General features: G+C 38.0%; 1 protein-coding gene and 1 long non-coding RNA gene across 2 annotated transcripts; both read left to right on the top strand.

Moving 5' to 3' along the window:
- Positions 1-25,216: 25,216 nt before the first annotated feature.
- Positions 25,217-112,497, top strand: SACK1B (scaffolding CK1 anchoring protein B). Its single transcript, XM_037055099.1, has 5 exons — positions 25,217-25,323; positions 43,001-43,504; positions 97,343-97,507; positions 98,508-98,632; positions 106,257-112,497. Exons 2-5 carry the CDS (start codon positions 43,061-43,063, stop codon positions 108,544-108,546), a joined length of 3,024 nt encoding a protein of 1,007 aa, XP_036910994.1. The 5' UTR covers positions 25,217-25,323; positions 43,001-43,060; the 3' UTR covers positions 108,547-112,497.
- Positions 81,662-93,658, top strand: LOC118993048 (uncharacterized). The gene is made up of 3 exons (XR_005067764.1): positions 81,662-81,672; positions 83,629-83,630; positions 93,566-93,658. It is a non-coding gene; the product is annotated as an uncharacterized LOC118993048 (long non-coding RNA).
- Positions 112,498-144,179: the final 31,682 nt, after the last annotated feature.

The raw sequence follows: 144,179 nt of genomic DNA on the forward strand, positions 1-144,179 counted from the left end.
AGTGGCATAAAATAGAGATAAAAATTCTGGGAATTAGAGCACAGCAGGCACAGCCTTGAGGGTTTGCTACCACTAGTGGGTAACTTACAGCTTTTTCTAATCTAGTTAATCCTTTCTGCCTTCTCCTCCATGTAAAATTGAGATAATAACACTTACTATAGTTTATAGACTGTGCTTTGGGAACTTGGATGAAAGATGTTATTAGATATGTAGCATATTTTACAGACTATCTAATTTATCATTACTTCACTTCTTTAGTTAAATGTCTCTATTTCATGGTGAGTGTGGAATATAAGAGATGATGAGGTTAAATGAAGTGCTGAGAGCAATATTTTAAATTAGGAACAGTGTTTAATGATTATAAAACTTACTAGTATAAATCTTAATAGAGTCAAAAATTCCCTGGCTGTTTGTTTTAGAGAGAGTTTTATGACGGCTTTGGAGAGTTTTCAAAAGAATGCCACTCTAATGTAATAAGAAAGTTTATTATAAGTCATTTTTCTTCTAAAGTTCTTATATTTGATCTTCACTGCTATTATATTTGTGCCAAATCTGTGAAAATTCTGGAGATAGAAAGAGATAGTAATTTGAGAATGGAGTTAAAATGAAAATGCTATAGGTGCCAATTTGAGAACTGTGTATAACATCTAATTAAAACTTTTCTGGTAGAAGATATATATTTTATAATTTTTTTAAAGATTTTATTTATCTTTAGAAAGGAAGGGAAGGAGAAAGGGAGAGAAATATCAATGTATGGTTGCCTCTCGTGTGTCCCCTGCTGGGAACTGGCCTGCAACCCAGGCATGTGCCCTGACTGGGTATTGAACCGCAATTCTTTGGTTCATAGGCCTGCACTCAATCCACTGAGCTATACCAGCCAGGGCCATATTTTATGAATTATTAATTAAACACTTGTTCTTCATTCTTCTCATCTTCTGAATTTTCTGAAAGTCCAAAACTCCTTTTCAAACTTTATTCTGTACACCTTTTGCAATATCTCTTTTAGGTGTTATATTCATTTTCTGTGGCTGCTCTAACAAATTACCACAGACATAGTGGTTTAAAAGAGCACAAGTTTATTGTCACGTGGTTGTGGAGCTCATGAATCAGAAATGGGTCCCAATGAACTGAAGTCAAGATGTCAACCAATCTGTCTTCCCTCTGGAGGCCCTAGGGGAGAATTTGTTTCATGATTTCCTGTAGTTCATGGTCTACTTACATTTTCAAGGGCAACAATGGCTGGCCTAGTCTTTCTAACATTGCCATCACCTCGCTCTTTCCACTTTTGTCTCCTTCTTATGCCTAAAGTAAGCTTCATGATTTTGTTTCCCCTCCTGCAATATTCCAGGGTGTCCTTCCCATTTCAGGGTCACATAACTTTAATTTGATCTACTACCTAAATGTTTTTTTTGCATTGTAAGGTAACATAATTACAGGTTCTGAGGATTAGGATGTAGATCACAAATTCTGGGCCATTATTCTGCCTACCACAGATGATAAGAAACAAAGGTTCTCGAATGGGTAGTAGGTATAGAAAAAATTTGGCATAAATGCCTTTATTAATCTCAAAAATTCAAATTTCTTTTAGTATGCATACCTCTTAATTACTTAACTTCTTTGTTAAAATTAAATCTTTTTATCTTAAAATTTATTATTATAAAGTTGAAAACATTTTTGGCTGATAATTACTTGAAAACATACAATAATTTAATCTTGTAATTGTATTTAACCAGTTCTAATATCATCCAGTATGGATCAACCAGTTCAGTGTATCAGGACACATACACTGAGTTTGTAAGTTGGCCTAATAAGAAGAATGAAAGCTTGATTGAGGAGAAACGCTGTGGGTGTTTTGACACATAAAGCACTGCCTTACGATAATGGAGAGGAGCTCTTTCCTTACAAACTCTCATTTGACAGCAATGACAAAGTCAATGCTCCTCAAGGATGTTGTTCTTTTCCCCCCAATCAATAAGTCTCTGCATTTCAATTAGAGAAAGACTTTGTTGCAAGCAACTCTGGAATCGTTTTAATTGTAAATACAATTTATATCACATTTTATCTAAACCTTTGATTGAAAGAAATACATTTCCAAAGGAATTTGCCACTTCCCCCTTTCAAAATAAGGGTTCTTTCCAAGCTTCCTTACTTTTCAAAACACCAATATTTTCCTAGTCACTTGGCATTATCACTCAACACTTCTCTTTTCTTTAGCCAGATATCAAATTCTGTTATGCTTCTTTTGAAATGATATTCTCACTTTTGCCTACTATAAACCCCAACCAATCCATACCATGATTAGTATCAGAACATATCTGAAGGATTATTCTCTATTGATTTTTTAATTTGAGAGCTAAGGGGTAAAAATCAGTTCACATTTATTGAACAATTTATCATGTCCTAGGAAGCATTCCAAATCCTTTAAATTTTAAAACTCATTTAGTTCTCACTTTCACCCTAAGAGTTAAGTATTTTTTCAACCTTGTTTCCTATATTGAGGGGAAAAACCCCCTTCAGACATGAGGAAGTTAAATAATTTGTTCCAGGTTGGACAGATATAAGTAGTGGAGTCAAGATTCAAAATCTGACAGTCTGGGCTGAGAGTTTCCAACAAGCTTATTGCCATGTTGCCTGGAGACTTTTATCAAAGGAGCAGGAACTGCATTTGTATCTGGAGTATTTGTATGACTCACCACAATGATTCTAGTGTGTGCTCACTCTGAGAGATTTCACATGGACCTGGAAAGCATTTGTGATAAAGACAAGGAACCACTGGGCGTGAGAGCCTCCATTAGCAATGGAGAAAAGAAGAGAAACAGGTCTAACCATCCTCAGGCAGAAACAGGCAGAGTCCTGTTTTTTCAGTCCCACCTTGTCATCCGTCTCTCAGCTTATCTAGACAACGCAGTGAGGTGCTCTGATAGCACCTCTTACATCATGTTATTCTCCTACCCAAGAACCTAAAGTAGCTTTGTAATGCTTACAGGAGCAAGTCCAAACTACTCCATCTGGCATTGAAGTTTCTTACCATTCAGTTCCATTGTGTCTATATAATCTCCCACTCCTTCCAAACGCATTTTCTAATCCCCAAACTTCAGAGTCATCCTTGACTCCTGTCTGCAACATCTTATAGCCAAATCTGTCAGCCAATCCCAATGACTTTAATTTCAGAACATATCCCAAAGCCAACCCTGTCTCAACACCTTCACAGCCACCACCCTAAGGTACCAATCAAGTACCAATCATTCCTTGTTTAGACTATTGACAGAGCTGTCTAACTGGTCCAGCTGCCTCTGCCCTTATCTGCCTATAAAATCTTCCAAACACGGCAATCAGAACATCCCTTTAATACAAATTACTTCTCTGCTCTCATCCCCATAGTAGCTCCCTATATCACTGGGTAAAAACATAAGGCAAGAGTGTGTAAGGCCTTACACTATCTGGCCCTAGCAATCTCTCTCTGTCCACTCTCACACTTGATCACTTTGCACTCAACATATTGGTATATAGTGTTGTTAGTAGATGTGTATTGTGGGGTAATTTATGAAAATATAGGACCACTACCTAGAATGTTAAGATAAAGTAAGGTGAAAAACTTGAGTTTTATATAAAAAGATTGGTTGAAATTTCTGGGGGTAAAACAATCATTATATTTGAAGTTTTGAAAATATAATTCTGTATTAAAAATGGGATTGAAAGTCACCTTTTAATTCTCTTATGAGTTTTGAAAAATTCATTTTACCTAGTTATAATATACCAGTAATAAAGAACCTCACCCCAGAGATATTAATAAATTAACATTTTCTGAAGGGAGAGACCTTATTAAAACAAAAATCGGACTCAGACTTACTTTATAATATGGTTATCTCGTTTGCCGTTGAGTGATAACTAGTGAAAAGTGAGCCTCAGAAGTAGCTTCTCCTTTTCTCTTCTTGAAGTAAAATCACTGTCAAAATTGATAAACGCATATTTACCTTACCATCTGTTTAAATCTACATCTCAGAAAAGTCCCTATAATGAAATTTTTGAGCATTGAAAAAGTAAATTTTATTTCAATGCTAAACAAACCAGTATAAAACTAAGGAACTAAATGTCTTTCCATAAACTTATTAAACATTGGTGTGGTCCTTGCAACTGGCCAATGGTCCCAAAGCAAAATCTACAACATAAAACTGCAAAATATTAAATGATATAATAGAAAAGATTTTTAATTGTGATAGAATATACATAATATAAATTTTAGCATTTAAACTATTTTAAATAAAATTGAGTTTATTTGTATTGTTGTGCAAAACCACCACTATCCATTTCCAAAACTTTTTTCGCATCCCAAAACAAAACTCCGTGCCCACTAAACAGTAGCTCCACTGTTTCACTGTCTGTCTTTACAAATTTGGCTGTTCTAGACTCCATAAGAAGTAGAATCATGCAATATTTGTCCTTTTGTGTCTTATTTATTTTACTTCTCACAATATTTTCAAGGTTTATCAATGTTGTACTATGTATCAGAATTTCATTCATTTTTAATGCTGAATAAGATTCTATTTTGTGTATATGCCATATTTTGTTTATACGTTCATCTGTTGGTAGACAGTTAAGTGCTTTCTACTTTTTGGGTATTGTAAATAATAATTCTTGAATATTGGCCAAATCTGCTTTCAATTCTTGTTTATATATAATTAAAAGTGATTTTCTGGATCATATGGTAATTGTTTAATTTTTTAAGGAAGTGAAATATGATTTTCTATAGCAGCTGCACCATTTTACATTTCCATCAGCATGTGTGGTGGTTCCAATTGCTCTACACCCTGTTTTTTTAAAAAAATTTATAGGCCTTCTAATTGGTGTGAGGATTTTTTTAAAATCTCAGAATAAGAAAAAAATTTCTAAACATAATATGGGGAAAAACAGAAGCCATGACATGATAAATTTGTGAATTTGATTACTTGAAAACAAAAAAATCTTTAAGTTTCTGCATGGCTGAAATCACCGTAAGAAAAAAAAAACCTAGAAAATAATTGCAACTTTTGGACAGGAGTTGATTTTCTTAATTTATAAGAAGTTCTTTCAAATAAATAAAACAATAATTACCAACCAAGTAAAAAGTAAAAAAAAAAGAGTGCGATTAAAAAGTTAACAGAAGAGAAAATGCAAATACAAGTTTCTGGTTATGAGATAGTATGAGTTTCAGGTTACCCATCTTCAAAGTGGGCGTATGATATCTAATGTAGTAAGCTAATAGATTAGACGGTAGGTTATCAATGAAAAAATTCACATGTTTTAATCAGCAGTGTAGAGTCTCTTGGAAGCAGAGCAATACTATCTACTTAGGACTGGGACAAAAAATAGTCCTTAACTGGGAACTCAGCTAAAAATATAATTTCTTCAGAACCCAACTTAGAGATAACCAACCAACTTAAAGTATTAAAATATAAACCAGATTATTGAATTAGATTGTCAAGTTAGTTTCAATTTACTTGTCACTTCTAGAACAGAAGCTGCAAAAAGAATATGTATAGAAATTTTTTCAACCAAATATCTGTCTCTGAGAAGAAATCATAGAACTTTTGATATTAGCAATACAAAATCATGGAAGGAAGAACTCTTAAAGTTTCTTTTAACACACTCATCATCAGAGATTGAAACAGCATGAAGCTCCCTAAAATATTCGCCTACCAAATGTGTCTGTAGTGAGCCTTGTAACTATTTTAGTGTAATTCTAAGGAGCCTCATTAACTCTGAGCATGATTCTTCCCTGAGCACAACTCCTTGATAAGGAAAATCTATTTAAATTTTGTAAATATCTTGTATGGGAGGTGTGTGTTGAATCATCATGTTTCACACCAGAGGATCAGAGTGATCAAACCCGTGTGTATGTAGCAGCACTTCCGGTCTCGCCTGTGAGGCTATTATAAAGTGAGTGATTGATACTCTTGTAAAGTATACAGAAAAGCAAAGTTAATGAGCTCAAAGTTATTTTTACAATAGATATTAACTTTTAAACTCCAATTAATAAACTCAACTTATTCCTTCCTTACATATTGAATGCCTTCTGTTTGCCTAATGCTATGCTTGATTTTTCTGGGTTGAATAGTAAATAAAAATAAGAAGTTGTCTGCCCTTGAAAAGACTATGTGCTAATAGGAAAAGGTCATAAGAATCATGAGGAAAACAACAAAGGCAATATAGAAATAAGTAAATGAAATAAAATAAAAAAGGTTGAAAGAAATTAGAAAATGACTAGGGATATTTCTCTTAGGTAGAGTGGTGGGGGAAGCCCTCACTGGGAGGTCACATCTAGTAAGCCATATGAGTGTTTAGGGAAGGCTATTCCACCAGAAGGAATGGCGAGCACGAAGGTGCTTCAGTGAGACGATGTGTGGAATGTATGAGAATGATGTGTATGTGGAACAGTGAGCAAAACCGAAAGTCAATGGCCAGGAAATCAGAGAGGCAGCAAGAGAGAAATTTATGTACCTTGCAGGCTATCATACAAACACTGGATGTCACTCTGAGTGGGAAGAAATGCCATTAGAAAGTTTTGTAGTGGAGAATTATATAATCAGATATATTCTTAAAGTTTTACTCTTGTTGCTGTGTAAGAAGAGACATCATGGGGCAAGGGTGTGGAGAGCAGCTGCTGGAAATAACTGTACTCTGCAGATGCCAGAGTACACTATAAGAAAGCACAGCAGAAACTGCTAGATGCACCCCGATATTTACTTTCCTCTTATTCTCTAGTAGCAGATTATTAGATCAGCACATTGATGAGAAGTTTACTTACTTCCTCACTTCTTTTATAGTTAGGCACAGCCAAGTGACAAACTCCCTGCTGTTAAATAGGGAATAGAAAGATTATGTGAGGACTCCCAGAAATACTCCTTAAAGGGCTGGAGCCACCTTTTCTTTGCCCTTATTCAGTGCTTTCTTCTCTCCTTGCTCCTAAAAATGCAGATGGGTGCTGGGCTGAAGCATACATCTTTGATTGTGAGAGCATTCAGTTTGTGTAGTGCAACAGTGAGATAGAAGAACCACTGGTCCCTGGAACCTCCTGGAAATTTCTGTCTTGTTCAGGCCTCTGCTTGTATATTTCTATTAAATATAGCAGGATCCAAGCTTAGCAAAAATAGGAACAAAAGTGACCACAAGTTAACAAATTTGAAGACTTCTATAATAGTTCAAGTAAGAAATGGACAGAGTTAAGACAATGGAATAATAATAAGTAGTAAGATTTAGGATGCATTTTAAAGGATAATCTAGCAGGATTTGTTGGTGTATTGAATGTAGATTATAATATAAATGGGGAAATCACACATGCATCCATATTTTTTGCTGAAATAAAAAGAAATGGAATTACTAGTTAGTAGTGATTTGGAAAAGATTACAAATGGGGTGGGGTTGTTTTCTTTTGTTCCATTTTTTAAGGTCAGACCTAACCAAGACTTTATTTTGGGTATGTTGGTTTTAGTGCTATTACATATCCAACTTGAAATATGGTAAAGACATCTAATAAATAATTCATCTAATAAATAATTCTGCAGTTCAAGGGAGAAGACCAGGGTGCAGACAAAATTACGAACCTATCAGAGGTCATCTAAAGGAATAAGCATAGATAAAGAAGAGGTGAATGGATGATCTGAGGTGTACCAGTGTTTATAAATCAAAAAAATGGGATGAGATAGTAAAGAAACTCAAAAGCAGCCAGTGAGGCATCTTAGAGACCTGAGGACATGGGGCATAGGCTTGTGTTTCAAGAAGAATATAGTGATCAACTGCGACAAATGCTTCACATAGACCCAACTAAACACACATCAAGAAATGACCATTGGATTTGGTGATGTAAATGATGTGCACAATTTTGTCAACAACTGCTTTCATTAGTGGTGGGGGAAAGACTCAATGGAAAGAATTCTAGAAAGAATGAGAAGATAAATGTCAGAAACTCCTGGTATAGACAACCCTCTTTGGAACATTTGTTGTGAAGAGGAGCAGAGAAAAAAGCAAGTTGTTTTTTAAATTTTTAAACTTGTTTAGATGGGAATACTATAACATGTTATAATGTCTGTACATTCACAGAAAATGTTCAATAGAGAGAGTCGGTGGAAAGGAAGAAGCAGGAGAGGGGAAGCCACTTCCTGTCCGTGAGTGGGCGGCGAGGGATGTGATCTAGGGCACCTGTGGAGGGATTGAACTTTTGCAGGACTAAGAATAGTTCATTCAAAGGCCAGAGTAATGTTTATTTTTTAGGTTTTTGTGTTTGTTTGCTCAATTGTTGGAACTTTTTTTTTCTGGTTTCTTCAGTTTTTTCAGAGGGTGCCATTATTAATAATGGCGAAGTCCAGGATATGACCATGGCAGTGGTTACCTTAGGTAGGTTGGAGAAGAGATAAACAATAACACAACACAAACAATTAAACAAACAGGAAAACACAATGACCAAGGTATATTGGAAAGGTAATCTATGTGTGTACTGCGCTCACTAAGAATTAGAACACTATACGGCTGCTGGAGTCTTCCAGAGAATTAAAGAGAGTGACTAAGAAATCATAGATGAGCATAACAAGAGGAGATAATAAATGGCCAAATTACTCATGTGCTGCACTCCTTAAATTGAATTATCTGAGCTATGGGAATGCACTGAAACCTTGAAATAATCCTATGTTTGATGCAATATTATTTATTTTATCCAATTTTATCAAGTGCTCACATTGTACTAGGCACTGAAGAAAGAAAGGTGAATTAGAATGGCACAGCCTCTGATATTAGATGCATCAGTCCAATACAGGAGACAGACAGGAAAATAAATGGAAGTGCAGAGAAAATACGTTCCAGCAATCCACAGAACAATGACAACAAGACATTAGGGCGGTAGTGAATTTTTGAAATGAAAGCCTTCTGGATCATACACAAGTCCTCCCTAGATGCAGTTCAAAAACAGATCCACGTTTCACTGATTTTCTCAAAAAATAGCTAGTGAGAACCACATAAAAGTGCACAAAGTACAGGAGAAGATGCGATGATATATTCTATTCAAACTCCATCTTCCTATTGAGTTATATTATGGGAGGTCAGGTCATAGGTGAGATTTCCCATGGTTGATTTTTTTCCTGACATTTTATTTAGGCAGCCATGTAAGTTCTGTTCAAAAGTGGAGTTTTCATGTTACATTAAATTGTCTGAGTCATGTAAGCATTTGCTTAAAATTTAAAGCCAGACCTTCAGATAAGAAAAATATTAGGGGAAAACAAAACTAGATACTGAAGACAGTGAGCACCAAGTGTTATCTCTCCAAACATATACACAAGATTATCTATGAGACCTTAACAAGTGCTCAGTATCAATAGGATATCATTTGTATATTTTTGCATTAAATAATAATACACATCAAGATGACTTATAGTGCCATGTGATGGTTGGTATTTACTTCTTTTTTTTCCATACCAAATTGTGACATTTGTTTATTTCTTCCCACAAGAAAGTTTTTCAAGTTTTTTAAAATTAATGTAAGAATATTAAAGTGAAGGAAAATAAAAGATGTATAAAATACAAAGCTGCTTCCAATTTTTTATCCAATATGTAAATGTACCACCCTATAATCTTTCAAAAGATTGCTTTTTATGACCTGGTTACTATTACTCCAACCACCTTTTATGTATATACAAATCTATACTCACATATTTAATAAATAGGTTCATACTATTTTTTAATCTGAAACTTTTACTCAAACCATGTCTTGAAAAGCTTTTAATGATAGCACATCTGGGCTTTTTTCATGGCTGTAGAGTAGTTCATTGTATACATATACCATGATCTACCAGTTTGTAAGTTACGAATGTTTACATTGTTTCCAATGTTTCTGCAAACATAAACAAGGCGGCTGTTATACATACATGTTATTTCTAATGGAAAAATTCTTAAAAGTAGTCATTTTTTCAAGGAACATGTGCAATTTTGACTTTAATAGATATTGTCAAATTCATAATCCTACACAATATATACAGTGTAGAAGAGACCTGATACTGCACCACTGGAAGTAGATGAATTACCTCGGTCTAAATGTCTCATAGCAGAGTACTGCTTATGGAAGCTATGTCATGGGAATGTCGACTGATGCTCGCTGGCACCAGTTCAATGCCAGCAGGTATCCCCATGTTGGGGTGTGGTGATGAAGGAAACTTTACTCAGTGCAAACACCTCAACTGTGACACAGCACAGCTGCTAGGCAGTTATGGGGCGAGGCAGCCTCAAGATCAGGCCCCTCTCCCGCTAGGCAGCTCTGCTCTGCTCTACTCTGTGCTGGTCTGCTCCATTCTGCTGTGATGAGACATCTTCAGTTTTAGCTCCAGCTAGGGAAATGCAGTCTCCAACCTTGTTGGAATGAGAAAATGTGCATCCAGAGCCTGTCTAGTTTTTGACCAATTGCTCTAACAGTAGACACAGTCCCAAACTTGCCATTTTTCATAGCCCCCAGCTTGCTAGCCTCTTTGGGCTCAGGCTCAGAAATCCCTTTACTTGTGATTTTCTGATTTCCTTGCTCAGTTGCATTTATTCAGTGGGAGCAAACCACACTTTCAGTCTTGTCCCTTTGCTGCCGAGGTAGCTGTGCACGGGGCCCCTGCCCAGCACACTTCAGCTCCCCTTTTAAAAAGTCTTTCTGTGTCACAGCCAGTCTGCCCTCACCATCTCTCCAGAAAGCCAGAAGTGTCTCAGGGGCACAGCTGGTTGTAGCCTGCCTCTGCTCAACCCAAGGGCAAACAGAGTCCCTCTCTATCTCTCGGGCACTTTCCCAGTTGGTGTTTGGTGCTACAGCTATGGATGTTGTGCTGCTCACTGTGTGCATCTTGCACAACCTTCCAAGTCACTTCTTGCCCAGGTCTGTGGGCTCCCCACTTGGGACTAGGGTACCCTACCCTAAGAGGGGAGGGAGCCACAAAGCTGTAATTTCTGATCAATCTCTTGACATCTATGGGTGCCATGCATGGGGTATTTCCCCTTCAACTTGTGAAATTTCCTTACTGCCCATTGGTGAAGCATCTTCTGTACCCTTTGGCTCAAACTTTATATCAGCCAAGATTCCACTGTTTTTTTTTTTTCATGTTAAAATTAAATGTTTCAAATTAAAACTGAATGATATATCACCTCACATGGTCAGAATTGCTATCATCAGCAAATCCACACATAACAAGTGGTGGTGAGAATGTGGAGAAAAGAGAACCCTTTTGCACTACGGCGGGAATGCAGACTGTGGAAAGCAGTATGGATACAGCTCAAAAAATTAAAATGGAACAGCCTTATGACCCAGAGATTTCACTCCTGGGAATTTATCTGAAGAAACCTGAAATGTAATTCAAAAGAACATAAGCACCACTATGTTCGTTGCAGTGTTGTTTACAATTCCCAAGATATGGAAGCAGCACAAGTGTCCATCAGCAGATGAGTGGAGAAAACAACTATGGGATATTTACACAATGCGATACACAATGGCCATAAAAAAAGAGGAGAATTTTACCCTTTGCAACAGCATGGATGGACTTGGAGAACATTATGCTGAGTGAAATAAACCAGTCAGAGAAAGACAAATACCATATGATTTCCCTCTTACGTGGAATCTAACAAACAATTGAACCAACAAGCAAAATAGAGACAGACTTACTGATAGAGAGCAGAATGGCAGCTCTCAGTGGGGGTGTAACAGGTGGAGGGATTAAACCAAAAGGAAAAAGGACGCGACTCGTGGGCATGGACAACAGTGTGGTGATTGTGGGAGAGAGGGGTATGTAAGGGGGATAAATGGTAATGGAAAAATACAGTAAAAATTAAAAAATAATAAAACTAAAATGAAAATTTAATGAATCATTAATTGGATTGTCTAAAGATATTTCTAGATTCAGGCTCAACTACAGTCCAGAATTCAAACAATTTTCCAATATGTGTATCTCAGTTGCCACTGCTTTCCCCTTTATATGACCTTCACATTCTGTTCTTCAGAGGGACTTTCTCACTGTGTCTGGGGGAGATGGCTCTGTAGTAGATTCACAGTGTGTGTTACCAGGTTTGCCGCCACTATCCAAATAGACAATCCAGAGCAAGACTCTTGTAGTCGATCTTGTTTTAGTCATAGGAGAAATTGTTCCATTTAAGAAAAATGTAGTTCTGTCTATGGTCAGGACTGTGTCATGTATTAATTTCTGAGGTATGACATGTATGTGGGGGATAGGGGTGTGCTTTGTGATTGACGGCCCCATTGGAACCTCATGAGTGGGAAAAGAATGGTTCCGCAAAGGCAGAAGTGCTGATAAAATATTGTCCAATCCATTCCTATATTCCAACCATGCCTGCCCATCACCCACAGTGTAACCAGTTATTAAATGTCTTCACCTAACATACTATAATAATTCCAAATGTCACCAAATATATACTCAGTTCTTCTCTATAGACAACAGATCGATTATCATCTCCAGATGACGCATCTACTGATGTGTACTCTCTCTTGATCAACTTTGGATATATGGGTTTCCATGATGTAGTTATACCCTAACACAATCTACAATGTGGGTCGGCAGGAAAAAAAAGAGAACTGCAATGAACTACTATTGGTGAAAAGGAGGAGAAGAAGAATAGCTGTTATTGCAAAATCATACTCCATAGTAAGGAACCCTCCTTGGCCATTGGAGGAAATACTCAGTCACAGATCCACCTCCTTTTGTGCTGAAGGCTAAGAGCTTTGCCAGGGCCCATTTTCCTTAAAGGCTGTATCTGCAAGTAGCACGTGGAGAGATTCCCTCTGCAGGGCTGTAAATGCCTGATCCACCCACTTTCTGTAGGTGAGGTAATAATGACCCGAGTGCCGAGTTGATGGGTGAGCACTAACCGATTTCTGTTTTCCAGGCTTGAGAGTTCTCTGACAATTAAATATCCTAAAAGCTCCACTCTCCTATTTGTTCATTTATTTCTGAAATCCCCTCAGGGTAATAAGCAACAGTAACAATCTTGGATCAAGAGCGCTGAATCTGGAACCCAATGGTGTTTCTCCCAATAATTTTCCTTAATACTTAGCTGACTTCTCAAGGCCACTGATAACAGGCTTCCACTGAGCCCTAGGCTGGTGGTGGTGAGGTTAAGTCCAGCTCTGTCCTGTCCTGCTGCATCCCAGTAGGTGGTGCTTTACATTGCCTCCCACCTAGAGAGTACTTCCGCTGCCAGTCTGGGTACAAATGTTAGGTGTTTGGAAGAGGAGTCTGTGACTGAAGCCACTCCTAGGTACCATCTTGTTTTCTCATCTCCCTGCTTTTGCTTATTCTAACTTTTTTATTGAGCAAATATTTTTTTTTTTGTTTTATAATGAACAAAGCACTGGTTTTACGGCTCTCAGCCATCTCAGATTCATGTGTTATATTTTATCAACAAATCTAAATGCTCTCTTTCTGTTTGCAGATCACTGGATTGCGGATGAAAACTTAGCCCCATTCTCGCAAGGTCTTACTGGAAGCTGCTAAAAATGACCAATATTTGCTAACATTCTCATCTTGTCACTAGGTCTCTAAAAGTTTCATCTAAGGAAGATATGAGGTATGAATTCTGGGATGTATCAAATACTTCCAATTTTCCATCCAGAGACAGAAATCATTGCTGCTCACAATGCCATCTGGACTCAGACAGTTTCCCAGGTCGGGGTATTGTTGCCTACAGTTTTCCTTGTCAGGACACCAATTTATACATGAGGACTCTGGGTTACAAGCGACAAAACCTAACTTAAATCAGATTAAGTTGAAAATGGGAACTGGGTTGATGATTTTTTCCTTGTTTGTATCCAAAACTCAATCATTTTAGGACACCCCCCTACCACACCACACACACACACACACACACACACACACACACACGCACACACTATTTATGGTTTATTTTCCCTTATAAGTTGGCTTGACTTCCTCCTTCAGCATTCCTCCATGCAGTTAGTGAAGAAGGAGGCCAATACTCTAGGCTCCCTCCTTTCGGATGAACTGCCTCTGCAGAAAGATGACTTGTAAATTCTCTAATTGCTTTTCCATTTACATAGTTTTAAACTTTACAAAATAAGCATATATATGTGTATGTATGTATAATTTAGGAATGCTACATATGTAAAGGGAAAAGTATCAGGGTAGACATAAGAACCATAAACACCAAACTGGGGCAAAAGATTACCTCTGTGAGCTCACAGGAGAATGAGCTGGGGTGGGGAGCACAGAAACTGCAGCTGTATTGGTGATTTATTTATTGCTAAATTTTCCTTGTACATTTTAGTATGGCCAAGATATTTTATCATTAAAAATGATATTATTTATGTTGAGATTTTGATTCCAGGGACAACCTCTAATAGGTCCATTTGGATAACCTGAGCAGTCCATTCCCTCCCTCTTTTTTTTTTTTTTTTTTTTTTGTAAAATGTACAAGGTGAGGTTATATGCTGAAAACCCTGCGACTGTGGGTAGAATAAGGAGACACTGTTCTCCCAACCATCAGATGCAGAAGGAACAGGGAAACTATGGTTTAAAAAAAAGAAGTGTTAGTTGGGAAAAAATCACCGAGGGACATTTTAATAGGTTAACTTTCTTTAAGTGAAAATCATTCTCTCTCCAGTTTATTTTCAATCTGTTCAGGTATGGATTCTTAGCACAATATACACTGACAACTGCAGTTATGACATTCATGCCCAGTATACCTGGTAAACAATGGTGGGGGGAAACAAGAGGGATCTTTGATGAAATAAGTCTTCGTCTTTTCCTTGCCCAGTGTCACTCAAGGCTACCCCAGGAAGGCACAAGGAAGGCTTCTCCGTGTGTTGGGGGTGTGTATACATGGTGGTGCTTGAATGTGGATCTGAGGGTGACCCAAGTGGATCACTCCCCCCACACTCTTTTTCATTATGGGTCACTGTGCCTCAGAGTTTCGTGCTGCCACGAAACCTCCCAGACTATCATCTTTAGACTTCATTTGGGGGGACTCAGTTTGTAAAAACTAGCCAACCAACCAAACAAATAAACAAAACAAAACAAAACTGCCACAAGACACTGGCTGTTTGGTCCCTCTCCAAACCTTATTGTACCATGCAAGCTCCCTGCAGGTGATTACAAGCTGTCACCAGTCCTTAAACATCCCCACTTTCTCTGCCGACTGACCTCAGCCACAGACCACGGATGGGTAACAAGGGGATGCGGAAGGAGCCTTTCTTACCATGACCACCTCCTGCTCCTTGCTCCTTGCTCCTGACAAAGCAGTGACGAAATGAGATTTACAATAAAATGTGGAGGTCATGTCGTTGGGAACAGAGGTTTGAAGATTGCTTTAAAGACATATGAGGTGACACTGAGGTGTCAGTGGTGGTCAGGTTTGATAGATACATGCCCAATATTTGGAATCAACAGTTTTTAAATCGGTGCATCTATCTCATCCACAGTACCTGGTGAATCTACCTAATGCATTTCCTATAATTGATAATTAATTTTTCATCTAGACCTCAAATATTTTAAATCATTGACCCAGTTTTTCTTCATATGCTTGAAGCTGAATGCAGAACAGAAGAACAATATCCTGGGCTAAAACTGAAAATTCCAAGGTGCACACCATGCCCTTCCATGTAGCCGATATTTGCTACCATTGCTACTAGTGTTTCCTCGTTAACATGTAATTCGTTACGAGTTAGCACTCAGCCTGAGTCTCAAGAGTCAACAGATAGCGGCTGAATCAAACACATCATTGTGGCATGGTATGCAATATCAACTTTCTCCCTGGGCCTCATCCTTTCCTGACTTGGCCTGTTTGACTTTCTCCAGGTTTTTTATTCTTAGCCCTTCACCTGACTCTAAACTAGGTCATTAATTAGAATTCTTTAGAATGCTAGCACAGGGCAGAAAACGGCGTGTATTAATAAAAGTGGGCATGGGAACTAATTTATGACGGTGGATGCACATCTCTGAGAGACCAAGGACAGAGCTGGATTTGAGCCCACGACAGAATCTGGATTTAGGACGCAGAAAGCAACCAGGACTCAGTTTCATCTTTTCTCTCTACTTCACACTGTCCCTCCACGTGCTTGCTCTCTGTGCAGACCAGTTTGCCTTACTGCCTACATGACTGCACATGGCTACTCCACAGACTCCAGGTGCATGCTAAAGCTCTCACTAAGTTCCAAGAGAAAATCTGATTCGTTTAATGTAAGAAAAATGCTTTCTCCGAGTCTGTAGGTTATGCCAGGTTAAAAACAAAACCAAACCCTTAATTTGGATGGTTATTTTGAAACAGTAGGTAATCTATTTAGATCTTGATCATTCAAAGTGGACCATCAGGATGGAATTCTGCCACTTAGAGAATAATACTGTGTTTCTCTTAGTTCATCTGAGAGCTCGTCTTGGCTTTGATGTTTGGAATAGGTGTAGAATGTCTGCAGTAATGATAACCATAGTAATATCAGACTTTTGTACAATAATTGAAGGTTTTCTAAGCTACTCAACATCTCTTTGAGGTTTGCCAGTATTACTATAATTATGCCAGATTTAAGGATATGGCTATGGAGACACAGGGATTTAAGATGCTGTGCTGAGGGGTCATGACAAATCCCGGAGGTGAATGCAAACCAGCTGACTCAACAACTAAGTTTAGGCAGTGGTATTGGATTCCTTTACATTTCTGTTCTCTCCTCTTCATTCCTCATTCCAGATACTCTCGTGTCCCAACTTCTTTTTATAATAGATGTTTTAGTTAAAAAACTGTTATTTCTATAATAACAAATAGCATTGTAATCTGTCTGGAGCAGTAGTATCATATATGGTTTTTACAGTTTTTTCTTTTAAAAACATTCTCCTTTAATTACTTTTTTCTTTCTAATAATCATATTGATGAGGATTTTATTTTGCCTATGTGTGTAAGCTGAGTTGGAACCTTAGGAAACGTCTGCCTAAACCAAGTTCACTGTGTTTAATTTAAATCCCTCTTTAATCCCCACTGGGGAAATTCAGATTAGGTTGGAATATGGAAGGCACTGAAGGCAGAAAAGGACACTGCTCAAAAGTGTCTGCGTGTGTTTCAATATGAATGATTTCACTCAATGATTAAAGCAGTGATTAAGAGATACATTTTAATATTATAAGTTTGATATTGAGAGATACAGAAGTCAGATCTTTGGAGCTCATTTATTCTTTCCAATGCTATGTGGACTCTCAGTTCTCAGAAGGAAAAGAGGGAATGTCAGCTACAGGAGTTGTTAAGAGACAAAAGAGAGACTATACAAGGATTATTCATAAGAGTTAAATGGAGGATGCTCTAAGTTATAATACTGTATGAAGTCATTCAGTTTATTCATCCCCTCTTTTATTCTTCATATACTTATTGAGTTCCTATTATGCACTAGCGATACAGAGATGGACAGAGAGAGACAAATGCTTGCTGAGAACTAGTGTGAATTCTCTTGGAACTAGAGAAGTTGGGCTTTTGCATAAATAAACCTAAAATTATAATTATGACCATTTTTAAGAAAGAAAAACCACATGCAAGTTGGTAAACCTAGAACTTACCTTGTCTGAGCAGCCAGGAAGGCTTTCTTCTGAAAGGAAGAGTAATATTTAACTCTGAGGGAGGAGTTCATAGTAGATTTTTTTTCTTAAATGCACAAATATGTTTATTGTAACATTGTGACTAGAGGAATAATATAATATGGATATAAAATTCTAATCAGTGGAAGAATATTGCATATGTGATAGAGTATATCCTCCCAAAGGGATATTATGCACGCTTTAAAAGAATTAATTAGAGTTTGCCTTTTGAAACATAGCTATACTGAATGAGAAAATGAACAAATATAAAAAAAACCCCACAGGGATAATTCTAGAGAGTGATTTCTCAAGGGAAAAAGAGGGGAATCAGAGTGAGGAAGCAGCTTTCCAGGCAAAAGGACGAGCATTTGCGAATGCTCAGAGGAAGATGAGAGACTGGCAAAACGGGAGAACTGAGGCGGCTGACATCTGGAGCTGAGCAAATGTGGACAGAGGCACTGGACGAAAAGAGGAGGAATGGCCTGTGAAGTGGAAAATTAGACAGGCCAGGCCATGCAAGAATAGGCCATACTAAGGCCTTCGTTGTTATCACTAAGAAAATGATTTATACATTTGAACTGCCGGGCTGGCCAAAAAGGTCATTTGGTTTTTTCCATATGACAGCTCTAGGAGTGCTTAGTTGTCTTTAGCTTCATTTGAAACAATTTTGTTAGATTGTATTGTGACAGCTGCCATATCAGTGTGCATTTTAAAAAATAACAAAATTTGTATTTTATGTAGCCATTTTAACATTGATGATGGGAGAAAATACACAATATTTTTAGCATATTATGTTTATTTTTTCAAGACAGGTAAAAATGCAACTGAAACGCAAAAAAAAAAAAAAAAGATTTGTGCAGTGTATGGAGAAGGTGCTGTGACTGATCGAACGTGTCAAAAGTGGTTTGCGAAGTTTCTCGCTGGACCATGCTCCACCGTCAGGTAGACCAGAGGAAGTCCATAGAGATCGAAGTGAGATATTAACTGGGAACAATCAATGCAATACCACACAGGTGATAGCTGATGTACTCAAAATATCCAAGTCAATAAATTTATTGGTGAAAATGAAAAATGTGTCTTTTATTTTACAGAGAAAACTAAACAGACTTTTGGGGCAACCCAATATTTGTTCGTTTATCACTTGGCCATTGCATATCTCTACAGAGCTGGTGCCTCAGAGTACTGAGCAGATAATAGAAACTAAGGCACTGTGCCTAGTACAAAGGAACTACTCACTAAATCCTATCTTTCTACTTCTCTATCCTGCTTCTCCCATGAAAGGTATCATCTAATTCTGTAGTTCTCAACTCTCAGATTCCCGTCCCTCTATGCTTTTGAACAAATAAGGGTAAGAAGGTTAAAGCCCCAGCCCTGGACTGGTGGCTTGGTTGGTTGGAGCATCATCCTGTCGGGATCCACCCCCTGTCAGAGCACGTACCCAGGTTGCAGGTTTGATTTCCAGCTGGGGCACATACGGAACTGATCTGTCTCTCTCTGTGTCTGTCTCTCTCTCTCCCCGCCCCCTTCCTCTAACACATCCTTAGGTGAGGATAAACAAAGGTTAATGTCCCCTTATTACAGCAAAACAAAATAAAATTTATTGATAAAATAGCAACTCACACACATTTTTAAAAAAAGTAATGTCATGCCTAATTGTAATATAAGTTAAAAACGCTATTTGTTTTAGTATGTAAAAAATATGCATAGACAACTGAACCAGAAAACATTGAGTGGTCAGACATCTAAGTTACAGATGTCCAGGGAAACTGATGAGTTTTATTGTTAACTCTGATGCACTTCTGTTTTGCTGTGAGTTACAATAAAGAATGATTCTTAGCAAATGTCTAAATTAAGCAGAATATGTTGTAATTGGATTCCTGGAAGTTGGTGTATGTTAAAGCTGCACAAAAATTTGTATTTGTGTATAAAAATAAGGGAAGTTCTAGTCTTAGGCAATTATAATGGATTTTTCACCCTCATTATATCTGGCAGGACGTGCTATCATTTGCATAAGATATGGGTAATTTTCCATTATGCAGGACACATTACAGGACATATGTCATTCCTCCAGGTCCTTGCCCGCCAAATGCCACTAGAGATTGAGAAATGCCTCAATCATTTATAGCATTTTCCAAATGTTTCCTATGGGCTGGGCTGGTATCCCTTCCACGGAGAATCACTGATCTGATTGGAAGACAAGGCACTGGGGAGGTTAAATTATACCAGCAAACTTTAATAACAGCCCAGAAAAATAATAAAAGGGGTGTTATAAGGTCAGATATTTTTGGCAGTGAAGTAGTAAAGGGATCAAGGCTTATACATTTTAAGGAGCTGACACCAGTCAAAGCTGGAAGTAGACGATGTAGGAATAGAGACGAGTCTCCAGTGATGGCTATCCTGCAGTGAGGCAGAAGGGAGCAAGGAAGCACCACAGGCTGAAGATCCACTGAGCGGAGGCGGCCAAGGGCATGAAATGCAAATAGACACCATGTGTCTGGGAGATGGCGATACAGAACTGCAGATAACCGTGGGTTTGACCTTCCAGAAAAGGCAGTTAAGTTGAAAGTTCACTGCTACCTGCTTCTCTCTGTCTTTCTCTCATTCTCTCTCTTTTTCTTTTAATTACAAAATGAAAAGTTATGTCCCAGACCTCAGTTAACTTCTGTGAAACGCAGTCCAGTTGCTGACTGATTCTGAGGACACTTAGAATGATCACTATTGATGTATTTCTACCTAATTCCTATAACATGCAATAGCAATGGACATCTGTACTTGTGTTAATAATATCGATGATAATATTTGTAATGCTGCCAGGATAAAATACTTCTGAAGATGGCCATTCATATTCATTTATAAAATGACAAATAGCTAATGATTTCTCAGACAACAGGTGAAGTATTTTAAAAGATATTTAAACTAGACACTATATGTTTCACTAAATACTGGTAACAAAAATTAATGAATATATTTAAAATGAATACTTACAATAATCAGTACTTTATATCAAATATCTTTTTATTAGCATCACTTCACATTCTGTCCAGCCATCTAATTGTATGACTATGCATTTTACCAATTAATACTGGCAATATTTTATTTATGTATTTATTATCCAAGCTGTAAGCAACCTAATATTTTCATGTATTTAATATGCAGGAGAGAAAGAGAAGAGCAAAGGCATCCATGAGTGAGCAGGGTACGATGAGTTTAGCTACTTAAAAATGAAGGACCATGATTTCTGCCCTTTTACCCTTGTCTTTCTTTCCCTCACTCCCTAAAATAGTTTATTACAATTATCTAATCTTTTACAGATACTTATAAATTAAAAAAATAATTACATTATAATTTTGAAAGGAGAGAGGAAGCACAAAGTATGTTTCCTATTCTTCTAAAGAAGTGTAGTGATAAAAACCAAAAACCCCACTATTAATATATATATATATATATATATATATATATATATATATATATATATAATTTGATTTTACTACCTTTATTTCTGCACCTTTCCCACAAATACTCATATGTCTTTTTGAACTTTCAATTGTATTTAAGTTTTCCCATCTTCACACACACAGGAACACACATATGAACACACACAGACAAGTTAAGGATTCAGATAAATGAATCGAGTATCCACTATGCTTTATTAGTCTCTCCATCCTGTGTCCCAACCAGTGCATGGCACGATATCTTTCCTACAGAATATTCTCAATAAATGTTGAATTAATGACACTGACATAATACTTTATGTAATGATTTAAATATGGTAGATATATGAAATGATTACAAAGTTCATTTCAATGATATTCATAATAGTCTTACATAGACTGTCATAAGACTATTAAACTCATGTTATGATTCACCCCATAGGTTTTGCCAACAGTAACAGGAATTTTGTTTCCTAACTTCCCCAAAGTACTTGGGGAAAATGTTAGACATGACATTGTTTCTATATCAATGGATCTATCTGCCTGGGAGCCATTGCCTTGAAGGGCTCACGATACAAATATTTCAAAGCTCTTGAAGCTCTTGAAGCTCTACAAATAATGACTGAGACCTTAAAACACAAAGAAATGGCTTCTTATCATATTTCCAAGAATTTCTGAAAGAACATATGTTTATTAAAAGCAATATAAACAATTAGGGAAAAACTGTAATGAAGAAGGTAATATCCTTTCCAAATAAACTGTAGTTGCTTCTTCTCTTCTACAATTTATGCACTTTTGTTTTTATGCATACTTTTGTGCTTATTTATATTAATCTCTGCATTATTCTATTTCATCTATATTTTGTCTTCCCAATTAAATTGTATGTACTCTGATGGTATAAAAAATACCCAAGACTGCTTTTGAATAACCTTGTGCACTTGAACTCAATATGGGAGCTAAATTGAGATCTGTTAATTCAACATGTCCACTATTTTGTTCTTGAAGTTCAGACAACCTTGTAGTATAGGAAAAAGATCCAGCAAAGATTGACTCACTATTTTACCAATAAATATTGCCTTGGGAGCCTCTTAATAATGAATACAATCTTCTCACCTAGTTACATGTTGAGTATTAATTGTGAAATTCTTATTTTCGTTCCTGTTTTCCATATACCCTATCTGTTGTAAAAAATTAGATTGAGAATTTATTAGGCTCAGATTTCATATGGAAAGGCTACGGTTTATGTCTCCCTGCCCACATCATCTGGACCTTGTTCCTTACCCGCTATTCTTTCTATCCTCTACTACCTTTCCATAGTCTTTGTCTGAGTGCCTATATGAGATCCCAAATATCTTAAAAATAACCTTTCCCGTGCCTCTGTTCCTGCCTCTTTCTACTTTCCACACATATGGCTATCGTACCTTTTCCTTCCTTCCACTGATAACTTCTAGCAGCTTAAAAGTCCAGTTATTTCTTATTTCTTTCCCTTTAACTTCCACATCCAATCTGACCCCTAATGATACTGATTTTCAATCTCATTGGCTCCCAAACCGGTCTCCTCCTTTCCATTGCCATTCCTCCCACCCTTGTCACCCTTTTTGGTGTTGCAGCTGGGACAAACAGCTCTTCCTGACTTCCCAGAATTTGAACTAAAGATCACCAACTTTAAATGGGTCATCGTATCACACCATCGAAAGATCCAAGCCTACATTCTTCACTTTGTAGTCAGGGCTTTTCACAATATGACCCCCAGTATAATTATAGTGGCTACTTATTATGGTCTTATCATATAGCAAGTACTATGATAAGGGTTTTACATAAACTATTCTAATTCATAAAATTCTCATAACAATCCTAGGTGGTAAATAATACTGACCTTATTCTGCAGGTGAGAAAAATCACTCTAAACTATTCCTAAACCTACCTTCCAACACAGCCATGCCCACGACCAAATCTGGTGATTGATTTATAAGGTCCTGGAACTTTTTTGCAGCCCAGCCTTTACTCTGCATGTTCAACAAATAGTTGCACTCCTGTCAAGTCTGCTCAGTCAGCACCCAACTCAAAGTCTAACAGTTCTGTGAAGTTCGGTCAGCACACTCCAGTGATCTGAGCAGTCAATCATTTCTTCCTCTTACCTCCTAAAGGACTTGACTCCTTTCCACCCAAAGTTTCTCACACTGGCTTGTACCTCACAGCAGCTTGTACTAATCAGCTCCCTTTTTTTGTGCACGTGTCCTCTCTCCTCACCTAGTTTGTGGGTTCCTTAAGGAGTTATGTCAATTTTATATGTTCTCCTGTCTCACTAAGGATGGAATGCCCTTTGCATAGTGTCTTTAATGAATTTTCCCTCTTCATTTACATTTTCTCCTTTCAGATTTTAATGTATTTTTAGGGAGGGGAAGGGAGGGAGAAAGAGGGAGAGAAACATCAATTTGTGGTTGCCTCTCATGCGCCCCCTACTGGGAACCTGGCCTGTAACCCAGGCATTTGCCCTAGACTGGAAAGCAAACTGGTGACCCTTTAGTTTGCAGGCAGGTCCTCAAATCCACTGAGCCATACCAGCCAGGGCCATTTTCTTCTCTTTTATTTGCCTTCAATAATTAACAGTGTAGTAGATATCCTTCTTTGTGATTTCACTTGATTTATGTATGAGTGCATATCAGTAAAATTAAACTTCCCATGAGTCCATTTTAATTCGCTGAGTATAAATATTTTGCTGGTTTTATGAGTATGTGTATATTTATGAATTCAGTTTCAAAATACATATTTTGAATATTATTCAAAATAAATATTGCTTCTTTAAGAAACAATCCAAATTATTTTTGAATGCTTAAAAAACATACCAGCAAATAAACTACCACACAGAGAAGAAGCATTGAGTGAGTGAGACAATAGCATGTCGAAAACGAATCTCAGAATTGCAAAATTATTAAAAGGTGAGACATGGAAGTTAGCAAGAGCATAAGAAAAAAAACAAGCATGTAAAACGGAACAATTCACTATATGCTGTTGAAGGAAAAAGAAAGAAAAAAGTGTAGATCACAGACGCCCAGTCTGGAATCTTAGTTTTTGTTATTGTTCTGGAAGTTGCTTTTCCTTTCTGCCTCTGGCTTTGCTGTTTCAAGAATACGCAAACTTCACTCTCCTGTCCAAGTCTCCTCACCAGTCAAGACCTATTTCAGATCCCAACAGTTTAGCATTTTCCCAAGTGTTTCATTCAGAGCACAATAGCCAGAAAAGTCATTTTTAAGGTCAATTTCATTTACTGGTAATTTACACATCATGCTGGAACCTTAAAATATGCCTATTACTACCCTTACTTTCATTCCTCCAGTAAGAGGTTGCATTTTTACTGATTCCTGCTAATGGCTACATCTGGAAGACTATGTGGTTATACAATTACTAGAAACAATTATGGCTGATTAACTGAGATAGACAAAGAAGTAAAAAATACATTTTATTAATTGCTGTTTTTATATTAAAACCAAATTATAAAGTCTCTAATTTCACAACGTTGCTCCATAGCCCCTGGTCTAGAGTGACCTGCTTATCACTCAGGTGCTCCTATTTAAAGCATTGTTTTTTTCATTCCAAGTCAGTAACCAAGGGGAGAGTCTTAAGTCTGAACCACATCTTCAATGATACTTGAAATTCTCTTTTCAAATAAAAAGGTAAAGGCGCAAGCACTTTTTCTTCCACTTTTCCACTTCCAAACCTGGAAACACTCAGGTGGTTGGGTAGGGGTCTGCACTGCTGGCTGCTGATTGGAATTATCTACCGCGGGTTCCATCAGCCTTACTCTCTCCACGGTGGTGAAACCCTGGGTCTTGCCCTGCAGCACACTCGGCCTCCGCTCGGTGCGTTCCGAAGCCATGGAAGGGCGGGAAATGGGAGCTTAGCCCTACTTCGCGAGGTCTAACCCCTGCCCAGGTGAGCGCCACCGTCTCTGCTCTCCCTGGCCGAGATGTGGGGACTTGTAATTCCTGGGTAGTTACGAGACAGGATAGCAAAGAAAAGCTTTATACTGTGTTGGTAGAGGGTTGGGTTTTTGAGTTCAGACAGGTTCCAAGGCCCTTTCTGGGCTGTACGGAGTTTGGTGTGACACTTCGGACTTGTTGAAACTGGTCCCCACGCCCGCCCTCACTCAGCTCTGCACCTATCCCCGGGGGCGCGGGCGCGGTGCGGGCTGCGACGAGCTTCGCTCCTCCGACCTGACGCTCTGCAGGTACCTCCTCTCCCCTCCCTTGCGCTCGCCGCTTCCTGGGCCGCAAACCGTCGGCGGCGGGCGCGGCTGCGCGCGGATTCGAGCGTTGCTGGCGGTGAGTGGGGCTCCCGACTCCCCTCCAGGTGCTGGCGGGCGGGACCGGGGGCGGCGCGGAAGGGACTCTGGGCAGGGGCTCTCGGCAGGGGCCGGGGGACGGTCCCCACCTGGCGCCCCACGCAGAGGGGAAGGAAAGCGCACGAGGGAGCAAAGACCATTAGAGTGCAGCGTGTTCCGTCTCCTCTACCTTGTCTAGTTTTCTTTCCTCGTCGTGGACGGGAGAGGGAGTTGGGAAGTTTGGAAAGTTAAGTCTCAGCAGGGGTGGGTTCGGTTTCCCTAGGGACGGGCGCCGCCCCCGGTAGACGCTGGATTTGTTTCCTGTTTCTAAGGGGCTGCAGGGGACCTGGGAGGAGAAGCGGCGGGGAAGGGCTGGGGAGAGCCTTGTGGGAGGAAGCGAAGGGTGGAAGTGGAGAGGCGTGTGTGTAGGGGGTGGACGGCGGGAAGTGCAGGTCGGAGCCTAGGGCTGCAGAGCTGCGTGGGGTGTTCTTTACATCTCGTGTGAGGAGCGGGACTGGAAAAGTTTTTCTTGAGAAAAAACAATTAATTTGTATCCAGGCCGGATTCCTCCTTCAGAATAGTGGAGACCCTGCTTTCCAAACTTGAGGTGGCCAAACAAAGCTTGGGTCGGTGTCCTTGATTCGCTCTCCAGGTGATTCTGATATATACTGTATCCGATTTTGAGAACCACTGTTCTAGGTGGTAGTGGCCTTAAAAGGAACATGTGGCTAGGTGCTCCTGGAAAAGTACTTGGAAACTTTAGTCTTATTCTTTGTGACACGGTGAGAGAATTATCACTGATACATGGTAGGTGAGGAGACAGGCCATGTGCGTGTGTTAGTTGAAAGCACGGATCTGGAAAGAGAAATAATGCTTTAGGGTGCCCAACCTGTTGGCGTCTCTTGGCCACACTGAAAGAAGATGAGTTGTCTTGGGCTACACATTAAATACACAAACAGTAACAAAAACTGGTGGACAAAAAGGGGGAAAGTTTTAAGTAAATTTATGATTTTGTGCAGGGCCACATTCATATAGCCATCCTGGGCTGTACGTGCCCAGCTGGTTGGACACCCCTGTGGGCAGGCAGGAGGTGATGGGAACACAGGAAAGCTATTGACTATGGGTGGAGTGGTGAGGTTATAGGGTTTCTGACTTGAAAGTGGATGTGAAAACCAACAAGGCCAGAACATTAAGAAGCCAGGCTGGTGGCAAGCAGTCTGGGCTAGGCTGTGACATTCAGTAGCTCATTTCCAGATTCCTACTTGCTAGACATTTTGCCAGGTTTCTTACCGACAGGCACCTCCCTTCTTTTCTTTCTCATCCCCAACAAATGGAAGGGCCCCAGGGAAATCCATGACTGAGGCTGAATCAGTCCTGACAAGCAATGGGATAATGATGAAAGAAACTTGTGAGGACAGAAAGCTGGTCTTTTTGTTTTTTCAAAATAAAGAATGAGAATGGTGTGAACCAGGATGAAAGAGGGCCCTTTGTGTTCCCCCCCCCCCCCAATCTTCCTATAGTTCCAAGAATGACAGAAGCCCTCACACATTCCAGTTCCAAATTCCACCCCCCTTGCTTTTGCGCTCAGGTCACACTCGGTGTACACACCTATTGTGGGTGCTGACTGCACCCTGCAGAGGCTGCCTGAGGGGCTGGGTGGATCCTGCCTTTACGGCTGGCACATTCTAGACCGCAGATGTTCGGAAGGTATTGTGGGAAGCATCACCAGTGGAACAGTTGCTGGAAGAGATTGCACAGATGCAGACAAACCACACCTCTGGTTGCTGACTCAGTGATGTCTCTTGTGATTACTCTATGGAGATTATTACTTTACCTAAAACTGAATAAACTCTTTTGAGATGGGGTAATATTATTATTGTTTGTGTCATATCCCCTCCTGATACCATAGCCCCTTACAGTTTATGGTGGAGGTTCATACACTGCGTATTTTCTTGACCAACTCTTACCGTGCAACAACTCATATCTGTTTCCCATTCACTTATATTATTCAATAATGAGTAATATTGTACTTTAAGTCTATAGGATCTTGTGGTAAAAATGTGACCTCAGTAAAGCAAGCCTCTTCCATAACATAAATCGGGTTGGTGGAGACCTTTTGAAAAGGCTCCACTTAAGTTAATTTAACAAATTATTTGTAAAATTACGAGTTGGGCTCGTTTAGCTAGTTAGGTAGGTTTGCATGTCTGTCCCTCTGTAACTTACCGACTGTCAGTGCTCCAGGGATGTTTCACAATTCCCAGAGTGTGTGAAATGTAATGCTGCTGCTAACTATGAAATTCACTTTTGTTCATTGAATTATTTCTAATTAGGCAATGGAATGGATTTTAAAACTTTGTTGGTGAATTTATCATTTGAAAATCAGAATGCACCCCCTCCTTATCAGCCCCTCATGGAAATACACCACATTTTACTGTGTGTAATGTGCATTTTTTGGCCCAAATTTATTAGGGGAAAAAAGGATGCCCTTTATACATGGGCATAGTGATTACATACCAGGGGTGTCATGGCGGATATAACAATCCTGTGTGTAATTCCCACAAATTGTGGGTGCACATTATACATGGCACAATATGGTAGTTCTAAATGCTGGTTTCGATTTTAAGGATACCATTTTATACAAACTAGTTAAATTGTGTGCCAATAACACCTAAGCTCCATCAAAAAATGATTCCATCAACATTTCTCTAAGAAATGTGCTGGTGCCTTCAGGAGGTGCCTCCTTCCCATGGAGGTGTGCCAGTGGACTTGGATGCCGTTGTGAGGTATCTAGCACAGCCTACAGGGGTGAGTAGCGTTCCCAGAAGGATAGGCATGTCCCGGCCTTGGAGACTGGGCACTGTGGGGTAGTGACATAGGAGCTGGGGACACGGTGAACTTCGGTAGAAAGGGCGCGTGTGGGACAAAGGGGGTACGTGGAGTGGAGTGGGAGCGCTTTGGTGTGAGGCTTGGGGAGGAGGGCTTACCAAGGAGTCAGGGTGCTATGCACAGGAGGTCGGGGTGGAGGATTGGGGAGGCAAAAGATATTTTCAGCAGCTGTGATGCTGTAAGGAAGATAAGCCTGGGTTGGAGAGATGATCCAAATGCAAGGATTTTTCTCCCCCTTTGGGCACATCCATGTTGGGAAAGTACTTGAGTAACATTATCATGAATGATATGAGCAGCATTTTCCTCTGGGGACATCTAATTACTACCCAGCTTGTATTTTGTTTTATTTTCACAAAGTCCTTAGGAGAGAGGCCAGATGTCCCCTAAAGGCACTTATGTGACATTTATCTTTCGAGCTATGTATCAAGTAATTTGTAGACTGTGCCCATCCCTGGGGAAGGTTAGATAGGTGGTCAGCCTCTTGAGTTTGGCAGAGGGTCAGGTGTAATCTCCATGTTGCTGTCAGTGGCCCATTTTAAAGAGTTAGTACAAAAGCTATGCAGTCATGATCTCCAAAGGTCATAACTGCATTTTCACTCTATCCGTCCATTCATTAAATGTATGTATAGACAGTTGTGCATCAAGCAATGTGTTCCACTCTTAGGATATGAGATAACAAGGTACTGTTTCTGAGCCTCAGGAAGCTCACTGTGGGGTTCTTGGGTATCATTAATAAGTACAAACAGAAATTAATGGATCAGGTTCATTTCCTTAGTATTCTCTTCATAGCCTCTGAAGATCTCATCAGACATTATATATGTTCATTAATCACTTGGAAAATTGAATATTAACAGATCTGAGTTAGTTATGATTTTGGACAAGTACTTAAATTCTATTGGCCACTCAAGTTTTTAACTGCATGGTGAAGAGTTTGGGCTACATGATAACTAGCATGTCACATTCTAATCAGAAATTCTCTGTGATCACCACTCATTGAGGGTACCATAAAATAATATTAACTAAGATCTCCACACAATATCCATGGGAAACTCATTATTTCCACTTCTATTGTCACATTTTTATTTCAAAGGGTTTTAGTTCTTTTTTTGTCATCAGGTTGCTTCTTTGATTATATAAGTATTACTCACTTTGGTAAGAAAAGACAGTTTTCAAAGCACTAAAAAGTGACATCTTCTACCTCATTGCCTGAAACTGCATATTGACATGCTGATAGCCTCACTATGCAGTTCACTGAAACATTTGTCAATTGATGGATTAAAGACTAAAGTTACCACAGGAAAGATACTTAAAGTATCAGTGTCTAATGCAGAAAAATTCAAATGTCAAAAGAAATGTCATAAGTATAATTGGACCTTTCTTTAAAAATTAATCTCAGTATGAATATGATACCAAAGAAAATTTAAATTGTAATGAAAGTCTACATTTCCTATGTTTAACATCAGGTAAAAAAGAAAACCTCATCAATTTATCTACTTTGAAAGTAATATAGAAAGCGTTTTATTGCAAAAGTGTTTATTTGTGCAATACTAGTAAGTATTTGTGCAGTACTAGACCAATGCTAGTAAGTACACTCGTGTCTAAAAGTGTGATTTCACAAAGCAGTCACACTGGAGGGCACTCAAAGCCTTGACTCAAAGCCTTGTTATTGAGATAGTGTCTCCAAGATATTTGAAATTATGTTTTTAGCTTTATTTATTTATTCATTTGAGAGAGAGAGAAACATCAGTTTGTTGTTTTGCCTGTTTACACATTTATTGGCTGATTCTTATATGTGTCCTGGCCAGAGATCAAACCTGCAGCCTTGGTGTATCAGGACAGCGCTCTAACCAACTGAACTGCCTGGCCAGAGCCAAATTCGGTATTTGTTTTTAGAGAAGATATACTCCCTTTTAGTGGATTAAATCTTACATGTAGAAGAGTTAGCATGAGAAATCTTAAAGAGCATAAAATCTTTTCAAGGGTATTGAATCCAAAACCCGATTCCCTAGAAATCTGGGACAGGAGCCCTTTAGCATCCTAAGTAGGTATGTTTATGTCACACATAGAGTGAACGACTTAATAAAATCATTAATATTTGAGTTCAGAAAACTAATTGTCTTTTATTTTAATATCAAAACATAGTGACACCATCATTTGGAGGAAAGTCACAAGTAGTTCAGTTTATTTTGTATGTATTTCATGTGAGTAATTTTCTTGACTTGTATAGGAGACGGTTGAAACTGAAGCAAAGAGAAGATAGGTTTTGGTAAGATAACAATAACACCTTCAGAAGAGTGCCAAGGTCATCCCACTTAAAATGTATTTTGTATAAATTGCCACACTTTTGGGGTGGGAGCTAAGTTGAGAGACTGAGATGACTCCTGCCTTTGAAATCAGAACTCTGAACAGCAGAGGGGCGGAGAGAGCAAGATTCACTCCCTTGCACACATGTACACACACAAGTAATTGTGGAGAACGAAAAGTTACCAGTGATAGTCATGATATGGCCATGCAATGGCCTTCCCCTTCCCACGGGCCATGAGGACAAATGAAAGTGACACAAAGGAGCTGGCAGGCACGTTTTCTGGGTCAGGTCTGGTTTAGGCAACTGTAACCAGAGTTTTGTAAACATTAGCTTTGTCTCAGTCATTATACTCTGAGTTCGAACTCAGAGCACATTTGAACCACTGTCAGAGGGATGAAGCATGATTGTGAAGAGGGACAAGGAACCCAGGTTTCCATGTAATCTGCAAAACCTAGAAGTGCATCTATACAAATCCAGCAGCTTTTTACACATTCGAAGATGTATTCACCCACAGTGCATTGATTCATTTCAGTGTGAGCTAATGCTCTATAAACAGGCCAGAGGAACCAATGGAGGAGATACTTTGAGGACAATAAAAGGTCTGAACTAGTGTGGGGTAGTTTTCCAGTCAGATTTTTGGGGGAATTTCTGGGGGAAAATAAAAAGCGGATCACTTTATTTCAACTGTGATGTAGCTGTATAAGCAGGCTTGATTAACAGTGAATCCTAGGGGAAAAGATTAATAAAGGATTGCTACACAGTGAGATTGTTTTCTATATTGTGATTATATGTGTGGCTCTTTACAAAAATTAAAAATAATCTTTTCTGGCTAGGTGTATTATTGACATTTAATATTTTCTGGCATTTTAATCAAATACATGTCTGCCCACTTTTATAATTTTCACATTATTACTGTTTTAAACCTCTACTTTTTAAGAGCCTGAGATTGTGTGTTTTTTTTTGCCATGAAATATTTTAACACCTGACTTTTGATAACACCTTTTCCTAAGGCATTTAATTTGCAAACTTCCACTTTTTCATAGATGAAGTACAGTGTTTTGTTAAATATATTCAGAAAGCCACTTTAATAGTTCATACTGGAGCAAGTATTTATTAAGTTTTCCTACATAACCTGTCCCTCTGTAAATGTGAATGTATACCAAGATTTATTTTATTGTACTTTTTAATGATAGGTATTTTACTTTTTAATTTTTAAATCTATTTTATTGATAATGCTATTACAGTTGTCTCAATTCTCCCCGTTGGCCCCCCTCCGGCCAGTACCCCCTTTCCCCCCAGCAATCCCCACTAGTTCATGTTCATGGATGGTGCAAGTAAGTTCTCTGGCTTCTCTGATCCTGTGCTGTTCTTAACCTCCCCCTGTCTATTTTGTACCTACCGTTTATGCTTCTTAATCTCTGCAGCTTTGCCCATCCTTCCCCCTCTCCCTCTCCCAGCTGCTAACCCTCCAAATGATCTCCATATCTATGCTTCTGTTTCTGTTCTGGTTGTTTGCTTAGGTTTTTTTTCCCGTCCAGATTCAGTTGTTAATAGTTGTCAATTTGTTGCCCTCTTAATGTCCATAGTTTTGATCTTCTTCTTTTTCTTGAATAAGTTCCTTTAACATTTCATGTAATGAAATGTTAGTGATGATGAACTCCTTTAGCTTTACCTTGTCTGGGAAAAACGTTGTCTGCCCTTTCGTTCTAAATGATAGCTTTGCTGGATAAAGTAGTTGAGGTTGTAGGTCCTTGCTTTTCTTTCACTTTGAGTACTTCTTGCCAGTCTCATCTTGCCTGCAAAAATTTTTTTTTTTTGAGAAATCAGCTGATAGTCTATGGGCACTCCTTTGTAGGTAACTCTCTGCTTTTCTCTTGCTGCTTTTAAGATTCTCTCTTTATCTTTAACCTTAATACATTTTAATTATGATGTGTCTTGGCGTGGTCCAGTGACAGGGTCACTGACAAATTAATATTATAATAGCATGGTGGCCTATGAGGAGCTTCCATTCTAGTGAGGGGGATACAGGCAGTGGCAAGTAAACAAATACCTTTATTATTCTACATAATGATAAGTGCTATAAGTTAAATAAAGCCAGTTGATAGAATTCTGCGTGGCAGAGAGGGCAGGTTCTTTTTAAAATGGGTCGTCTGAAAGGCCTCTGTAAGGAGGTGCCATGGGACTAAAGTTAGGAATGAAAATAAGGAGCATTTCAGGCAGATGGAACAACTAGCGCAAAGATCCCTTTACAGGGTTAAATGTAAAGTGAGAAAACCCGTCAGCTATCCAGGGAAGGGGTCCAGGAAACCACTTGAACATACGAGTCTGGAACCTAGGGGACCAGTCACGTCTGGAGATTTGTGATTCATCTGTGGATGTATGTTACTTCCTGAAGTGAGACTTGATGAGATAGCCTGGGAGGAGTATTGACAAAGGATTATTCTTAAACAAATAACCAAATAATTCTCCAGTAAAATTGGTTTATTTGGGTTCAACAGGGAATTGCAATTCAGGCCATGCAGTCTAATGGCAAACCAAGCACAATCCCCGAAGGGGTAGGATCCTCTTTCAATGGACTTGGGAAGAACTGCTGTAAAGAAAAAGTCCATGGGAGGAAACTGAACGTTAAAAGTGTGGTGACGTTTCATTGGCTGGGCTGTTTCTGGGCAAGTAGTAGTCGTAAAGTATTATCTCGTCCTGTTGGAGATGCAAGGTAGGTGCATGGCTTCCTGGGGTGTCTTATGAGACACATGCATGAGAGTTCTCTCTTCTAGCCTCTCAAATCTTTTTTTCCTCACCCGAGGACATTTCTTTTATTGCTTTTAGAGTGAGGGGAAGGGAGAGTGGAAGAGAGAGAGAGAGAGAAACACATCAATGTGAGAGAGAAACATTGATTGGTTACCTTCTTATATGCATCCATACTGGGCACAGGTCACAACTGTGGACTGTGGATCCAACCAACAACCTGGGTATGTGCCCTGACCAGGAATCAAACCTGTGTCCTTTCTTTGGAAGGATGTTTCAACCAACTGAGCCACACTGGCCAGGGCTCAAATCCATTTTTAAGTGAGATTTCTATTTATTAATCTTCACAATAGAGGTGAGTAAAGCTCCCAAGTTCAAGCCTGGACAACAGAAAAACAGGAAACTTTTAAGGCATTTGAAGGAACTTCACTCATAACGGGGAATGTAATGAAGAAACTGAGGTAACAAGGAAAATGGGGACAGACTCATAGATGGAGAGCAGATGACAGCTGAGAAGGGATTGAGCAAAAAAGAAAAAGTACTCTTGGACATGGACACCAGTGTGGTGATTGTGGAGAGGGGGAATAAGGAGCCTTAAAGGTAATGTAAAAAAAATACAATAAAGATTAAGAAAATAAAAGTCATTTCCCCTAGCCCTTTAGCATTCTCAAAAAAAAAAGATCCTGATCCTGTTGCAAGTTTTACCTGTCTTTAGAGTAGATATACATAATTCTTTAAAAAATATTTTATTTATTTATTTTTAGAGAGAGGGGAAGGGAGGGAGAAAGAGAAGGAGAGGAACATTTCTGTGAAGGAGAAACATTGATTGGTTGCCCAGCACAAGCTGGGACAGGGGCCCTAACCCTCAACGGAGGCCGCGCGTGCCCTGACCAGGATATCTAACCGGCAACCTTTTGCTCTGCAGGAGGACACCCAATCAACTGCCCTGCAGCAGTCAGGGCGATATATATATATTTCTTGAAACCAAAATTTGGGTATGGATCTGGATGATTTATTTGAAAAATTTAAGTCTTACACAGCTCTGTTTTATCAAGTTGTAAAATACTTCTAAACTTCTCAGGGCTGCTCTGGAAAATGTGGTTTACTCCAATTTCGCCTTAATGATTAGCATCTTTCCTCATAATTCGTTTAAACACCCACTTCATTTTTTCTCCTGAAATAAGTTCACATAGTAAGACAACTGAAACCCAAAAACATAAGAGAAATGAGTCATGTTTTATTGCTTTTATCACTTTTGAAAAGCACAAGACTTAGAACTTTATTAAAATTAATTTCAATGCACTGTGTTCAGAATAAGTTTAACATGATGCAACATTTCAAATACAAGGCTTTGGGAGAATCCCCAAATGACAATAACATATCTATTCTTCTGACAAAGTACTCATTTGAAATTAGTATTTTTATTTTTTGACCTAGATCTTCTGCATTTATCTGATTACTTTTATGGTACTCAGTGGGTTTGGACTTACACATGGGTAATATTTTGTATTATCAAAATTCTAACCTCCATTATTGTAAACAGAAATGTGCCTCAATCCTGGAAAGCTCTGTATGGGTTGTATCATATTCTGAAAGTTGGTACTTCAGCATTTTGGGGGCCTATCATACTTGGATCCACTCTTCTGCTGTTGCATTGTTGTTAAGGCAGTATATTATTTATTTTTTCCATTTTAGTTTTCCTTTTTATTGAACTTACTGGGGTGACATTGGTTAATACAACTGTACAAATTTCAGGTGCAAATGCTGTGATACATCATCTGTGCACTGTCTTATTGTGTGTTCACCACCCCAGGTCAAGTCTCCTTCCATCACCATTTACCCCCCCTACACCCTCTTCTACTGCCCCCTCCTCCCCTTCCCTCTGGTAATCACCTTGCTGTTGCCTGTGCCCATGAGTTTTTTCTTTTTTGCTCTGTCGCTCCGCCCTTCCCACTCTGCACCCCTAAGTCCCCTGAAAGCTGTTTATTCAACAATTATCTTAATAATTAATAATTGTGCTAAGAGTCAGCCTCTGCCATCACAGTGAGGAAGGGAGAGAAGGATGCATTTAATGCGGGAGAAGTGGGGACCTGCAGGAATTGCTGTAGGAACTGCTTGCAGTGGCTCTAGTCCTGGTCCCTACCAGTTAGAGATGGCACTGGATCAGTGAGCCACTTACTGAGGCCTCATTAAGGGCATGTAGTTATTTTTATTCTTTCCTTCATGGTCCCTTAACCATATAACTTCAGTTTATAAATATTCTGTGCTTGTTCACCTGTTTCTCTGTAAGAATTATTCCTATTAAACTATTTTATGTGCAGGGTTTTGAATGATCTGTCACAGTCAATGTGGTACATGAAGAAAAAGAAAGGGAGGTATTCTAAAGTGAAAAATAAAAACTATTAGGGTATTTCTTTTTCTAAAACTTTTTATCTAATGCAAAACTCTACATGTTTATTGGTAAGCTTTTGGTAAATATGTTTTTTAGCAAATGTAAAAGAGCCATAGAATCACCACTCAAAGACAACCACTTATTTTTAAGTGTATGTTTTTCTTTTTGTTTTTTGGATGGATTTCTTTAATCATAGGTTTGTTCTTTGTAGTTTTGGTACTCACATAGCATCACAGTGAGCATTTTTCCATGCTATTATAAGCCCCAGAGGTGGCTTTTGGCTTTCTTGAGTTTTTTGTTTGTTTGTTTTGCATTAGAAAATGGGAGGGTATAGTGTTTATTCAGCGTAAAAAAATGCAGCTGAACTGTGAAGACTGACTCAGAAGAAACTGGGAAGGGGGATGTAGGTGGTGCCTTGTCCCACCAAAGTAAGAAACACTTTCCTAACCACCTCCCTTCTTCCAAGCAAAGTTAGCAAGTTTGTGGGCATCACAAATCTTTTCAGCAGGCAAAATAAGTATCATCTTAGAAGTTTGAAGCAAGGGGTGCCCCCAAACCCAATTTATAACACAATATAGGATTCTGTCAAAAGTATGTGTTCTGCTTGAATACATACAGAAAAAAGGTATTCAGCAAGAAAGCAAGAGAAAAAGGAGCCTTATTAGTGAATGAAACTCCTTCCTATTTTGTTAACTATGTTTTAGCAGTTTTTATGGCTGATACAAAGTTGAGGGCCTTTATCACAGTTAACTCCTATTACACACATTGATCTGAACCAGGATGGGATGGAGCTCTTTGGCACAGCACACCTACTGCACCATCATTTGAGCTTTGGAATGCGAATATCGTGGTAGAATATAATTTCTAGTTTGGGTGTTGGTAAAAGAGCATTTTGCTTTAATTTCACCCGCATCTTAAGCCTGTTCCTCTGCAATTTGACTATTGAGTAATATGCTCTAAGTAAAGGGTTTATTGTTTTTTTCTGTGACTTTCTCTACAGAAAGTCGTCAGTGCTTCCAAATGATAGTGAATGGTAATGTCTTAATATCATATATATATATATATATATATATATAGTATTATATATACTATATAGTATATATATAGTATATATAGTATAGTATATATACTATATATATAGTGTATATATATATATAGGAGGTCTTTATATTCCTATATCTGAACTATAGTTTAGACTGTAGTTCACAAATATATTGAACAAGAGCCAGTACAAAGAAACCCTGGAATTATTTTGGTGGGAAGTGTTATATCATCACCTCATCCCCAATTAAAAGATATTAAGAAAATAAAGAAATGTTTAGGTATAAGGAAATGGAATTTTCATTTGATACTTACAAAATTAATTTGAGCACCAAATTATTAAACTATATTTTGGACAAATGTAATCTGTGCCGTGGGACTGTTGTTTTTTATGTTGTTATGAAGCCAGCTTAGAATTTTTTAATAGGTTTAAATGCCAAATTAGATATCAAATTGAATTTGATGGCTTGAGTATTAGAGTGAATTCTTAATTTAATAGTAGCTCTTGAGTGTTTTTTTTAAGATTTTATTTATCCTTAGAGGGGAAGGGAAGGAGAGAAGGAGAGAAATATCAATGTATGGTTGCCTCTCTGAGTCCCCTGCTGGGAACTGGCCTGCAACCCAGGCATGTGCCCTGACTGGGAATCGAACCGCCATTGCGTGGTTCGCAGGCCCGCGCTCAATCCACTGAGCTACACCAGCCAGGGCTTGAGTGTTTTAATTGTTATCTTAAATTTATGCCAATCGCATTCAAAATGAACACAATCTTGGCAGTAAAAATTTTGAAGAATAGATACATGATTCTCAACTGTTGTGGACCAGAGATTATGATTTTATGAGACAGAGAGGTTCTGAAATATTCTTTTATGAAATATTTTCTCATATTCTGTAGGTAGACATGTTAATAAACATCATAAGATCAGTTACCCCAATAAAGATTGTTTTGAGATTTTTTGTTAATATTTGAAAGACAGTAAAATGCTCTTTAATAAAATTTACTCAAGATTAATATTATGTCAGAGAACTAGTTTTATATTATCACATAAACTAGGAAAAGTACTTGAAATGATTTCTTAATGGCAAATTAATGTTTTAATAAATTCCTTTATTTTAAAAAGCTAAGGTTTAAAAATAAAGGCCATCTTTATGTGTATTTGTATTAGCTTCATTGTGCTTCTGTAACAAATTAAAACAACAAAATGAACAAAAAAAAATGAACAGCATTTATTCTCTCATAATTCTAGAGGCTAGCAGTACATCGTCCTGAACCAAGGTGTTATCAGGACCGTGTTTTCTTTGAAGACTCTAGGGAAGAATGTGTTCCATGCTTTTCTCTTAGCTCTGATGTTGTCAACAACCCTAAGAGCTCCAATCTACCTGTGTAATCACTTAGATTCAACCCTGTGTATTTGTCTGTGTCAACTCTCTCCTTATAAAGACACCAGTCATAGTGGATTGGGTCTCACTCTAATTGAATGTGTCTTTGTCTTACATGCACGGAGAAGACCCAATTTCCCAATAAGATTACAGTTACTGGGGCTGAGGGTTTGTGCTTGAACATATCTTATTGGCCGACACAGTTCAACCCATAACACTGTGCAGTAGTTGAATAGAAATAGCCTGAGATAGAAGTTGGAAAAGGGACCTCAGAGATATTAGCAACTATGATCCTTTCTAAGGATCCTTTCGAAGTCTTGTCCTTGGGACTTCTACGCGCATATTAATTAAGTACAGTGATGATAACTTCAGACTATTTGTGATTTAAGAACCTTGTAATTTCTCTTTGAAACATTCTTAGTGACTTACTTCAGAAGTCTTTTCAGTAAATCTCAATCAGAAACCATAAACAGATTGACAGTAGTTTGGGTTGTTTATTTATATTTCAGTTGCTGAAATAGTGAATGGCAATCTTTTACTGCATCTTAAAAAAACTTTTGTGATCAATTTTTTTGTATCTTTATAGCAATTTTACGTTAACAAGTTATTTAAATGTAAGATAATAATAACATTAAAAGCTAAGTACTTTAAGTGCTTTACCTCATTTATTCCTTACTATGACTCAGTAAGGTGAAGACTGCTGTATTCTTCTTCCTACACAAGACCTAACTAAGGCTTTGGACATGGGTTACCTGTCCAAGAGCTTCACGGTAATTGGGCAAACTGGCTTTGAACCTGGCAGTCTGATGCTACAAATAAGCTGTCACTCTCTCTTCTACTTGTTTTTTTCTTTTTCAAGACACATGAGATTGCTCATCAGTATGATTTTTAAATTATACTTTTCTATTTTGAGATTATTGTCAATACACAGGGAGTTGAGAGAAATAATTCAGAGGGATTCTTTGTATCCTTTTCTCAGTTTTCCCTGCTAGTAAGATATTGCAAAACTATAATATTTTATCGCAACCAATACATTGACATTAATACTGTCGAGATACACAACATTTCCATCACCACAAAAAAATCGCTCCTGTGACCCTTTTAGGGACACCCTCGCTCCTTCCACACACCTTCCCTAGAATGACTCGCTGAGGCGGCCCCTGGCCTCCACTACCCTCATCTCCACTTCTTTGTCATTTCAAAAATATCGTATAACTGGAATCATGCAGCATGTAATCTTCGGGGATTGATTTTTTTCACTCAGCATAATTCTCTGGACGGCCATTTACATTATAGCATGCATCGGTACTTTGTCCATGTTATTGGCGATTAGTATTCCATAATATGCGTGTGCGACAGTTTAATATTCACCTGTGGAAGGACATGGGTTGTTTCCAGTTGGGGCTATTATGAATAAAGCCACTATGAACATTAATAGACAGTTTTTATGCGAAGATAAGTTTTCATTTCTCTGGGATAAATCCCAAGAGTGAGATTGTGATATCATAAGTCACTTGCATATTTAGTTTTATAAATGAAACTGCCAAACTGTTTTTGAAGTATAATTTTTTATACCTTGTTTTATATCCTTTGTATTTACGTATTTAACATTTGGAAATTATACTTCCCCAACATGACACTAAACATTCAGTATCCAATGCGATTTGTAGTGGTTGTGAGGCATGGATGTGAGTCTGCTATTACATGAGGCTGTTTTTCTGCAATGAGTCACTTAACCAGTAGATGTGCCTAGCAGTTGTTCAGCGTTCGCCTCCCAGGGAGGTTTTATTTTTTTCTCTACTCATCAACCCTATCTGTGTTCATATACATTCTGGGCACGTTTAATGGTTATTAATAAAATAATGTGCTTTTATATTTATAAAGATCTACCCATAATAGTATTTTATCTGCAGTTAAGCCTTTCAAATGTTCAGTGATTGAATGCCTGATAGTTCAGTATTAAGTCTGTGTCCAAATACAGGTGTTATTTTATTGCAGTGGCTATTCACGCAAGTGCCATTACCTTGCTGTTCTACCTTAAAATTTCTTTGTAGATTGTTTCTTCCCAAAAACAGCCCTTGGGATAAATGCATATCTCTAGACAGTGGTTAGAGTGTTGCTTCTTCAGGAGAACAATATCAAGTGTATTTATTTCTTATTTTAACTTTTGTACATAATGTCTGAACTTTCATGTTCAAGGCTATTGCATTTTTTCTGTCATGTTTTTCGATATTATATGATTGTATCTGGCATTGCTGTTTGGTAAGTTCTAGTGTTTCATTTTTTTTCTCATCAATTGTTGTTTCTTTTGTGATTAACTTTTCACGTATGTCTTTGTGGGTTTATTTTGCTTTCATAGTTCTCTTGATCTCTATGATTTCTCGGGTCATTCATTGTTCAAGAAACAACTTTTTACAATAGCTAAGTATATATTTGCATAGATGAAGCTCAGAAAAGAATACAGTTTTTAAAAGTACTTTATGCATTTAACTTCCAAATAGGTAATAGGTTTATACTATCACATTTTATGGGAATTCAATGGTTAATTTTTTTAAAGATTTCATTTATTTACTTTTAGACACAGGGGAAAGGAGGGCGAGAGAGGGAGAGAAATATCAATGTGTGGTTGCTTCTTGCATGCCCCCCACTGGGGACCTGGTATGCAACCCAGGTATGTGCCCTGACTGGAAATCAAACTGGCAACCCCTGGGTTTGCAGGCCTGTGCTCAATCCACTGAGCCACACTAGCCAGGGCCAAAAGTTAATTTTTAAAAGCTAGTAAATAAGTGCTAATGAAACAAGATTTCTTTTTGAACAACCAGCAATTAACTACCATTTTTAACAGCTACAAATAGTAGATGTGATCTTCATGTGATTGCCTGATGCTGAAATTACCCTATGAAAATTACACCTTACTAAACCTTAGGGAAGGGTACCTTAATCAAATGAATTATGTTAAGTGATAAAAACTTTTTTCTTTCTTACAAATGATCATAACATATAAAAGAGAACTTTAATAACACTGAGAAGGTCATTCATTAGTAGTATGATACCATGCATATGAAGTGAGAAAGGTGAAGACTTCTCAGCCTTGGCACTCATGATAGTTTGGGCCAGATAATTTCTTAATGTGGGTGCTGTCCGGTATACTAAAGTATGTTTAGCCCTGTCCCTGGCCTCTACACACTACACATCAGTAGCATACACATGTTCTCAATCTTAGGCTCTCTGTACTTTTAGATTGTATCATAGAAAATTCTGAGCTTACACCTGGGGGCAGGATTGCCTTCAAAAAAATAGGAAAGTAGACCCTTTATTTTGCTCCTTGGCTCTGCTTAGTATATGCTGGATTTTTTTTTTTTTTTGGTCCTTTCCTGCCCAGCAGAACGTGTGTCCCTATTGTCCATTCCTTTTCAATCTCTCTGTATGATTAGTAGCTCTTACTACATTTTTAGAGCTAAGGAGTAAATAAATGGTAATAGTTCCTGAGCTACCCTTCCAAATCGGATTTGAATTTTGGTAGGCCTTAGTCTGAAAAGGCTGTTAAGTGGAACATTTTAAATTAGAGCCAGGCCACTGACAAAGATTTTTTTTTTTGGTCCTTTAGTGCTTGTAGCACATCACAGAGTTGTATTTCATTTGAATCCACACAGTGGAGATCATGATTTGAAAAGACTGGAAGTCCCTTATTTGATTGAGATAAAGTCCAATCCAATATCTTACACGGTGAGTGATTGAATGAATAACATTGTGGGGCATTGTGAAGGATGGGGCGTGAGCTTGAATAGATAGATTTCGATTCCACAGAGAGATCCCTAATTATCTTAATGTCTTAAATTTCTTCACCGGTATGCTGTCAGGCCATCAAATTTCAGTTCTTGCTTTGAACCATCTCTGGAATACACTTGTCACTTCTTCACTGGGTATTTGAATGCGGAAAGACTGTCCTAGCTGCTTGTCTGTCCTCCATTCCCCTGATAGTGCCAGGCTAATTGTTTCAAACACAAGTTTTGCTGAATCACAGAAATCTCCTGTGTCCTTCCACACCTGGCTCCATTGTGTCTATTCAGCGTTATCTCCTACTCTTACTAAAAGGAACCTGCTTTCTGGCAGCCCAAGTATTTTCACAAGGCCCGAATGTACAAGCTCATACCTGTTTTGTGCTTTTGTTTGTTTTTCATTCTTGTGTAGAATGAAAATATTCATTGTTGCTACTTGATTGTGTTCTCACTCAGCCCCCAGGTTCAGCTGAAGCCCACCTCCTGCCCGGGGATCTCTATAACGGCTATATTCCATATCGATTTCTACTTGCTTTTATCTGAAAACCTAGGTAACTGGCGGTGCTCATTTGGCCCTTGGCAATAAACAGCTTTGTTTAAAGTGGTAATAAACAGCTTTGTGTGTGTGTACTGTGCCTTTTCAGCTACTTAATACATTCCTGTAAAGCAAGTGTTTTGTGCTTTTTATATTTCATCAGTCTGTGATTATATGCATAAAATGTACTCAGTAAAGACTAATGTCAGTGGCTGGCCATATACTGATTGCATTCTAATTATATTTTTTAAATATTTTAAAACCAAAATCAAATAGGCTTATAGAGACTGATACTACACTACATATGCAGTATCAGATTAAAGTTGGGAAGGATAGACTTCTGGGTGTCAGAGGGGAAAGTGCGTTTCCTTAGGTGAGAAGCTGAAAGTGGAGGCCACGGAAATGGAAAATCAACTAATAGTCTGTGAAAAGGAAATCTATTGGTGGTGGTTTTTGAATTATGGTGCAATTAATGCTACTTTTGATATGAAATGTATGCCATACTGATCTACAGGGAGTGGAAACGAGTAAATGTAAAAGTAATGGTTGACATGGATTATAACATATTTGATTACTGAATTCTAACTGATCTTAATTTTCCTGTTTTCAAACACCCAGATACTTCTTGTTGCTGCACAGATGGACATTTGAAAGTGGTACTGGCAAACACTCGCAAGCATGGAGACCTCATCAATGCTGTCCTCACTGAATGATGAGTGTAAATCAGACAATTACATTGAGCCTCACTACAAGGAATGGTACCGGGTAGCCATTGATACACTGATTGAACATGGGTTAGAAGCATACCACGAATTTCTTGCCAAGGAGCGAGTATCAGACTTTCTAGCTGAGGAAGAAATTAATTATATTTTGAAAAGTGTCCAGAAAATTGCACAAAGTACAGAACATGGCACTGATAATTACTGCGATGATACCTCATCCTCAGGGACTTATTGGCCCATTGAGTCTGATGTGGAAGCTCCAGACCTTGACTTAGGCTGGCCGTACGTGATGCCTGGACTCTTAGGGGGCACCCATATAGACCTCCTCTTTCATCCACCAAGAGCACAGCTACTTACAATTAAGGAAACTATTCGGAAAATGATAAAAGAAGCCAGAAAGGTAATAATTTTTTCTATTTTTAAACCAAAAATTGAAACATGGATAAGCATCATAATAGTATAACGCATCTGTATATTAGCATAATCTTTATATGTATCAACCATGCCTAATATTTTTAAGAAATATACACGTGGATATATAGGAGGATTGTACTTTTCACATCTTACAGCTATTTGAGAGTTCTGAAGTTGCTGCTACTGGTGGAGATTTCATTCTCTTGATAATGTATTATACATTCACACAAGAGACCTTGTATCCCTGAAGGCTAGGGTATATGGACAGTGAATGAGGTGATTTGACATATTTATACGTTCAAAGCATTGAAATTTTCCTTAATCTCTGAAAGAAAATATGGTACTGGTAAATGTGCTGAAATTTTCTTTATTCTTACTAAGACTGAGCCTAATATTTGCCCTGGATATAGTTTATGCTATGAATAAGTCATAGATTTACTTATTTATTTCCTGGGTAATGTGAAAACAATATAAAATCAGGCATAATAATGTGAAATTCTGAAGGAAGATCCTGAGTTACTTCCCATTTGGAGGCCTCAGTATGCTTTATTAAATATTTATGTTGGGTTATAAATCTCAGAAATTTTGTTTTAGAGCTCATATTAAGCTGTAGACATTTTCTTTAATCAATTAAGTAAAAGTTACTGAGACTTATCTATGTCTTATCAGGGCCATGATAAGGCACTTTGGAGACCATAACAGAATTTCCTAGGCTGTTTGTTGAACTCAACCTAGAGTTTTAAAATGTATGAATGAAAAGTTATGATTTTTAACTATAAAAATCATAGTTAAAAATATAATATGACTATATTTTTAACTATTTCTTAATTATGGATACTATACAATCTAGAAGTTTAAATCTAAAAGGGACCTTAGGGTGCGCACATGGGTGGAGTTGCTTTCTTTCATGTCAATAAGACATGCTTGAGAAGCTTGTATTTGTGGAGTACAGAAATGCAAGGTCCTTAGAATCTATGGTGACAAGACAGATCATTAAGACAAGCTACTAAAAACCTCGCAGTGATATTAGGGAGACACAATGTTCTGAGGCTAATATCAAATGTTGGCTTTGCAAAAGTAAGGTGTTTTTTACCCCCTAAACCTCTTGAGCTCAAATAACCTGACTTTTAAGTGTTGTTAACTCCTTTAGCAGGATTATATTATAGAAAGCACTAATCTATTTCAGTTTTTAAAAATTAGCTGTAGAATCAGGCATGTCATAGGTGTCCAAAGTTTTATTGAATGAATTGAGCTGTCAGTTCAATTTCCTGACTGGAACGATGAGTATTTTTGAAACTGGACTATCCTGTGCTCTGTGAACAAATTATACAATTGTATTTTGTAAAACAACAGAACAAAAATCAATAATATATATGGGTCCTTGTAAAGGTAAAATAACAAATACCAAGTACCAACATTTGCTAATGTTTGTTTGGGGACAGGATACATTTTTGAGCCACTCTGTCATTAACTGGCAATTAAAAATACATTAGTGAAGATTAATATTATTACAGTAAACATATTAGTATGAAATTACCAGCCTGCACCACAGCTAGTTTCCTATGGGCATTGCGTTTCTGTGATGTAAAACGAAATTCAGGAGGTATCATCAGTTCTTGTACTAGCACTAATTGGAAACTGAATGTTAGTCATGGCCATTTGTTATATTTTTCTTTTTAATGTAGCAGCTATTTATTTAGAGAGACTCTAAAAGTAATACTCTCCGCCTGTTCTTTGTCTCCTGGGAACTCCCACGTGCATTGAGGAGCTGAGGAAGTTGAAGTCCATAGGGCGAAAGAGTAGTGTAATGTTATGCTTCTGGTACATAAAATCAAAGTGACATAAAATAAGAAAGAGGATTTTTTTTTACCTTTGTTCAATTTGTAGATACATACCCAAGATGAATTTAAAGAAAGAGAGCTATTCGAGCCTTGTAAATTGCATATGTTGCAACTGAATATAAATCATAACAGATAACAAGTGATTTGTTTCCCCCAAAGCATTGAAGAATGTGTTAGTTTCTCCCCAGTTGTAACAAACATTGAGGTCAAATGAGCTATGTATATGCATTGAATATATATTTCTGAAGTATATTGGAAATTTCTTCATATGTCACTGTTTACTTAAAGATTTTTGAAGGATCCAACACTCCAGAAATGAAAATCTTTTACAAGATTTTATATTATTTAGCCAATACCAGACAGAGTCCTGTGAGAACGTTTAAAGTAAGAGCAAATATTATGAAATAAAAGCTTGTCAGACAGTTTTTTAGAGATTAAGTATGATTTTCATGACTATCATTTACTCAGCAGATAAGTCAGTTTCTTATAATCCTCAAAATCAGTGAAAGCCTATTAGTTATTGGGTGAACTTTCTGTTTTTGAACTGTTTTCAGAGGACAAGATCTCTTTATTAGTAACTTTCAGTGGATTTTCATGGCATTATAAATAGAATGATCTTTTCTTTTTTTCCCCAGAAAGTGTTTGAGTAATGTATATTTTAATGGGTAGAAGAATGTTTTATGCCTCCACATTTCTCAGGGATTATTTTTGGTAATTGTTATTATGAAACTCTGTGGAAATACGAGGACAAACAAGCAAGGCAGGAAACCATCAAATAGTACTCAGAAAGCTATCTCAGAAATTTTATTTTTGCTTCTTTTTTATTTTTATTTTTTAAAGTATATTTTATTGATTATACTATTACAGTTTTCCCAATTTTCCCCCTTTACGCCCTCTCTACCCTGCACCCCCCAACCCTATAGTTTCCCCCTACTTTAGTCATGTCCATGGATTATACATATAAGTTCTTTGAGTTCTCTGTTTCCTATACCGTTTTAACCTCACCCCACTGTCTCAGAACAATTTAAATCCATTTCCACTGTTCTTTTTACAGTGGAGATACGGTACTTGTGAATATAAATGTCATATTATTCAAAATCTTAAAACGAAAAGAATCCAGAAGCAATTTTCTTAGCAGTCCAAACATCTGAAGTGTAATCATAATCACCAAGTTAGCCTTCCAGTCCCTGAAGAAAAGAAATAAGAATGGTATTATATCTTGTTTATCTTTACTGGAAATATTTTGGTTTTGAATTTCACTACTTTTTATGCATTTTGATTTGTTGACCATAAACAAATAGCTAGATATTTCTCTCTGCAAAAATAAGTTTCGGCAGGAACAAAAATGAATAGCAATGGGACATGGGGACTAATGGCAGCCCGAGCACAAGTCCGGAGAACAAAGGAGGCAAACTTTTTTTTTTATAGAGAAAAGGGGGGACTCAGAGGGGATGTTATAAAGAGAGTCCATTAGAGGATAATGAGAATTTTGAAGTGTAGTGGCTTTTCACTGGCTGAGTTGTAACAGTTTTGCATTGGCTGAATGGTGGCTGGGTAAGGAAAAGACCCTCCTTCCTGCTGCCATAGTTGTAAACAAACACCTTCCTGTTGGAGATGGGATTTGACAGCTGGAGGTGGGTAGTGGGAGCCCCCGGCAGGCCCTCCCAACTCCAGTTTAAATGAGGTTCTGTTTCCCAGTTGTCACAGTTTCTATCTTAAATAGTAGGGTCTTTACATTAGAAATTCATGGATTTATTTATTTTACAAATCCATAGATTTGTTTTTAGTGATTCATTTTATTTTGGCAGTTATCACCTAGAAATTGTTTAGAGGGTATTGTTTTTTCTTTTGCTTGTTTTTCCCCCTTTTCTCTTTCTTCTTTTCTTGTGTGTGTTTGTTTATATTGTTATCTGAAAAATTTCCTTTGGGAAAATCCAAGTGCTGGTAACATCTTACGTGGGCCCTACTAAGGGCCACATTTTTATTTAAGGGCACTTTTTCTGTCCTCTTTCTATTTTTCACTGTGTGGTTGACATAAATACATTTGGGTTAACTTTGTAAAGTCTGATCGTATCTAGCAAGACTTTCCCAGGTAATTATTGGTCTTTCAAGGGGCGTTCCCGGTGATATATGCATGTATTTCTAATTACCATGAATGCCTCTCATGAAAGTATCCTCTCTAATTACTTTTAAAAAAGTCATCTTTGATTAAAGTAATTTTTTCTAGCCACTCAGTGCTAGATATCCATAAATTATAACTTTTGATAGTTTTGAATATGTAAATGGTTAACCAGAGTACTATTTGCGTGTTTCCTAATTCTAGGCTAACTGCTTCTGTAAGATGTAAATCTTACTCTTGTGAAATATTGAGTCAAGAAGATATATAAGCAAAAGTCAAGTGAAAATGAGGGCAGAGTAATTCCTGAGGTGCTCTCTACTGCAGTTCAGGTCTTGGTTCCTCCCTGAGTCACTGTTGTTGGGTGTGTCTGTTATGGCCCAGGGAGTTATTAGTGATACAGAGGAACATTAACTACCAGCCTGCCCTGGGTCTGCGCCTGGGAAGGTGAACAGATGCTGGGGAGTTTCCTGGGTTTGACTGGTATTGTAACAATAGTACTGGACTAGAGGTCTGATCACTAGGGTTCCACACTAACTAAGTATGGATTGAACAAGTGGTTGTACCTTCCCAGGTATTTTCATTCATTTAGTGAGATAAATGAAACAAAGCCTTTTAGTGTTTTTTTTTTTAAATCTAATGTTCCTATCTAAATCTTTGATAGTGCTTATGAACTCAAGATTATTTCAGTGTTATACTCCTTGCTGAATTAGTCCATTTACAAATAATTTTTATTGTGTCATCATGTGTCACTTCCGTCTGTATTACTTTGCAACTACATCTTGCCAGCTAAATGATACTTAGGTATTCATCAGTGCCTTTTTTAGACTGAGATCATCCCTGTCTTAATGTTCCCAATTTTTGTTGCATTTCCGCCCTTCCTCCCTCCCCATACCAGCTCTCACTGTGAGTACTGTTATTATCTGAATTTGAGTCAACATTAGTTTCTGCCTGGAAATACCTGCTGCTTAGTCCGATTTAATGACATTACTGTCCTTTGATATTAATTTGAACACTTCTCTGACTATAATGCATTATTTGTTAATATAGATGTATTTGTGTGTATATGAGAGAAAGAGGACAACAGGAGAGAGAGATGGGTTTTTAAAACTGCACTCACTTGGCTGTGTACCTCCTGCTGTCTACGGGAATACTCTTGCTATACCAGACTTCTGGTTCTCCACAGGGAGATAACACATTCCATATCCTGCTCAGTTCATTCAGACACCCACTCTCCTACTACCAATAACCATGATAATATCAAATACATAATATTTAATAATTACTTAAGGGAGAGGAAAGAAGATAGCATATAGAGACTCTTTAACTTTATTAATATAGAGTTTGGGGCTTCCTTGATTGATTTGATAACAAAGCCACAGTCTCTTCCTCTTTTTTTTTTCATTGCAGAATTAAAATGATGCTCTTTTAAAAGAGGATTCATGGGATAGTGTGAAGGCTCTGAATCTTAGAGTCAGGGGCAGGTTGAATCCAACTCAAACAGCTGTTCATATTAGACATCACATTCTGTCTCTCTGAACTTTATTTTTGCCATCTGTAAGATGGGGATTCTAATATTTATTGGATACTTGTGGGAATGGAAAGAAGGAGATGACATATCTAACATGACACCTACCATGCATTAAATACTCTACATGCCGTGTTGTGATGACGGCTCCTCCTCCTGTACCTTTTGTTCTTACTACACTGCTGCAGAGCTTTATTTTGTTAAAAAAAAATACATCTGTTTGTATTTTTGTATCACTGTGACTGGGCATTTTTTTCTGTAAAAGTTCAGTATCTAACAAGATAGTATCTTACTAGGTATGCCATCTAGGTTAGCTGATTGTGAAATGACTATTTGTGAAAATACTTCAGTGCATTTCTGAAGTATCATAATGATATTATATACACTGCATTAGTTGGAGAGCAATGCGGTGTTTTCCAGTGTTATTCCTTAGAAGGTTCAAAATCAGAAAATATTGATTCAGCATAGGTATATATGAAAATAAGTCCTGGGAAGACAACTTAGATATACACAGGATCTGACAGAAGTAACGCCTGCTTGAGTGTGGTTGGTAGGGTAATAATATGGGTGTAATAATTTATAGTTTTAATTTGAACATTTCACCTAACATGCCATATGATGTGCTTGAGTGTGATGTTATGTTACAGAATTACATGCTTATGATTTTGAAATAAAATATTTTGTAATGAACAAAAGGGGCGTTATTTATGCAAGATCCTGTATTTCATTAGTATATTCCAAATGTGCTAAAACGATATTCTCTTTTATGGAAAGCAGGTAATTATGAAAGAAAAATTGTAAACCATACTTTCTTACCTAAAGTTCTGAAGATCTAAAAAACTGCAAAGCTCTGATGAAATGCTAAAGGAGGAAGGGCATATAGTGTATGGTTCTATATATTATAAAATATATTTATATATAAATAAAATATATATAACTTTCCACTTTTATCTAAATTTTTAAAAAAGATTTTATTTATTTATCTTTAGAGAGGAAGGGGAGGAGAGAGGGAGAGAAATATCAATGTATGGTTGCCTCTCATGCATCCCCTGCTGGGAACTGGCCTGCAACCCAGGCATATGCCCTGACTGGGAATTGAACCGTGATCCTTTGATTTGCAGGCCCGTGCTCAATCCACTGAGCTACACCAGCCAGGGCTTTTACCTAAAATTTTTAAAGTGCTAATTTTATTAACTTTTGCGATAAAGATATTATATAAGGGTTTTATATTTATGAAAAAGAACAACAGGATTTTGCAAAATTTTAAAGTTCATGTTTATTATAGACCTACCGTTTATTGTCAAAATTTGGTTCAAATAACTCTGAGCTTATGAAATATTACTTATTAAATATTTCTGACATAATTTAAAAAGTGGCAATATTATTTAAGGCATACAGTAATTATTGTTTAAAAAAACTAATTTCTTGATAGAGGTGCTATTTCATGCTTTGTTGATGCAAAAAAATCTCAAGGGTATGAAAAATGAAATTGTTAGACAAGATCTTTAACTTGTTTGCACACTAAAGTCACCTGTAATTTAGGAGTTTCAGATATTTCCTCAGTGGATTTTCAGGTAAAGGCTAAAGATCATCATGATTTTTATTTTTAACAGAATTTCATTTGAAAATTCACACCTCGGGAAAGACGTTAGCCTTAAAAATAAAAATTATAATTACTGTTAGGGACAATATTTATCAGAAATGCTGGCTTGGTAATATTAAAATATACCTTTATTAATTGTTGGGAAGAATTTAAAAATGGGCTATTTTAGAGTGCATATGACTTTATCCAATTAAGGGGAATGTTTTAAAACCATTTCCTCTGCTTTCTGATTCTCTTTGATTATTTTTTTCTAAATGAAGCTGTGAAGAACCATCCCTGTAAGAACTGCATGTGGTATGTACAGTCTTGCTATTAAGCTCTGAGCGGTTGTTACTGACTATGGGAGAAAATTGAATTCTGCGGGTTCTCAGACCTCTGAAGTGGAATGCTTATTTTTATGATGATTTCTGCTTATTCATTTCCCCCCCGTCACAAGATTAAAATAAAAACCTCTATTTATTTAGTTACTTATTGAATTGTGTCATATGTTTCAAACAAGACACCTTTAGCAGTTTGCTGGAATGACAAAGCTAATTGTCATCATGAAACATTCTGCTCATAAAATGCTGAGTTTTCCTAATGTCTAAGTTACACCCGAATTTCACAGGGATAGGATTTAGCACTCCCACACACTCCGATGCCTCCAGGGCAAAGCCAGGGAAATAACCCCGCTGAGGAAAAGGGGGCAAGTGCCATTCTGGTCGGAAGTGGGAGAAGCATGGAGGAAGAGAAGGCACCTTGACTCTGTGGAAGGTCTTGTTTGAAATGTTATAAATAAAATGCAGTTTGCAGCTGATTGTGATAATAAGCTTAGGACCTCAGGTATGCTGTGAGGTATCTTATTGAAAGTTAACTTTCATAAGAATAAGGACATAACAGCTTTCCTTATCTGTTCCTATGAGATATAAAATATGATAAAGTTTAGCTATGAGAGCCTTTTTGCAATGATGAAGGCTATAATGCCAGAATGACATTTTGTATCTTAAGCATTCTGCCTGCTCTTCTTCAGTTGCCACAGATTCATTGTGTGGTTTATGTGTTTCTATCAGTTACTCAGGTCTTTTAACTAATCACTTACCAAATTGTGAAAAAATTGGTTTGCTTTTATCATCAGGAGTGGGCTGGCTCCTGATTTTGTGTAATGAATTTATATTGTATGATCTAGTAAGGAGTAACAGGTAATAATCACTGAGCACTTGTGTGTCGCATACTGTGGTAAGCACTCTACATATGTTACCTTAAATCGACCTTCATAACCACCCTGTGAGATACATACTTTTATTATTCATGTTTTACAGAAGAATAAGTAAATTGCTTTCTTGTGATAGGTATGGCTCTAGTCGGTGGTAATGATCCAAAATGATTATAATTAGAAAGTAATAATGACTGCATATTCCTAAACAGAGGTATTGGAAGACCTAGTTGAGAGGGTCTAGGATTGAGAGCAGTTGGTGATGTGGAAGTATTAGTTTCTGAGTGAGCCAGGTGCAAGGGCATTATGGGGTTGCAACTAGAAGTCAGAAGTAGCATACTTGGAGCTGAGAGGAGGTTATGATAAGTAGACGAGGTATAATGCCTAGAATGCAGACTAGATCGGGAGGCGTGGGAAATAAATGGGTTTTCTGAGTCCAAATGTAGGGAAAATTAAAAAAAGTAAGACAAGGACAGTCAGACAGTGAAGTTATCTTTTGGCCTCTGCTGGGTTCAACTGTGAGGGGAACCAGTCAGGCTTTGGCTAGCGTTATAGGTGAAAAGTATGCCTACTGTGTATAAGGTACTGTTCTAAATTCTTGGAATATATAAGAGAATAAAATACCAAAGAAACCATAGGTCTGAATGGAGCTTACATACAAATGGGGAAAGAGATAATAAGTTTAATAATGAGAATTTCTATGGAGGAAAACAACACAAACTGTAAATATGGTTGGGTAGGATTAAGATTGGTGGTGGGGGTTAATTTTAGATATGGTTCCCTGAGTAGACCTCATTAAGAAAGTGACCTTGGAGTCAAGACTTGAGGAAAGAGGGAGTGAGCCATATATCTATTTGTGGGCAGCACCGACTAGACAGACTATCTAATGTATGGCATGTATGTCTGTGTGTGTGTGCGCGCGTGTGTACGTAGTAAGCTATAGGGCAGGAATATGGCTCCTTGTTTGTTAGAGGAACAGTAAGGACCCAAGAAAGCAAAGGCGAGCTGAGTAGGTGAGTCTTTAGAGGTAACATGGAGGTCCTCATGGGCCGTTATAAGAACCTTGGTTTACACTCTGTGTGAAATGGGGAGCTGTTAGAGAATCTTGAGAAAAAGAGAGACGTGATCAATTTTTCAAGTGTGCTGTGTTTTTAAAGGATACATCTGACTGCAGTTTTGAAAGTTGACTATAGAAGCTTAAGAATATCAGAGGCTATTAAAATAATTCAAATGTGAGTTGGTGGTATCTTAGATGGTTAGGATGTTAGCATTAATGGTTAGATTTTGGATATATTTTAAAGGCAGAAAAATGTGGGGTATGAAATAAGTTGAAAAGATCGGATTACTCCAGAAATTTGGGCTTGAGCTAATGGAATGATGGCATTGTCATCGAGGTTGGTGTCAGAGTCATCAGAGGATTGGATTAGGAAAGAGGTGCAGAGGCCAAGTTTACAGAGGCTTTATCATGTTCACTGCAGCTGTGGCATGGTTGGTCAGTATAAGCCCAACCACCAAGACCTACAGAAATGTCTAAGTAGAGATTAGGGTTCACATTGGAATCTAAACACAGGGTGACTAGACTTGGAGGCCAGTCCTGATTCTGAGGGTGTAGGTGAAATGTGGCATTGAAAGTAATTTAGATAAGATTCAGATACGAAGGGGTGGATAAAAACAGAGTATGAGATAAGAAGAAGACAGACTGGATGTTAACCCAAGACCTGATAAAACAGATTGTATAACCAACCTCCTGAGAAGTAGAACCTTCCATCTGCAATCATTAAGTAACTCCCATATGTTGGGTCTGGTGTACAAAAGACAATAAGGAACTGGGAAGTTATTACTTGGGTGATCAGTTCTTTCATAGATCGTTTTGGTTGAATACATTTTGAGAAGTAGGAGATGTATGGTGGAGAGCTTGGCATTTTTTATAGAGGGGATGTGGGAAGAAAAGGAAGGTGGGGGTTGGTGGGAGAGGTAGGTTGACACCCAACTGTGCAGGTTTTTCAGCCCAGCTTTGTGGATAGAGATGGTGGGGGTCATAAAATGTTTCTGAGTAAGTCACTGGTGCCCTATCAGCCTGGTATCGGACACGTTTACATTTTGGTGGTTAGTTAAAATGTAGAGGAAAATATAAAACTGGTTATAGAGGATAATGCCCCCTAAAAGGCTAACGATAACCTAGAGTTGACTACACTTCAATATAAAACACAACCTTTTCTTAAAGAGAATATACCATCAATTTCCTGCTAGAATTGAAAACTATAACTACATACTCAATTCTGTATCTTAAAGAAGGTGATTTTGTGGGTCTTAATGTTATTTTTAAATGTTTAAACTACCTGATTTTAAGACATTAACACTTATTTCTGTGTAAAATGTTTCAGCTATGTATATATAATTTAATTCTATGTACATTTATTGAACATCTGCTATGTACAGAGCACTTTGTTAAGTCATACAAATGGAAAAAAACACTTCAAGTAGTTTATAGTCTAATATTTGGAAGGTATGTTGAAAGATTTATGGGAGAGACACAGACAAAATACTGCGGGTGTGACAGTTATGGGAGTGACCTGTGTATCAGACAGAGTCTGGACTTTTCCCCCACCTTTTTGCTCTTTAGGTTTCAGAGTATTGTAGAGACATTTTTTGAAGTTTCAAAGTACAAAAAAAATTCATATAGAGGAAATATCTTTGAGATATTTATTGGCAAACAATTGTGTTTGCTCATTAGTTGAGCTTATTAGTTCAACAAGTGTATGTAGTAAAGGTTTACTTATTTTTTATTGTGAGAGTACATATATTCCTTATAGAAGATATGAAAAAAATACAGGGAAGGCTTAAGAAAATAGGATTTAGAAATTTTCTTCCTTGGTAGATAAATAGATGGATAGAGACATATATGTGCATATGTGTGTGTGTAGGCATATATAATACCTTATCCAGACCTCTGAAATAAAATATACATGTGCAATATACTGAGATCACACCCGAGATTATGTATGAGAATGTGTGTCCTACTTCTTTTTCACTTGGGACTTTTCCCATAGTAAAGTAATTCATTTTCTCTGCTGATAAGCAATGGGATAATAAACGAGGCGGCAGTGGGAGCTATCTGTTCTGGGTGCGGGTAGTAAGGAAGCTCATAGTCTCTAAGGAAATTGGAAGAAAACACTAAGGCAGACCAAAATGCAGTCTGCTTTTTATAAAATCACATGCTGAAAATTGTGTATAATATCAGTGATAATATGCTCCTCCTCACCAGGGCAGACCCTCGTGCAGGCCGGGCAGATCCCTGCGGCCTTCACCTACCCGGGCCCCTCCTCCCAACCCCCGGTCCACCAGTGCTGATATAATGTGGCCATGCTGGTAATCTTCCTATGGAAATGACGGCCTCATAACTGTTTTTGTGTAATCATTAACCCTCAATAGTTAGTTGACTCTTGAAGATTTAAAAGCGGAAAAATCAGTACATGTACATTTTCTTTAACAAACCAAAAATTTCCCTTTGGACAGGGTTAATTTCTATTAATTACATTTTAATCCCCCCCCCTCCAAGAATGCAAACAAATATTTTAAATGAGTTGATCAATGTGAAAAGCAAACTCATTGCCATTTGACTAAATATCAACCCAGTAGGTGCTCCTGGAAAGTCCACAATCATGAAAAAAAAATTTCAGTCATAGAAGACATATTCAAGCTGAGAGGTTTTCTTAGGCTCCGCCGAGAAAGAAATGCCAATCAGCCATAAAATAGGCAATGAAGAGCTTTATTGGGGTTTTCGCACCCGGGCAAGGTTCCCTGGTCAACAGGATGAGGCCGGGGAAATCATGCCCAAGCAGGGAATGTAGTGGGGTTTTATTTTCGTTGGCTCCCCGTGGGAGCTGGGGATTGGTGCCCTCTGAACAAAGCAGCAGTACAGCATTGGTGGTCTCTTCCTTGGACTGAGGTTACTGTGAGGATGTCTGTCTTGGCAAAGTCCAGCCGGAGCTTCCTCCTATCCTCGCCCACCCTAACACAAGCCTCTGAAATTGTGGAGCAGTTATGGGAGAAAAGTAAATAACTAATAAATCTGGTGCTGTGACCATGTAGTCTTTTTACAGATGGGCAGTTGGAAATTGAGAAAGTCCAAAAGTCTAAAATCACCCAACTGATTAGCATCTAACAAGTCAAATAGTATTCAGGAATCTCAATTTCCATTCTGAGACTCTTTCACATCATGTCATTCTTCTACTTGGGAAGCAGAACTAAATTTGTTAATGACATTAAAAATGTCTAACATTTATTGAGTGGTGTGTGCTAGGCAGTGTGTGAAGCACTTTTTATGTGTTAACTTGTATTTTCACAGCCCCTCTCTAAGACAGGTACCTCTGTTGTTTCATTTAAGTGCTGTAGATCAAAGAGGTTAAATAATTGAAACTCTGCTTTAGAAGTCAGAGATGACAACGCTGGTGTTGGAGCCCAGGCAGAGGGCCCAGACAGGACAGAGCACTTCACCATCAGCATTACCTCTGATAGACCATTCCCTGCTGGTACCATACAAACCAACTGAATTCCCATAACACTTTTGTGTAGATTGCTGCTACATTTGATTCCCGGTTATCCGCCAGATACAGTCCAGCTCAATAAGCATGACATCTATGTTGCTCTTCCTGTTGAAAGAGGCCCTGCATGCATCCTCTCACCTTCGTGTTTTATCTTCTTCCGCTTGCTTCCAGCCACCTTATACTCTGGTGTTACTGAATTCTCCAGGCGTTCCGTGGCAACTTATTCCTTCCTGATTTTGTACATGGCCATTCCCCTACCATGGAGCATCCCTTCTCATGTTCTATGCCTTCCACTCATTCTTTAAAGTCTGTGTTGAATGTTACGTGTTTGGTTGAGTTCTGATCAGCTCCCTTACTGGACTTTGATGAGCTGTCCCCATGCTGTTGTCACTTCATGCTACTGTCCTTTGATTTTAGGTGAGGCATATTCTTCATTCTGTCATGAGGCCTGGGGTTTTTGCTGTGGATTTTTTTTAGTATCATTTCGATTATAACGCCAGTCGGCTTTTTTTGTTGATAATTTAAAGATAACAGATGTCTTTTTATGTTTGCTTTAACACATCCTTTTCATGGAGCATTAATATGATGTAACTGTGTGAGTAATTACTTTTCAGTTTTTTTCTTTTTGCTTCTGAACATAGCAGAGCTTCTTGAATCTGTATCTTAGAGTCTATCAGCTCTCTTGGAAATATCTCAGTTAGCATTTTATTTGTTTTTTACATATTGCTTCTGACTTATTCTAGATCTTCTTTTCTCCTAGGAATTCTAATTACATATATGATATAAATCTTTGGGGTTTTTAATTTAATGTATCAGGGTGACATTGTTAATAAGATCACATAGATTTCAAGTGGACATTTCTATGACCCATGATCTGTACATTGCACTGTGTGCTACCACCCACGGTCAAATCATCTTCTGTCACCATGTATTGTGCCTTTATTTGTTTATTTATTTAAAATGCAGTTCATATAGTTCATATTCATTTTTGCGCTTTCTATAATTTTCTTACTGTACTTAATTTTCTCACTGTACTGATATTTTCTATGTAGCTATCTTTAAGTCATTAATTTGTTTTTTTAAGATTTTATTTTACTTTTTAGAGAGAGGGAAAGGGAGGGAGAGAGAGGGAGAAAAACATCTATGTGTGAGAGAAATATCAGTCAATTGCCTCTCGCACGCCCCAGTCAGCGACCTGGCCTGCAACCCAGGCACATGCCCTAACCAGGAATCAAACTGGCAACCTTTCAGTTCACAGGCCGGCACTCAACCCACTGAGCAACACAGCCAGGCCAAGTCATTAATTCTTTCTTTGTTTATGTGTTATTGGTTATTAAATTGATATTTTTTAATTATATAAATCTTGAATGCCTCAATAACAGTTATTTTAAACATGTATTGATAGCACCAATATCTAATCAACTATAGGTGTATTCTGTTGTCTGTTGTTGTTTTTCTCGTTGTGTTTGGTCATTTGGTCTGCAGCTCACAGTTTTGGAATTTTTGATTGAATAATGGACATTGTGTATGAAAAGTTACAGAGGTAATCTCTTTTATACAGGATTTAGCTTTTTCCTCCCTTTGGGATGACAGTTAAAGAAAGGGTAGATCACCTTATTCCATACAGGGATTCAGATATTAGGAGGCTGAGATGTAGTCTTTCAGATATAGTGGGCTATCTCCAATTTTCACTTACTTCAAAGGGAACTCTCCTGGGGTTTCTTTTTAACACTGAAAGTTTTTACAGGAGCCTTTTTTGGAATAATGTGAACTGCAAACTTTATCTTCCCAATATTAATAAAAAGCTTTCTTAAGCTTTTTACTCTTATGTTAACTTTCTCTTACTTGGTTTCTCTTCTCCTTTTGCTCCGTGACAATGTAGGATTTGGCCAATGTGTTAAAGTTAGTAACTGCACAGAATCTTGAGTTCACTTTATTGTGATCCCCTTTTCTCTGTGATTAAGGCTCTTCAAGTCCTTTTTGTACTGGTGGACTGGACTCCAATTTTTGTTGTCTTTATCTCTCTGAGATTGCCAAAGACAGTTCACCACAGTTCGCTGTTCAGCCTTCTTGCTCTGTGAATTGGCAAATCTGAGAAAATGTTAGGTAAAAAGTGGCAAGAAAAGCTTGGCTTTACCTCGTTGCTTCTCCTTTATTTGGCCCCACGAAATCCTAGCTGCCTTAATTTTTCTTCTCCTGCCCTTAGTGTTTCTAGTAGGAGAGTTGGTTTAAAACAGACTGTCATAGACTTATATTAGAGGAGACCCTTTTATTTTATTTTGAATGAATTACTGTGATTAAATATCATAAAATCTACATGTGAATTTAAGAAAATTGCACATATTGGGTATATATTAAAGGAGTTGTAAGTAAAAGGAAATGATAAGTTGTCACTATATTAATGTTTAGAGAAAATTATTTAAAATTTATGTCTAGCACTAAAATATAAATATAGCTCATTCAGTGAATCAGTTAAAGGCTATTTTTATTTTACTCTTATTTTGAGCATTTCCAACATTTTTATGGATGGAAATCATCTTGGATTTTACTTTTCTTTCTCATGCTTTATATAACACATCATGAAATTCACTACTTCAATAATTATTTCAATCTAGTTTTTCCTATCTAAACTATAAAGAAAAATTTTTGTGTTTAAAATACTACTTAAAGTAGTATACATCTAAGAATATGTTTATTGTTCTATCTGTATTATATTTGTGTATTATATTTTGTCTATATAAGGATAGATGTTCATGTATACATATGAGGATATCTGTACAGACTTTTCAGTTCATCATGTTTAAAATCGTACAAGGAGACCTCCAAGTCCTTGAAACACACACATTTTAACTCTATGGGAAATGTAATAGGGTTTGGGGGATCCTAGTTTTAAAGCCTTAAAAAATAAAGATAGCATTAGAATTATCTAAATATTATATACAAATATAATTTAGTTGTAAAGTTTATATGTAAAATTTGCATATGTATGTGTGCACATATAACTTTTTTTTAGTTCTGAATTTATTTTTTTATTCTTTTAAAATAATTTTTTTATTTAATTCTTGTTCAAGTACAGCTTTCTGTCTTATATTCCCAACCCTGCCCGCCCCCCGTCCCATGCTCCCCGCCTCCCTCCCATTTCCACCCCCCATCCTTAGTTATTGTCCATGTGTCCTTTATACTTGACTTGTTCATGTAAGTCCATCTCCTTTTCCCCTATGATTCTCTCCCCTCTAACTTTTTATATTTTAACTATTTCTGTTAAACTTATTTTTTGAACAGAACTATATGTAATGCCACAATCTACTCAAAACATGCAGATGAAAATGAACAGCTCCAAATGAAACCAAATAGCATTATATTCTTCACATTTATATTCTAGAAAAATGTAGGTTTAGGAAACTGTAATGTTAATTTTTTTCAGTATATGTTCATTTCATGTTTTTTCAAAATTACTTGTCATATTTAAAAAATAACAGTATTCATTGAGCCAAGTACATGAAGATTTTTCCTGAGTTACATTTCAAACAGTTCATTTCAGTTAACAGTCCAATTTGAAAATGAGTCAGCTCATTCCAAACAAACAAACAAAAAAAATTGTCATACCAGCTGCCTTTTTATTTTTTGTAAAATTATATGGATTTGTATTCAATTAACGGAGCTTGTAGGATTCATTTACATAGTTTCACAGCAGCAAAATTCCTGGACCTCAAAGTCACAGATTTCCCGAAGCTTAGTTTCAGATTAATGTGTATGTCCACATGGCCTTGTTTGTAATGGTGAGACCAAAGAATTTGACAGAGCTCAGTTACTTAAAAATAGCACTTCAGAAAGTGAGCCAAAGAATGCACTCAACCATGTACATGTGAAATCCTCTCCTCATGCTCAGAAGTAGAAAATGCCCAATTTCTTTTTCTCATCACTGCTGAAGAAACTGCTGTATACATCACCATTTCCCATGTAACAGTATTCAGCTTACGTAGTCATATTATTGTGAAAAAACAGTAATAAGAACGATGCTTAAAATTATGCATGTTTAACATAGGGCTTAACATTTCAAACTGGGTTGAATATCTTTATTCTCCAATGCCAAGGGCCTCTTCCCTGATAACCCCTGACCCTTCCTGACTGAGGACTTTCCAGCTGATATCCTTTTAACTTCCAGCCTTTCTTCTTCAAGAGCCGAATTTCAGCTACCCTATCTTCCAGTAGTTTTTCAGAGGGGAAGAAAATTTCTGATCTTGACACCCCTTTCCCCCCTGCAATCCTATTACTTTGATTTTTATACTTTAAATTTGTATTCCTAATTGTTTCCCTTCTACTTTCCAACCCTCCTCTCGAGTGTTGCTTGCCTCCATCCCACCATTATTTCTTGCGGCCATGCTTTATCTCTTACTTTTTAACCATTATGCTTCCTTAAGGAAATTTCTCTCAAGTGTCCCTCCTTCTTTATCTCTCTTTCCTCCTAACCCTGCAGTCTGGATTGTTCCTCCACTCTTCTCCCGTCCTGGTGCCCCATAGTTCTCTGTTGTCCACGTGGTTAAGACATGCCCGTGACCTTCTCCTAACCCACAGTTTCTTCCGCTTCTCTGTGCAGTGTTCTTCTTTAACTCCCTTACCATTGGTTTCTGTGTATTTCTCTCCATTCTTTCCCTGTACTTATATTATTTCTTGATATCCTTTGGTAACTCTATTGCCATCTCCTGCAAGTGAATGCTTAAAAGATTTTTTATTCTTGGATTTGTCCTCTTTCCACATTTTATTCCTTAGTGGTGCTTTCCACTTCGACAACGTCAGCTACTACTGCTGTTACGATGTTACGACTCTGGTCTTCTGAACATTGGCTTTTAATTCTGACAGTCCACCATCTTTACCTATGCAGCCCAATGGACCTTCAAATGCAGTATGTCCAAAATAGTAGCAAGAAGTTTTTGATGCTCACTAAACCATTTCTCCTGCCTCCTCACTTTGTAAAGACATCGTCCTTTCTTAGACACCAAGGCCACAGTGTCTTAGAATCACATGTGATTCGTCCCTCTCCCTTCTTACACCTCCAGCTTTGTCATCAAGCAGTTTGGGGCTTCTGCCACATCTCCCTCCTCCTAATTCTCTCCATTGCTGCTGCCGATGTTCTGTGTTCTGCTTTCCAGGTTAATTGCATCAGTCCCTTTAACTCATCTCGCTACATACTTCTGCTTTCTTCTGTATTCCCACAGTCACAGTCACTTGCCAGATGATCAATGACCTCGTCATTCTTTTCTAATTGTATGCGTTTATGTAGTTGCATTCCACGGGTGTGACAGAAGCACTGACCAAATCCAGCATCTGGCTTTCTAGATTTGACACGCTGTTCTTTTCTACCTTTAAATCCTTGCTTTTTCCCTTCTGTCTTCCAGAAATATTCTTCTCTGTCTCTACTAATACTGCATATATTTGGGGGCACCAGATTTTAATGTTACATATGCTGACTTTAAAATGTGTCCGTAACTCTTCAAAGGTCCTCCTTCTAAAAGGTGCATCTGAATTCACTTCCTGTTGTGTGTGGACTGGATGTAGTGACGTTTTCCAATGAATGGAAGATGGCAGGAGTGTTGGTGTGAGCAGGTTGTAACAGATGTCTTGCTCTCTTTTCATGACTTATTCTNTGTTACGACTCTGGTCTTCTGAACATTGGCTTTTAATTCTGACAGTCCACCATCTTTACCTATGCAGCCCAATGGACCTTCAAATGCAGTATGTCCAAAATAGTAGCAAGAAGTTTATGATGCTCACTAAACCATTTCTCCTGCCTCCTCACATCGTCCTTTCTTGGACACCAAGGCCACAGTGTCTTAGAATCACATGTGATTCGTCCCTCTCCCTTCTTACTCTTCCGGCTTCTTCATCAAGCAGTTTGGGGCTTCTGCCACATCTCCCTCCTCCTAATTCTCTCCATTGCTGCCACCGCTGTCCTGTGTTCTGCTTTCCAGGTTAATTGCATCAGTCCCTTTAACTCATCTCGCTACATACTTCTGCTTTCTTCTGTATTCCCACAGTCACTGTCACTTGCCAGATGATCAATGACCTCGTCGTTCGTTTCTAATTGTATGCGTTTATGTAGTTGCATTCCACAGGTGTGACAGAAGCACTGACCAAATCCAGCATCTGGCTTTCTAGATTTGACACGCTGTTCTTTTCTACCTTTAAATTCTTGCTTTTCCCCTTCCGTCTTCCAGAAATATTCTTCTCTGTCTCTACTAATACTGCATATATTTGGGGGCACCAGATTTTAATGTTACATATGCTGACTTTAAAATGTGTCCGTAACTCTTCAAAGGTCCTCCTTCTAAAAGGTGCATCTGAATTTACTTCCTGTTGTGTGTGGACTGGATGTAGTCACGTTTTCCAATGAATGGAAGATGGCAGGAGTGTTGGTGTGAGCAGGTTGTAACAGATGTCTTGCTCTCTTATTCTGGGGGGAGCTAGCTGTTCTGTCGTGAGTTCACACGGTAGTTTAAATGGAGGCCCATGGGTTGGCCTAAAAGTCTATATGTTTTTTCCATAAAATAAAAGACACATTTTTCATTTACACCAATAACTTTATTGATCTGAATATTTTGAGTATGTAGGCTGTCTCCCACTATTGGCTTCTAGTGGGGAGAGGCCAGGGGTGCTGCTAAACATTTTCCAGTGCATAAGACAGCCCTTTTTGATGTTTTTTTTTTAAGTGCACACTGACGTGGCAGCTACTACAATACAATATAACAAAGTTGTTTTGAATGAATTAAAGGCAGCCAAGAGCCTACATACAGAAAAAAAACAAACTCTTGGGCCAACCCAATGAAATCTAACAATAGTTATGTGAGCGAACCATCTTGGAAGCAGCTACTCCTTCCCAGCCAACTTAGGTCACTGCAGCCTTCAGTCAGAACTACCCTGTAAGCTACTCTCACATGCTTCAACTGTATAAACTATGAGATAATAAATATTTGTTGTCTTAAGTCACTAAAATCTGGGGATAATTTGCTATACAGCAACAGGTAACTAATAACAGGGAACCTGATCCCTACTGGTGAGATGAGGTTACTCCTGAGAATTGTCTTGATTTATGCCACCAACATGTCCTTTGACACAGTTTGTTTGTATTGCAGTTACTAATACACTTTATAATTTGGTGTATTACTGCAAAGTTTTACAAGTGCAAACTGTTTGATAAACTATGTAAATGCATCAGAGCTTAAAATATAAACCAAACTTCTAATATCAGTTCAGTAATTTAACACTTTATATCAAAAAAAGAGTTCTCGCCCTGGCTGGTGCTGTTTAGTTGGTCAGAGTGTTGTCACGCCAAAAGGTTGCAGGCTTGATCCCCGGTCAGAGAACATACCTAGGCTGCAAGTTGGATCTGAAGCCGGGGCACATGCAGGAGGCAACCTACTGGTATTTCTTTCTCAAATTGGTGTTTCTTCCTGTTCTTCTCTGTTCCTCTCTCCCCCCCTTCCTTCCTCTCCCTCTGAAATCAATGAATATATCCTCAGGTGAGGATTTAACAAAAATAAGTTTTACATATAAATATTTACTATCACCTCATGGGTCTTAAAAGACATTCTCAGCATCTTGTCTCACATTTCCAATTATATATATCCAGCAGCCATAAACCAGTTAAGGTATTATAATTCTACTGAATCGCGTTACATACCGAGCCAATTTGTTCAGGTATGAAGGCCTACTGAACAAAGTGATGTAGATGGAAAGTTATTCTTTTTATTAAAACCTTCTAAAGTTTAGAGCCCGTGATTCTCCATTGATAATATTCATGTGCAGAGAAATATAACAGGAATCTTCAAAGAGTGCTTTATAGTGTACATGTGTATATGTGTGAGGTCTCAGTGTTTGACTTCTACAGTCCTCCGACCTCTCCATCATGGAAGTGATTTGACATTCTAATTGCTTTAAGTGTTGTAAGTGCTGAAACATGATTGGTTTCTTGGCCCCTTATTTTAATCTGAATTTGGTATGTTTCATGGTGATCAGAGAACAGTACTGTTTAATTATTCTAAGAATGGAGCTGTTCTTTTTCATTTGGATGTTTACATTCTTCTGTAAGGGATTAGTTTAAGGGTGAGGGAGAAGAGTTTCATTTAGGCTGGTATTTAACAGTGTATCTTTGCACTTTAATCACATAAATGCTGTAGGACATGTAGCCAATGACCCTCAGTGCCTGTGGTGTGGTAGCCATTGTTTTAAGTGGCACTCCCAAGTGTTCCATGTCTAAACTCAACAAGCAATGGATTGGCCACGGATTTGCAAACTCCAAATTCTAGGAGCATTTCCTTCTTTCCTTCCTTCCTTCCTTCCTTCCTTCCTTCCTTCCTTCCTTCCTTCCTTCCTTCCTTCCTTCCTTCCTCTCTGATACAGTAGTGATGAAATGATACATGCAGTCTATTTGGATTCTGATGAATATCTTGATATTTTTATTTTATTTTGTTTTATTTTTTATTTAATCTTTATTATATTTTTCCATTACCATTTAGTTCCATTATACCACCCTTCCCCAACAATCACCACACTGTTGTCCATGTCCATGAATCCTTTTTTCCTTTTTGCTCAACCCCTCCACCCCCCACCACCCCACCCCCCTCAGCTTTCATCCTGCTCTCCATCTATCATTCTGTCCCCGTTTTCCTCGTTAGTTCAGTTTGTTTGTTAGATTCCACATATGAGTGAAACCATATGGTATTTATCTTTCTCTGACTGGTTTATTTCACTTAGCATAATTTTCTCCAGGTCTGTCAATGCTGTCAGAAAGTATGAAATTTTCTTCTTCTTTTTTTAATAGCTGAGTAGTATTCCATTGTGTAAATGTCCCATAGTTATTTAAAGCTGACAGTCTCATAGATAAATTGGGCAAATATAATTTACTTTCTATAACTTAACATATGTGGTATGGTGTCTGTCAGTAAAAAAATACACATGTGCCCCCAAATGTACAAATACAATCTAACACACCTCTTTGCACAGGTGTGTTATATTTGAGAGAACAAAGTTCCAGAGAGTTTAATTAAGATGTGTGTTATCTTAGAGATCCTAAGAAACAGAAGTCTATATGAGTTTGTCTTCAACCATCTGATGTTTAACTTAATGTTTTTGTTTTTGACTAAAATAAAACACACAGCCTGTCTCTCAACTTTTCAGTAGATGACATATTAGAAAGGGTAACAGGCCCTTGGAATGTACGGCTCTAATGGAGAATGGCTTTGTTTGGCCATTAGAAATAAGCAGAGACAAATGCGATAGCATACCTTGTAGAAAGAAACTTCAAGATATACAGATGTATGTGGCTGCCTAGTTCAGTCATTATGAGCATCAACTCTGGATCCAGACTGCCTGACTTTGAATTTCACCTAGCTCTACTGCTTAGCTTTCACCATGTACTATACTCAGTATGGTGCTACAGGGCTAAACGAGTATTTTATTTGGGCCTTGAAAACACTCTAAGGTATATTCTATTTTACTGTTTTTCAAGTAAAGAAACTAAAATTCCAAGAAATTAAATAATTTGGCTATAATTTGACTGAGTGTAGCAATTCATACCTGGTAGATCTGAGACCAGAACCTAAGTCACTGGGTTATCATCAGTGTGTTGACAAATAGTTAATTCTTGTGAACTCGGCCATTCGGAAGGGATGTGGGAAAACAACATAACTTTAACATCCAAAATCTGAATCAGTGAGTATAAGCATTACAAAGCAATCCTGGAGAAGTGGTCACTGTTAAGCTAGAAAGCTCATTTTGGTTAGTCTGGAGTAGATATGTTCTTGGGAAAATGAAGGGATAGATTCAGTACCAGGCCAAGTCCATTCAGCCTATCATTTTAGTCCTGTGTAAAATTCTATTATACTTTGCTGTACTTTATTGAGGCCTCTACATTTCTTTTTAAAGTATACGTCATTTAATATCCATAGGTAGATATGCCAATTTGTGCATCCGCTTGTACTTTGCACTTTCACAAACAGTAGGTGTTCAAACGCAGTTGCATCAGCTAGTTTTATCACACTCTCATATCAAGGCATCATAATTCTGAAAATAAACATATGGGGTTCACGCTTATAGTTTTTACTTTGTGTTGTTTCTGTTGAAGGTGGTTTCAACTAAATTAGGGAAAAAAATGAGTCCTGAAACCCATACCCATTGCATGTTATAGGCTTAAGAAGACTGTTAGTTAAAATACTTTATCAATTGCTTAAACTAAAAGTAAACACCCAGTATGCTGCCTTCCCAGAGCTGGCTGCCTGTTTATAGCATCCGTCTAGAATGATGCAGAGAACCAAGGAATAAGCCAGCTCCAGGACAGCCAAAATAGACATGGCAAAAAATTACAGCCTTTTGGTGAAACAAGCCTCCTGGATTCATCCCAGAGTCCATTCATTGTTATTTTTCACACAGTTCAAATAATCTTCCTGACCTTCTGTCCCAAAGCAGATCAGATTCCAAGTATTAGGGTAGAATACAAGGAGCCATACCAAAGAGAAATGGAAGTGTTAGCTTAACATCCTGATAGCACAAGAAAAACAGAAGTATACAAAAGGATGCCATCAGCATACGAAGTAGCAATTGCCACTGTCAACAACCTTTAAAATTTTTGATGTCTAGAGTGCATTCAATTAATGCTAGATTTAATTTATATTCAGTAATGCTTGAGAAGTCAGGGAAGATACTCTACATTTAAGAATGTTTTCCATTTAAAAGTGGTAGAATAAAAACAATAAGAAATATTTTGGTGCTTAAAGTCACATTTGTACCACTATAAGAAAAAACTTAAGATATTTGAGTTTACACATGTTAACTAGAATCCTTGGGAAGAACTGCTTTAACAAAAATCAATTTGTTAAAAATAATACATAGTTGAATATCATAGTCAAATCTAGGTTGTTAGAGGTCATATGAAAACAACAGGAATGCAGAATATCGTGAAAATGCGTTGGACATCATCCTGATAGTTTTTAGCTAGAAGTTGTCTGCGTGTTTCTTCCTCTTGAGTCTTCTTTGTTGTTATTATTATTACTTCCGTTATTATTTTCCAGTTCAGCATTACTACATCCCTTCTTGTGTCCTCTCTCTGAGATCTTTCAGGCTGCTTACTGCTTTCCAACAGACTTGGGACAGATTTACAGCCAGTACCGCTGCTCCGCTGGTGTGGCAGTAACCCACCACATGGCCTCATGGAAACAGCAACATCTGGATGGTATGGAAACCACCGATGGAAAACCAACCATGGGTACCAAGATTAATCTGAAATAATATTTATAGTCTTCTTGCTGATAGTGAAAGGCTTGCCTGCCTTGTTATATATTCTGAATAGTTTAAATGCTATAAATAGGAAAGCCCTTACATGAGGGTAAAATTTAACATTTACTTACCTATCACTGTATTTTCTACTAATAGAATATAGGTACAGAGATCTAAGAAAATGTTCTCAGAACTTTTGATAGGGATCTTAATAACAATTTCTGTCTGAAAAACTGCCTCTGGGAAAAGACAAAAGAACACACAAAACCCAACGGTTAGATTAGCTGTCAAATTCAGGTCAAAGTGTTTAAGATTTTGTTCAGTAGATGTATGTTCTGGGACTTCTTAGTCATTCTTTTTTTCCCCTGGCCTTGTAGGACAATGTGGCAGTCACAATGCCACACCCTAACACGGAGCTATACAGCAGAAGCAGAACCTAATTCTCAGGCAGTGACGCTCTTGGCGAGCAGGGAGGAATTAGACCTGTATGAAATAGAAGTAGTGCTTGTAGAAGTTCAATCATCTTAAGGTTTAAAGAATTTGAGTGTTATGATTATTGCATAAGCAAATATGACAATCAGTTATTTGTGCCAAAGAGAAAACTTGAATAAGGACAATATCTGAATTACATATTTGTACTCTGCACTACCAGTATTGGGGAGATGGAATCCCCCTTCTACCTTCTATGAGTTCTTGTGTCCAGGCTGCTGATAAAATTGGCACAAGGAAGAAAAACAGGAGAAAATCCCGTTTTATTATGTGTACACAGGAAAATTAAAAGAATTCTCTGTAAGAGAAGTACAACAGGCTATTTATGTGTCTTTCACATAAAGAAACAGGAAGTGTCTGGAGATTTGAAAGGCAAAGGAGAATAGGTTTTGGTGTACTTAGTAAGGAATTTACATGGAATGTAGGTTGACAGCAGTAAGTTAGTAAAAGCCACAGGGGTTTGTTTGCTGAGGCTTCTGAGCTCTGGGTTCTCTATTTGAGACAAGGCTGTCTCTTCCTTACCTGATTACTCCTCAGCCCTTTTAGAGCAAGGAGGACACCTTGACATCACACCTCCTGCATTTAGAGAGACAGGAGAGTCAGACAGCTCCGCTGGCTGCTACTTAAGTGATTTTCATTCCAAATAATCATTATATTATTGTAGATTATTTAGGGATAGCCTGCCCTGGACCCAACATCAGACATCCCAAAATCATGAGTATTACATATATACCTTGGTTCCATATAACACGTTTCTTCTTTCCTTCTTCTACTCAGATTGACCTTTCTTAGAGTGGATAATATTATTTTCTTCTTTCCTCTTTGGGTGTTTAAAAATTTTTGCTTATGTGGGGTTTCTAAGTACCCAACATAATATATATCCCCTGTTAGTTAATGCCTGAGGTAAACAAGCTTCTGGCCTATTTGAAACTGCCTATCGCTGCTGTCTGATGTTATCGTGGCTCAGAAAAAGAATTCTCTTTGAACCCCGAAGCAGTGTGGGAATGAGCGGATTCCCCGGGAGACTGAACATTAGCTCTGTTTGGCGTGGAGCCAGCTCTGGTGTTCTCTACACTTTGCAGAGACTCAGCCATGGCAATGTTGATCTTTGGAGGCCATTTGTTACTTAGCGAGAATTCAGACAAAGACCTGGAAGAATGAAGGTTTCCTATCACCATTTCATAGTTACTGTCTTCTGGGTATTTCTACCGGAGTGTTTCCTACATGCCACATTTAGTATTTCCCCGAACGAACTCTTTATCCTGACCCCTTCTTCCCAGTCAGACTTGCACTTACTATATTTTCTGACTAGGACAATGGTATCACCATCTAACTGTGGGTTCAGAGTTGTAACTTTGAAATCATTTTTTTAACTTCTCTCTCTCCCAAATACCTTTCCATACCCCCATCCAGGTTTGTATCAAGATGTTTTGAATCTGTCACAACAAACAGCAAGTTGGCTCTCTCTGTCACCATCTGCTCTACTGCAGGCTTGCAGGGTCTCTTGCCTGGGCTGTTTTGGGAACCTTGTATCTCTCTGTTCTCCTGCAGTGTTCCTCCCTGCTGGTTTCGTTTGAACCTTCAAGTTTTAATTAACGTGTCTTCACTGCTAAACATTTCCCGCACCCCCGAGTTGTTCAGCATCGCCTTCCACGCGTCGTGCACATCTCTGTGACAGTCGTGCTGCGACTTGCATCTTGTTTCTGCCCCTGTTCCTCTAGCCAGGCCTTGCAGTCCTTGAGAGGGGAACCTTCTTAGGCACTTGAAGATTCTAGCACATGGTAAATGCCTAGCATTCTTTTAAATAAAAATGGAAAATAGAAATGTGAGTTGCAATTGGTCATGAAATCCAAATTAGTGTTATAAATTGATACAGCAGAAATTAGGAAGGCCTTATTATTATAGTTTAAACGGACATTACATACAGCATTTGCGTCCGTGAGAGAATAGGTTTAAGGTTTTCCCAAACATTTCTCTTTTAATCATTTAAAAAATCACCATCAAGGGTAATTTTGTCCTGAGATTTTAGGGTGTAGGGGAAGTGCAGCAACTCTGCCTGGTTCAAGATGCACATTTTCACTTTTGCTAAACCTGATCATCTCACTCTTTACTTGGTTCTTCGGTCATCAATGTTTTGTTCGAAAGCTGGTGGAAATTGCCAGTTTGAAGGCTGCTCAAACATTTTCTCACATTTTGGTGACTGAAGATAAGTTGAATTAGGGGGGCCCAATGGCCTAGAGTACACTTTGTCAGCATAATGAGAGTAAATGATTCAGGTTAAAACCATCAAACTAAAACTTGATATATGAAACAGGTACAATAGTTATCCTGGGATATATGATTACAAAATGCAGTATCACATCTATAATTGACTAAGATTTTGTGGAAATGTATATGAAGTTATTAATGGAGTAATTATTATAGCATACCTTAGCTTAATGGTGGGGCTTTCGTCTTTTAGTATCTCCATGTAAATACAAGGCACAGTTAGGAAGCAAGAACGAAGAACTTAATCCATCTTTAGATCAGTCGTTGCTGTTCAGCAATGGGAAGAGAGCGAGGCACCCGCAGCCTCGTCCCTCCGGGTGGCAGTATTAGCGGGATCTCTGGGAGGACTGGCAGACAGCTCCTTCTCCCTGGCCCCAGCAAGAATCACCCTGTGCAAGGAAAGCATTTGTTGGACTGTGATGTGGTGTTCTTAATGCATATTGAGGTGGAAAAAATGAGAGCAGTATTGAAAAAAGAAGTCTGTGGTGGGTATGATATCCGTTTCGTATTTCAGAAATGCCAAAAATATAATGTCTTTTATATTCTTATATATTCAAAGCACTTATAAAATAATAATTTTGATGCCACAGATTCTGTCTTTCCTGTTAATTAAGTAAATGTTGGTGACTGAGGGAATAAAAAAGGACACTTCAATGACAATATATACATATACATGCAACAAATATACATGTAAATAAATAAAATGCCTCACTTGTGAAGGCTGAAGTGACTGTGTATACCTCATAAAAGTTCCTTTAATAAGAAAGTGAAAGATGCAGGGAAATTGGAGAGAAAGATTAGAGATGCCCAAACCGAGGAGATGCTAGACCACCCCATGCGATTTAGTAAGAATGGCTGGGAAACGGGAGCGCAGGACCAGGGGAACTAACTACATTCACACAGGTAACTACCTACCAAGACCGGTATGCTCAACTGCAGAGCAGCCCTGTGTTGCAGACATTAAAGAGCGGTTATAGGTCAAGATTTAAATGTGTTCAGTAGAACATGACTGACTGTTCTTTGACATTCGTCAGCTTTGCTGAGATGCTGGCAGCAAAAGCTATTGTTGACGCCTGCAGAAAGAACCGGGAGTCTATCTGTCTATCTAGCCAAACCAGGATTCTTGAACAATCTAAAAACAAAAAGCCTGAATATTAAATAGGACAAAGAATACAATCCATACTGATCCTGCTTTTTAGGCTATTATCCTTAAATTCTTTTGTTCTCCTCTTCATACATTTAGCACTTTCTCCTAGACCAGAAACGCCAGCGGGACTGGGGAGTCTGGCAAACGCCTAGATCAATACCGTACCAGAGTAAGTGAAATCCTGTCGGGTTCAGAGTGCTGCTCACCACTGTAAAATACGTGTATTGTTAGCTTGAAACAAATGTGGGCAGAGTCTGCTATACACTGTCTGATCCCCAGAAACCATTATTGTAAAGAATTTCCTGTCATGTGAAAGAATGGATAACATCACATACTCACAATATGAAAAAGTAATAAAATAACTTATGTAGGTTCTTATAAAAATAGCATTGTTTCCTTTACTCATTCCTTTAATATTGAAACATAAAAGAAACAGCAGCGGCTGGTTGAAGCTATGTTGGTGAGGTACTAAGTTCTACTTTGGAATGACTTTGAAGAGAAGTCAGTATTTTCCATTTAGATAATTTTGTATTAACCAGAGTTTTAAAGAAGTAACTTACAGTAATTAAGCACTTCCACAGGCTGATGTTTAGTGATAGGTGTGTCATTTGTCTGGACAGTAGTAGTTTGACAGGCTGCATTTTCTGCCATGAGCCCCTCCCTGTCTCTTTTTTCAAGTCTTTAGCGGTCTGCTGCTCTTTTGCCCAGGGGCCTTTCTCATTAGGGGAGGGTGAGGCTGACCTTATTTTCATCATAATATGGGAATTTGCCATCTTTTGTCAGAATCACTTGGAGCATGGTTGTCTTGTTTCCTCATCTAACTCATGGCAAAGAGGTTGCATTATTGGATCAAGCATGGCTTACTGTATCTCTGCTTGTCTCTGACCTTGACATCATCAAACTGTATGCGGTGAGAGAACAGAGTCATTTTGTTCCATGATGGTGACTCCAGAAAATGGGAGGCTGTGTCCCCAATGCTCCCATGCTCTATTTCAGAGGTATTTGTGACTTTATAGATTGTGAATTCAAGTTTAGTCATTCTAGGATTATGCATTTATTATTTTGATTCTATAGACTTTCAGAGGTAGACATTTCACAAGTCTGAGATCAACGGTGTCGAATTTCTCCATATTTGAGACTGTGAGTAGGAACTGGCTGTGCCTTTCATGATTTCAGTCTTCAACTCTACTGTGATCATAGTCTTTTTGAGGATTCCAATCAGTATGTCTGGGTTATTGGGGAGGCTCACATGTCCTTCTTAATCATTATAGTTAGCTTGTGTTTGACAATTTCCAACACATTTATGTTTGTCCTGTGAACCAATGGTCTTTGGCGCCAATTTAACACCAGTAAGAATGCTGAATTTGGGGTGCAGTGAAGAAACTTGATTCAGTGCAGTGATACAGCATGGCTGTAAAATCAGCGTTGGAGTAGAACAGCCCTGGGGCCAGGCAGCCCTGGGCTAAGCTCCTCTCTGGCCTGATAGCTCTGCTCTGCTAGAGCTCCTTTGCTGGGCTCCACTCCATGCTGGTCTGCTCTGTTCTATTCCTAGCAGACATCTTTTTTGTTTCAGCTCTAGGCAGGGAAATGCAGTCTCCAGTGGAGTGCGTTCTCTTAACTAGAGGGGAGCTGGCTTATAGGGACAGCTCCTGATTGTTCTCTCCTCCTGCAAATAAGGATGCCAAATCTTTGATTAATTGGCCCAAAAGGCATTCTCTTGATGGGTCAGAATATAGATGCTCTGATTGGTCAGGGTGCACAGCTCTGATTGAAAGGGGAAAGCCTCAATTCTATGGTTGAATTAGAGTTCCAAACCTTTATAAGGGTTGTTTCAGATGACTCCGGCAGGCAGGCAGACAGGCAGGTAGATTAGTGCAAAGGCAAGCATTTTTAGTACATAGGCTTCTTTGTAACGTGCAATTTGCATGAGAGGCCCCTGTACAGAAAGATGATTGGCTCTGCCTGTTTAATTTGAGAATGGTTAGCCACTAGGAGCTCTTCGTAGTAGGTGTCTTCCCACCTCCCCACCCCTCACCAGGGTTCACAGTCCTAAGATGAAAAAGACTGTAGAATTCCAGGCAACCTTCCCTCATTTTGAATGTCAGATTGGTCTTTTTATTTTATTTCTAGTATTCTAATGGTGATGTCTAAAATTTTATATACATAAACCCCGTATTTCACTCAAAAATAAATCTCATTAAGACATTTTTTCAAGGAGTGCTGGTTACTGTATTTGTTCTATTCACAAGTATCTTGAAGGGCTCTTTAACTTTAGCCTTCAGAATAAAACAAATTGATTTGTTCAGAATGACTGAACTCCCAATATGTAAGGTGAAATTTACATAGTTTAATTTCATAAGTATTTAAACAAATACACTGTGGTAATAAAACAGAAATAAGCATAATAATACTAATACAACATAAGGTAGATTGGAGACAATAAAAATAACCGGACCTAATTCTGATATAGATGTTTTCTGTGTATATATTCTTTATATTTTAACAAATGGGTTTATATCCCGCATACTACTTTGAACCTGGTTTGTTGTCACCACTCCCCATTATATGAATGTACTATAATCATAATGTGCCATTATTTATTGAACATTGAGGTTGCTTCCATATGTATGTAACTATAGAGTGTGTGGTATTGAATGCCCAAGTACATACATCTCCACACTTGAGTGATGTTTCCCACAGGATAAGTCCAGGGCAGTGGCCTGGTGTGGCAAAGGGTGTGCTTTGGGCGCCTGTTAACGGTAAAGAACACCACCAGTTGTCATCTAGGACAGTTGTCTCAATTTATACTACTACTGAATTCCATCTTAATACCTGTTTTCTCTCACTGCTTGCCAACTTTGAGTGTTCTCGGTCACTTCAATTTATGATGCAATGATAGATAAAAAACGATAGTTGGGTTTGTAATCCTGTCTATTATTGAAGTCTTGTACTTCTCGTATGTCTACTGGTCATGTGTTTTGACTTTAATTATTTTTCTATTGGGAGATTTGTCTTTATTTTCTGATTTTCTAACTCTATAGATATAGTACATTGTTACTAACTGTTCTGAAATCATCTTTATCGAAAAGCATCTTGAATGTTTTTTGTTCATTATTTTTTCCCTTTTTTTCCCTCCATTCCTTTCACTGGTATGCTTTTTTTTCCCCCTTAAGATATGCTAGGGGCATACTGTTTTATCCTATTGCATAACAGTAATGCGCTTTTTACTCTATTCTCTGATTTTTCTGTACACGCATGTTTCACTTTCCTGGCAAATCGTAGAATCATTGCTCTGCATGCTTACCGGTTGTATGTACGTAGAGTAGGTTCTAATGTCACTTCCCAGCCCCTCTGCACTGGGGAGTTAGTGTCAGCCCGCCCTTCCTCAGTGTGACTAGGGGGAGGGTTCTCTGTGAGGCTGCATTTCGTCCTGTACACCCATCATTATTGTCCCGCCCATTTGGCTAAGTGAGTCGCTTCTCATTTTAACTTTCCTAAGATAATTAATCGCAAATGGTTTAAAGTCTTTGTTTACATATTGTTCAATGTTCAATTGGTGTCATTGTTTTTTTTTTAATTATAAAAAACAGTGAAGACTATTTCTCTCTCTCTCTCTCTCTTTTTGTTAGAAACTAATTTCTCCATAGAATCCAGTTTTCTGTTTTTCATTATGGAAATGCATTGCCCCAATTTTTTCCTCTTTTTTAAAAATTATTGTTCAAGTACAGTTGTCTCTATCTTCTCCCCACCACTCCTCCCACCCCAGCCATCCCCACCTCCCACCCTTGAGCCTCCCCACCTTTGGCTTTGTCCATGTGTCCTTTATACATGTTCCTTGGTGCTCCACACAGTAGTCCGTCTTCTGAGATACTTAATGGTGTTAGGGAATGGTGATGCCTGGGCAACAAAACTTGTTCAAAAGCAGTGAGTAGAATTATCTTCCAAAAGTCTTAAAGTGCCCTGTTCAGTGAATTTACAGATATCACCATTTCTACCTACAGGTACAATTGTCCAAAGATTAAATATTGTTCTAACCTAGATTATTATGTTTCTACTCCTTTCTAAGATAATTTAAGGTAAACACCCCTCCCCCAACCTCAACTTAATACCTCTCACAGGGTCTGACGGAGACTGAGAGGTCAGAAAATTATTTTTTAAATAAAAATTAAACAGATAGATATGATCCCACCTGTCCACTCCAGTCATTAGTGTTTGTGACAGGGTGGCCTGAAAAGATTCTGAGTGTGAAGACATTGCACTAAGAGATTCAGATACTGAGTCAGCGGATGAAATTACCGCTAGAACTGAGGCCAAGAAGTAGTAAGAACCAGGGTCTATTTCTGGTTACAAGGAAATCACAGAAGCCAAAGTTGGCAGAATGGCAGCTGGAGGCGAAAGCTAACTTTGTGGAGAAGCCAAACATTAACAGAAGTAAGGAAAAAAAGATCCAGTAAGAGAAGTAAAGAGGAGGAAAAAAAGAGGGACTAAGAGAGGGGAAAGATAAAAGAAGAGAGAGCAGGAGAGAGAGGAGAGGACTGATTACACATAAAGGAAAGGAAGGGCGTTCTGGCAAGGCATGGAAATGACTCCCAGAGGCAGCAGCCCTGGTGGAAGGCAGGACTAGAAAAAGCAGATATGAGGAGAGGCCGCAGGCAATCTGCTAACACCTTGCTGCCCTGGAAAGTCTTCTCTGCCTCCACTCATGGTAAGAGGAGAGGTGGAGAAAAGGACTTAGTGTGAACGGGGAGCAGTTACGTGCTGCAGAGAAATTCAGGGCTGTGGAGCAGGTTGAAATCAGTGTTGGCTCCATCTGTACCTCTCATAGCTGCTTGTATGCAAACCAGGTGCCAGGAATCTACTCTTCAAGAAACAGGTTCCTTCTCACACTCCGATATGAAGCTATCAGGGAATGTGTGATTGTGCTGAAAGGTCTAAATTGAGAGTCTGAACATTTTATTTCAACTGAACATCATGTTCTGTCTTGATGGAGAGCCTACATTGCATTTAAAAGAAATTTTGTTGATTTTACCTTTTTATTTTTAATTTTATTTTTTATTGAGTTTTTGGGGTGATATTGGTTAATAAAATATCAGTTTGGTGTGTATATCATCTGTGCACTATATTGTGTGTTCACCACCCCAGGTCAAGCCTCCTTCCATCACCATTTGTCCCCCCTTTACCCTCTTCTTCTTCCCCTGCCTCCTTTCCCTCCAGTAGTCACCATACTGTCTTCTGTGCCTATGAGGCTATGAGGTTTGTTTGTTTATTTGTTTGTTTATTACTGAATCCCTTTACTTTTTAATCCAGCCCCACAATCCCCTTCCCTTCTGACAGCTGTCAGTCTGTTTTCTGTATCTATAAGTCTTTTCCTGTTTCATTGTTAGTTTGTTTTGTTCGTTAGAGTCCATATATAAATGAAATTATATGGTATTTGTCTTTCTCTGACTGGCTTATTTCACATAGCATAATGCTGTCTAGGTCCATCCATACTGTTGCAAAGGGTAAGATTTCCTTTTTTGTTCGGGGAGGGTCAAGTAATATTCCATTGTGTAAATGTCCCATAGCTGTTTCATCCACTCATCTAGTAAAGGACACTTGGGCTGCTTCCAAATCTTGGCGATTGTATGTTTTGGATTTCTCTGCCTGCTTTCAGGAATTGTAACTACCTCCATGGCTAAGGAGCAAGTGGGCCACAGGAGACAAAGCTTGTTTCTGGCAGGAAGCGCTGCCTCTGCTTCTTCCCCTGCCCCCAAAGCTTGGTCGATGCCCATGGCAGGTACAACCCGTTAGAGAGGGGCAGCCTAGGCCAGACTCAATCACTTGGGAGGTCATCATGGAAGGACTCGGGGGCTGCAACAAAGAGCGAGCAGTGGACCCTTGCCTCCCAGCTGTGTGACATAGCCTGAGTCCCCATGTTCTCTGGGAGAAGCACTTCCTGGCTCTAATCCACTTAAGCCTGAATCTCTGATGGGGAGGGGTGCAGTGCCTTGCCTTGCCAGAGCAGATCCTGGCGGGGGGGGGGGGGGGGAGATCTGGCATCGTGATTTTTCAGAGGCGCATCCAGAGCTGAGAGCCACAATACGGGCCTGCGGTCGCTGTGGGTGTCGGGGAAGCCACTGGAGGGNTCCTGACAGACTCTGACTCAGACTCAGAGTAAGCCCTCAGATTTCTTTGAAATTTTATCTACTGTTTGATCCTTGCCACCCTGTAATCCTGTGTATTACAACCCAATTAATGCCCCTGGAAGAAGGGGCTCAAATCCTTTGTTTCCTCTGAGAAACTGGCCACCTCTCCTCCCCAAGCAGATCACATCTTGGTAGTGTTTACTTTCATCTGTGGCGGACAGGGTGGGGCTTTTGGGAAAAGTCACCCCCCAAACTAAATAACATTGCCATGATTATAGAGGTGCTTACGTTCTTTTGAATTAGTGTTTTGGGTTTCTTTGGGTATATTCCCAGAAATGGAATCGCTAGGTCATGAGGCAGTTCCAATTTAATTTTTGAGGTAACTTCATACTGCTTTCCACAGTGGCTGCACCAATCTGCATTCCCACCAACAGTTAATGAGGGTTCCCTTTCCTCTCAGGGATGCCCAACCTTTTGGCATCTCTGGGCCACATTGGAGAAAGAGTTGTCTTTGGCCACACATTAAATACATTCTGACACGTAATCACAAAAAAAATCTTAATAATGTTTTAAGTAAATTGACGATTTGGGGTTGGGCTGCATTCACAGCCATGCTGGGCTGCTTGCAGCTGGCAGGCCACAGGTTGGACACCCCTGCTATATCCTCACCAGCACTTGTTTGTGGATTTGTTATGGATAGCCATTCTGATAGGTGTGAGGTGACATTTCATTGTGGTTTTAATTTGTGTTTCTCTGATGATTAGTGGCATTGAGCATCTTGTCATATGTCTGTTGGCCACCTCTCTGTCTTCTTTGGAGAATTGCCCAGGTCCTTTGCCCATGTTTAATTGGATTGTTTGTTTGGTATCGAATTTTATATGTTCTTTATAAATTTTGGATATTAAACCTTTATCAAATTTGTCATTGACAAATGTGTTCTCCCATTCGATGGGTTTTCTTTTCCATTTTGTTGATGGTTTTGTTTGCTGTGTGGGAATTTTTATTTTGATGAAGTCCTATTTGTTTGTTTGTTATTTCATTTCCCTTACCTGAGGCAGTTGTCAGAAAAAAATATTGCTATGAAAAATGTCCAATGTTTTACTGTTTATGTTTTCTTCTAGGATATTTATGGTTTTGAGCCTAACATGCAAGTCTTTAATCCCTTTTGTTTTATTCTCTGTGGTGTAGAAGGTGGTCTAGTTTCATTTCTGCGTGTTATCTGTCCAATTTTCCCAGTACCATTTATTGAGTAGACATTCTTTACCCCATCATACATTTTTCCTCCTTTGTCAAATATTAATTGAACATAAAGGTGTGGGTCATTTATGGGCTTTCCGTTCTCTTCCTTGATCTATATGTCTGTTTTTATGCCAGAGAGAGAATCATTGATGTGAGAGAGAAACATTAATTGGTTGCCTCCCATATGCACCCGAACTGGGGGGTCAAACCTGCTGTCTCGGTATGTGTCCTGACCGAGAATGGAGTCCACAACCTTTTGGTTTACAGGAAGATGCTCCAACCAACTGAACCACCGGGCCAGGGCAGTCTTATCAGATTTTTAATTAAACTAAAGAAGATTACCCTATATTATTTTTCCTACCATTGCTTTGTTCAGTCAAATGTTATTTGAGAATGTGTTACTTTTTTCTTAGGTAGTATGATTTTATTTACTGATCTCAGTTGTTTGAAAATGTCTCCATGGAAAACAACCAAAACAGGTCCAAAGCTTTGCTAAGTGTAGCTGAAATATGAAAGTAATAATTGCCAGTGTGAGTGACACTTTTGAGTAACATTAGCACCCATTCTCATAAACTCAGTGCTGTATCTCTTCAGTTCCTTCTTCTCTTGTTCATTTGATCTTCCCTTTCAACATTTGTGCCTAACATCTCATTAGCTTGCAATAGAAGGAGCCTCCTGATATCATGAGACACAGGAGGTAGAGAAAAAGGTACAAGAGAAAGTCTTGATACTATTTCACAGGCAATGTTTTGTGAAGTTTTTTTTTTTCATAGAGTGTAGAATTTCAAAGTTTAAAAGCACCCCAGAGGTAAGAATTGATCAAATTCATTTCTTTGCTCAATGAATGCATTTCTTCCATTCTATGCAGGATTACAGTTACGCACTGTAGTGCTGACCAGTTTTCAGAGAATGTATTGGGGTTTACAGGAACCTCAATTTCTAATGCTAACACATTTTTATAATGGCTTCAAAAGTGACCTAATGCCATAAACGTTACACATTAAGCTTGAGTAAGTTGCCATATGCTTTCTGTAAAAGAACTGCATTGAATCAGTGTGACAAACCCACTGTGAAAGAAAATCCACTCAAGGGTTTAAAAAATACCATTATTTATTTAAGACTCTCCTTTACCAAAATGTAGAGGAAAAAAATAAGTGGACCTCATGCTTGTGGAATACAAGGCAGCTGTTGCTACCTCCTTTGTACCAGATCTCTGCCTTCTTGGGGTTTCATAAGAAAAAAGAAAGACCAAGAAGATGATGGCAGACATGCCGTGTAAAAGATATTCTAACAGAAGCTATATTCAATGATTTCATTCATCTTCAAACTCCTTATTCCCTCCCACTGCCTTCTTTTTTCTCTATATCATTTTTAGAAACGAATTTTTTAAATGATCCATTCTATTTACACCGTTGGGGTTCTAACTCCTATGTAAGGTTCTTCCATTTTGAGAAATATTCCTAATGTATAGTTCTACACCAAAAGGAAAAACTTTTTAAAACACCCTTAAATCTGTCTTATTTAAATGTTCTGTGAATTTTAGCATTGGTAAACATATGTACTCTTGTTGCTTGATTTTTTTATTTTTAAATTAATGAGAAGCCTTTTTCAAACAACCAGTTTTCAGTTGTGTTTTTTAGAAAAGATGTAGTCATGATTCCCACTTCTCTTATCATTTATGCATATATTGGAAATCTTGAATGAGTTTAGATGCATTTGAAACAGAGCCTCTCAGACTACGATTCTCCTAGGATGGCTTCAGAATGGCTCTAAAGAGACTATAGAGACAAAGTAGAATTGACTACTCTTAACCCAATGGCAATATCATGAAGATTGTCAGAACTTTGAGACATAAGACTCAGATCGTAGGGAGTTATATTTCAAGAATGGATCTGCATCAAACTATTTTTGCCTCTCATTGCCAGTGAAGTATTGACCACACACCTGGAATCAAGTTACCATATTTTTAGGACTATGAGATGCACCGAACCATAAGGTGCACCAAGGTTTTAGAGGAGAAAAAATAGGGGAAAAATTTTTGAAGCAAAAGATGTGGTAAAATATTTAATAATAGAAATAACACAGGCCCCTGCCCCCCACCCCCTCCCCATAGTGAGCCAGGCAAGCTACATTCGAACTATAAATGCACCCTCATTTCCTCCCAAATTTGGGTGGAAGATGCATCTTATAGTCTGAAAAATACGGTAGATTCTGCAAAAAGAAATGGCCACCATATCCTGGAAGTCTTCCAGGTATACATACACATTCTCAGGCAGGAGAATTAAGTCATATGGCTTGAAAATAGAATACTAAAGTAGAAGAAAATTAGCTATAGTCAGAGTTTCATCACTCACTGTGTAAACTTATAAAAATACCTTAGTTTCCATGATCTTTAGCTTTTAGTTGCTGATGTTGGTGCTATATAATACTGCATATCGGTATACATGCATAAAATATTTCCAAGAACCAGAAGCCCAGTTACAAAGTTATAACAGTGGTCCATGTGCTTCAACACACCTCCTTTCCAGAACTCTTAAGGTTTAAATAAAAAGTACCATGAAAGATTTCTGAGAAAGTACTTGATTTAATAAATCACCAGAATTTTGAGGAATTGAAAATAAGAAATATAAATACTTGCTTGTTTACTACTTGAAAATAACCCCACTATGCTTTGGAGAACCACCAATAAATGATGGATTTTACTGAATTATATTAGTGAGTTGAATGGGAATGACTGAGTCACAAATGACTAAATTACTTCCCACCTTTACGTGTGTTATTACTCTTGAAAGTAATACGTAAGCAACAAGATTAAATGAAATAACTGCTGTGGCTTAAGTGTAAGTGAACTGTAGATGCAACATAAATTAGGATGCAGTTCATTTAGACTCAGAGAACTGGCAAAGGCTTTGTGAAAGGGGCCTCTATGGAGGCTCAGCCTAGAAAGAAGAATCGGATTTTCAGAGAGAGAAGATGAGGATTTTAGTTAAAAGGAACTGTGAGGATGTTATGAAAGATGGTGAAATGACATGGCCTTCAGAGCTGGATTCATGGGATATGTAGAATGTAAGAAATTTGAAGAGAAGTTACGTAGACCCTGATAGACATTAAATGTCATTGTAAGGAATTTGCACTTGATTCTATGAATTATTTTTAAATAGCCTGAAAGATAGAACAGAAGTCTGTGAAATTGGAGGCCAGAAACTTTCTCCTGAGTCCCAGAACCCGAAAACCAGCAGCAGGTATGGGTTTCCACAGAGCTGGGTCATAAAGGCTAACACACACCAAAGCCAGACTCAAACTCCCATCTGCCTAGACATTGATAACACCAGCCATCCAGTCACCTCATCCAGGAATATGGGAGTTATCCAAAGTACATTTTCCTCATATACCGTATATCAAATTGATGTCATTTTATTTTTGCTACCTAGTTCCTAAATATCTTTGAAATCTGGCTTCTTCTGTATTCCCAAGCACATTATTTTTTATTCCCATTCCTAGCAGATCTATTTTCCACCCTCCTCTGCCCTTCTTTCCATTTTCAGAGGCTGTTGCAATAGACTGCATCACCTGGCGTTTCTTGCTGCCCTTGTTCCTGGCCCAGGAGGTTCCCAATGGGAGGCACCAGCAAGAAAGTGAATAGTGGAAGAAGTTCATTTTCTGTGTACTTGTTTTGGCTCTCGCTTAAGTGCCAGTGTTCTGTTTCCCTTACTGATTCTGTTAACCATGCTCAATTTCTGTAAACAGCTTTTTCATAAATTTCTCAGCATTGACGACTCTTAAGGAAATTCGTTTTCCTGCCAGAACACTGAGGGATATTATCTCCCTTGCCAATTAGGTTTCTGCGCTTTTGTAGCAGATTTCTAGCTAGTCTTTCGGTGTCCAGACTGTCTTCTTCACGCTGCTTTGGAGAAGTAGCTCTTCCAAGCATGATGGTATGACAGATTTTATAATAGGAGTAGATATATTCTATAGTGACAAATATACAGCATATAATATCATATAAATGCGACATCTCAGTTAAAAATATACCTGCCCTGGCCAGATATCTCAGTTGTTTAGAGCATCGTCCTAATACAACAAGCATGCAGGTTCAATTTTTTAGTAAAGGGCACATACAAGAAATCGACCAGTGAATGCGTGAATACGTGGAACAACAGATCTCTCTCTTCTCTCTCTCTCAGATGAAAGGAAAATGCCATTGTCCTTGATTAGTGCCATTTTTCTTTTCTTTGTTGGTTTTTTTTTTTTGTAACTTTTCCTCTGGGTGTGGAGGTAAAAAGACAGATAAACACTGTGTGTGTTTATAATAGAAAAGTATTTGGTAAATATTTTTATGTCATAAGAATGCTGCTGACCACTTGTTTTTTTATTCAGATGCTAGAATTGAAAGAACTGCTTCTAAATTTCACTTATGAAGTTTGAGTGTAATGTAAAAACGGGGAAACATCAAGCCTAAAAAAAAAAACAGCAAGATGATCTTTTAATTGCATACTTAGCATATCTGAAAAGAGGGTTTGGAAGTCTTTTCTAGATGCCTATAGTTATAATTTATTTTAAAACTAAATATATTATTGAAAATGTTAATTTAACAAAAAGAAAGAAGATTAAAAAAGAAGTGTTACATCTTATCAGATATTTAAATTACAAGAGTATTGCATAACCCTTTTCTATGCTCCTCTCTGAGGACAAATTATTTTGGATCCTTATCATTTAGCAGACTTACATTTACGTTGGATTAGCCCAGTAGTAAAAGCTTGGATTAACTTTCCTATTGAAGGACTCTACATTTTTATGATTTGGATAATTTTTTTTCTTCTGTGATTATCTGAACATTTTAAAGCCTGTCGGGTGTAATTTTGCCATTTGATCTATTCATTCTAACTAGGAAGACTCAAACCTAAATTATGGACAAATTTAAATTGTTTTAAAGAAATATTTACCTTGTCCAAATTGAAACTCCAACTTGAATTTTGTTAGAATGAAAGTACCTTTTTCATATTATTTTTGCCCTCACACATAAAAGATGACATTATTCAGCCTTTGGAAATACTTCAAGTTTAAATGAATTTTGTAATGCCATTTTATAAATTTGGTATAGTTACCAAATTGAATGTATTACTTACTTTAAGACAATTTTAACCATTAACTTCCCTTTTCCCTACATTTTCAGCTTAACTTGCTACATGAGGATATATTTACATAGAACATATTTTACTTTTCAAGTAACATTTATGGAGAATATCAATCAGCTGATATATAAAGACATGGAATGTCTTTAATTTTACACATAAAAAATTTGGTTTAACTTAGTAAAAATAGTTTGTTTAAATGTGGTTATTTCAGCTTTAATAAAAGCAATCTTAAAACCTCTATATTCAGATGTAAAATACGTAATCATCAGAAACAGTCTTTCTACTCAGAATAGTGAGAACTTCCTTCTTATGAATTTGCTCTAGGAAAGTGCCGTATTTTGCTGTGAATAATGTGCCGCCTATTTTTGTGTGCATCATACATGGGATTATTACGCCCACAGTATGTTATCTTTATACCCATGTATAATGAGCATCCTTATTTTTCAGTAAAAAATTTGGGCAAAACATACACATTATACATAGCAAAATATGGTACATAAATTATATTTTATAATTTTTCCAGCAGAGGAAATGAAGAATTTAATGAGACTTTAATCATAGCATTGAAGACCTGAAAATAAAATAGCTACTACTAATATATTAAATCTGTGTCTTAATACTGTGGCGTAACTGGAAAACATTTGTCATTTTGTGCCTAGAATATTGTTTATCTGTATAAAATTGCCGCTGCCCGCAGCAGCAGGGGTGGTCACGAGGTGAGGCGAGGGACTTAAAAGAATGGAGAGGACCATAAGCTCTGCTGGCAAATGGCAACTTTATTCAAGGAACTACTGGCTTATATGCAAACTGCTGTGGCCTAAAGCAAGACTGCAAGGAACTGGAGACAATGTTGCTTTTCAAAGGTTCGTACGCTCCCGAAAGTTATCAAGAGGGCAAGATGTTCTCATATCCTGAGAACATTAGCCCGAAGATAACAGTGTCCTCATGACTATCATTTCCTTGGAACATGACGCATATGCCAAGATCTTGTTCTTTCCTTCAAGGCTGAGAAGGAGAAGGTCCGGAAGATGTCAAGATACCCGCCGGCTCCAGGGACCAGAAACCAAGTCCCTCCACCATTTTCACAGCGGGGGACTCTGTCCTTGGTCCCCTGTGGCCTGGCGGGCTCCCACATCTCCCCCTTTTTTATTTTATATAATGCACTGGCTCCACATTCTTTGTCATGTTCAGCATATGTTTTTTAAGGTCTACATATAAGCCACCAATTTGTTTGATAAAAAGCCGAATGATGCAAGGTATACATAATAAAAGCAGGATAATGAAGACACCAAAACCTATCCAATTATAAAGAAAATGTCCAAAAGAGGGAAACTGCTTGGATAAAGCGGACAAGAAATTCTGAGCATCTCGAGCAATATCTATGTTTAAGGGGGGGGGGGGGCGTTGGAGTCTTCTCCGAGCTCGCTCGGGGTGGTTGAGGCGAGGTTGTATTGTCAGTCGTGCTAGCCGTCTCCGCAGCCGGTTCATCTTGCTTCTGGGCATGTCGGACACAGCGTTCAGGGAGCCAACGAGGGGCTTCTGCGTCTGTTGGAAAAACACAAACATGCCCCCTGCCCCAAACTAAAACTGGGTCAGGTCCATGACGAGACCCATCTATGGGGTCTCTCCAATAAACCAACGGGTAATGTCGCATACGCGGCCCCCAATGCCGATCAGCTGCGGAGCGTCCCTCTGCATCCAAAGTTAAAAAATTAAGAACAAATAAGGAATGTGACACTAACAGTTTAGGAGTATAAGGAATGTGACACTAACAGTTTAGGAGAATGAGGATCATACCATCTCCCCCCTTTTAATTTAGAGAGCTGATGTTTGAGGGAAAGGTGAGTACGTTCAATGATACCTTGTCCTTGAGGGTTCTGAGGTATACCTGTTTTATGTAGAATCTGGAATGAAGCACAGAAAGAGGCGAAACTTTTGCTGAACAGGGACTTGAACCCTGGACCCTCAGATTCTGATGCTCTACCGACTGAGCTATCCGGGCTCGTAATCTCGCTACTGTTGACCCTGATTTTGGTGTAGGACAATAGGAAAAATTTGAGGGTTAGAGGAAAATCCTTCTATGGATTCGCCCTCATGAAATGCCCGCCGCATCGCCATCTGTAATGGGGATGCGCTCACATTGCTAGGAGGAGGATTCGGGCGAAATCCCACTCGAGCTATTAATGGAGTGGTAGGATTTTTTGGAAATAGAGGATCTTCAAAAGGAGGGTCTATGGGGACTACATCCTGAACTGGTTCCTCCTTAGTTTCATAAGTCTGCTTTTTTAAAGCCTGAAGAAGATGAAGGAGGTCTTTAAAATTAAAATCCAGTTCTGTCTCCTTTGGATTCTCATTTATTTTCTTTACATGAAGAAAAGCCCCATGGGAGGGGTCATAGGCGGCTGCTTGATCTGCTAAATCTCCCCAATCTACTTCATCGGGGTCTGGCGTCCCTGACTTGACGGCCTCTGCCTTAAGGTCAGGTTGAAGCGCCCCCATGGGATGCATGGAGGCGTTGACCTTTCTTAGGTCTTGTAATAATCTCCATTTTCCTGATTTCTTTTTGATGACAAAAATGGGGGAATTCCAGCACGATGTGGAAGGCTCAACATGACCAGCAGCAAGCTGCTCCTGCACCAGCTGCTGGGCTGCTTTAAGTTTTTCTTGAGGTAGCGGCCACTGATCCACCCATATGGGGTTGTTATCTTTCCAAGAGATTGGATCAGCACATGGGGCAGGAGAGATAGTGGCCGCTACGAAAAAGACTGAGAAGGTTAGGGTTAGGGTTATAAAACGATGTATTTGACCCTTGGAGGTGGCAATGCCTTGCCCCCTTAATAAGGAGCAAAGGACTTGTTCAAAAAGTCCCCGATCTGATGAGTGGGAAATTCCCATGATTATAAACTCTCCAACACCGCTTCCTGCTACTTTTACTTTTAACTTACCGGGCCCCCGTAGCAGCGGTCCTCTCGGGCTCCTCAATCCTCGCGATTAGGACTCTTCAGGTCCCCCCAGACCCCCTTTTTCCGGGTCCCTGTTCGGGCGCCACTCTGCCACTACCCGCAGCAGCAAGGGTGGTCGCGAGGTGAGGCGAGGGACTTAAAAGAATGGAGAGGACCATAAGCTCTGCTGGCAAATGGCAACTTTATTCAAGGAACTACTGGCTTATATGCAAACTGCTGTGGCCTAAAGCAAGACCGCAAGGAACTGGAGACAATGTTGCTTTTCAAAGGTTCGTACGCTCCCGAAAGTTACCAAGAGGGCAAGATGTTCTCATATCCTGAGAACATTAGCCCGAAGATAACAGTGTCCTCATGACTATCATTTCCTTGGAACATGACGCATATGCCAAGATCTTGTTCTTTCCTTCAAGGCTGAGAAGGAGAAGGTCCGGAAGATGTCAAGATACCCGCCGGCTCCAGGGACCAGAAACCAAGTCCCTCCACCATTTTCACAGCGGGGGACTCTGTCCTTGGTCCCCTGTGGCCTGGCGGGCTCCCACATAAAATGACTATCATTAGGTGTTTAAAAACTTACAGAACTGGAAGTGTGTGAGGGGAGGGATTATTCAGGAAATAGTCTAAGTAATGTGGCTGAAATGTATCCATTTAGCTTGATGTTTCACTGAGAATTATTTCCTGTATCTCTTAGCTTTTAGAATAATTACAGGAAACCACCAAAGGTATGCTGTCTTTCAGCTTTCAGGCCTCAAAGTGAAAAACAATACACAATTTACAGAAGCTATTCATATGAAAATTTTCCAAAAGAGCAACAAAGGAGTGGTAGAGTTAAGTCAACAGGAGATTAAATATGTATGACTTGACTACAGGGTAAAGACATAGGAACAAGTCATAATAAATGCAAAATGGTATCACAGTACTTCAGGATTTAATGTAACTCCTTTGTATTTAGGCTTCTTAATTAAATAGAAATCACTATTGAATAAACAGGATTAGTGGTATTTTTGCAATGAAGTATGTTTGATTTTTCATGTCAGGTTAATTGTTTATAGTTGACATTAAAATGAAAGAATTACTGTCCAAGTAAAGAATGCAGAATCTTAAAGCAGAAATAGAAAGTTTTCTTCAGTTTTGTTGTATTTGTTGTTTTAATTGTTGGGAAGTATTTGTTTTGGTTAAGGCCAACATTATAAATTAACAGCTTGAGAAATGTAAAAACACTTCATCTTTCCTTTAAATTAGGAACTATAAAGTTTTGTTCAAATATAATGAAATGTTTGTTCTTCAAGGCATGTTATCACCAACATTTTAATGAATAATAGCAATTATTTAATAACCTCTTGCCATGTACTTATAATGCTTATCAATGCTTTACAGTGCACCACTCACTGAGAGCTTGATATATATCATCTCAATTTTCCCAATAATTCTATGGGTTAGGAGTTATATACTTGATTTTATAGATGAGAAATGTAACTCAAGGAGGTCAATTTCCCTGTCTTACTTTACCCAGCTAGAAAATGGCAGATCCCAGATTCAAATAGGTATGTAGGGACATATATTTGTAAAAGACCAAAAGATTTAGAAAGAATGACTACAAAAATAAAAAGGAAAATTAATAAGAATGATACATGACTTGCAAAGAGAAGAAAAAGTCATAAGACATGGAATGAAAGTCTAGAAAATTTCTTGAATATTTATTTTGTTATAGAAGTTTTCAAACACGTAAAGGAAGAGGGAATAATACAATGAATCCTCATGTACCCACCATGCTGTTTCAATTATTATCAACTTGTGGTCAATTTTATTTCCTCCAAGTCACCAGTTAAATTAAAGGAAAGCATATGCATCAGATCATTTCTTCTGTAATGGTTTCAATATGATTCTTTGAAAATTAAGGGTTTTTAAAAACACATGATTGAACCTAGGAAAATAATAGCTAAATATCCAGTCAGTATTGAAATTTTATTAGTGTTATGTAAGTCTTTTTTCACAGTTGTCGAACATTGCTGAACAATACCTCAAAAACTTGCTAAAATGTCAACTTCAGAGTTATATTTTTTAACCTCAAATGGACTCTTAACTGTATTACCGCAAAACTCTTTTAATTCCCCATTAACTTCATATTGTGTTGCTCAGAGCAGCTAATCTGAATCTTTTCCATGTTCATCCAACCCTACGGTCTGAGCCCTCACTGCCCATATACCCATAGAAAAACGTGACCTCCAACAATGAAAAGTATGTTAAGGGCATCCAGTGACAGCCTGCTAATTTGTTTCCCTTTCATCCTCTCCCCATATCCTACCCACACCAAAGTGTTTCTTTCAATTATCATCCATTATTTTCTTCCCTGTTGGCTTAGCACATTTGTGTAACAGAGGTAATTGTAAGGCAAACTCTTCCTGGTGTGCTCATTCAGTTCCTTTCTGACCACTGAGATATGCCATCAACTAAATCACCTCTTTCCCATTGTATTTTGTTGTTGTCCACCAAACTTCTGTGTGCTTAAAAATGCTTGAGTCCTACAGTCGTGCAAAAAAAACAAAAGCAAAAAAACCCTCCATGGACGGATGGATAAATGGATGTTCTTTTTTAACAAAGAACACAACTTTTTAGTACATTGTTTAGGGCTTCCTTATATATAAATATGAAATACTACCTTTGAATATTAAGTTTATTTAAGGCTTTCCTTAAATATGACAGAGATAAAACATAATTTCTTTTTATGGTTGTCTTACTCTGCTTGGGCTACTATAACAAAAATACAATAGACTCACCCTAGCTGGTGTTGCTCATTTGATTGGAGCATCATCCCATAGACTGAAAGGTCACGGGTTCAATCCCCGGTTAGGGCACATACCTAAGTTGAGGTTTTGGTCGGGGGTGTGTGCAGGAGGCTACTGATTGATATTTCTCTCATATCTCTCACTTATTTCGCTCTCTCATAAGAAAAAAAATACCATAGACTGGGTGGTTTAAACAGCAAACATTTGTTTCTCACAGGTCTGGAGCCCAAGATCAAGACACTAGCAGGTTCAGTGTGTGGTGGGGACCCCGTTGCTGACTAGTAGACAGCTGTCTTCTCACTCCGGTGAAGTAGTGGAAGGGGTGAGAGCTCTCTGTGGCCTCTGTTAGAAGGGCACTAATCCTCTTCATGGGGCCTCCACCCTTATGACCTAATCACTCCCAAAGTCCCTACCCCCCTACTTCCCAAATATCATCACACTGAGTATTAAGATGTCAACATTTGCATCTTGAGAGGATACACACATTTAGTCTATAAAGTGCTGTATAATTACTTTCAATCATATAATACAGTGTAAAAAATCTGGGAAATAATTTCTGCAGTTTCCCTTCTGAGTTGTCAAATATATTAATTCTACACATATATATTGTAGCCATAGCAGAGCCGCAACATTTCCTTTGACATCTCCTCCTGACTTTTATTACAGCACTCAATTTTTTTTCACTTTCACCAAGTCATGTTTGATGTGATTTTTACAAGCTAAATGCAATGAACATTTTAATCCAATTATTGGATAATTGGGATTAAAACATAGAATTTTAGAACTTGATACATGCAAGATCTCCTCTAGTTTATCTAACATGTAATAGAGGCCGCTGGGACTCAGATCATTTCAGTGACTTCCCCAAGATTACTTAATTTATGACAGACTAAACCAGCTGATGTGTAGGTATAGCAATTCGTCTGTGCTAAGAGCTACTTCACTGTCTGCAGAAATTAAGGCATTTGTAATGTAAATCTGTAACTTACTAAATAATACTGTAGTGGAGATATACATATATATAGTGTTTATATTTATGAATATTTATGTATTTACAAACACTGCATATGCAGTATAACATTTCACACAAAAAGGATACTTTTGCATAGGCTGCAGAAGGGGACGGGCCAAAGGCACGCACTTGTGATCCCAACCTCTCACTTTTTTTCTGGAATCCGTTTAGCATGTTGCTTTTGAAAGGCTTTGCAGACTCAGAAATAGGTATTTCCTAAGTGATCATTTTCCTGATTCACTCAGTTCTTAACGTTTTTTAGTTTTGTTGAATTTTATTATAAATACAGTTATTATAGAGCACCATTGTTTTTTCTAAATTTGAAATCCTCATTGGCTTTTCTTCTGTTGGAAAAAGTAAGTCCTCCTGTATCTGTGTAGGCAATTACCAAGGGAGTCCAAATCCTTTCAAATAGTGCTTAAAAATTGAAGCAGGAAAGGTATGATATTTAATTTTTCAATTTTGAGGGTGATAATGACCATTCTGTGACTACAGAACATTAACCCAAGGAACTTACATTTTACTCAGTATGTAGGTCATGTAGAAGCACATTACTAATAGTGTTCAATCATAATAAGTTACAAAGGAATAAACAATACAAAATTCAAAATTAAAATATCATAGGTAGCGAGGCATATTTTGTAAGGCAATACGTGTATTCAATGTCAATGTTATGATGAACATTTCTATCAAAACTGCCATAGATTTCTCAATTCTTTACTTTTCATCTTTCTATCACTGGTTTCTACCTTGTTTTGTTTTCAGTGTTTCAGTGAATTCATACATATGAACATTACAATAAAAATAATAAATGGAGGCTTCATAATCTTTATCAGTCAATATGACTCAATAAAATTTAGATATTTTAATATGAAATGTTGCTATGAGACACATTTTTACAAGGTACTATTTTTGACCAGATATTTTCTTTTTTAAGGTTTATATTGCTCTTCAATCAAATCTCAGCATGTATCACAGTTTAAACATCCTCCATAATCTGTATAAATTCTAAATTTGTTCCATATTCATAAGCATAAGTTTATGTTTAGTTTAGTTCAATGCATGTGTTAAAATATCACTATCATTTTCAATGCTAGTTTCCCAGCTTGGATGGCTAAAAATAAACTTTATTCATTATTTAAGGCTTTTCCATTAAACCCTGTCAGTCTGTTTCATTCTGCCACGTCCCCGCCCATAGTACCCATGTATGTATAGAACAGTTGTTTTCTGAATTATTATAGTATATTACTTAACAAGCAATTATGTATTCTTCTGAATGTTCTTAAATTGTATCATGAATACAATTTTTACTTATCATAGTTTTATTGTCAGCATTTATAGTATTTTAATTCAGTGTGACCTCCACTGTGTCGGTCACTTCAGGAGAACTCACTACAGTGGGAAAGATAGGTAAAAACTAACGTGCTGAGTCAGAGTCTCTGAACCTCCTGAAAGAGGTGAAGTTTCACTCAAATCCTAAAAATAATTTATAGTGTCTTTCTAAAATTTCTAATTCTCATGTTGCTGATGAAGGTGTTTTTTATTTATTTTTTCAATTTATAAAGCAAGAATAAAACAGGAATTAGAAGCAAGAGAAGAATTTAAACGGTATACAATGTCATGGTAGTTTGTTAAATACCATTTAACATAACTGGTTTCTGTATTGACTTATAAAATCAATTGATGTAATTTTTGAAAAGCCTTAAACTAATCAGGTATATAAATTCTTTGATTACATATAGCCACTATGGTAATTTCTAAAGCACAGTAGAATTTAGATAACTGAGGATATAACACCTTCAGATAGGTTTGGCGTACATCATTGATAATTATTTACTCCTTCCAGAAATGTGACCCGCCATTAATTTTAAAAAGCGCTATGTTTTATTTTACCTCTCTTGGCACAACTGAATTTTCTGTAGACTTTATATAATTTCTCAACATATCAAGTGATGGTGCAGGTCACCAGATGTCCTGATAAGCTACCAGACTCCGTTGACATCAGATAAGTTTATCAAAGATGTGTCATCTAGTCTCCTGGATTCTGACCCAGTGTTTTGCTTGTCATGAAAGAGAGATTCTCATTTGTTCTCCCTTTGGTGTGCCAGCATCGTCCATGGGACCAGTGGCTTCAATTACTTTTTGCACACAAAAACCTTTATTTATTCTAGTAATGTGTTTTTCTTCTTTCTGAAGTTTCCAATAATTTGTTACATGAAGCATTCTGACACATTAAAAATAAAGTTTTTAGATATGCTGATAATGTCTTAAAGAATACTGTTTTATAATAATGTTTCCTTTTTTAAAAATTCCTTTCAAGTTAAAAAAAAGTCATTGGTGCCAGACTGCTCCAGACATATATTTCTAAGACTTATTTTGCACAGTAAGTTTGTAATATGCACATTTTCTTCATCTCAGTGCCCATATGTCATCACACCACTCATTAATGCTGAGTAAACTTAATTAGTCATTGTGAATGTGATTGTTTTTCCCATATTTGCTATTATAAAAGATATTCACAAGGCATGAGTGAAATTTTACCACTAGCTTCTCCCATCTTCTGGCCCCTTGCACCATTTATAAATGAGAAGAGGACCATGAGAGGCCACTAGATGTGATTGAAATTGTCCTTCCTAGAGAATCTAATTCAAATATGTTTCACAGGCAGTTGGAAGAATGTCATCAACTTGTATAATTTATGCATGGGTCAGTGTTTTGTTTTACACCTTATTAGAGTAAATAAAATGATTTAATATATTATCCATGATTTTGCTCATCTTCTAACATACAGCAGGCTCCAGCACAAATAATGGCCCTTTTTATTTCAAAATCATAAGCATGTAATTCTGTAACCTAACAGTATCACATGCAAGCACACCACATGACATTTAAAGTGAAATGTTCACGTGAAAACTATAAATTAGTACACCCATGTCATCACCCTACCAACCACACTCAAGCAGGCGTTACTCCGGCCGGACGTCCGTTATGACAGTGGAGATACTTCATGACACCCTGGCAGTTGTCACCAGGTGGCTACTTCCAGGTCATTCCATTTCCTCTCATTTCTTGATGATTTTTGTTCTCTATTACACTTTTCAATACCATTTCTGTCGCATTTCCTGGCAATTTCGATAGACATGTAAGAGCTCTTTCTAAAGGCCAGTTCATTGGCCTTCTCTCCTCCGGTGAGTTTGCCCTACATTTCTCACCTGTTGACTCCGAATCGTATTCTTTTATAGTGTCAGGGCCTATAACTGCACGTCTTATGTAACCTATTTCATGTATCCCCACCTGACTACCACTTGTACTTATATTTCTGACTTACTCTCTCTGGTACCTGTTAATATAAAATATTACTTTAATTATTTTTAAGTTTGTGCTATGGAAATTTTCAAAAGCAGGAAGAATAGTAAAGAGAATTCTCATGTACTATCATCCAGCTTCAACAATGATCAGTTCACTGCCAATTTTGTTTCATCTATTTTAATGTGAGGTAAATATAAGGCAACATCTTTCTGCATATTATATATATATATATATATATGATGACATCTTACCTTATTTTATTATTATATTACAGTAAGCATAAAGAATTAACAATTCCTTAATATCTAACCATCCCTTAACCCCAGCAAGACCTCAGATTCATTAATTCCACCCTCATTTCACACCCTCTTGTTCATGACATCCTCTTTTCCTCTCTTCACCTCCATTTCATGTGCACTTTTAATTCCACTTCCTTTGCCCACTTTGTTATACTCTCATGGATAGAACTGCATCCATAGTTAAATGAAACTCTGCCTGTTCTGTGCTTGTGCCTTTGCAACTGGACAAAGTTGAGAATAACTCACAACCACATAGACTAGTCTCATTTTAAATTTATATCCTGGTAAATGCTGGTGCTGCCCTGAAATCATACTATAGTTCTATAATTTATTCCCTTTCCAGCCATCCTAGGTGACTCCTTAATGCCCCTTTTCTTCATACCTTTGACATGTCTTCTGTAATTCACTGTCCTCTCAGCTGAAGATCTTGCCAGTTCACTGAGAAAATGGAAGCATTCAGAAATGAGCTTCACCATAGTACCACCATCCCCATCGGCTCTTCCACCAGCATCCGCATGCTTGTACTTGGCCTTCTGGCTTGGTAGTACAGATGCTCTTTTATTGGCCTGTGTTTTCTGTGCTCTAATGGCTTTACTTTTTTCCTGGATATTATCTTTTATTGCCTACTCAAAACATTGCTCCAGAAATTCTCTACTACCTCACCCAATCTCCCACCATCTCTTGCATCATTAATTTTTATTCTCTGTTGGAACCTTTCATTGGCATATAGGCATGCTGTTAATTCTCTTGCCTAAAACAAAAGAAAGAATACAACTTCTCTTGCCTTACCTTCCCCTCCATTTTTCTGATTTTTATTGTAGCCAAATTACTCAAAAAGAGTTACCTATTCCTGCTCCTCTTGTTCCCTCCTACACCTCTTCTAATAAACCATCTGCTTTTACCACTCTACTAAAACTCTACTTATGGAACTCATCAATAACCTGTATAGTACTAAACGCAGTGGATTTATACAATAACCCTCATGTTTCGTGGCCTAGTAGTAGGGTTTGACACTCTTGAGCACACCCTCCTTCTTGACGCACTGTCTTACCTTGACTTCCAAGATTGCTACCTTCTCTTTGTTTTCTCAGTCTCCTTTGCTGGTACCTCTTGTTGTGCCAGGGCTCAGTCCTTTGTCTTTTCTGCTTATCCAATTTTTTGGTGATGTGTATTTAATTGTCATCTCTACACCATGGACACCCAATTGACATCTCTGGCCTGCATGTCTCTACTCAGTGTTCCACTTGGATATTTAGCACCTCAAACTCGACTTGCCTTTTTAACCTTCTACCTAAAATTTATGTAGCTACACTCTTCACTATTTCAGTTGAGGACAACTTGGTTCTTTGGGTTGGTGACGCTAAAAATTTGAGTCATCCTCTTTTTATCCTTTTTTTCTCTCACATCCCATGTTTAATTTATCCGGAGGTCCTTTTGGCTCAGAGATGCCTAGTATCTGACCCTTTCTCTTTATCACTGATAGGAGCTAGGACCAGGACCAGCACCTCTGACGTGAGTTGCTCCAATAGTTCTAAAGGTCCTCCCTGCTTCCACCCTGGCTCTGACCCTTAAAACCTGTTAGTCTGTTGTTAATACAGTAGCTAGAGCAATTACTCTCTCCTTTTCTTGTTTCATTTTATTTTTATTGTCCCCTTACTATTTCTTGAAAGTGCCTGGCATGCCCCTGACAAATGGCCTTTGCACTGCTGGTTTCTTCTGCCTAGAACATAATTCCTCACAATATCCACGTTCATGATTTCCTCAATTCCTTCCATGTCTTTGCTCAAAGAATACTTTCTTAAGGAGACCTGAAATCCTTCAAACCCATCCTCAGCCCTACCTGTATGGCTCAGTGGATTGAGTGCCAGCTTGCAAACCCAAGGTCACCTGTTAAATTCCAAGTCAGGGCAAATGTCTGAGTTGTGGGCCAGGTCCCCAGTAGTGGGGGTGTGAGAGGCAACCACACACACATTGATGTTTCTCTCCGTCTCTCCCTTACTTCCCCTCTCTAAAAATAAATAAATAAAATATTTTAAAAAACTGTTCTCAATTACCAGGGGCCCAAGTTCCCCTTTATCCTGCTACATTTTTCATAATAAAATTATCATCTTATAGCTTATCATATAATTTATCTATTTATTGTGTATGTCAGGTACTCATGGTGTCTTCCCCCACTGGAAGTTTCACAAAGGACTGAGATTTGGTCATTCTGGTCTGACACACAGTAGGTGGTCAATAAAGTGATTTTTCCCTTTTAATATTATTTCACTCTAATTGCTCCACAGAGTCAGTGATGGTTCTTATCCCAACAATTAACTTAGATTCAGTTTTATGTGCCTGTTTTGGGGTATTCCTCTCTGCCTCTACCTTCTTAATTATGGTCCAACTTTTTCTTTTTCTTCCTTTTTCTTACTCTATTTCCGAAGCTTATTTTAGGTACATGTGTTTATTGTTCTGGTCTTCAGGTCTTTTTATACCCTTTCTCAACTTAGGCCCTTTCTTAGTTATAGTTCTATTTCTAGAAGAATTGTTTTCTCTATTGCAGATCTCTAAGACTTTTATTCTTAACAACTAGTTCCAGAAATCTTGCTTTTCCTTGGGAATGTTTCCCATGTAAATTTGGAGTACTGAGTTCCACCTTCCATCTACCTGTGCCCTCCATCTATCATGTAGGCAACCTTGTAATCCATGATTCACATGGTCCCATCACTCACTTGACATTGTACTGAAATGCAGGCTCCTTTGGGCTTACAGCTAGTATGAAATTACTGTTTCATAACTATATATAGGCATTTGTTTATTTTCAACTTTTTTATCTTTTATCTTCTATATTTGTGCATACATTTATGTGTATTATGTATTTCATTTTCTGTTTTATCCAACTGTTACTGAAAGCATCAGTTTCTACATCTTTCCCTATTGGATATTTAAAATTGTTTGATATTTTTTATCTTTAATAGGTCATTGCTTTAGTGATGGACATGTTTACAGATGTGGACATTTTCAAAGAAATAGTGGAGGCATCAACTCGAGGAATATCCGTATACATTTTGCTCGATGAATCCAACTTGAATCATTTCCTAAATATGACTGAAAAACAGGGTTGTCAAGTTCAACGTCTCAGGGTAAGAGTTCTGTGTTTTTTCCTCGGGTATTTTTTTTTTTTTTACAGTTTTTGTACTATTTTTTGTCTCAGTCAAATTTAAACCATGTTAAGTTGTATTATTCCAAAAGTAAAATTTTAAAAAGTGTGTGTTTAAATTTTAAGATAGAATAATGATTGATCACAAAGTGTCCATTTGTACTTTTTTTTTTAAAAAAAAACTGAACGCCTTTTCCATCTTTTTTTTTTTTAAAGATTTTATTTATTTATTTATTTTTAGAGGGGAAGGAGAGAGGTAGAGAAACATCAATGTATGGTTGCCTTTTGTGCGTCCCCTGCTGGGAATTAGCCTGCAAGGAACCCGCCTGCAACCCAGGAATGTGCCCTAACTGGGAATCGAACCGCGATCGCCTGGTTCGCAGGCCCGCGCTCAATCTACTGAGCTACGCCAGCCAGGGCGCTGTACTTTTTCAAATGTAGCTGGAAACACACATCCGCAAAACGAATTTCCATGGTGCCTTTCCTGATAGTGAGACCCTTGAGCTTCTGAGTGTACGTTGGCTACCAGTTGTAATTAAACGCATCCATTTTGCAGGTGCGACCTTGAAACCACTGACTCCACTAGTTTTGACATTCAGCAGGTGTTGTTGATCATGATCTTTTGATATAGTGATTTCAGTTACATTGACTTTTTAAAAGGTAGATGCATTTTCATTTTAGTTATTTTGACATGATGAATCAATAATCCGAAAGGATCTTGCAGTAGGACCCTAAGTGATTTATAAACCATCATGTATAAATGTTAAGTACTATCGCCATAATTGAAGTTACTGTTTTCCTAGAGAACTTCTTTTTCTGCATGATGTTTTAAAATTTGCTTTTCACTGTTTTTTGTTCATATATTTAAAAATTATTTCAAGTATCCCTTTTTGTACTAAGGTTTTATATTAACATGTATTTTACTTTTCAGGACATTTTCCTCCTAGCCTTAATTTTTATGTTTTATTTACATATAATTCTAGAATATTCGAGTTCGGACAGTAAAAGGCCAAGAATACCTTTCAAAAACAGGAGCCAAATTTTATGGGAAATTGGAACAGAAATTTTTGTTAATTGACTGCCAGAAAGTTATGTATGGTTCTTACAGGTAAGATTATTGTGTTTGCCTATCACATTAATAATCTTATAAAACCTATTAGTATTACATTTTAATGTAATCAGTTCAGTTCTATTTTTAATTGAGTTACAATTGACATATAATAATGTATTAGTTTCCAGTATAGTGGTTTAATATTTGTATGTAATGCTAAATGATCACCATAATAAGTCTAGTTAATGTCCATCACCATACAGAGTTACACAAATATCATCTTTTTTTTTCCTTGTGAGGTGGGCTTTGAAGATTACTTTCTTAGCAACTTTTAGATATGCAATATAGTATGATAAACTGCAGTCACCATACTGTACATTACATACATTACATCTCCAGCACTTATTTATTTGTAACTGGAAGTTGGTACTCTTTGACACTCTTCACCCATTTCATTCATCCCATACCTTCCCCCTGACTTCTGGCAACCACTGATCTGTGCTCTGGGTCTATAAGTTTGTCTTTTTGGTTTTTTGTTGTTGTTGTTTTACATATAAGGGAGATCATACCGTGTTTGACTATCTCTGTTTGACTTATTTCACTTAGCATAATGAGTTCAAGTCCATCCATGTTGTTGGCAAATGGCAAGATTCCATTCTTTTTCTATGGCTGAAGAGTATATCACATCTTCTTTATCCATTCACTTGTTGAGGGACACTTAGGTTGCTTTCATATCTTGGCTATTATAAATAATAGGCAATGCAGTGAACGTAGGGATAATCATGTCTTTTTGAGTTAGTGTTTGTTTTCTTCTGATAAATATCCAGAAGTGGCACTTATAGATCATATGGTGGTTGTATTTTTAATTTTTTGAGGAACCTCCATACTATTTTCCATAGTGGCTGCACCAATCTGCACTTTCATCAGTAGTGCAGGAGGGTTCCCTATTCATCACATCCTTCCAACAGTTGCTAATAATTGACTTTTGATAATAGCCTAGTGTGTGTTTACCTGCAGTATTATCAATCATTTATAGAAATTATTAGTTTCAAATTTTAATGTAACCTGTTATTTCTTAAAAATAAAAAACAGAATCCTTGCGTGGAAACTTAGAGACTTGGGTTTCAGTTCTAGTCGTACCTCTGAAGAACATGAAGACCATGGGCAAATCACAAACATCTTGGGCTTCAAGTTCTTCACCCAACAAATAAAGAGGTTGATAAATATCTCAGTTTCCATATAGCTCTACAATACAAAAAGTGGTTTTTCCTCATGGAAACAGCACATAGTATGGACTTAATAATAATTGTTCATAAAAATAAAAGTTGCTTATCATTTTTGAAGAAACTGTCAAACAGACTTTTCTTATTTCAGTATTATTAAAAATCTGACAATTATCATGTAGTCACCATAGTATTACCAAAAATGCCTGTAGGAGTCTGACTAAAATGTCATGGTGGACACTAGACAGGAGACTCAGACCTAGATTCTACTCTCTGGAATGCTTCAAGGCTTCCGCTGGTGATATAGCTACTCTCTCCTGGCTTAGCTCTTCTACACATTTCAACCCTGTCCTGACAATGTACCTGCAAGGCTGTTGTTTTCATCTATATTTTATAAATGATGAAATTGAAGTTCCAGTAGTTTAAGAGATTTGTCTAAAACCTCACAGGTAAGAGCCACAGACAACCCGGGCCTGGCAACACAGTCCAGATCCTGCTGGCTCCACAGTGTCCGACGTGCTGCCCAATACTCATTTATAAACTTAAGGCATGGGTCCTGAATGGGATGCACAGTGAGGCTACATCAACAGGCAGATGAAAGCACCAACAAGCGTATATGCACTGCCAGGTCACCAGGGCAGAGTGGACACATCATTAAAGACTGTAGGAGGAAGCCAGGAGACCTAAGGATGTAAACAGGACCATGCGAGAGGAAACTTTAGGAACGTAAAACGTCTGACAAGAAGGAGACACCGTGTTAAAACGGAAGGCTGTGGGCAAGTTCCTAGACACGGTTGCACCTTCACTTGCCCTGCTGTAAAGGGAGGGTAATGGTAGAACCACCTTGTTGTTGTGATGGGAATTAGAGTCATGCATCCAAAGCCTCTAATGTTAATTTTTATTTTAAGCCTTTAAAAAAACACTTAATCTTCTAACTTTCCCTTTTCTGAGTGATCCTTTTGGAAATATACTTTGGAGTTCTAAAGGAAAACATATTAAGAGCAGAAATTACAACTAGTGCTTAAAATTAATGAGCCCTTTTAAAGACTTGTCATTTGTGTATATATTAGTTTAGATCACTTTTGGATGCCTTTTAATTGAAATTTCAATTAAAATTGGGAGTTCACTTGACTTATAGAATAGTGTTTGTTAGTTAATGTCATCATAGTGAATGCTGAGGACCACAGATTCATCAAAACTCTTATCTAAAAACTTTATGATTTCATATATAGTTTACATATAGTTCTTTAAAAATAATGGTTGTCAGCTCTTGTCATTTTTGTTTTTTCTCACTAACTATGATGAACTTTTCCTATTAACAGTATTTAACTGATGCAGCAGTTACGAACCAGTCTTCACAGAAACTGGCTAAAATTGTATTTCCTTTTGGTTAAAACCATCCTTTGTTGCTCACATTCTGGAATTGTCATTGTTTTCCTCATGGGCAAATTCAAAATGCCCTCTTCTTCATTTCAAAATTCCTTGCTATAAAATATCTTCATATTTGGAACTCTCAGCATTTCCAGACAGGTCTGGAGTCTGTACTCACCACAGTCACAGTTGTGTGACAGCCCACTGGTCCTGATGATGGTTTTATCAACAAAACGTGTCTTGCCCTATCACAACACTAACCCTGATGAGATAAAACACCTATATGCTTTTTATCGGTGTGTGTCAATTAGATTTTGAAGTGGATACCCTCATTAAAAATCGTCATGTGAAAGTCTGGAAGATATTTAATATTGTCCACAAAATTGACTGACCGAATTTTATGAACTTTTTTCTTTAAGTATTGTGATACTTACAAAAGTTACTTTCAAAAGATAAGTCTCAGTGAAGTTATTGGCTCCCCTGTGCCATTCTACTCAGACTTGAACATCATCACATTCAGAAATCCATGCAACAACTAGTCAGTATTCTCACTCTATGGCCTTTATGTTATTACCCCCACCCCCAGAAAACTCAGAGTTCTTGAACCACTTTTTAACATGTAGGTTGATAACTACATTCCGAACTTCAAGACTAACACATAACTGTGTTTGGAGGAGGTGGGATAGTAAGTTATGATACAGAGAACAGAATGACAGCTGTCAGTGGGAAAGCAGGTCGGGGGCTAGGCGAAAAGGGAGAAGGCATTAAGCAGTACAAATTGGTAGTTGCAGGATAGTCACAGAGATGCAGTTTGCAGTGAGGGAAAGATAATGAATAATGTCAGTGTAATTGGGTATGGGGCCCGGTGGGTGCTTAGAGCAGCCTAGGGGACCACTTTGCAGACTGTGTGGTTTATTGGCCACTTTGTTGCACATTTGAAACTGGCACGGAATGATATTGAAGGTAAACTGTGGTTGAAAAATAATATGCAATAGCTCTGGCTGGTGTTGCTCAGTGGATTGAGTGCTGGCCTGTGAATGAAAGTATCGCCAGTTCAATTCCCAGTCAGGGCACATGCCTAGGTTGCAGGCGAGGTCCCCAGTAGGGGGCATGTGAGAGACAACCACACATTGATGTTTCCCTTCCTCTCTTTCTCCCTCTCTTCACCTCTATCTAAAAAGAAATAAATAAAATGTTTAAAAACATAATGTAAAATAATTCTTTTTATTTTTATCCAAGTAAATATATGCACATATTTTTAAAAATCAAGCATTACTAAAAGATATGCAATACAAAGCATCTCTTGTATTCCTCAATGTATTCCTAATTCCTGACTGCCAGATACTATTTATTTTTTAGCTAGTTCTTCTGATAAGGATTTTATTGTCTTACGTAATGTGATTACACTGCTGTTTCTTGATTTATCACTTTCAGAAATGTAATCTTTTGACTTTATATTATGGGAGTTGGGGAGTTACATATTATAACCACTCATATCCATTTGTGCACCTGGTCCCCACTCACCCAATATGGTTTTATCACATTTTGTTATTAAGTGAGAAGTATGAGTTTACATTACTAAAGTTGTCTCAGAATTGATCATTAATGAGCAATGCAGTGATTTATGATTGTTTCCTTCTTTTCATAACAAAGTTAATAATGACCATTTTATTTTGGTTTTGGTCATTGTCTTTGTTTTCTGTTTAACTATTGCTATTTTTATTTCCGTTGACTACTGATTTTTTAGTACATAAAAACTTTTCCCAATACTCAGTTAATACCAACGATCCATGGTGTCCAGTCTGGACCAGCAGGTCTTTCACCTGGAGCTCAGCCGGGATCCAGGCATTGCCTATATTCCCACATAATTTGAGCTGCAGTTTTTAAAATCCCCTTTTCAATCTCATTTTTAACTCATCTTTGTTTCCAAGTCATGGTTTTTCTCCCAAGTTTGATCAAGAACATTTTCTGTCAGCATGGGATATTTAAAGTTCAAAAATTTATAATTTTAGATGATTTGTGGTTTAAAAGAAGATGAAACTCTTAAATTGAACCATTTTACTCCAGATTTGGAAGGCATTGTCCTGCATTCAAATTGCTATTTAAGAAGTCTCAAACAGTTGTTATTGCAGTTTTCTTCATGTAACTTTTTTTCCTTTCTGGAAATGTCTAGGTTTTCCCTTTTACATGCTATTCTCAAATTTATTATGCTGCTTCTAGCCCTAGGACTTTTTTCCTCTTGTTGTTCAAGGCAATTCTAATACTTAGACCTTTTGGTTCTGAGAAGTTTTCTTATTTATTCTTTGATAATTTCTTCTCAATTATTTCTGTTGTCTCTCCCTGGAATTTTTATTAACTGAATTTCTGCTCCCATTGTATTATTTTTCCTACAACTTTCCATCCAGGGCTGGGGACATTTCATTAACTGGGGGATTTTCTTAATTACATCCATCTTTCAATGTTTCTGTTATATCTTTCTTTTAGAATTTTGCTATCAAATATTTTAATACCTGCTACTTGAAATATTTTATAGCATCCTATTCATGTTTCATAGACTTATTAGTTTTTATCTTTATTTCTTTGAAGATATTAAGCATGTGTACGTTTATACATATTCTTACTTGTGCATTTTCTCTGTTTCCTTCTCTGGGTACCTTTTTTGTGTTTGCTTGGTTTGCTTCCAGTTTTGCATCTAAGCTTTTAAGCTTTATAAGTGATCTAAACTTTGTAATGTCTGCCAGTCCTTTGCAATATCTTTGTATTTAAGAATGAGTGAGTATAGAACTTACTAGAAACTGTGTGTGAAATGCTTATCAACAGCTGAGTTCACAGAACAGTGATTAGCTGGGATCATGGAAATAACACAGGAAGATCCTTTAATGTTGGTATAAGTCATCCTTGTATCTCTAGGAGTGGTTAGAATTTTCAGAGAATAATCTCTAAATTAAATATTTCCAATCAAATCTCTTTCTATTACCTGAAATTCTATTACAATATTACTTTCTGATTTACCAAAGTCTAGAACCTTTTCCGATTGCCACACATTCACCAGTACCATTATCTTCTCAGATTCCTAAGTTCTGTACCTGGAGGTAATCTTATTTTGTAACCTATGCATATTCTTTGTGAGGTACAGATATTCTTTCTTCTTGTTACTGGCTCAATAATTTTACTCATTATTCCAATTTCTGCTCTGATTTTGTTTCTTATCACCTTATTCCAACTACTTTATTCATCATAGTAAATGAAATCCCTCATATTTCAAGTCTATACTACAAGTAGTTGTGAAAAAAATTATTCTCCAAACATCTCCTTTTATTATAATTTATTCAGATTTGGGATCAGATTTTACACAAACTGCTTTCAAGGTTCATCCATCTCGTATGTTTTTTTTAAAGATTTTTTAATTTATTTATCTTAGAGGGGAAGGGAAAGAGAGAGGGAGAGAAATATCAATGTATGGTTGCCTCTCGTGAGTCCCCCACTGGGAACTGGCCTGCAACCCAGGCATGTGCCCTGACTGGGAATCGAACTGTAATCGTCTGGTTTGCAGGCCCGCACTCAATCCACTGAGCTACACCAGCCAGGGCTTGTTGGGTTTTTTTTTAATGCAGTTAAATATAAGTTGATTTCAGTTTTCTATAATGCATGGCCATTACTGCTTCCTTTTTCTATGTTTCTTCTTTCACACAAATTGTCCTCCCATACTTTTGTTTCATGTCTGAACTTCAAGGTTATCTAGTTTCTATCAAAATACTGCTAAAATCTGACTTTCTTGAGGGATTTTTCATATTTGATAGCTGACTTTTCATTTCGTAAGGTTTCTAACATACTTTATATTCACATCTTCAGTTTGATTGAAAATTTCTTTAATAATTTACTTTTGAAGCATATCGTTTAAGTCAGGCTGGTGGCCGACACAACTGTAAATACAAAGTACCTAGTAAATATCCTGTTCATACCATCCATTCAATAAGTATTCTAGATAAAATAAAGCATATCAGAATAATTAAGTTGCAGACTGCTGTTGATAATATTTTATATATTTTAAATTCTTACTCTGAACATTTTAAAAAATATCTTCATCTGCCTTTATTATTGTCTTCCTTGTGTAAATAATAAACTCCTTCATTGTGGAGAATGAGTTTATCTCCCTTTTATTGTATTAAAACATCTTGTATCATGTACATTATTTGATACATAACATGTTAGTGATTTTTTCTTTATCAGCTCAGTGACTCTGTATGTTTAACTATTCAGATTTTCAAACATCGTATTTAAAATCTTACAGGAAATTTCAAGATAACTGTTAGCTCTAAACTCTGAAAAAGATAGGAAGTTCCATAAAGTGCTATAAACTAGTTACAAATTTATTTTCCATTAAAATTTATTGGAAATTGTACCTGTATTAAAAGATCCTGATTGGCATTCTGACTGGCATGGTCTGTGAGGATTAAATTGACCACATCTGTGTACACCAAGTTCACTGTCTCCTTATCGAGGCTGCTGCCCACGAATCCTCTGTCTGCGCACAACTCCCAGCACCCTAAGTTACACTCACTGAGTAAGTCACAGAGAGAAAAGATATGTACAGAGCTGTCTTGCACTGTAACGTGTTGGAACTATAAGGAAATGTAGCAGTTATGGCATTCGTGTCTTCATTTTGGACGTGAGGAAACAGAGGCCATGAGACTGGAGAACTCAGCAGTAGCCAGTTCTCAGCTTTTCCTGTGATGCCAGCTTGCCTGCACCCTGCCAGGACGCATTTTTTCACTCTGCAAATTCTTACTAGGTAGAGGTACAAAGTGCAACGTGGCTTTTCCTTGGACTTCTCATAAGTCGTGTAAGGAAGTATGGTGGATTCGAACCCAGAACTTGATTTGTTATTTAAAGTATGCATATGGGAGTGGGGCAACATATCCATGTTACAAGCATGTAATGATTGGAGCTGTTTTCGATTATGACAGTCAAGGAAAAAACCTCTTGTCCGCAATAAATGACACACTTTTCTTAGTAGAACTATATATACTGTCACTAATCTTTTAATTCAGCAAACATAAAATTTTCCAATTTTGATTTTTTTTCAGCTACATGTGGTCATTTGAAAAAGCTCACCTCAGCATGGTTCAGATAATCACAGGACAGCTCGTTGAGTCCTTTGATGAAGAATTCAGGACTCTCTATGCCAGATCATGTGTGCCCAGCTCATTCGCTCAGGAAGAGTCAGCCCGGGGGAAGCGTGGCAAAGCTCTGTGGGAAAACGGCACTTACCAGCGTTCGGTCTCTTCATTAGCTTCTGTTTCCAGCCAAAGAAATTTTCTTGGTAGGCAAGACAACGTTCATAAACTAGATCCTAGTTACTTCAAAAATAGAGGACTATACACCCGGAATGAACATGACAAATATAGCATAAGAAATCATGGATACAAACCTCCTTTTGTTCCAAACTTTAATGGGCCAAATACAGTCCGTCAGTATCAGCCCAGTCAGAATGAAAATTGGAAGAGGCATAGTTATGCTGGGGAACAGCCAGAAACAGCGCCATACCTGTTGCTGAACAGGGCTGTGAATCGAACTGTCAATCCTCCTGGTAATTGGAAAAAGTCCTCAGATAGTTTGGCATCCTCATCACGGGGAGGCTATGCGAGCCACCATAACATGCCTCCCCAGAGTTTTGGAAATTGGCTTGCCCAGAGGAAGACAACACATTTTGCAGAAAGGAATTCAAATGTGCGAAGGTCTTTTAACGGGACAGATAATCATGTTCGCTTCCTCCAACAACGAATGCCAACCCTGGAAAATACGACAAAGTCATTCTTGCGAAACTGGAGAATTGAATCCTACTTAAATGATCATTCAGAAGCTACACCTGATTCTAATGGATCAGCTCTAGGTGACCGGCCTGAGAGCTATGATAGCTCTGAGAATTTGAAAGCCAATGCCCTTTATACGCATTCACGGCTCCGCCCCTCTCTTGTGTTTAAACCAACTTTACCTGAGCAGCAGGAAGTTAATAGTTCTGCAACTGGCTCCTCAAATTCAACTATCATTGGTTCCCAGGGAAGTGACACACCCAGAGAGGTCCCAGATACCCCTAAAAGTGTAGAGCATTCGACAGACAAACCTTTGCCAGAATCAATCCCCAAGCTACCGTCGTCACAGTCAGAGGTGCCAAAAATGCACCCCTCGCAGGTTCCTGAAAACCACTCAGAAGTCTTAAACCAAACTACGGGTGGCCATGCTGAGTCAAACAACTACTTATATACAAATCTGTGTGTAAACAAGCAGACAGAAAATCTAAAGAATCAACAAAATGAGAATGTGCTTAAAAGACGAAGTTTCCCATTCTTTGACTACTCAAAAGCCAATTTAGATCATGGAAATAGTAAGCATTATGTATATAGCACACTTACCAGGAATCGAATCAGACAGCCAGAAAAACCCAAAGAGGATTTGCTGAAAAGCTCTAAAAGCATGCACAACGTGACCAATAGCATAGAAGAGCAGGAGGAGGTGGTCCAGAGAGAACCTTCAAGTGGCACAACTACCAAGTCGGTTTCCATTGCTGCTTTGCTTGACGTGAACAAAGAGGACCCTAACAAAGAGCTCCCTTCAAAGAAAGAAGTTAAGGGTTCCCCAAGCTTTTTGAAAAAGGGGTCTCAGAAGTTGAGGTCCTTACTTAGCCTTACCCCAGAAAAGAAAGAAACTCTATCCAAAAGTAAAACATCCCCCTTTTATAGGATGTGTAGTAGTTCTGACACTTTAGCTTCTGAGGCTGAAGAGAATCAAAACCCCAGGAAGTCAGAACCGAAAGTTGATTCATCTCCTAGAAGAAAGCATACTTCCTCCACAAACTCCCAAGGCAGCATCCACAAGAGTAGGGAAGATGTGACAGTCAGCTCATCTCAGGGGATGCGTGCTGCATCCAATGAAAGTAATGAAATACCTTCTCCAGGTCCGGCTGAAAACAAGTTCTTAGACAGGGTAGGGGATGCGTCTGCCCCAAGATTTAACACAGAACAGATCCAATACCGAGATTCAAAGGAGATTCGTACTGTTGCTGCTCCTGGAAGGAAACCAGCTTCTTCAAGGCCAAAGCCCAGTGAGCTTGTGAGGACTCAGTCAACTGACCGGCGCATTTATAGTCGTTTTGAGCCATTTTGTAAGATTGAGAATTCTATTCAGCCAACCAGCAACATTCCAAATGCCAATATACACCGCCCAGAAATAAAATCCCCAACTATGGGCAATAGTTATGGCAGGTCCAGCCCAATGCTGAATTACAACACTAACGTTTACCACACATATCAGCCAAATGAGAACAAGTTTCGAGGATTTATGCAGAAGTTTGGAAACTTCATACACAAAAATAAATGAGATACTATAATTGCAGATAGATATTCAAATACAAAATGAATTTGGCTATAAATATTTGTCTAAAGAACATTGTGGACAGTTTTTGTAACATGCCAATAGATTTCCACAGGGGTAAAATTTTGGGTATATGTGTATTTTTACCAACTTACTATGTACAGTAAAGTTATTGCTCTGTGTGATAAAGTTAACTGTGCTTAATTATACTAATGGGATGGCTCTATAAACACATCATTTTTAAATGGTAATGGTAAAAAATGTAATTAAATTCTTTTCTTCAGACTGAAGACATTAAATCTTTAAAAAAAAAACTTAATGGTAGGATGGTATATGGATTTTAACCATTTTATTCCAAAGCTTTTTCTTTCATGTAAAGTCTTTTTATAAAAGTGTCCTAATACTATCAGTGGCCCTTTACAACACATCTTTATAGAGTTTTCATAACTTTAGGTTATAAGAAAATAAGAAAAAGCCTTTCTGGTTTTAAATGGCCTTTAAATTTTATAGGATAACTTGTTATATTTTATTAATGTTTTATTACTATTCCTGTGGAGCATATATAACAGGTTGGGTGGCACAGTAAAATTTCATCTATATAGCTCAGCATACATTCTTTTAAAATTTTGTCTGAGGGTGCTGGCACAGTATGGGCCTCAGGTAGTACAGGGCATCATGGGAATTTGTTCTCCTTTCCTGAGAACCATCCAGGATGTGCTTCCTTCCGCTTTCCCAGGGAGCCTGTACGTCACTCACCAGTCGGCTGCTGGCCTGGGTCGTTTCTTCCTTCACTTACAGCAAGCCAGCAGGTGTTGGAACACCTGAATTATTCCTACCCTTTTTCTAATATAAAGTATTTTAGAGAACGTAAATTTCTACGTAAATTTTTAAGTTTGGTATGACGATGCTTAGGTGTTTTGATTGCAAGTCTTTGTGAGAGACTTTCTGTGTGCTGTGCCAAATACGGTGTGACTGGGCTGCGGTGGTGGCTGTGGGAAGTGGTGCTCTAGTCTGTTCTCCCAGGAGCAGGGCCCTAGTTGAAGAGTTTAAGACTTCCTAGATCTTGACTTAATGAGGGTACTCAGATCATAAACTACCCTGGGCCTTTCTGAGAGTAATGAAATAAAAGTCCCATATCCATTACAGAAACTTTAACTTGGCTTTACTTCATCCACAAAGAATAGAATTAAAGAAACTGAACCATTTGAGAAGGGGGAAGTGTTTCTACAACACTTCAAATTTCACACCTTCTGAGTTGCTGTATGGGATAGTATTTTTAAAATGCAAGACTTATTCAGATATTATCTGTTACTAAATCATTAAAATAGTGGTATTAAAATATCTATGCCATTTAAATAATTTTCCATAAAACCATGATAAGAAATATGATGGGGGGAAACAAAACAGTTGGGAAAAGAAAACATATATTGAGTACTTACCCTAGACCAAGTCTGGAGCCTGAATCTAAAGTGACCTCAGCAACATTTTGTGGGGACCACTACCCTCATTATTTATAGTTAATGATTAAGGTGACAATTGAGACACTGAAATTCAGACACATAATGCTCCAAGTCACGTAACTAATAAGTAAAGTTACTCAGGTGTCTGTAATATCCCGTCGCATCACATTACCTTCCAAATGTGTTCAACTTCTGCCTTGCCCAAACTATTAGGATTTAAGTGAGAAAAATTTTATATTTCCTGACCCAAACAGCATTCAACCAAAAAGGGTTTAGTTGGATTCTACCAGACAACAAAGATACATGGAGCTTAAAATAGCCACAGTAGATGGGATTAGGGAATTTAATTGAGGTTGGTTTCTGAGTGTAACCTAGCAGGCCACTTTTAATTGCTAGGCAGTCCTTTTGATCCTCTTCTAGTTGACCTGTGACAATGACAGGAAAAGAAGAGGAACCATTAGTGAGCTCTAACCTGCTTCTGTACTACAGGAAAAAAGCCCGTTAGTGTAGGAAGCTAGGCAGTGAATGGAACTTAATGTTAAATATATAATCTAGATGAATATTCACAGTAAGTCTGTGAAGTAAGTAACCCTTTAAAAAAATAAGGAAACTAAACCACAAAGAAGTTAGATAAGTTTCTAAGAGTTACACAAGTCTGAATTGGTAGAACTGGGGTTTAAACACAAAAGCCTGTATTTTTAATGCCGTACCACACCATTCCTTACTGGCCTCTTACTCCTCTGGGCTTGAGGAACCTCCTTTGAAAGTCGTCACTCTTTTCTTGCTCTCCCTTTACAAACTGCAAAAATACAACAGGAACTGGAGAGCAACAGCACTTTGTAAACACAAATTCAGAATGTACTATTCAGTTTCACCTCATTCACAAAAGTAGGTTTTAAACCTCTCGTTGAAACCTTGGGAATTCCCAAGTACTGCAACATACGATTTTATTGTTTGGGTAAACTGAGTGTAATAGATTGAAAATTCTGCATGTTTGTAATAAATTAATAGCTTAAAAACAAAACTTTTAGAGGGGAAGAGTCATTTTTTACAGGAAAGGTAGCCAGGGATATTTACCAAAACACCAAACACACAAACAAACAAACAAAACCTTTGAAATGTGTATTTCCTTGTAATAAGAAATGGTATTCAGTTGCAATTAAAAAAAAAGCTATTTCTGATTGTTAGAGGGTTGATTTTTAGAGTCATCTAGAAACTGTAATACCTTCATAGATAATACCAGGTTCTTTTAAACCATTAGAAGTAAGAGAGATTTTTAATTTTGCTCTTAGAAAAACTGACTTCTGTCATTCTGGACCATAGTCCTCATTATGCATCTAAGAAAGGCAGAACCCACAGTTAACCAAACCAGATGGATTTTAATGTAACACCTGTTTTTTGTTACTGTTAGTTGGGGCATCTTTTCAGAGATAAAGGAATAAAGGACAATTCCTAATTGTCATTAGGAAGTTCTGAAAATGCAAATTCTGAAAATTTAGAGCACCATAGCTTTAAAGCTGAAATTACAAAAAGACTAGAGTGTAAATCATGTTTCATAAGAAGCAAGAGCTTGTTGCCTTTTTGTACAGCAACTGCCATCCTTTCTGGAAACGGCTTTCGTCCTTTGTTGAGTTCCTCCTCTCCTTAGTGAAATTGGAAAGTATTGGATGCTTTATTTTATGCATTTGTTATGGGCAGCTTAGGCTTTTGCACCGCAGATTTATTCTTTGACATTTTTCTTTATTTTCCTTCTATTTCTTCAGAAATATCTAGATACGAGAATCTGTGCATAGAGTAAGTTTTCCAAGTTTCTGTGGCTCAGAAACTCCTCAAGGTTAAGGCTGAATGAGCACACAGTGCTTCAAATAATTACTCACCGTTTGAGTTATAAGCAGACACTCCAGACTTCATGGATATATTTATTTCAAGCAATATAATTTTTCCCCAAATTATATTGGTGGAAAGATAATGTCATGTAAGTGTACTTTGACATTAAAGTTTGATAAGGTAATTTTTACTCTCCACATAGTATATTAATTTGTAAGCAGAAACTCAAGAAAATAGGATTTCAGAGTTCTTCGCAGATAGTTTCAGAATAATGTAAGTGCCTGTATCCCGAACACATTGATGTCCCTCTGTTATAATGATAGGGTTTAGCCACAAGTGTGACATGGTGTGCTATGGTATGGGTATGGGGTGCATGTTGGTAGTCTCACTTGGGCAAGCAAATATCCTTTTCAATGAAGATGACATCTGCTGTGATCTAGACAGGCAGGAAGAAGTTCAAACTCTGACTACATCCAACTGGAACTTTCCTCAAGATTATCTGGTTAGTCAACTATTATTTCACAGGTATTTGACTTTTATGAATATCTGTTGATTCTTAATGTGCCTATGGCTAAGGGATATAAAGGAGGATCATTATTTCATGTTAATCATGTGTGCTGCTGTTTTTTAAAGTTTATCATCATATTCAATTTGGTTCTAGAATATTTAAGGTAAAAAGAATGAAATTATAAACCAAATTGTCAATTTTTAATATACAAACAATGTTAGAGGAATATTCTTCCAAATTAACTTTTGTTTTTAAATCTAATAAATGAATATTAAATAATTTTGTACAAACGTCAATATATTGTAAGGTGTTTATTTTTATCATCATACCATGGATTTTCACATAAGCTTATATTTTCAATTATTATATTATGAATATAGATTTTATACATTTTTAAATATGTCTCCATAATTTTAAATGGTTTTATTATACTTCTTTTTACAGAGAGGGGTAGGAAGGAAGAAAGAGAGGGAAAGAAACATTGATGAAAGAGGGAAACATTAATCGGTTGCCTTTCGTGTATGCCCCAGCCTGGGACTGAACCCACAACCCAGGCATGAGCCCTGACCAAGAATTGAATTGGTGATATTGTGCTTTGCAGAATGACGCCCAGTCAACAGAGCCACACCACTTAGGGCATATTTCTCCATGAATTTTGAAGCCAGGTCTTAAACACTTTTAGATTTATTTTGATCCGCAATTATATTTTATATAATAATTTATCCACATTTGATATTGTGACAGTATTTTTTCCTTAGCAATATTATATGCACTCATTCTCTTTATTTCTATTTCTACTACAATGTAGTAGTTATTTTAAATAACTTGTGACTTTGAAAAATAGGGAATTTATTTCATTTAAAAATTAGTAATGGACCTGTATGACTTTGTAGCATTTGGTTTGAATAAAATATTCTAAAGGAACATTTATGTTAGATTAATTAGTGACATTAAATAAGCTAAAGTCTGAAAGTAATAAACTTAAAATGTACTTTCCTTAGAAAAAAATAATTTCTCTTATATCACAGATTAAGATACAGTTGAAACACTGTTTTGGAAATTTAATACTATCTTTGTAAAGGCAAATGTGCTTTTCAAGTAGGTAAGTACAATTTTAAGTAAAAAACAATTTTTATTTTATTTTTTATTTACCATAAATGCTGATGTTTAGGAAAAATCTAGTTCAGTAGAATAGTAAGGGAAATAGATAAGGTTTTAATCTTTTTGTGGCCATCATAAAGGAAACTTGTGAATAGGCTCAGTTGATTTAAGTAGTCAAAGACCATCCAGAGGTAATTGGACTAGATAAACACCGAAGTGCATTAAAAGGAGTAAGTGTGTATCCTGCCTGGAGAAAAGAATCAGGCGAGGTGGCATTATCTGAGCTGAAAGCACCAGGAAACAAAAGAAATATATATGAGAAAACTCTTAACAAAGGAAAGTATAACATCAAATTGGACATTTTTCTCCTAATAATCTGTTTCAACAGATTATTTACGTATTTAACATTCATATTAGGAACCTTTGTTGCATTTATGTAGGTTATGGTAAACTTTTGAGTAAGTAAAAAAAAATAAAAAGAATGTCTTGAATAATCAGAGGTTGTACAAGTTTCTTGTGTTTTAAGACTAGCCCGAACTAACAGCAAAAATATGTATGCTAAGAAGCAAGATGTCTAAGAAGTAAGTGGAAGCTACACTAACCTCCTCCCAGGACCAATCTGAAATTAAAACTAAATTGTAGAGAAGTCATCCTGAATAACCAACCTACACTAGCTGCAGAGAAGCCTTATAACCAAGGACAGACAGAAGTAACCACTTCACCACAATCTGACAAGTACAGAGTGTGGAGGAGGCGCAAGAGGGCTGGCTGAGCTCCCATGAGTGGTATCTGAAATTTCAAAGAGATATTTCAAGGGCCATGGGGATCCTTCTGAGAGTGTGGGGGTTAGCCCAAGCTGGGATCTCCAGCCTACAGCACCAAAGACAGGAAAGGAATCCTGATAACATCCAGCTGTGAAAAGCAGCAGAATTTCTGTCTGCCAGGGAGAGATGTTAGGAGATACATAGAGCCTATTAAAGGGTGGACACAAAAAATTTAATTTGCTGCCACTTACCCTGGGCTCCAGCACAGAGGAAAGAGTAGGCTAGAGATGCATGAGTGGTCTAGGGTGGTGGCTCTGGGGAGAGAACTGAAGGAACAGCCACCAGGATCCCTGTGTTGAGTCATCCCGCATACTGCAGAAGCCATCTTAGGCAGAGCACTCCCCTCCAAGTGGCACCAGCTTGAGGGGAAGCAATAGCCCCATCTGCAGGAATTACTCTGCCACACCCTGTGGAACTTAAGCCAGGCTGCTGAGTACAGCTTGAGGCTATATCGTTGATTAAGTGTACCAACTAAGGCTGATTTCTGAGGAGCTCTGAGACGTTAACTGACCTTCCTGCAGGCCTGGTGCTGATCAAAGCTGGCCCTGGTGCTCAGCCTGGTTCATTCGATACACAAACAGGCCCAGCACAGAGAACCCTGTGCTAGGGATCACTAATAGCCCCAAACTGGTTGCACAGGGCCCAGTCACAAGCAACACCTGACAAAGGTCTGCTCTGGAGTCTTTGCAGATCTACCTAATACATAGAAACAAATACAAAGAAGCGGCCAAAGTGGGAAGACAAAAAAAAAAAAAAAGACCCAAAAGAAAGAACAAGAGAATTCTCCAGAAGAATAATTACATAAAATAGAGGCAAGCAATTTATCAGAGAGTTTAGAGTAATAATCATAAGGATAATTGACAGCATGAAAAATAAATATAAACTATAAAAAAGAACCACTCAGAAATAGAGAATGAAATATCTGAAATAAATAATACATAGGATGGAATAAACAGTACATTAGATGAAGCAGAGTATTATATCAATGATTTGGAACACAAGGTAGAAAAATATGCAAGCATAGCAGCAAAAACGAAAGGATTTTTTAAAAATGAGAGCTTAAGAAACATTATACACAGCATGAGGCTTCACAATATCCACATCATGGGAATACCAGAATGAGAAGAGAGTGAACAAGGGATCGAGAACCTATTTGAAAAAATAAGGACAGAAAATTTCCCTAACCTGATGAGGGTTAAATCCAGGAAGCTCAGAGAGTCCCAAACAAGTTAGACCCAAAGAGACATACACTGAGACATATCATTAAAATGGCAAGGCTCAAGACAAGAAGAGATCCTAAAAGCTACAAGAGAAAAGGTGGTAGTTAAGTACAAAGGAACACCAATTAGACTGTCATCTGATTTCTCAACAGAGACATTTCAGTCTAGGCAGGAATGGTGTGAAATAGTCAAGGTGATGAAAAGCAAGGGCCTACAACCAAGGCTAATTTACCCATCAAGGCTATCATTAACACAGAAAGAATATAAGGAATTTCCCAGATAATACAAAGCTAAAGGAGTTTGTAAACACCAAACCAAAACTGCAACAAATGTTAAAATGCTTGTTTTAAGACTGAGAAGAAAAAGAGAAAGAAAAAACAGAATAGTCTAACAATAAAATGGCATAATATGTACCTATTAATAATCACCTTAAATGTAAATGGCTTAAATGCTCCAAACAAAATACGTAGGGTAGCTGAATGGATAAGGAAAAAAGACCCATATATATGCTGCCTCTAAAAGACCCACCTCAGAAAAGAGATACACACAGACTAAAAGTAAAGGGATGGAAAAAATTATTGCATGCAAGTGAAAAAGAAAAAAAAAGCTGGGGTAGCAGTACTTATATCCAACAAAATATACTTCAAAACCAAGGCTAGCCCTGGCTGGTGTAATTCAGTGGATTGAGTGCAGGTCTGTGAACCAGAGGATCATGGTTCGATTCCCAGTCAGGACACATGCCTGGGTTGCAGGCCAGTTCCCATGAGAGGGACTCATGAGAGGCAATCATACATTGATATTTCTCTCCTTTTCTCCTTCCCTTCCCCTCTAAAGATAAGTAAATAAAATCTTTTAAAAAAACAAGGCTAGAGTAAGAGACGAAGAAGGGCACTATAGTAATAAAGGAAAAAATTTAACAAGATGATATGTAGCTAGTAAACATTTACACACAAAACATAGGAGCACCTAATTATGCAAAGCAAATCTTGATAGGTATAAAGGGAGAGACTGACAAAAATACACTCATAGTCTGGGATTTTAACACCCCATTGACTGCAATGGGTCAGTCTTCCAGACGAAAATCAACAAGGAGACAGTGGCCTTAAATGACACTCTAAATTAAATGAATCTAACTGATATCTTCAGAGCAATTCACCCCAAGAATATACATACTTTTTAAGTGCACATGGAACATTTTCTAGGATAGACCACATGTTAGGACACTAAACAAGTCTCAATAAATTTAAGAAGATTGAAATCATATCAAGCATCATCCATGAAACTAGAAATCAATCACAAAAATACCACTGAAAAACACACAGAAACATGAAAGCTAAATAGTATGATATTAATCAATGAATGGGTCAACAGTGAGAAGAGGGAAGATATCAGAAGATACCTTGAAATAAATGAAAATGAAGATACAACCATCCAAAATCTGTGGGACACAGGGAAAGCAATCCTAAGAGGGTACTTCACAGCATTACAGACCTATCTCAAAAAAGCAAGAAAATGCTGAAATGAACAATCTAACTTTATACTTGCAGAAACTTGAAAGAACAACAAACAAAGCCCAAAATGAGTAGAAGAAATGAAATAATAAAGATCAGTACAGAAATAAATGAAATAAAGTCTAAGAAAAATGATCCAGAAGATCAATGAACCCAAGAGCTTGTTCTTTGAATAGTAACCAAGATTGACAAACCTTTAACTGGAATCATCTAGGAAAAAAGACAGAAGACCCAAATAAATAAAATCAGAAATGACAGAGGAGAAATGAAAGAGAAGAAACTAATACCAAAGAAATACAAAGGATTATAAGAAAATATTATGAACAACTATATGCCAACAAAATGGATAGCCTAGATGAAATGGATACATTCCTTGAAATATACAGTGTTCCAAAAATAAATCAGGAAGAATCAGAGAATCTGTATAGACACATTACACCTAATGAAATTGTTCAGTAATCAAAAAATCTTCCAACAAACAAAAGTTCTGGACTGGATGGGCTCACAGGTGAATTTTACCAAACACTCTGAGAAGAACATATGACTCTCCTTCTCAAACTATTTCACAAAAACCGAGAGGAGGGAAGCCTCCCATATTCGCTTTACCAGGCCAGCATTATCCTAATTCCAAAAACAGATAGACACCACAAAAAAAGAGAAAAATTTAGCCCAATATCCCTGATGAACATAGACTCTAAAATTCTCAACAAGATATTACCAAACCAAATACATCAATATGTCAAAAAGATCATATACCAATGATCAAGTGGGATTTATTCTGGGAATATAAGGTTGGTACAGTATTTGCAAATCAATAAATGTGACTTAGCACATAAACAAACTGAAGGATAAAAACCACATGATCATATGAATAGATGCACTTGAAAAAGCACTTGATATAATCTAGCGCCCATTTATGATAAAAATTCTCAGCAGAGTGGGAATAGAGGGAGCATTCCGAAACATCATACAGGGCATATATGACCAAACCACTGCCAGCATCATGATGTGCAAAACTACAAGTGTTCCCTTAGATCGGGAACAAGACAGGAATGTCTGCTGTCACCTCTCTTACTCTGCGTAGTACTGAAAGTCCTAGCCACAGCAATCAGAAAAGAAAAAGAAATAAAAGGCATCCAAATCAGAAAGGAAGAAGTAAAATCATCTTTATTTGCAGGCGATGTGAGACTCTATAGAGAGGACCCCAAAGTTTCTACCAATAAACTTCTAGAACTGATCAATGAATTCAGCAAAGTATCAATATACAAAATTAATACCCAGACATGGGTTGCATTTTTATATGCAATAATGAATTCACAGAGAAGGAAGTTAAGAAAACAATCCAATTCACAACTGCTACAAAAACAATAAAATACCTCAGATAAACCAAACCAAGGATTTAAAAAACCTGTACATGGAAAATTAGAAAAAAACTGAAGAAGCTGAAGAAGATACAAATAAGTGGAAGCACATACTGTGTTCATGGATAGGAAGAATTAATATCATTAAAATGTCCATTTTAACCCAACAGAGGAGGGGGAGAAGGAGAAGGGGGGAGAAGGTACAGAGAAAAAGTAGCATAGACGGTAGGTAGAAAATAGACGGGGGAGGGCAGGAATATTATGGGAAATAGAGAATCTAAAGAACTTGTGACACATGGACATGAACGAAAGGGGGGGAATGGTGGGGGAAGGGTGTGCAGGGTGGAGGGGAGTGAAGGGGAGGAATGGGACAACTGTAATGGCATAATCAATAAAATATTTTTTAAAGATTTTATTTATTTATCTTTAGAGGGGAAGGGAAGGAGAGAGGGAGAGAAATATCAATGTATGGTTGCCTCTGGTGTGTCCCCTGCCGGGAACTTGGCCTGCAACCCAGGTATGTGCCCTGACAAGGAATCGAACCACGATCATCTGGGTCGCAGGCCCGTGCTCATCCACTGAGCTACACCAGCCAGGGCTCAATAAAATATATTTTTAAAAAATGTCCATTTTGACCCAAAGCAAATTACAGATTTAATACAATTTCTATCAAGATTCCTATGTTGTATTTCCCACATCTAGAACAAATATTTCAAAAACTTATATGGAACCACAAATGCCCCACATAGCAACAGACATCCTGAAGAAGAACAAAGTTGGAGGAATCACACTATCTAATATCAAACTATACCACAAGGCAATAGTAATCAAAACAACATGGTACTGGCTGGTACTGGCATAAAAACAGTCACTTAATTCAATGGAACAGAATAGAGAGGCCAGAAATAAACTCACACCTTTATAGTCAAATAATTTCTGACAGAGGAAACAAGCACATACAATGGGCTAAAGATAATTTATTTGAAAAATGGTGTTGGGAAAACTGGACAAATATGTGCAGAAAAATAAAACTAGATCACCTTCTTACATCACACACAAGAATAAATTCAAAGTGGAACAAAGAGTGAAATGTTAGAACTGAAACCATAAAAATTGTAAAAGAAAACACATGCATCAAAATCTCTGGCATTACTTGTAGCAATATTTTATCAGGTATATCTCCCCAGGGAAGGGAAACAAAAGAAAAAATAAACAAATGGTACTACACCAAAGTAAAAAGTTTTTGCACAGTGAAAGAAATCATCAACAAAATAAAAAGACAACCCACAGAATGGGTGATCACATTCTTCAATACAACTAATAAAGGGTTAATATCCAAAATTTATACAGTACTTACAAAACTCAGTACCAAACAAACAACCCAATTTAAAAAATGGGCAAAGGACCTGAATAGACACTTCTCCAAAGTGAACATACAGATGACCAACAGATATATGAAAAGATGCTCAACATCACTAATCATCAGAGAAATGCAAATAAAAACCACAATGAGATATCATTTCACACCTGTGAGAATGGCTATCATCAATAAATCAGCAAACAGGTGCTGGTGAAGCTGTGGAGAAAGGGGATCGATTCCTTTTGCACTGTTGGTGGGAATGCAGATTGGTGCAACCACTGTGGAAAGCATTATGGAAATACCTTGAAAAATTAAAAATTGATCTGCCTTTTGACTCAGCCATCTCATTTCTGAGAATATATCAAGAGAACTCCAAACACTAATGTGAAAAACATAGGCACCCCTATGTTCATTGCAGTGTTATTTACAATTGCCAAGATATGAGAGCAGCCCAAGTGCCCATCAACAGATGAGTGGATAAAGCAACCATGGGACATTTACACAATGGGATTTTACTCAGACGTAAAAATCAAAGATTTACTGTTTGAAACAGTATTGTTGGAGCTGGAGAACATTATGCTAAGTGAAATAAGCCAGTCAGAAAAAGACAAATACTATATGATTTCATTCATATGTGGAATCTAATGAACAAACTGAACTAGCAAACACACAAAACAGAGACTGACTCATAGATGAAGAGCTGATGACAGCTAGTGCAGGGGGGCGGATAGTTTTGGCGGTGGCAGCACTGAGCAATAAGAAAAAAGGATTCATGGGCATGAACAACAGTGTGTTGACTGTGGGGGTGGGTGGGAGGAGGGTAGTAGAGGACTAAATGCTGATGGAAAAAAATGACTTTCAGAAATAAAACGTGTATGCTATCTGTCCAAACTTTGCTTTGATGTACTCCTGGTACATAGCAAAATAATGTGTGCATAGAGATGCCTGGTAAACATTCTATGTGTGAATCCAGTCATTTCCTTGACTGGAATTGGAAAATATATATTCTTTTAATATTTATGCATTAAAATATGCATTTTATAGCTATTTGAATAGGTATTTTTACAAAGGGAATGATGAATGGGTTGATGAAGCAGGAGTTTCTAGTTTAAATATCAGCCACATTCACCCTAGAATTTAGACATCATTATAGGTCCAGAAGAGCTGATCTTCTGAGGATATTTTCTTTTTCTGAAGAAAAGAAAACCCTTTATGAAGAATTCATCCTAAAGGAAATAGAGTAGAGCTGTTCAAATTGAGTTTGAAGGCAATTGGCATACTAGGGAAGAAAGTGGTGATTTGTTAGTCATTTAGAATGTCAACCAAGGTAGGTCGCATATATGAGATTGTAAGGGGGAAATGGCTGCTCTAAAATACCCCTGGATGGTGTTTAGAAAGAGCAAGGCAGGTGTCAGGGGCTGTGTCATGGCCACCCTCACCTTGGCATTCAGTATACAGCCTCTGGTTTTCTATAGCAACCTCGGCGCTAGTATTGAAGGGTTGTAGCAATAACTGCAAAATCTTTGCTGGGCAACAATTAGCACATAGACCACTGTTGGTGTGGAAGGCAACTAGCAGTATTACCACAATGCGTCAGGGCAGTAAATAACAGATGCCATGAAGTAGCCAAGAGGGTAAATACATCTAGGAACTCATAGAACATAAATAGCAGAAATTAGGGGACGCTAAAATCTCACCACAATAGATTTAGATGGGAATTTACTATTCCGTTATTCTTACTGAGTTGGAATGGCCTGGGAAATACAGGTTGTGTTTGTAACATCCACAGCAAAACACAAAACATTTGTGACAAAATTTAGAAAATAAATTTGACAGGATGATCTCCACTGTTTCACTTTCCTTAGGAAGAGGTAAATGAGGGTGGGAGGCATATCCAACAAGCCCCCAAATAAAACAAAAACAAGAAATTTCAATCAGGGATTTATTTTAGAAAACAAATTTCAGAGCATATCCTGATACTATCACATTGTGTCTCTAGCTATAAAAATATATTGTTAACCATCTTTATGTGTCTCAATCATCATGCAGATTCAATTAGATTTAACAGACTACATTTTAGAAAGAATGTTCTTTTTTATTTTTGTATTTTATGAACTCCCAAAATTTTAGTTTAGTTAACTGTTAAGGCTAAATAAGTTATAAACTAATTAAATTACAGTAAGTATTCTAGTTAACGAGGGTCTACCATAAAGCTCAGAATTAGATGCATTTCTATAAATGAGGAGTCTAAAATACTTTGATTTCTTATTTTTCTTCCTCAAGCAGAATATAATGTTGCTTTTTAAAAATTCTATTATGTATTTTACTAAATCAGGCATAAAAATTTATTGAGCTTTGCGAAAAAAATTTTAAATGTATTTTATGGGATTCAAAATTTAAAAATATTTGTTATATCAAGTGCATTCACAATACTTGGCACAGGGATGAGACTGTAAGTGCTAAATTTACTTGATTTCCAGGGGAAAAACTTGAGAGATACAGTTTGCATTCTAATACTGGTAAGGTGGAAGAAGACCTTGTTTTAAAATACAATGAAAGAAAAAGAGGCGAAAGAGCCCTAGTGCGAGTAAAAAGCTCCATGTGACTTCTCTCTTCTAACAAGCCACTGTTTGAAACTTAACTTCTTTGTGCTCATTTTCCTCCATATTTAATGGAAATTACATTTTGTACTCGTAGGAGTAAGTAAATATTAAAGACATCTACCTTGTCATTTGAGTCCCCTTGAAAGAAGGCCACAAGGTAAATATTAGCACAGTAGCTTTACCATTTTTTAAGCATTTCACTGATTTTTTTTAACTTAGCTAAAGGTAGTAATAACTCTTACATTCTGAGTTCTCTCCAGTGAACTCAAAGTCTGACAAAGGTTGCTTTACAAATGCTGGGAATTTAAACTGTTAAGTACGTGAGGGTAAATATATATTTGTAACTGTCAACTAGCTTAAAATGTGTCTGCGTGAGTTCCAAGAAGTATAAAAGCAGAGGTCAGAGACTGGATGGAATAGGGGGTGCTGGGGTGCTGGGGAGCTGGAGAGCGCGCGGAAACGGGTTCCAGCACAACCTCCCGATGATGTGTGGGGAGTGACCACTGTTCATCAGCCAGAAACGAGAGAATCTCATGGACTCTTCTTGGAATACTAAAAACAATGGTTGAAGAGACTGTGGGATTTCTTAATGTTTAATGAACTTGGGAAGTGAGTTTCAAGTTGTCTTTCCTCATGTTTGGGATTCTGAGACACCATCTATCCCACAAGCAGTATCCCTCAGCTTGGTTAATGACAAAAGGTGTATTTAAAGCGTGGTGACCAGGCCTGAATTTTATACACACTAAATTATAGATTTCAGATGAGATATAAACTTTTCTAACTCAGGCTCCATATTGACTCATCTAAATTTATGCACGTTTTTCTCATAATAATATATAGCCATCAAAAACTATTTATAGGTCCATTTTTTCAAACACTTAAGTTATTTTCTTTTCTGCACCTGGATATTATTTCTCTTATATCTCCCTATAAGACCAATAAGTATGTAGGATGAGTTGGGATTTTAATTCAATATGCATACTATTAAATTACCTAGCTACATCAAACACTGTCTCCCACATTACTGAAATATTTAAACACATAAGTACAAGTATAGAAATAAAGTTTAAGTTTTAAATAAAGTTTAACAGAATGTATAAGTCTATATATTCATCTTTTGTTTCTTTTTTTTCCTGGTTCTCCTCCTATATAGCCAGAATTGATAATCATTACAATAATATTATATAAAGCTTTTTAGATTCAAATATGAAATATCCTTTAATCTCTGTAACAATTCTGAGCCACCCGAGCTTATTCCCATTTAACAGATAAAGAAGGCCCAACTGGGTGAGGGGCAGAGCTGGTCGGGGAGCCCAGGGAACAGGGCGACCAGGCAGGGCAGGAGCTGGAGCATTGGACCACCCCCCTCCAGATGGACATTGAACTGGCTGAGACGCCTGAAGTCCGGGGTGCCAGCAACGTCCAGAGGGGCTGAGCACCTGGCAGGGGGGTGGGAGACCGCACTGGGGACCGCATCAAAACTTGCGCCTGCACCAGGAATTACAAGGACAAACTTTATTCATCTGTCTCCTTTTTGATTCCCACAACTTCTGGATCCATCAAGGAGAGAGGAAAATGGCGGCGGAGTAGGATGGAGCGACTCAGTTCCCATACCCCTGGGAGAAAATCCTGGCAGATTTACTGAAGAACAGTGTAATCAATTCCCCAGCCAACAATTCCCCAGCATTTATGAAAATAAGAGATCAGAGATAGTGACGAACCAGACAGCTACAGGCTGTTGGGGTCTCAGGGACATGAGTAAGGATGGAGGCGGCCAGGCCGGCAGCAGCCATTGGCTGGCGCGTAAAGACCTCAGAGCCTCGGCTGCTGCAGTGGTCAGAGCCCACAGGCTTCCTTCCACCTGCACCCAGCGACAGGGGCGTCTGCCACAGAGGACTCATCGGGAGCCCAGCACCTGTGAGTAAAGACAAAAGCTGCAGCGGCAGGGCCGGCTGCCCTGGCCAGCCCGAAACGCCTCGGAGTCGCCACTGCCGCTGCATTAGGGGTGTAGAGGCTTCCGTCTGCGGCCAGTGCCACGGAGGACTCATAGGGAGCCCAGCACCCAGTGGAGCATTGGGCCGGCTGAGGGGTCCTTGGAAGAGCTGGCTCCCTCCCTCACCATCTAGCTGGGGCTGGGTGGCAGAGACCTGTCTGCCTAGGTGTGCAGGGAGGGTGGCAAGGACAGGGGGCCATGTTCAGTTTCGATCTCTGTGGTTGCCAGCCCACCAGCCTGTCAGCCCAGGAAATTTGAGAGGACCATTGTCCTAACCAGTCAGGTTGGGGATTGGGCTGGGCTGAGAGGCACGCTTTCTGGAGAAGTTTTTACTGGAAAGTGGACTGAGGTGTTCTCCTGTGAAGGCAGCTTGACTTGCTTCTCACCCAGCCACAGGACTGGGAAGGACCAGTACCAGATCCCATGGGACCCAGGCAGCCTGTTGGGTGGGCGGGTGCCCGCACCCCAGTCTGGTAGCCTGGCTGTGCTCCTGGGCCTATAACCCAGCCCACAGAGGGGTCTTGCCGAAACCAGAAAAACTGGATTGGACAGTTTGAAACCAACAAGGAAGGAGTTTTGGGGTTTTTTTTAAACATTTTTTTAAAAACTTTTTTCAGTAATTGTATATTTTTAAAAATTTTATTGTTGCTGTATCTTTCAGTACTCTTTTCCTCTCCTTTCTTTTTTCCTGTTTTAGTCCTTCTTCCTTTCACCCCAAACTTATTGCTTTTTCCTCACTTCTCTTGCCCCTTTTTTGTGTGTTTGTTTGTTTGTTGCTTTCTATCCCACTGTAAATACTTCACAACACATCTCTCAGGTGTTAGCCCACTTTACAGGTTTGTGAATTCTATTACTGTAGTGATTAACTCTACTTGCTCACATGCTACGTCTATTTACTATTCTTTACTCTCACCTTACCTCAAAATCTGACCACCCGCAACCTCACTGCTTTCTAGATACAACTCACAAGACTTCCCTCCCCAACAAGAGACTTATCTTTAGTATATCCTTTCTTAAAAGTGGCAAATTGGGTTGAAGATTACAGTTAACACTATATAGAGCCTAAAGATCTTCTATTTCTTCTCTACCAGCTGTGACTGTAAATATCATAAACCTCCTGCTGTCATAAACCATTTTGCCTCCCCCTCCAGCTGATCACACACACACAAAGAAAGGAGTAGGTGGAAGCAGAGAACATCAAGATACCTGCAGGAGACTTCACCACTGAATTTTCACAGGTATTCTACCACAGCAGTTCACACCATAAACCTAGGGAGTCAGAACAGATCAATTTAAGAAGCTGAAGCTAACAAGAAGAGTCTCATAAGAAATGGGAAGACAAAGAAACAATGCCCAAATGAAAGAAAAGGTGGAAGTCTCAGAAAAAATGTCAGATAAAAGAGAGGCAAGTCAGCTATCAGATATTGAATTCAAAGCACTAGTTATCAGGAAATTCAAAGAGCTCACAATGAGCTACCAGAAACTAGAGGGGAGCTACCAGAAACTAGAGGGGAGCTACAATGAGCTCTCCACAAACTATATCAACATGAAATCAGAAATAGAAACTATTGGCAAAGGCCAAGAGGAAATGAAGAATACATTTTCGGAACTGAAGAACACAGTAGAAGGAATGAAAAGCAGGATCGATGAGGCAGAAGATCGGATCAGCGAGTTGGAGGACACAGTAGAAAGAATCTCCCAGAAAGAGCAAGAAAGGGAAAAGAGGCTCAAAAAGAATGAAGAGGGACTAAGAGAAATGCAAGATAATATGAAACGTAATAATATCCGAATAATAGGAATACCAGAAGAAGAAGAACAAGGGATAGAAAACCTATTTGAAAGAGTAATGATGGAAAATTTTCCTAATTTGATGAGAGAAAAAGTTACACGAATCCAGGAATCACAGAGAGTCCCATTCAAGAGGAACCCAAAGAGGCCCACTTCAAGACACATCATCATTAAAATGGCAAAATTTCAAGACAAAGAGAGAATCCTAAAGGCAGCAAGGGAGAAAAAGGAAGTAACATACAAGGGAGCCCCAATAAGGTTAGCTACTGACTTCTCAATGGAAACACTCCAAGCAAGAAGAGAATGGCAAGAAATATTTCAAGTAATGAGAACCAGAGGCCTACAACCAAGGCTACTTTACCCAGCAAGGCTCTCAATCAAGATAGAAGGCCAAATAAAGAGCTTCCAAGACAAAAGAAGTCTAAAAGAATATGCCTCCACCAAACCAGCTCTACAAGAAATACTAAAAGGGCTGCTTTAAGGAAAGGAAGGAAAAGAGAGAGACAGAGAGGAACTGTGGTACAAAAATGGCAATGAATAAGTCCCTATCAATAATAACCTTAAATGTAAATGGATTAAATGCTCCAATCAAAAGACATAGAATAGCTGAATGGATAAGAAAGCATGACCCACACATATGCTGCCTACAGGAGACCCACCTCAGGACAAAAGACCATCACAGACTAAAAGTGAAAGGCTGGAAACAAATTTTCCAAGCAAATGGACAAGAAAAAAAAGCCGGGGTAGCAATTCTAATATCAGACAAAATAGACTTCAAAAAAAGGGCCATAAAGAGAGACCCAGAAGGTCACTTCATATTGCTCAAGGGAAGAATCCAGCACGAAGACATTAACATCATAAATATATATGCACCCAACATAGGAGCACCCAAATATATAAGAAAAATCCTAGAAGACTTCAAGAAAGATATTGACAGCAACACAATTATAGTAGGGGATTTTAACACCCCACTGTCAAAAATGGACAGATCTTCCAAACAAAATATCAACAAAGATATAGCAGCATTAAACGACACTCTAGAAGAAATGGACTTGACTGATATATATAGAGCGCTTCATCCCAAAGAAGCTAAATACACATTCTTTTCAAATGCACATGGAACATTTTCAAAGATAGACCACATGATAGGACACAAAATGAGCCTCAACAAATTCAAGAAAATTGAAATCATACCAAGCATTTTCTCTGACCACAAGGGACTGAAATTAGAAACCAACCCCAAAGGAAAAAACCCAAAACACCCAAAATCATGGAGACTGAATGGTATGCTATTAAACAACGAATGGGTCAAGATTGAAATTAGGGAAGAAATCAAAAAGTTTCTGGAAACAAATGAAAATGAACTCACAACAACCCAAAACTTATGGGACACGGCCAAGGCAGTCCTGAGAGGGAAGTTCATAGCAATACAGGCTTACCTAAAGAAAATAGAAACATTTCAAACAAACAACCTAACCCGACGCCTGCAAGAACTCGAAGAACAACAACAAAGACAGCCCAGAGCAAGTACAAGGAAGGAAATAACCAAGATCAGAGCAGAATTAAATGACATAGAGACCAAAAGCACAATTATAAGGATCAATGAATCCAAGAGTTGGTTTTTTGAAAAGATAAACAAAATAGACAAGCCTTTAAGTAGGCTCATTAAGAAAAGAAGAGAGAGGACACAAATAAACACAATCAGAAATGAAAGAGGAGAGATTACAACTGATACCACAGAAATAGAAGGGATTGTAAGGAATTACTATGAAGAACTGTATGCCAAGAAATTTGAAAACCTAGGTGAAATGGACAAATTTCTAGAAAAATATAATCTTCCAAAGCTCAATGAAGAAGAAGCAGAAAGCTTGAACAGACCAATAACAGCAAATGAAATTGAAGCAGTAATAAAAAACTCCCATCACACAAAAGCCCCGGACCAGATGGTTTCACAGGAGAATTCTACAAAGCATTTAAGGAAGAGCTAACCCCTATTTTCCACAGACTATTCCAAAAAATCCAAAATGATGGGAAACTCCCCAACTCTTTTTATGAAGCCAGCATCATCCTAATTCCAAAGCCAGATAGAGACACAACAAAGAAAGAAAACTTTAGGCCAATATTGCTGATGAACATATATGCTAAAATCCTCAACAAAATATTGGCAAATCGCATCCAACAATACATCAAAATGATCATATACCACGACCAAGTGGGATTCATCCCAGGGATGCAAGGATGAATCAATATCTGCAAATCAGTAAATGTAATACACCACATAAACAAAAGCAAAGACAAAAACCACATAGTCATATCAATAGATGCGGGAAAAGTTTTTGATAAGGTACAACACCCATTTATGATAAAGGTACTCAGCAAAGTGGGAATAGAGGGAGCATTCCTCAATATAATAAAGGCCATATATGAAAGACCTACAGCCAACATCATACTCAATGGGCAAAAATTAAAAGCTTTTCCTCTAAGATCAGGAACAAGACAAGGTTGTCCACTTTCACCACTTCTATTTAATATAGTATTAGAAGTTTTAGCCTCAGCGATTAGGCAAGAAAAGGAAATAAAAGGCATTCAAATTGGAAAGGAGGAAACAAAACTGTCATTGTTTGCAGATGACATGATAGTGTACATGGAAAATCCTATAGACTCTACCCCAAAACTGCTCAACCTAATAAATGAATCCAGCAAAACAGCGGGATACAATGTCAATATCCAGAAATCAAAGGCATTTTTGTATACCAACAATGAATCGGCAGAAGCAGAAATCAAGAAAAAAATCCCATTCGATATAGCAAAAAAGAAAAACAAAACACCTAGAAATAAACTTAACCAAAGAGGTAAAAGGCCTGTATGCAGAAAACTACACAACACAGAAGAAAGAAATCAAGGAAGACACAAATAAATGGAAACATATACCGTGTTCATGGATTGGAAGAATTAACATCATCAAAATGTCCATACTACCCAAAGCAATTTACAGATTCAATGCAATACCTATTAAAGTACCAATGGCATATTTCACAGACATAGAACAAACACTTCAAAAATTTGTATGGAAACATAAAAGACCCCGAATAGCAGCTGCAATGTTAAGAAAGAAGAACAAAGTAGGAGAGATCACAATACCTGATATCATACTGTATTACAAGGCCACTGCAATCAAAACAGCTTGGTACTGGCATAAAACCAGGCACATAGACCAATGGAACAGAGTAGAGAACCCAGAAATAAACCCAACTCTCTAGAGTCAATTAATATTTGACAAAAGAGGCAGTAACATAAAATGGGGTAAAGATAGCCTTTTCAACAAATGGTGTTGGGAGAACTGGACAGCTACATGCAAAAAAATGAAACTCCAGCACCAACTTACACCATACACCAAAATAAACTCAAGGTGGATAAAAGACGTAAATATAAGCCATGACACCATTAAAGTCCTAGAGGAGAACATTGGCAGGAAAATCTCAGATATTTCACGCAGCAACATTTTTGCTGATATGTCCCCTAGAGCAAGGGTTATAAAGGAAAGAATAAACAAATGGGATCTCATCAAAATAAAAAGCTTCTGTGCAGCTAAAGAAAACAGCATTAAAATAAAAAGACAACCAACTGTATGGGAAAACTATTTAACAATGATACCTCAGACAAAGGTTTAATCTCCAAAATATACAAAGAACTCACATGACTTCACTCTAAGAAGACAACTAACTCAATTAAAAAATGGGGGAAGGACTTGAACAGACATTTCTCCAGGGAAGACATACAGAGGATCCAGAGACACATGAAGAGATGCTCAATATCGCTTGCTATCAGAGAGATGCAAATTAAAACCACAATGAGATACCACTTTACACCAGTGAGAATGGCTATCATAAACAAAGCAATAAACAACAAATGTTGGAGAGGGTGTGGGGAAAAGGGGACTCTGGTCCACTGTTGGTGGGATTGCAGACTGGTACAACCATTATGGAAAACAGTATGGAATTTTCTCAGAAAACTAAAATTGGACTTGCCTTTTGACCCAGCAATTCCACTGCTAGGATTGTATCCTAAGAACCCTGAAACACCAATCCCAAAGAACCTATACACCCCAATGTTCATAGCAGCACAATTTATAATAGCCAAGAGTTGGAAGCAACCTAGGTGCCCATCAGTAAATGAATGGATCAAAAAACGATGGTACATATACACAATGGAATTTTATGCTGCAGAAAGAAAGAAGGAGCTCCTACCTTTTGCAACAACATGGATGGAACTGGAAAGCATTATGCTGAGTGAAATAAGCCAGGTGTTGAAGGACAAATACCATATGATCTCACCTCTAACAGGAAGCTAAACAACAAAACAAACAAGCAAGCAAAATATAACCAAAGACACTGAAATAGAGAACAGGCTGACAGTGACCAGAGGGGAGAGGGGAGGGAATTTCAGGGGAAATAAGGGAGGGATTTAGAGGAACCTATATAAAGGATACATGGACAACAACTGAGAAGGGTGGAAATGGGAGGGAGGGGGGAGGATGGGGGGNGGGAGAGAAACATCAATGTGCCAGGGAAACTTCAATCAGCTGCCTCTCACACCCCCCCCCCCAACCAGGGACCTGGCCTGGTGTGTGCCCAGGTGTGTGTCCTGACAGGGAATCGAACGGGACACCTTCAAATTTGCAGGATGACACACATCCCACTGAGCCACACCTGTCAGGGCAAGCCTTTTGGTTCTTAAATGCAGTACTACACATGAATATCTGTTAAATCATCTAAAAACTGTTGGTTGTCACGTTTTAGATGTCTAGATGACCTGTTAAAATCAAGAACTTAGTGGTACTCAGTTTTTCATTACTTAATACATTTATTTGATAAGTTTAAATAGATTTGAGACTTAAAGTGTCACTGTGTGGGAGGTGACAATAAAAAGGCAGTTCAATGGGACCAGAGAATATTTGACTTGGTCATGAAGCTGGACGCTGCAATACAAAAAGGCTTTTGTCTGTCTACATGGCACCATCTCAGGAGACCCTGGTGTGTGCCACGAAAATAAGATTGAAAATGATCTTGGTAATTTTTTAAAGTATTTTAAAACACAGAATGTCATTCAATTTTTAAAAGTCAGAAAAACAGGCTGCACAAGTGTATACTAAGGAGTAGCTCTGATTGCCTGGAGAGTCTATGACACTAAACATTTTTTGTAGTCACAAAGCTAAAGAACAGTCAATGTGATTACTACTAGAAAGGCCAGGACAATGAGAGTGTGGATGTTCACACTCAGAGTGGACAATAGGGAAGGGTGTATTTCAGGAGGACTCTCTTTTTATACTAGGGTCAAGTAAGGACTTAACTACTAGAATTCTAAAAATAAAATATCATTGATTTATATTCTATTTAGATTAAATTTAAATAACTAATGAGTTACAAGAAATATACTTTAATACAGGGGTCTCCAACCCTTACTAGGCCACTAGCAAAGCTCACCTGGGTTCTGCTTCCTGTGGCCCCATTCCCCTAGCACCTCCCACAAAATGAGTCCCTGGTGCCAAAAGCATTGGGGACCACTGCTGTAATACTTCTTATTATATAAAGCTAGGTTAAAAAAAGAAAGAAAAATGGTAAGATTATCAAGATTGATGATTCTGTGTTTTGTTAACTAAGGACTCACAGATTTGGAGGAGTTGTTTTTATATAAAGCATCCTGAAAGGACAAATATGACCTTATTGAAGTCCAGTTAATAAATTCAAACTTTATCAGCATTAATGATCCATTTTAGAATGTCTGCCCCAGTGGTCAAGAGAGCTATAGTAGGAACGGCTGCACAATAGATCAGCACTAATTATTTACTGAGAGCTTATGCATTGTTTCAAGCGATCTTCACAGAAATTTTATGGGTTAAGTTTTACTGTTACTCCCATTCACATAAAGAGGAAATCAAAGTTTACGGATTTTTCTTAATAGCCTCAAAGGATATAAGGGGAGAGTAAATGGTAGAATCAGAATTCAAATTAAGACAATTAAATTTCAAAGCCCATTAAAGAAAAACAAATAGAACTGATTCATTTTTCATTGAATTAATTGACTATGGTTCAAAGCACACTGTATGCCATTAATGTCTTAACCACAAAGTTCGGACCAGATTTATTATCACAGATTAGAATGAAGAATTGTATTTATCTATTCACCTCAGCAAAATTAATTTGAGGCACTTAGAATACAAAATATTATGGTTCCTAGAACAGCACTCAGCATGTACTGAATGTTTCATAAGTACCAGTGATGGGAAGAGAGAGGACATTCTTGGCTGCTGTCACTGTACCTAGAAGGAAAGTGATGCTGAAAAATATGTGCAGATTGGACACCCTCCAGCGCTCCTAACATTCTGTCTTGTACCATCCTTGCCTTGGGAGTTGCAAGTTCTTTTCAGGTCTAATCTTACTACTCTCTGAAGTTCCCCTTCTCCTTATTTACTTTCTGCTAAAGGAAGTAAACTTTCCTCCTCACTTCATGTTTGCCTAATCTTTGTCTTTGCAAAAAAATCAAAGATAATCAGACATTCACAGTGAGCAGATTTTCATTAGCTTGACACAGGAAGTCTTATGGCACATAATAGCTTCTCTGTGTTTGTCCAAGAAAAGCATACATCTGTCCCTGTAATGTTCATTTTTATAATTAAATGTTTCATTCCATTTAAGTCAGTGATTTTTCATGAATCCTTTATATTAGAAAATGAAAATATTTTTTAAGATTCAGCACCTGCCTTCAAAGGGTATATAATATGATGAGTCCAGCAAGTGACTCAAGCAAATAAATACCAATAATAAAATACCAGAAGTTCAACCAGAGGTGGCAGACAAAATACTAAGATGACTCACAAGATGAAAGAAACATAACCAGATGAAGAGTCATAAACTCTACTTACTGTATATGTGAAAATAGTTTAATTTTGAAGCAATGTTTGTCCAGAAAATTAGTTTAAAAGAACTAAAAGTAAAAAGACAGTTTTGGAATATCTTATTGCTTTAATCTTATTTAAAGACAAATTTTTAGAGCACTTTTAAGTTTGTTAACAAAAGCAAGAAGAGAGTGAAGAGAATTTTCTTATATTCCTTCTCCATATTCTCATTATGGACATCACTTGCCAGAATGGTAGCATTTCTTTTGGTTCATTCTTAGGATTCCCATCTTTCTGTTTACATTGCCCCTGTGTTCTTGCCTACTGTGTACTCAATCAATTAGATCCCTTAGTATGTTAATCAGAGTTGTTTTGTATGTTGGGTCTGATCATTCCAACATTCCTGCCATGTCTAGTAATGATGCTTACTCAGTCTTTTGTGGGGGTTTTTGTTTCCTGGTATGCATCGTTTTGTTTTTTCTTGTTTTGATTTGTTTTTAAAATAGGGAACACGGTTAACTGGGTAAAAGAAATTGTTATAAATTACCCTTTAGTGATGTGGTGTTGAAGGGTCACAGAGGGAGAGAAAGGATTCTATGGTCCTACGATTAGGCCTCAGATTTTTAGAGAGCTTTAGAGAACTTGTTTAGAGAACAAGTGTTCCTCAGGTTGTTTTCTCCCCACCCCCACCGCGGTAGAACAAGACGGCTAAGTGGGCTGTATTGAGGTATTTTCCTTACTCGGTTTTTTTAGACTCATAATACCTCATACAGTCAGGCTCTGGTTAACTCATCTCTTCTGAGGAAAGCAGGCCTTATTAAGACGGAGTGCTTTGACGTATTTCAAAATGGTTTCTTTTCTACTGTCCTTGTGGGAATCGGGCTGACTTCCTCAGTTAATTCCCAATAGGTGCGGTCCCCCCTCTGACTGTGTCACCCTGGAGTTCTTACTCTCAGAGTGTTTCACATTGAGACTCCAGCAATTCTTCAGTTGCAGTGGGTGTTCCTACTCCTGGCACTTGTCCCAAGGCAGTTTCTGTTTGTGGCTAGTCCTCAGTAAGCCTTGACTCCCGGTTTTCACGTGTGTGTCTCCAGGTCTCAGGGCACTGGTTTTCCTGGAATCTGTTCCTCTCTTATAGATTCCACAGTTACAAATTTTCCAGTCTGTGTAACTTTTTACCTGTTGTTACTATTGAGTGACAACTTCTAAGCTCCTTATAAATGAAAATGGAGATAGGAAGTCCAGGCTTAATTTTTCGCAAGTATTTCACCCTTTGTAATTTTCTAATACTTATTTCCATTTTTATGTAGAAATTTAAAAAAAATAACAGCTTACCTTTTTTACTTTTCCACTAAAGTAATCAATAGTCCTACAAAAGCTGTGCTTTTCTAAGATGTGGCATTTACCTTTAAAGACAAGGCACAAAAATAGATATTCTAAGGTCCAACATATCAGTAATTGGAGGATGAAGCCTTTTAGAGTAGACAGAGTGTCACAAATGCAGATTAAGTGTTTCCATTCAAAGGTCCTAATACGGTCCATGATGAGGATAGCACATGATAATACCATTATGACTTTGTTAATTCACGAGTCAATGTTGCATCACAATACTATTATGTTGTCACTTGGCAGTCTATGCAGCGATAGTCTGTGCAGCTCTGAAAATATTAAAAAACAGTGTCCCTTAATCCTTCATGTCCCTAATTTTGTGCTCTAATATGTTAAATAGTAACATCCTTGAAAATTAGCATAATGTGCCATGGGAATGAAAAAAATAAAAGCAGACTATATAATTATTTTAAATCATTAGATCTAAATTAACAGTTAAGATACAAATAAAATATTATAAATGTATTTTTAATATTCATATTAACAGGTGATCTTAAATGTTGGACAATAGTGTGGTGATTGCTGGGGGGGAGGAGGGTATAAGGGGGTAAATGGTAATGAAAAATACAATAGAAAAATGTTAAAAATGATTGTTGGATATAAAAATGTTGCTCTTAGATAATGATTTATATAATGGAATTCTTTTTCATTTATTTAATGCACTGAATCCCTTGCCACTGCACTGTATTTGGCTTCTAAAACCAGGAAGGGATTATTTTTTTTCTTTACTGGCAATTAAGTGAATATATAATTTGAATAATCAGCTATAATTATCTCTTGGGCATGGTCCCATACCTTTCATCCAATTCCAAAAGCCTAGCATATGTGCTGTGCTTTTGAAGTTAGGTTACACGCAGAAGTGTTTATAATATGGGGCTTGACAATCATTCCATTTGAAATAGGACCAGAACTTTACTGCACCGTGCAGATGTCAGCAAAACCAAATGCCCTCCTTATAAATTCAGCAGCACGCCATTTTACAGAAACGGCAGGAGTCACCTTCTGCCACACCTGGCTGCAATGGTCAGGACAGAAAAGACGACTGCAGACTCATTGAAGTGTGAGTACTTCCTGCGTGTATGAGATTCACTCAATTTCACTAACAACCAGAACTGTAGCCACAGCATATAGTTGTTAAGTACAACCTCTTGAGTCAATCAAACCCAGATTTTTTCTCGGTTTCACCACCTATTTTTATGGGAGACCAGGGTAAGTTACTGAACCTTCTGATTTTTAGCTCCATTATTTGCAAATGGGGTCAACAGAGTTTTTCAATTACGGGTCAGGTGGTATACGTGTTTGGCNATTTTACAGAAACGGCAGGAGTCACCTTCTGCCACACCTGGCTGCAATGGTCAGGACAGAAAAGACGACTGCAGAGTCATTGAAGTGTGAGTACTTCCTGCGTGTATGAGATTCACTCAATTTCACTAACAACCAGAACTGTAGCCACAGTATATAGTTGTTAAGTACAACCTCTTGAGTCAATCAAACCCAGATTTTTTCGCGGTTTCACCACCTATTTTTATGGGAGACCAGGGTAAGTTACTGAACCTTCTGATTTTTAGCTCCATTATTTGCAAATGGGGTCAACAGAGTTTTTCAATTACGGGTCAGGTGGTATACGTGTTTGGCAGGGCCAGCCAGAGTCTCTGTTGCTACGACTCTGCTCTGCCCTGTAGAGCAAAGTCATCCACAGACAGAATATAAGTAAATGGATGTGGCCGTGTTCCAGTGAAACTTCATTTACGAATATGCAGTTTAAATTTTATATAATTTCTCTGTGTCAAAAAATGTTCTTCTTCCTTTGATTATGTTTCAACCACTTAATAATTGAAAACCTCTCCATAGTTGATAGGCCACCCAAAAAGAGGAGGCGGCCCAGACCCATTGGCCACACTGGGACAAACCCTGATCTATGAAGTGGTCATAACTTTAGTAGGACCCTCGTGGAGTAGGACTATTCATGGAGTTCTGATGAATAAGAGAGATAATGAAGGTGAACTTCTTAGCGTTATTTTTACCTTTACCCTTTTTATTCAAACACATGTGATTTATAGACTCATCATCCTAGGAGTTAATACATATTTTTCAAGCATGGTGTTATTCAGACTGATGTTGTGTACCTCTTTGGGAAGTATCTTAAGAAACTGGATTAGACCCTCCTACTTGCTGAGAACTAAGCAGCTTGAGCCAGCAGGAAAGAGAAGCATGAAAGCACTAGATGAAATCAAATGATTCAGCCCCTCGGTGCCACGGGGCTTGGGTAATTCTAGGTTTCAGGCAGGCCAGCAGCAATGCTGAAGAAAATCCAATTTAGTGGGTTGAACAAGATAGCAGGGGTCACTCGAGTCAAGAAGTGTACATGTCAGTAAGTCATCAATACAAAGTCTCCTCATTATGAATACATTCAGAACTAGTCAACTGAGCAGAGATTTAGAGCAAGGACTTAATCTACTGTGGTCAACATGCTAAACTCAGAAAGGTAATATTAGGCAAAGAGGACAGAGACTGATGTTGGCTGTGATTCCACGTATATTTAGTTACCAGTGCTCAGCATGGCCCCCTGCCTGCCCAGCTGATAGCAAGAAAATTTGCTCCACTGGTCATGAATATTGGTCTTGATTGGTTCGGGAGAGATGGTAGGATTTTAACAGTAAACATGCATAAGTCAAGCAGCTGCCTCTCATTTGCATATATAATATCTCACTTAATCTCTACTCAATGGTCAACAATATGTATTACTCCCATCTTATAGAAATAGTTAAGTGGTGGTGTCCAACAAGGTCTAGTTGGACCTAAAGACCCTTCTTTTTACTAGCATTGTGGAGAGTTTAATTTTCTCTCCCAAATGCCCCTGCTGACTCCCTTCCTGTGGAAGTTTTAATAACCTAGCAGAAAGTTGGCTAGCCGACTGAGTTGCTTCAAAGGAAGAACCCCAGGTCTCCAGACAGGCGCAGTGCCGGTACTCAGCACTACCTGGATTTTCTAATTTTATAACATGTCATTTCCCTGGTCGGAAAACTTTCACAGTTGTATAATTCATGGGATGTCACTTGCCATCGCCCACTTCTCTATAAATATGTAAAGTATTATAGTCAGAGGCAGCTTTATCAGGAAGATAATGAAGCATGGCTCAGTGCCCTCTCCACAGAAGGTGTGGAGAGGTGCTAGGAGCATGGTGCACTTCCCACCATGGATACCACCCTCCATCCCATAATGGTGGTCCTGATGCTGAGGATAGGCTATAATAGGCTATCCACAGTTAGACCTGTGCTGTGGGTAGACCTCATCAAGTATTGGATATCTTTGACTTAAAGACACAGGAATTAATTCAGAGTCTGCTTCATTGCTTGTTGCTCAGAGGTTACCATGAACAGGGTTCATAGCTAAACCATGCTCTGCACACCCAAGACCTGGTGAGGGCTGGAGTGGGAAAGGAGGACAGAGCCAAGCTGGTCCAGAAACTGTCATTGCAGTTCTGTGGTGACTTTCTCCAGGCAAGAAGCACTTTCTAAACAGATGTGGCATTATCAGGTAAAAAAAAAGAAACATAGAGACTTTTGAATCAATGTTTTTTAAAACACACCCAACTTTCCATCAGCCATGCTAGAAAAGAAGTTGAATATTACTTGTCTATTCTCTTTTTAAGTAAATTATATTATAAAATCATTGCCATTGGAAAAAACAAAGAACATGCACCAAAAATTATACAATATAATGTGTTGACTGGCATAGCATATTGCTAATATTAATGTGGTACTTGGTTTAATTCTTGTAATTCTTTGAGATTTTTTCCTTCCTAATAAATATGAACTTTTATGTTTTATTCTTACTTTTATGTTTCCCTTAAAGAGGACTCCCCAAATTAAATATGCTCCACGCACCACAAAACCTGAATCAGCCCGAGTCCAAGGTGAGGTCCTTCTTTTGCATGCAGGGCTCCCCGGTGCAAGCCCACCCGACTGACAAATAGAGAGTGTGACTACTCTATTGAAAATTCTTTAATATTTAGACTATAAATCTTTCTTTCTCACTGTGTGCATTGCTAATGGTGTGTTTGTGTCAGTTACCCATGTATTTCTTTCATTGGTCATAAATGACTTAGAAATGGGCAATTTGAACTTGCATATAGAGAGCATTTCAGTAGCTGTGGCCATAGGCAAATTATACAATCTCCCAAGATCTCATTTAAAAAGTTTTTCTACAGGTTGTGTTTATTTGGAATTATACAAATAAAAGGCCTAGGATAGTTTCTGGCTTTCAGGAAATTTTGAGAAAGTGTTAGCTAAATGTTCATCGACATTATTTTTATCGAACTGATCTATGAAAGGCAGGGGCTGGTTTTGGTGTCTCATTCTTTGGGCATATACACTGGTGACAAAATCGGCATCATGGGGTAAGTTAATGGATGAAAACAATTAGAGGAACAGTGAGGAGGAGTTGCAGATGGGTTTAATGAAAATGGAACGTGCTTATAGAGGGCTGTGTGGCACTAACGGGGCCCAGGAACGGGCTCTGAAGGCCACACCATCGTGTATCTGGTGCAGTAGCAACTTCATGGAATGGTTATCCTTCCAAGGTGACTACTTGGACAAGATTTCTAGGATTCCAAGATTCCTACAAAGAATCCTATACATATATGGATGTATGTTTCTTGTGTCTAAAAGTAAATCAGACTCTTGGTTCTGCTCAGCTGTTGGTTGAAAGGCAGGAGTTGGTGTTCATTCTGCCAGGCACATTTTAACACAGAAGAGAGCACAATGAAGACTGGCAGGCTGACAAGCATTGTGTAAGAATAAATGCAAGTTATTTTGATTTCCTGGGAAGAAAACTACTTTCTAAATTCACGGCAGCCTTATATCTAACTTCCTTCCAGGCGCTTTGTTAAAATTGACTTTGAAATACTACGAAGAAGCCCAGGCTTGCACTGCATTCAAAGGAAAGGATATTCAATTATATTTTGTTCAAAATTGTATGTCTGAATTCATAGTGATGATTTTAAAAGCATTCTATTCAAATGATTAAATAAATTCCTGCACTTGCATTAATACAAAATAAATGATTATCTTAGTACTGGTGATGATGTGCATATCATTTGTTTGGATGCTTTTTTTTTGTAATACTTAACTAATTGTTAGAAATGTATTTTAGTAAGTTGAATTAACATAGCCCTCTCTTTTAGACATAACATATCTTTCAGTAACTACATATTTTGCCACACAATTTCTCCAGGAAATTAAAAAATATATAGGGACATAGTTTTCATATTTTGAATGGTACAGATGAATGAATATACACATACAAAAAAAATAGTCTTTCATTGCTAAAAACACTGAGAACATTTTACTCATGGGGAAATTTTATATTCATTTTTAAAGAAAACAACTTGATTTCCTAAAACAGAGACAACTGTTTCTTTGAAGTATAGAATAATTGAAATTATAATACACCTTTTAAAGTAATGTTTATAATTTTTTTCAGAATATAGCTTGTATTCAGTATTGATAATTAAGTTGCGAAGAATCAGCCAGGAAAACTATCCCACCTGTGGTAATTTTCTAAATGTAACACATCTGCCATTCTCAAACTGCTACGTGGCTCAACAGAGATTTTCAGGTGATGTTCATACAGCTCAGTTTTTAGGAACATTTATACTAACTACAGTAACTGACAATTTTGAGAAGTCACCCCCATAATTTCCTCTTTTCGCCCATATTTTATTTTTTCAGCTTTATTGAGGCATAATTGACAAATGACATAGAAAGATATTGAAGACATACAATGAGATAATTTGATATATTAATACATTTTGAAGATTTCCCCATCCAGTTAATTAGCACACCCTTTACCTCACATATTTACGGTTTGTGTGTGTGAGAACACTTAAGATCTATTGTCTTTTACCTCCTTGGTTAAACTTATTCCTGAATATTTTATTCTTTTTGTTGCTATTGGCAATGGGATTGTTTTCTTAGTTTCCCTCTCTGATAGTTGGTGTATAGAACACAACTCACGCTTGTATAATAAGTAGTGTTGATTGCAGGTCGATTAGCAGCTGGACTCTCAGGCAGCAACTGAGAAAGTATGTAGTTAATCTCCTATCAGGTAGAAATTGGGAGACGAGTGTTTTTGTCTCTTAGCGCTGGGTCCAAGTGTGTGGTGTGGGAGAGGTGGGAATGTGGGCACGTCATCTGGGGACCCCACCCTCAGGAGGCAGCCACAAAAGCTGGGCTGCCATGTGTTCATATATGCCCCTTCCAGGTGACTGGGTTTTGTCACTGGAGTGGTCTGAAAGTAGGGGTGGGGAGAGCTGTCCACTGGCTTCCAGTCCCTGGGGAGGATGCCAGCCAGCCCCTAGCTGCCTGCTAAATCAGAGCCCTGGCCCTCAGGCAGCAGTTTCTAAAGTGTGTAGATGAACCCCTTTCAGGAGAAGACTGGGAATTTTTACCTGCTCCCTCTGTGCTGAGCCCTGGGAAGACACCTGTGGAAGGTGTTTGGTGCACCCTGTAAGTACTACTTTGTTAACTGCAGTTCTGTGTGATTTGGGGAATACGTTCCGGTTGGTTATCAGTGCCGGTAGTCTGCGGGTCCATCCCTTAGGCGACAGCCCTTAAAACTGGGATGCCCTTGTTTGTAAAGCTCCTTCCAGGGCATTCGTTACTGGCAAAGGAGGGGGAGAGGTGGCTCTTAGCTTCCCCTATCTCTGGAGAGGATCAGAGACAGCTCCAAATGCCTGAGGCATTACCTGGCCTCTAGGAGCAGCTTTTCAGTATGCAGGTAAACCTTTTTCCAGGAAGGACTTGGGGGTAGGCTATTTTGGTTTTGCTTGTTCTCTGAGCCCTGAGCCCTGAGGGGATAGTGTGTGGCCTGTGCTTGTGCTGCTATTAAAAATTGCTTCTTTATTTGCTGTAGTCTTGTGGGTCTCAAGGATGCCTGCCTCATTGTCCTTCACAGTTAGGTGTTCTGGGAGCCCGGACTTCCAGTGGGAGTATTAAAAGCTGGGACACTTAGATGATGGAATTCAAAGCCTTTGCTCCTTGTGCAGAATCTGGGAGTTGAGGGTCCTCCACTAATTGTATGGTGCTGAGACCTGGTGGGGTTTATGGCCAGAGTGTGTCAAATGTGCTTATTTTCTCATTTGTTTGATGTGTAGGAGCTGCTCAGCTGGTTTCTGATATCTCCCAGAGGAAATGGCTGTGTGTACACTCAGTGTGTCTCGTGGTGGGGGCAGAGGTCAGGAGCCTCCTAGGTTGCATGTTAGTCGAGTCTCTTTCTCTCATATAATATTTGACAACAAAGTGTATCTACTTTCCCTTAGAGATTAACATCCACATTACATCACTTATTTCGTTGGCATTGTTTCAATAGTGTTGGAAAAGAATTACAAAACAGGCACAATCTTCTAAGAAATAGAACCATGAAAATTATTTCAACAAATATGTTAAATGCCCTCTTTCCCATGAAATCTGTTGGAAACATTTGGCTGTTTCTTGTATTGGATCTGTTGTCTACTAACTGCTCTCTTTAAAAGCATAGTCAGGAAAAACTAAATAGTCAGCATGGTTTTGGTGAGGATAATTGTATATTGGCATGGGTAGGGGAGATTGTACTGAGTGGCATTAAATATGGAGGCAAAATGTTTGTTTCAAACCGCTTCTACCAGTTAAAAGTGAAGGTCCTGCCCAAACAGCTACTGCAGACGCAGGCCTGCACACACACCCTATGGTCAACTAAGAAAAGCCTATATTCTCTCAGTGCTGCCAACATGCTGCTCTCAAGCAGCTCAGACTGCCCTGCTGGCGCCCAAGGCAGGAGGCCAATTCTGCAGTCCAGCAAGAGGCAGGAGACAGAGCTGACAGGAGACAGGCAGAGACTGTGCAGAATGGCCTTGAAGCAGGTGTCACCTCAGCACAATGTAGCGCACTCAATGCACTTGACTGCAAACATCCCTCCTCTGCCTGGCCAGATTTCCCCAGTGTCTGTTTTTCCACTTGAATCTCAGTTCCTTCTTCACAGCCCATTCCCCTGCTAGGCTTAGCTCTGAGCTGATCTTTCATGCTGCCCATACAGTACCATGTCCTGTCCCCTACATAAGTCACTTCTTGGGGGAATAAAAACAAGGTCAGCCAACCAGATGCCCAGCAAGGTCATTTTCCCAGACGTTGGCAATTTTCTCAGTTGGAATTTGACTCGCTGGGTTGTAGTTGCCAAATCAGGCCTGGTAGTATGGACCTGGTTTAGGTCAGTCCCCTTTTCTCCCTTTGCATGCTTCATTTGGATTCTTAAGCACCTGCTAAGTAAGAGTCAGATGTCAGCCTTGTATTAGAGCTGGTGAAGCCCTTAACCTTCACTTCTTCCTGAGATTCTAACAAGCCTGAGTGACAGCCACCTGAGTTAAACACGTGGCCTACATTGATGACAGATAATCAGAGTGACAAAGACAAATACCTGGCCGTCCCATCTTCACTTTTCTGTGAAGCCTGTGGAAAAGACCACAAAATAACCTAAACATTTTTTTCTGAGCCCAATATAGACTCATAGACCCCTTCTTAACCAACCTCTATAGCTAACTACTACCAATGCATTAGAAGAGTAAAATACCACCCTATTTTCTTTTTTCCTGTTAAACTTTAAAAATTTTTTATTGTATTTTTTCATGATCATTTACTCCCCTTATACCTCCCTCCCCATCACAGTCACCACACAGTTGTCCATGTCCATGAGTCCTATTTCCTTTTTGCTCAAGCCCTCCACCCTCAACTTCCCCCTGCCCCCGTAGCTGTCATCCTGCTCTCCATCTGTGAGTCTGTGTCTGTTTTGCTTGTTAATTCAGTTTGTTCATCAGATTCCACATATGAGTGGAATCATATGATATTTGTCTTTCTCTGACTGGTTTATTTCATTTAGTGTAATGTTCTCCAGGTCCAACCATGCTGTGGCAAAGGGTAAAATTTTCTTCTTTTTTATAGCCAGGTAGTATTTTGTTGTGTAAATGGCCCATAGTTTTCCACATGAAATATGTTATATCTGAAGAACTCTTTAAGGAATTTATAGACCCTTCTCCTCACATCTTGAAAAATGACATGGGAATTAGAGAAATGGGCAAAGATAGGAGAATAGACTTTTAATAAAAGTTATGCCATTTTAGGCAATTCAGTGATTAAAAGTCCCTCAGAATGAATCAGAATATTAATCCTCTTTTAAGATCTGTCAAGTTTAAAGATGATTCCCTTCTCTGAGCTTGATATTTATATGATTCTTTTAAGAGCATGAAGAGAGGGGGATGTTGCCCTGGCCATGTGACTCAGTTGGTTAGAGTATCCTCCCATACACCAAAAGGTTTCGGGTTCAATTCCCAGTCAGAGCACATATGACAGGCAGCTGATCGATGTTTCTCTCTCTCTTTCTCCCCCTCCCTCCCCCTCCCTCCCTCCCTCCCTCCCTCCCTCTCTCTCTCTCTCTCACTCTCTCCCTATCCTCCTCTGCCTCTCCCCTCTCTCTTTTCCTCCCTCACCCCGACTCTCTCCCGATCTCTCTCTAAAATCAAGAAACATATCCTCAGGCAAAGAGAGAGAGATCAGGAAAGTTAGAGATGCATAATAGTCAAAAGAGAGATCCTGTCCTTTCATTCCTATTAAATATGATGCTAAGCAACAGGAATCTGTCATGGTAGGGCTTCCCACTTTGACCTGAATTGAGATTTGTTACTTGTCCAGTAAATTCTGAACCTGGGCTGATGGTGTTCTTGCAGTAACGGAAGATAGAAAGATAGGAAAGTGCTTGGATTTTGTAGCTG

The sequence above is a fragment of the Sturnira hondurensis genome, unplaced genomic scaffold (assembly GCF_014824575.4).
Source record: "Sturnira hondurensis isolate 20B ecotype Veracruz unplaced genomic scaffold, ASM1482457v3 Scaffold0000880, whole genome shotgun sequence".
In the NCBI taxonomy this organism is placed as follows: domain Eukaryota; kingdom Metazoa; phylum Chordata; class Mammalia; order Chiroptera; family Phyllostomidae; genus Sturnira; species Sturnira hondurensis.

What these genes read in the sequence shown, in the direction of transcription:
- SACK1B (XM_037055099.1), top strand. Translation starts at nt 43,061, where the DNA reads ATGGAGACCTCATCAATGCTGTCCTCACTGAATGATGAGTGTAAATCA. An exon ending in GTCAAGTTCAACGTCTCAGG is followed by an intron (nt 97,508 to 98,507) that starts GTAAGAGTTCTG and finishes ATATAATTCTAG; the next exon opens with AATATTCGAGTTCGGACAGT. An exon ending in GTTATGTATGGTTCTTACAG is followed by an intron (nt 98,633 to 106,256) that starts GTAAGATTATTG and finishes ATTTTTTTTCAG; the next exon opens with CTACATGTGGTCATTTGAAA.